General features: G+C 41.2%; 4 protein-coding genes across 12 annotated transcripts; 1 reads left to right on the plus strand and 3 right to left on the minus strand.

Annotated features, from left to right (window-relative positions):
• Positions 1-2,261: 2,261 nt before the first annotated feature.
• On the plus strand, positions 2,262-20,602 carry cnot10 (CCR4-NOT transcription complex, subunit 10). 3 transcript variants are annotated; one of them, XM_015357087.2, is made up of 19 exons: positions 2,262-2,548; positions 3,369-3,466; positions 3,998-4,159; positions 4,241-4,391; positions 5,311-5,450; positions 7,157-7,243; positions 7,586-7,669; positions 8,070-8,187; positions 8,415-8,564; positions 8,674-8,876; positions 9,049-9,170; positions 9,896-10,072; positions 10,465-10,545; positions 14,147-14,260; positions 15,255-15,385; positions 16,304-16,339; positions 17,317-17,444; positions 19,160-19,235; positions 20,118-20,602. In XM_015357087.2, the coding sequence occupies exons 1-19, from the start codon at positions 2,530-2,532 to the stop codon at positions 20,267-20,269; spliced, it is 2,229 nt and encodes a 742-aa protein (XP_015212573.2). In that variant the 5' UTR covers positions 2,262-2,529; the 3' UTR covers positions 20,270-20,602. The 3 variants fall into 3 exon arrangements, with proteins under 3 accessions (XP_015212573.2, XP_015212576.2, XP_015212574.2); XM_015357090.2 differs by having other exon boundaries at positions 10,468-10,545; XM_015357088.2 differs by having other exon boundaries at positions 5,314-5,450.
• Positions 20,603-24,395: 3,793 nt separating this feature from the next.
• On the minus strand, positions 24,396-69,633 carry trim71 (tripartite motif containing 71, E3 ubiquitin protein ligase). The gene is made up of 4 exons (XM_006635525.3): positions 67,452-69,633; positions 40,916-41,083; positions 35,912-36,046; positions 24,396-34,377 (listed from the first exon to the last, which is right to left on the minus strand). The coding sequence occupies exons 1-4, from the start codon at positions 68,127-68,129 to the stop codon at positions 32,926-32,928; spliced, it is 2,433 nt and encodes an 810-aa protein (XP_006635588.1). The 5' UTR covers positions 68,130-69,633; the 3' UTR covers positions 24,396-32,925.
• An 8,155-nt stretch (positions 69,634-77,788) lies between these two features.
• On the minus strand, positions 77,789-89,696 carry tcaim (T cell activation inhibitor, mitochondrial). Of its 5 annotated transcripts, none has more exons than XM_015357066.2 (11): positions 89,588-89,696; positions 89,099-89,177; positions 86,726-86,861; positions 86,112-86,265; positions 85,488-85,746; positions 84,916-85,038; positions 82,607-82,704; positions 82,167-82,258; positions 81,298-81,530; positions 80,526-80,657; positions 77,789-80,147 (listed from the first exon to the last, which is right to left on the minus strand). In XM_015357066.2, the coding sequence occupies exons 1-11, from the start codon at positions 89,601-89,603 to the stop codon at positions 79,922-79,924; spliced, it is 1,548 nt and encodes a 515-aa protein (XP_015212552.2). In that variant the 5' UTR covers positions 89,604-89,696; the 3' UTR covers positions 77,789-79,921. The 5 variants fall into 5 exon arrangements, with proteins under 5 accessions (XP_015212552.2, XP_069051357.1, XP_015212551.2 ...); XM_069195256.1 differs by having other exon boundaries at positions 85,488-85,548; positions 89,418-89,675; XM_015357065.2 differs by having other exon boundaries at positions 89,418-89,674.
• A 1,519-nt stretch (positions 89,697-91,215) lies between these two features.
• Positions 91,216-112,522, minus strand: topaz1 (testis and ovary specific TOPAZ 1). 3 transcript variants are annotated; one of them, XM_069195255.1, is made up of 20 exons: positions 111,609-112,522; positions 107,016-109,164; positions 106,525-106,595; positions 106,104-106,201; positions 104,387-104,427; positions 103,198-103,262; positions 102,767-102,846; positions 102,524-102,649; positions 101,431-101,494; positions 100,920-101,071; positions 100,338-100,430; positions 100,035-100,150; positions 99,454-99,520; positions 95,812-95,983; positions 95,501-95,601; positions 94,838-95,003; positions 93,930-94,094; positions 93,003-93,212; positions 91,951-92,134; positions 91,216-91,540 (listed from the first exon to the last, which is right to left on the minus strand). In XM_069195255.1, exons 1-20 carry the CDS (start codon positions 111,865-111,867, stop codon positions 91,312-91,314), a joined length of 4,608 nt encoding a protein of 1,535 aa, XP_069051356.1. In that variant the 5' UTR covers positions 111,868-112,522; the 3' UTR covers positions 91,216-91,311. The 3 variants fall into 3 exon arrangements, with proteins under 3 accessions (XP_069051356.1, XP_069051355.1, XP_069051354.1); XM_069195254.1 differs by having other exon boundaries at positions 91,216-91,525; positions 111,102-112,522; XM_069195253.1 differs by having other exon boundaries at positions 111,102-112,522.
• Between the last annotated feature and the right edge of the window lie 31,657 nt (positions 112,523-144,179).

Below are 144,179 nucleotides of genomic sequence, written 5' to 3' on the forward strand. Positions count from 1 at the left end.
ATTACATAACAATCCTTGATTCTGGCCTGTTTCATCTTGTGCTGCCTCTCATCTTCCACTATCTACTGTTCAGTGATTGACATTTTCCCCCTGAAACTTGTCTTCTGCCTCCTGAAAGCACTGGAAATGTATTGCGTAGGAAATTCAGAATTTGCGTCAAAGCTTTCCCATCTGTGTAATGACACCCTGTTATTGATTGTGTGGTGCAGATCTGCTTCACAATGTCTGCAGCTGCACTGCTGCTTGGAGTGATTTAGATTTTACAGAGCTGGGATGTTCAGACTCTGCCATTTCTCCATTAGACAGGAGGCGATCAGATGTGTGAAGTATAATAAAGATAATATGTGACGCTGTCATAAAATTTAAGATGCTCTGCAGTACCACAGAGAGGTTTTTGCATTAAATCATAAAACAAAAGATTAAGGCCCTACTTAATGCTTTGTTTTTTATGGCCATAGCTTTTCAAGTTAATTTTTCATGCTTTTGTCCCAATTTGAATGACAAGTTTAGAAAAACTCACTATTACAGTAAACTGGGAGGGAATTACTGATTGAGGCCTACTTTTTCCTTCATGGTCCTTGCCAATAGAATTGACATCAGTTACTTAATTGAACTAATTGAGACCTTTTCACCTGCTCACTGCTCCTAAGTTTGCTGCCCTAATTTCCACATTTCTGTACATTTTTAGTTAATATTAATTGAAATATTTGAGTTAATTCTAACATCCCTTGCAGTTACAGAAAACACTCAAAACTGTTTAATTATTACATTATTTCTTAATTCTGAAATTTGATTTTATAATAAAGAGATGAGCTGGATAAAAGCCAGTGGACACGGGGGGTTCTAAGACCTGGTCTGAAGAATTCCTTTTAAAATCCACTTTGCCAGTTTGGGGAGATGAGAGGGGCTGATTGAGCCAATGGTCAAATACTGACATCCAATGGATAAAATAAAGTAATGCATTCTTATAACTGAATTATCTCTTCAGGAACTGCAACTCACGAGGAGCAGATCAATTCTTTGTTTTTGCTGCAAATGCTAAAATGCCCTCATCTTCTCCAGAAGGTACACCAAGTCTGACTAGGGTTTGATTTATCACACAACACCAAGCTTCATTGTGTTGCGATTTAACAATGTCCAGTGAGATCTTTAAATTAATATACAGTATAATATGTGCTTTTGTATACTACTTTATACAGTATGTATGTATACTACTTTATCTATACTCTGTATAGATACTTTTCATCTCATTAGTTCACATACGTTTAGGAGGAAAGTCAAGCTTTCATCAAGAGCTGGCACACTGCAGTAGCACTTCTGAGAAGAGCCCCCAGCTGCGATTTATTCAGACTCTGGATGAAAAACATGAGCCCTTTTTTAAGTCATTGCTGGTAGAATTCAGGGATTGATTATACAGGGACATTCGTATTGATACAACGTCTGGTATAGATGACTGAAATGAAGAGGCCGCTAACTGGGAGGTGCTGTTAGGCATGCACATTACTAGAAGAGGTACTACTCTGTTTTAGGGCTCCACGGTTTGTATTTGCATTGTTATTTTCAAAGACATTGATTTTTCTGTTTTTTTTAAATACATCATTAACATATTTTGTTGCCGATTTCAACAGCTCATTTTACGATGTTACAAAGGAAAAGCATACATTTACATTTTGAAACAGCTGTAATTGTCTGCATTTGTGGAACTAATTAAGAGACTCTGTTGATTAATCAGAGCACTATTTAGCTTGAGTGGCTGAGCCACATACAAATTGATTGTGTGACTAGTGTGGACTGAAGAAAAGTGTTCAGTTACTGCAGAGTGTCTAAGCACTATGTTAGGCTCTACAGTCCATTGAATAATCTGTGCATGTCATTTTGGAGTGCACACATACCAGTTTAACATTTTACGGTTTCTACTGGGGAAAAATAAACTGCACGGGCAGTTGGGTTATCTGATGACAGGAAAAAATGTACTGTGAAAAAATAAGAGTTTGGAGTGCTATTTTGTCTGCTGCATTGGCTGTTACAGGATGCATTTAACAAACACAATAATACATTCACATCCCCTTCAAAGACGTGCAAACCGAGGGGGAGTCAAGATCACAGTGTTTTCGTTATTCGATGCTTAATTGGCCTTTTAATTGGCTTTAAACCATTAGAAAGACTTTTCAGCGGCCTCCACGGCGACAGGCGTCGCTGTTGCGCTCCGCTGACAGACGAACCTGATGACGTAAATCTCTTGCGTCTGAGTGCGGGGGCGCTTGTGGGTAATTTTCATGGCGGACATCTGAGAGCGATTTGTGATTTGAAATTCCCTGACCGTAAAATCGCATCTCATTCCTCTTGAAGAAATTTTCTAAATGTATTTTGTGATTTAAAGGAAAGTGACATTTACAGTTTGCAAATTGGAACGCGTTTTGACTTGAAGACTTATAAGCGCTCTGAAGCTTTGAGACGGTTACATTCTCAGAACGTAATAAGAATCCGTAATAGACAGCTGTCTGCACACTGGGTAAATAAACCGAGGAAATGGCAGATAACACAACAGGTATATATATTACGACTTTGTATTAAAAGCAGCTTTTTGCTCTATCGATAATAAAATATTTAAATAACTTATGTTTAAAAGAACAGCTATTCTCTAGATGGGTAGATGTATAGTGACTTATGTGGAGTCAGTAATGAAGTGAAGCATATTTCTGTTAGTTTATGTTATGTATATCAATGTCTGTGGTCTTTTATTCAGGATATTCAGGATATACTCTGTGTGTACAGTTAACCCGCTTTTTATACTGGTTAACTTTTTATACCCGGGAAGCATCTCCGTTGGCACAGCTATGCTTTCAATTTCCTCAGATTTTAAAATGTCGCGTACAGCTGTGGAGATGACGGTGACGTTTGTGTCTTTCTCTCGTATCTGACTGCTCTGCGGTGGTCCCGCGCCGTCTAAAGTTTTTTTTTAAGAGTTTAGATTAATCCTATAATTATGTGAATTAAGTTTGCACTTATGCGAAGAGCTATTTAAGGGATATCTTAAACGACAACGAACAGATGTGCTGGTTCCTAAACTTAATCTTAAGCAAAGGGATAGGTACCGGCTCCTAGGCGACCTGTCTTGGAGAAAGCAGTTAGAAAATGTATGAAGGTCATGAACAGAAGTTTGTTCTTTGTACTGTGTTGCTGCTGTGGTGTTTGGTGAGAGAGAGCCCAGATGAAGTGCTGAAAACATTGAGAACATGATGGCCGTGTAGATTTGCTGGGAGGGGGGTTCCAGAACCATGGATAAAATTAAAGCTTATTTTTATTTAGCGGTGCATAATATTTTAAGTTAATCATAATTAACCCTTTTTGTCTTTTTTTTTGTATAGAGCAAGGCAATGAGGCAAAACACGAGAACAATTCAGCTTCTTCTGGGATCACAGATCGGGAAAAAGAACTCGCCGCCAGTGCTTTTCAAGCATTTTCGGTAATGTGTGGTATTTGACAGAACTGTGTAATTCGTAAAAGAAGGGCTTAGGAAAAACTATTAGAAACAAATCTTACATATTGCAGTGACTTTGATAAACGTTCAGTGCTCTTGCTCTCTTGATATATGTTTTAGATGTAACAGCATAATTTCACAGATTGTTACATGGATTTAGTTTTACATGCTGTATTGTGAAATTTTCCATAATTTGAAAACATAAACTGATGCTGAAGATATTAAGTGCATTGTGACTGAGCTGTAGGCACGGCCACCCCTGAGTGTGTTGTTTAAATGAGTTTGCAGTCATGTTTAATATGTTAACCTCCACTTGCTCCATGTTTAAACTATTTTCTGTGCTATACTGATACTGAGATGGCTTCATTATTGGCTGCCTTTTAGGTGTGAACATGTTCAGAGAGTTGTGTCACCTTTTCTGTAGATAAAATTAAAAGGTTTACAACGTTTTTTTATTTTTATCCGGCGCTGTTATTTGATTTCTGCTTGACGGTCAATTTTTGCTTTTTCTTTTAGTCTGGAAGTTATGATGAATGCGTGAAACACCTTGAGCACCTTCAAGAATGGAACAAGGATGACTACAAAATTGCCATGAACAAGGCCATTGCTGAATTTTACAAAAGTGGCCAAACTACTACTGACACTTTAAAGCAGGCACTTGCCACAATGAAAAATCAGGTAACCTGCTGAAAGGAAACCTCTCTTCAACAGACTTTCCTTTGCACCTAAATTAAATTAAAGCACCTTTGTTTGACCTAGGTTCATGCTGCAGTAGAAGAAATGGACGGTTTGGATGATGTGGAAAACAGCATTCTTTACTACAATCAAGCCATTGTCCTATACCACATGCGTCAGTACTCGGAAGCTATTGCAGTAGGAGAGAAACTTTATCAGTTTTTGGAACCGTTTGGTATGTGTCTCGGTCTTTTTCTAAATATGTGTATTTGTATGATATGAATATAACCTAGATTCAGAGGATGCAAATGGTTTTCATTTCACTTATAGTATTCTTCAGGTCTAATAGGAAAAGAGTACATAGAATGTTTGTTTATTTTTATAAGAGTAAAAAAGAAACTTCTCACTGTTTTAATGCATGCATAGTTTTGGAAAATACATTTTAGGTATAGATTATATATTCAAAATTAAGATTAATTTGAATGGGCTCATGTGATGAGTTAATTTAACCTCAGGATTGTCAAACCTAAAAGAAAAATATGGAAAGGAACCAATATACCTGCTAGCCTGTTAAGTTTCCAGTAGAAGTCAAGCTCAAGTTTATTTTCATATCTACCCGTGTACAATGAAATGCTTACTTGTGTGTTTTCCTCGCATGACAAATGGAATAACAGATGACATCACAATTCTTGGAGACGGGAACAGGAACAATAATTTTAACCAGCTTTTAGATAGGAGCTGTATGCAAAATTCAGCAATGGCAGTATTTTACTACTACTACTGGTGGCAGTCTCCCACTGACAAATATTAATCATCCTATGTCAATTGTATCAATAACTGTCAGTGCGTCTGCTTCAAAGTATATCTGGAATTGTCTTTTGCCGAATATTGACTGTAAACTGTTTGCAGTTGTAAGTGATAAATATTCTGTTGATTCTAGGTATATGCATAATTCTAATATAACCTATTAAACACATGTATAATATGGATAGAAATGGAGTGCATGTAGTTAAACTGTTGTCTTTGTAGACAGTACATGTTTAAGTTGATAAATATGTGTGCTGCTACAGGACTGCAACATTGTGATAGGTATCTTGACAATAAAATGGGTAATGCAGTAGTTTGGCTTGGCTTGATGGTGTTTTTTGTCCTAGAAGAGAAGTTTGCTCAGGCAGTGTGCTTCCTGCTCGTGGACCTATACCTGCTGACATTCCAGCCCGAGAAAGCCTTGCACCTTCTTGCAGTACTGGAGAAACTTGCTGTTCAAGGAAACAACAAAAATGGCAAAACTGAGGTAGGCCTCTTAAAATTGGAATTTTAGAAACAGTAGAAAAGCTTTGGTGTTTTTATATAGTTACAAAATTCCTCGCTCTGGACCTGAATTTCCAAACCAGGGTCTCAGTAGTCTACCCTGTGCTATAGTAGGTGCCATCCTTCAGAAAGATGAGACTTTAATCGTGGCTGTGACTACTTGATCATTCATGATCCCCTGGCAGTGTTGGAATGAGTAGACTGCAGAGTCCTGGCTAACTTCAAACCTGCATAAAGTTACTCTTTAACTGGTGAAGCACTGTCTCATGTCTCCACCCTGTGCTGTTGAGTCAGACTGCTGACATGTTATCGGTGTTGGGAATCACCCGTGCAGCACCTGACTGGTGAGCATAGAAGTCTGTGAGGGGACCTGATTAATGTATTAAAACCCTCAAAGACATAAACGTTCAACTCAGTGGACTTTTTCCGAGCAAACATGATGCACAGAACATAAGCAGAAACTATGCAGACACACATTTGGAGCCGAGAACAAGCAGCAACTTTTTACATAGATCTGTTGGGAGTGCCGAACAAACCTCTCATGCATGCTGTCGAACCTGATATTGTTTAAAAACAGTGTCTGGTTGAAGTTCCTGGGACAAACCCTATGGCCCCGTCTGCTTTATAAGTCTTCTTATGTTCTTATCTCATGATGTAATTGTGTGTCCCGTCTGACACACAACCCTGGATTCTGTCAGACAGTGGTTCCCAAGCTATACCACACCTGCTATCAGTAGCACACAGATAACCTGCCAGTGGTGGTATGTTTGAAGTAATTCATTTTAGTCACAGAATGTGCATAGATCTGCTTGGTGTGCTTCCATTATAAACGCACGTTTGCTCCTACATATTTTTCATGATCATCTTCCCCCAAAGAATTTTTGCCCCATGTAGCAGTTGATTCAATTAATAGTAATTAAAAAGGCGGGAGCAGTTCAGTGTACAATAACACCACCATTTTATAAATCCCCTAGTTTGGGAACTGCTGTTGTAGATTTCTGAAAAGCATGTTTTCATGAGACAGAATCATTGCATTTATTAGAGTTTCAGTACATTAGCTTTTGAACATGTTTGGTGTGCAAAGTAAGGAGACCATTTGGCTAGTTCCCAGTGTGTGAACAAGAGAATATAGCCAACTTCACATGTAGTGACTGCGATTGTTTACATGAATTTCAGTTTCATTCAATCCTTCTTTTTATAGAAACAGCTACCTCTTTTAAGAAAACTACCTGTAATGTGTGCATAATGCCAGTGTTACTTCCTCATTTATTTCCTTTTTAATTTATTTAATTTCATTTTATTCTATTTCCTTTTTAAAATCAATTTTGGTTACAGTTCACGAAGGATTTGAATTTCTTTGGAAGCTATCGCCAGTCAACAATTTGCACATTAAAATTTGTGGTTAGTATCTGTTTAAACTGGAAGTCTTGTGCTACTGACATATCACAGCCTGGTTCTGCATCAGAAGCTGATAAGTCAGCTTGTGTTGGGAACAGCAGCATCGGTATGTTGGTGCAAGTCAGAGACACTTCAACACTACATTGTATTTATCCATGTCCACAAAGAATGTTGTGTTTCACTCGAGGTTTATGCAGGTTGTGGGGGTTGGTACTTTACAAGTATGGCCTACGTTATTAACCGTAATCAGCAGTGATATACAAATCTGGTTTCTTTCTGACAATCTAACAGGCTGCCAACAATGCAAACAAAGAAGGAGCAAACCAGAAGGCAGAATATATCGCAATGATTGAGGCAGCCAAGTCAAAAATTCACCAGGTAGGTGATATAAACATTTTTAAACACAGGGATTCAAAGGAATGTGATACACATAAGTGTGGTAAAGCTCTCTTTAATGTAGTTCTATGTGTGTGAACTACCTGAAAGTCACAGTGAAGCATCTGCTGCCTCCACTTCTTAACAGGGAAAGTGCTCAGACTATCACAGTGGCTAGGAATGGAGTCTTCTGTTATCTTAATGCTGTAAGTGTCAGCTGTGAGATGCAGCTTGATTTGACAGCTGACCAGAGTAAATGGCAAAGCAGTTTGCTTAGTGTTGTGAGACGACCGCTGACTTTATTTAGATGAGGAGTTGCTTAATCTGTTATGTTTTATTTTTCAGTATAAAGTAAGAGCTTATATTCAAATGAAGTCTTTGAAGGCCTGTAAAAGGGAGATCAAGTCAGTTATGAACACAGCTGGAAATGTAAGTGTATGCAGTGTTTTCGTAATTGTTTTAACCCGAAACCCGAGTGTTTCATTTTGCTGTACTGGGGGGTGTATGAAGTGCACCTGTATTTTACTTCCTATTTCACTGCAGTAGCTAAGATTCCTTGATGGCGATAAGGTTAATTTACACAGTCTACATTTGTAAGGTGGTACGTAGTTCTCTGTTGATTTTTTTTAACTATAGAATAATACCCAGTTTTGCAGGTGAAGGTTTATTTCATGTTGAAAGATAAAAGGAAAGAAACACTTCTTTTTGACTGTGGGGCCTTCTTTTTTAATCTACTGTGGTATGTTTGCCAGCTTCAGGCTGAGTGCTTTTTGCATTGATATCAACTGTTAAAACCTGTCTTTGATAACATTTTTTTCCCCTCCACCAGTCTGCCCCCTCCCTCTTTCTGAAGAGCAATTTTGAATATTTGAGGGGTAACTACAGGAAAGCAGTAAAGCTCTTAAATAGCTCCAACATTGCAGAACACCCTGGGGTCATGAAAACTGGTAACTGTTTCTTTCATTGACATATACTTTAATGCAGGTGAAATGTATAGATATAGATGTTAGTATTATATTGTATTTATTGTCATCAAGATGTTAATTTGTCACACTTTGTTGACCATTGCTAAAACGTCTCATTTCATATATTTTTCTATCCGCATGAAATCTGTTTGAATATTGAATTGAAAATGTTGTAAAGATATTAAGACACGTGAATGCTGCCTTTTCAGGGGAATGTGTTCGGTGCATGTTTTGGAACAATCTCGGCTGCATACATTTTGCGATGGGAAAGCACAATTTGGGCATTTTCTACTTCAAGAAGGCCCTGCAGGAAAATGACCACACGTGTGCGCAGTTATCTGCCAGCAGCAATGGGCAGGGTATGTTTTTCCCAGATATTTTTCCAGCTGTATTGTTGAAAACCCGTGGCTTCTTTACAGAATAAATAATGGGCTTTCCTCTCACTGGTCTTCTTTTGTTTGCTTTCAGGTAAGAAGTTCTCCGGCATACCCATGTGCACTCTCCTGGCCAACAAACAGTATGAGCTGCTGTATAACTGCGGGATCCAGCTTCTGCACATCGGCAGGCCCTTGGCGGCCTTCGAGTGCCTGATTGAGGCCGTTCAGGTGTATCATTCGAACTCCCGGCTGTGGCTCCGACTGGCCGAGTGCTGTATCGCAGCCAACAAGGGGGTGAGGACAGCGTGGGCGCGGTACCGGTGCTTTGCTAACGTGCTGTGTGTTTTTACAAATCCAATAAAAGAAATGCAAAGCTTATCTAGTTTCTCGAAATGAATCCCCTGTAACATTGGTCCTTTCCTAGTTTTCCTGTGCTTCACACTTTCTGTCCTGTTTTCCTTTTCAGAATTCAGAACAGGAGACCAAGGGCCTTCCCAGCAAAAAGGGCATTGTACAGTCGATTGTGGGGCAAGGGTATCATCGCAAGATTGTCCTGGCGTCACAGTCTACACAGAACACCGTTTACAAGTAAAAAAAAGTTTTCAAAAGACCTACTGTATGTTAAGAAAATGGGATCATTATTTAAGTTAGCTTAAGGAACAGTTTAACTACAGTAAGCTGTCATTCTTTTGCTAGTGGGTGTAATATATTATTTCATATTTTCTTCTTTACTGACAGTCAAGGTGCTTTAATTTCCTGCCGTTATATAGCTCATGAAAAGCTGCCTGAGTTGCTGTGACCCCCACAGTTTTAGTAACTATGATCAGAAAAAGTGGAAATTAAGTAAGAGTCCTTTTCCCAGTTACGTTTTATTTCTCTGTTAGGACTTCATCATCATTTTTACTCCTCCTTGTGTAAAGAACATGCACAGAAAATGTTTTGCAGGTCTAACTTAATCTTGATCGTTAGTATACGCTGACCAAGGTCACAATTTAAGTACAGTAGGTTAATACCAAAGAGCACTGGGCTGCATTTAGTCTTTTTGCCACTAGAGGGCGATTTAGCTCAATTTGGACTGGTTTCATTAACACTGATAAATGCTAATCCAGGGCTCGATTATCTGAGTTACAGATTATATAGTCAAAAACTCATGCTGAGCAGACAGTAGTTTCACGAAATCAGATGTTTAGTTTTTGTATGATTCATATGTGAACCTGACATAATTTTGAAAATAAGCGACCTCTTATTCAGGACTCGGATCTCAAAAATAGAAGCAAGCTTGTATCTTGGTTTCTGTTTTCCTTTTTGGGAAGTGATGGTCAGTCTGCTGCGATTCCCGTGGCCAGCATGGAGTTCGCAGCGATCTGCCTGAGGAACGCGTTGCTGCTGCTGCCTGAGCACCAACAGGAAGCCAAGTCTGATAACAGCTCCAAGAGTTCCAGCCAGTCGGGCAGTGTGGAGAGCAGCAGTGAGAGCAGCGAAGCCTGCAGGTTCGAGTGTTTTAAACCCTTTCCTCTGCTGGCCAGCCCTCTCGCGAGCTCTCAGGATCTCTCAGCGGTGTTGTTGGTGCACTGGACGTTGGGTTTAGCAGCTCATAGAGCTACAGCCTCCTTGTTTGGGCAGAGCTGGGCAAGAGGATCAGCAGCCACGATGTGTTCGGGTTTTTAGATTCAGCTGGCAGCCGCAGAACCGCTCTGTTGTAGTCTAAGCACGCCAGCTTAAGGAACTGCACAGAAAACACTTCACCTGACAGTCCGAATACCTCGTGTACAGTCATGTCAGGTACCAAATGTCACCGTGTGTTGTTTAAACAGGTATTTATCACATCCTGTAAGCAGCTATTTTTGTAAACCCTAATTTTCTTTCCTGCCCTCTTTTACAGCAGTAAAGGCCAGGAGGGAGATAAGTTCATTCCAGCTGCTCCATCCTCCCCACTCAGAAAGCAAGAGCTTGAAAACCTGAGGTGAGATGAGAACAGAAATAACTCTGTGAAGTGTAGTGACCTTTCCGCCATTGCAAGTCAGGCTGCTCGTTACGATGTCACGGCAAAACCACTGAGTCATAAGCTGATTTTAGGCCCCTTTATAATTAATATAATATTAATACCACAAAACAATTCTCATCAGAATACTGATCATGCACCAGAGAGGTGTAAAAACCTCACCCTCACCAGAATAAACAAAAATGTGTTTTTTTGTTGATTTAATTTTTGTTTATAAGCGTCACACCTTCCCCAGTTTCTAGTGGTTTTATAGTGATACCATCACTTTCCTGGCTTGTGTTCAAATAGCTGTTGTCTGTAGATCGTCACATGCTGTTGAAGACAGAGTAGCGCACCTCTAGTCATTGTCTTAATTGTTGACATGATAGGCTTTCTCACTAGGTTCTAGATTTGCGAATAAAACAAATTAATGTCTGAAAATCGTAAGGTTATGTGAAACACTGCAAATGAGAGCAAGCCATTTGACATATCTAACTTATTTGGTGGCTTGTAGATTTGATGCTGGGACCAACCGGGCAACCATGTGTTGAAAGAAGCCAGGCTATCAGTTTTGGTCATGTGGCTGGTCAACTTATTCCCATTAACTGTATGTAGACGTGTTTGCTGTTTCTCTTGTGTCTTACAGGTTGTCTTTAAGTGTTGATGCTGAAGAAGTTAATTAAGTAGACCGCTCATGTCTTTTTGATTCAAAACTAAAAAAAGGTTCATTTATTTTTGCCTGTTCATGTAGGACATTCCATTTAAGTCAGGAATGTATCTTGGTGCTCTTCTCGTGAATGGTCCCAGATTAGTTTTGTAACTAATTTTTGTAAACAGACTTTTGGAGCTCATCCCTCCTGCTTGAAAGGTGAAGAGCTGAAAATGGTTGAAGAGGATTTTGTTGCTGTTATATTGTAGCCATATGGTGATGGTGGCAAGTTTTGGCATTCATACTGTGTTGAAGAAATAATCTATTTGGGTGTATTTGTTTGGATATCTCACTAGCATATTGAGTGATGTAATGCCTTTGCTGCATTTTTATAGGCATTGTGCAATGAAAAGAGTATCTGGGAAACATTAGTAGAGATTTTCTCAGTAAACAGTCAAGTTTGGGCAATACTTACACAAGGCAAACGTATCGCACAGACTGCCCATTCTCTTTTTACCATGGCGTGCTTCCATGAAAGGAGTCTTTCCACACATCCTCGTGTAATTAAAGATTTTTTTAAACTTATTAAAAGAACAATTTGAATACTGTATGTGCAAGTGATGAATGTGTTAAGCTGCGCGGACAGAGGAATTGAATCCTGTTTCATGGGCCCATTCAAATGCACGTGGCTTTAAAGACTTCCTCCGGGCCTAATGCATCAGGGAAGGAGGGTCAGCCTACCTGCTGGCACCCATTTAGTGATATGAGATCTTTAACAGTCCTCTCAAAGGAAGTGGTTTTAACACGGAATCTAAAGGCCACGCTTCAATCAGCATTGTCTCCACACAAATCCACCCACCCTGCTGAGACAATGATTGATTTAATGGGCTCATTATACCCCCAGGAAAGTTTTTTCACCTGGCAGAGTTGGTCGGAGAACAGCCATTAATTGCAAATACTGGAAGATGTCCCACTTATCATTAGAAAAGGAGTTTGTCCTTTGTCTTTACAGTTCTTTATCTGTTGAATACCACTTGAAGCCGTTACTTACAGAATACAAAAATAAGCCTTGCAGTGTGCAAATGTAAATCTAGTTGACTGGAGCTTTGTTTAGAATAAATAAGAATGGTAATAAATAAGTGGAATATACAGTAACTGGTGTTTTGGGTTGTACAGGATAATCCAAGTCTTCTGTGGTGCAATCAGTGGAAGTTTTAATATTCCAATAACATTGCTAAAATAAATGTAATAATAAAGAGTGTAATAATGCACTCAAATCCACTTAGTATGTGTGGGTGTCAAAGAAAATCTTGGCTTTTACTTTGCTGTAAAACACACATGTAAAGTTAACATTTGTTTCTTTTTAGCTTTTTAAAATGCATTATTTTTTAGAACTTGTTTTCTGAGATTTTGTTTCTCTTTTAAAAGCCCAGTTCTCTTATTTCGCAGCCTTTAAACAGCCCCCAAGACATGCTTTATAGTGTAGTATAGTGTTTTATTGGGTATTTGTTACGGCCAGCTGTGGTTACCCAGTCACAGTGTTCTTTATCTTACACCTAGCCTTATGAAGTAATATAACTCACTTCAACCTGTAGCACAACAGCCTTTTTTTTCCTTTCTCCTGTTTTGTTTCTCTGTAAGCCTGATTGGAAAAAGGTTTCCCCCGCTGACAGTCTTAATTTCATCAGCCTCCTGTTGTAGTCGGGAGAGGTCTGGAATAAAGGACTGACATTTGGCCTGGCACCCTGCTCTGTGACAAGTTTATGAGGAGGCTGGTCCTTTGCTTCGGGTTTCTTTCCTGGAATTCCAGGGCCTGTTGTGTTACTGGCAATGGGGGTTGTAGCTGCTGAGGCACCTTGTTTTCTACCTTTTAAAAAAAGGCTATTGTAGACCTTTGAGTTGTAAAACAAGAGCCTGTATAGGTGGGGGTTTCTGGTAATAGGGATTTCTGTGTTCTCTTTGGTGTAACGTCTATAGCCCTCTGAAAACGCTTTTCTAAGGTTTTCATTTTTTTAACTGAAGTGTTTTTAGTATATTATATAACACTTTTAAAAAATAACAGCTGTTCATTTGCAGTCAATTATATATTTGTTTTTGTTGCACAAGATAAGGCGCACATTTATTTTCAGCATGCAGTGTAGAGCAAGTAAAAATGTTGAATTTCTGACGTGTTGAATTGTAATGTGCTGGCAGTCTTTATGAATGGACTGATTGTGTTATTTCAGAATTAAGGATATTCTGATTCATGTCTTTGATGGGGAAGAAAACAGACATTACATTTTTTTATATATAAAAAGAAAGGGCTCACTGGTACTAGGAAGGAGTCTTCTGCCTTCCATCAATGATGCATTCAATTTTGTATCGGATTTTTAGCTTGATCTCCCTGTATCACATATATAGAAAAGCTCACTTGTCTCACAACAGACAAGCAAAGTAAATTTCTTCTGGATTAATTTGGTTATTTTCCTGTAAAAACTAGGCTGTATTCATTCATTTTGTAATATCACGAAGGCCGGTTTAAATGTGTAAATAGTTTTAATTAATTTAAAAAATAATTTAATTGTAAATTTTTTGGTTTGTGATATCCAGAGCGATGGTTCCCATCTGTTGTGTCAAATGCTCAATCTTAAAACTTATCACTGTGAACCCCTCGTAACCCAGTGAGTTGTAAAAACTCGTACTCGCTCCCTTTTTAAACAAACCAGGATTAAAGGACTAAAAATAACCCAGTTCTTCAGGACCTGAGATCTTGGTGCGGGAGTGACCTGCTCGGTCAGCACTGCTGCTGTGGCGCTTCGGGCAGAAGCTTGTGAGACTTGCGAGGTGCCCGCTGGCCGGACTGGTGACTGGTAGCCGAACTGGTGACCGCCGGCCAGACTACTGTCAGCTGGCTGGACTGGTGAGGCTGCCACTGACCTGTGTTGTTGTTGGCAGGTGCTGCATCCTGGCCTGCAGTGCCTACGTCGCTCTGGCTCTGGGCGACAACCTGATGGCGCTGAATCACGCAGAGAAACTGCTGCAGCAGACGAAGCTGTCGGGATCCTTGAAGTACGTTTGTGCCGTTGGTTTGTGCCTTATACGTATCCCTTTCTGTCTGTCCTTCTAATGGAGAGGGTGTTGTGAGTCTTCCTGCCCCTGCCCCCATATCCCTGCTGTGATTGATGGGATACCAGCACACGCGGACGTCTTCTTAATGACTCAGGGATGATTTATTTGGTTTTACAAATTTACCCCTCCAGTGTCACCCCCGTGACCTATTATGTTATTAAGATGGGAGGCTGTTTCCCCATTTCATGTAGGGAAGGAAAATGGTCCTTGATGTGTGCACTTTTGAAGTGGTGTCATTTTTTATAATTGCCTATACAGATGTGATAAACATCTCATGTCACTCCCAATACTTGAACTCTTTTGATCTTTTGAAGGGTTTGGTTATTTCTACCTTGAGCTTGCAGTGTTTCCTAAAACAGCTGTTCAGCTGTTTTACGCTGAAATTCTGTATTATTATGAATGCAAATTAGATTATTTATTGGCTACATTTTTCTTAGCTTTCTTATTTCAGGTACTTGTTTCATTTGTGGGTTCTTTACTTAGCTCTCTTTTGAATTGACGTTCAACAGAAATTGCAAAAAAGCACAGAATGAGGATTTTTTTAATTGCTTTTTAATAACTTAATTCGGGGTTGACAAGCACTTCTAAATTTCATTTGATTTTGTGTAGACAATTGAGGAAAAACTAAATAAAGATGCATTTAAGTGCCTTCATTTGGCTCTTCCAGACTATTATTGTATAGCTATGATGTACATAATATTATACACATATTGAAAACAGGACTTCAATATATGATTAAAATAATGAATTGTTAAAATCATTAGTAGCTGTAACAATGGAACAGTAGTGAAATCTTAACTGTGAACAAATCCTTCGGCTGTTTGCAGGATGCATGCATTAGTGTGATACTAGACCCAGGCTTTGTCTAAAGAACTTAAAATGGTCTCTTTAGTTGTTAGTGGGAATTTGCTGCCACATGTCTGTGTTTGCATAGGTTTCTGGGACACCTATATGCAGCAGAAGCACTCATCTCCTTGGACAGGATCTCCGATGCCATCACTCACTTGAACCCCGAGAACGTCACCGACGTATCCCTGGGGATCTCTCCAAACGAGCAGGATCAAGGTTAATGAGTCGGCACTTGATTAAAACCGCTCGTGCTTCAAGCTGCTTCCCTGACACAACCCTTAACTTACAACACGTGCAGATTGTGAGCTTTGTTTGCCTCTGTGTTTTTTCTCATTTTTTTAAAGAGATATCCGATTGCTGTTAAAGGTTTTATTTTTCTTTCTTATCAAATTCTGCCCCATCACCCTTTGTCCATCAGATTTACAGACCTCCTCGTTTCATTGATCTACGTCCCTTATAAGTTTTTTAAACTTTGTGTGTTCAACACATCTGTTGTACTACGAGGAACTGTTTTTATCCATATTTAGTAAAGTTTTAATGTCAATATAAATAAAAGTTGTTTTTAGGTTGTGATTACTTCAAACCACTATGAGAAACCATGTTAAATATAATCACTCTGTTATATCCAATATAAACTCTCATATAATAATGCATTTTAAAGTGCACCTTTATACTGAGTTAGATATTATTAACATTAAAAATAAATTCTAACACATTTAAAAATGCTTCTTGAAAGACCTAGATCAATTTCATAAGTGTTACTTTCTTCCTGTAATAACAGAGCACCTAGATTTTTTTTAACCTGATCTTCCCTGTGTTTTTCTGAAGTTTTAATCAGTGAATTACACCTCATAATTAAAAAATACTTCTGCAAAATCTTCAGTGGTGGTGCTGGAGATAAACCCTGTCGCTGAGGCTTTAAAATGTCCTGTTTTTATGATATTAATTTCTTTAAATTTTAACTGTTGATTAGAGCATGTGATAAATGGGTTGAAAGGAAACTTATTAGCGAAACATTTATGAACTGATATTAAGAAAATATCAAGGTGGAGAACTTCTAGACACAGTAACGTGGAGCTGTTAAAGCAGATGTGATTTTGTAGTGTTAATTAACAGCTGCTGTTTTCTCGGTAGGGTCTGACAAAGGGGAAAATGAGCCAGTGGAGTCCTGTAAGTAATTCTCCGTTCATTATTAGTTGCATTTGTACTGTATTCTTGTGCTTTAGTGAATTCCAACACTTACACAACATGATAACAGAATAAGCATATACACTGATTTGCAAAAGCATTCATCCCCTGCAGAGTTTCCAAGTTTTTGCTAAGATTGAGATTATTTCTCTTTCAAATAAGGCTTTATATTTAGAATCTTCTCCAAACAGATGAGGCCAAAAAGTGCTGATGATATAATAATATAATAATAATAATAATTGCTTACACTTATATAGCGCTTTTCTGGACACTCCACTCAAAGCGCTTTACAGGTAATGGGGATCCCCTCCACCACCACCAATGTGCAGCCCCACCTGGATGATGCGACGGCAGCCATAGTGCGCCAGAACGCTCACCACACATCAGCTATCAGTGGGGAGGAGAGCAGAGTAATGAAGCCAATTCATAGAGGGGGATTATTAGGAGGCCATGATTGGTAAGGGCCAATGGGAAATTTGGCCAGGACGCCGGGGTTACCCCTACTCTTTTCGAGAAACGCCCTGGAATTTTTTAATGACCGCAGAGAGTCAGGACCTCGGTTTTACGTCTCATGCGAAGGGCGGCGCCTGTTTACAGTGTAGTGCTTAACCAAGTGCTGACTTGAGAGACTGAATACTTCAGCAGTTTATGCATTTCACATGATTATTTTTGCAGGTTTTTCCACATGTTTCAGTGTTCGTTTTGATCATTATAGTCTCAAAATTAATTTGAAAGTAATGATATATTGTAATTTATCAGACTGCAATATTCCTGTCAGGGAATGATTACTTTGGCAAGACACTGTTAACTGTTAAGGTGTTATAGGAGAATTTGTTACGTGCTTCATATTCCTTTAGAGAGCTACAGTTTCGACACAGACCGCCGAGCAGCTCTGTAAGAGTGTGTGAATCCCTGCTCACGGAAAGAAGCCGTTCTCATGGCCGGTTTGTGTCTTGCAGCAGGAAAGCAGACCCCGCTCTGCTACCCCAGCTCCGTGTCCTCCGCCAGAGCCATGGTGCTCTTCAATCTGGGCAGCGCCTATTGCTTGAGGAGCGAGTACGAGAAAGCCCGCAAGTGCCTCCACCAGGTACGGCCTCCCCTCCTCGTGCTTCCAGTGTCGCTCTTGCACCTGCAGTGCTGTTCGCGTTGGGATCGCGTCCTAACGAGCTTCGCGAAATGAGTAAAGTCCACTGAAAGATTACGGAGAAATGCATTGCAGGGCACCATGGTTTTGCAGTGACAATACATCAGCACATTAATAAAAGCCCATTTAAAAAGAGCGGTTTTAGCTCAGATATAAGAATAGTGAGGGGCGCTGGGTTTCTGATGCCATGAGGCAGTAAATTCCACAGGTCTGTTGAGCAGCGCATTGGTGCATCTCGGAGCTGTGGGTTCGATTCCCTCTTAAGGCACAAGTTTTATATCTCTAAGGATCCCACCATCCTGGTTTCTCTCTGTTCTCCCCATTTCCCTCTGGTCAGCGTTATAGGAGCATAAAGGAATGAACATCCAGATTCAGAGACTTTCTTGCCACAGGCTGTCAGATTACTGAACTCTACCCCTACCACTGGCTCACATTGATGTGTTTTTTAAAGTTTTGTTATTTAACTTGTTGCTGCTGTTGCTTTTCTGTTTGTTCTTTCCTTAATATCTTTGTATTGAAGCATACATGCAAGTAAGCAGTTCATTGCACTAGTGCGTATGGCAATAAACTGAACTGAACTGGTGTAGACCCTAAAAGTATTGTCACTCAGTGATTTATGGAGGACCTAAGAACACAAGTAGGTGCTGAAGGGACCAACGACTCTTCTATGCAAAGGTACAAAAATAAAATTCTACCCAGGAATGCACTGGAAGCCAGGGAAGAGAACACAGATGGGGGATGTGATGTTTCTTTCTAGTATGATTGAGAAGTCTGCAGGTGCAGCTTTCTGAACTCATTACATCTTTCTATGGGTTTTCTGTGAGTGTGCAGCTACATGCACAAGTCCACCAGTTAAGTCTACAGACAATAGGTTCGTTTGTGAAAAGGCATGCTGAGGTAGGAATGAAGGCAGGCCGCTGTGCACAGGTGGAAGGAAGGAGACTTCACCACCTGGCTGATCTGAGATTCCAGCGAGAGCCTGGAGTCTAATATAACCCCACTCTTCCATGCAGGTGGCATGGCTGAAATTGTTTTTAATTGCAAAAAGCTAATATGCTGCCGTTGCTTTTTATCAACTGGACGCGGCCTTCAAAAGGCATCTGCTCTGTATGAGGATTCAAAGGACGTCTAAAATTGTCGGCAAGAAATTGAAAGGAGGCATTTGGTCCTGAAGAATATAAGCTAAAGGCTAGAAGAGCTTGGACAAAGAATAGATTCCTTTAGGACAGCGGCCTTGACGGTGACAGAGGGAGAAAGGCTTTTACCTACAGAAGCAAACTAATGGTAATCAGCTCAAACCTAGACAGGGCTGCACTAGAAAGACCTAGGACAGATTACACTCAAGGCCAAAGTGTATGGTGATAAACAATCTCTAAAGCTTTCACTGGGTAAACGAGCCGTAAGCCAGATGAGAAGAGCAATAAGGAAAATTTAATCTGCACAGTCTCCGTAATGTGGTTGTGCCTGGACCAAAGACAATACAAGTGTTAAGCAGCACCGTAACGATGTGTACAGTGGCACAGTTTCAGTAATGTGCTCTAGAGATTTAGCAGTAAATGGTAATTAAACCAACAAGTTCATTTTTATTTTTCTCATTATACTATCTTAAGTCTTTCATGAACGATTTAATGTGTTTAATATTTCTTTCCCTGAAACAGGCGGCCTCACTGGTGCACACGAAGGAGATTCCTCCAGAGGCCATTTTACTCGCTGTGTACTTGGAGCTACAGAATGGTAAATATGGCCTATCATGGGGGAACCCTCACTTAGGCATCACGCAGTATGCCAGTATATCTGCCGACGGCTAATGGCATGGTTAACACAAAGTCTCGGTATAACATGTTTCATTCCTTAAAAAGATCTGTGTGCTATTGTAGTTTCTGTTGATGAATGTGGAGGTAAAAATGGTAGAGAAAATAACATTAAATATTAACTAGTTCAAGTAGGGAGCTATGTACATGCGTAGGCTGCAAAGGAACAAGTAAAGGTTTATTCTTCAGGTGCCCTGAATACCCCACAGCCGAAACATTGTGTCTCTTCTCTTTCCAGCATGGAATAAACCTTTACTTGTTCTGTTAAATATTAACGTTAAGGAATTATTGGAGTTTGATGGCCTGGTATTACCAGGGTACATAAAAGTGGGATTTTCTTCTCAACGGAAGCTTTCCAAATTGAGGTACAGCAGATCCATTAGCACTTAAACCCACTGCCACAATGGTTTTGAGAGCTTCAGACGTCCGGAAAAGTACAAGGTTGTGTCCAGTGCAACAGGCCTGTGTAGGCTCAAGCCTGAGTTGCTCCTTGGTTACAGGTTAAATAGTTCTTTGCATTTTCCTCCATGATCCTCAGCACAAAAAGACCACACAGAGGGAGCGTTTGCTCCTTGAAGGACACTTGATTTGTAGCGAACTCTGGCTGCAGTGCTGGCCCTCCCTTGCAGCGGGTCTCTCTCCCAGAGCCGGGGTGGGGGTGCTGTTGGGGTGAGAGGCAGCTGTGCCTTTGTCCCCGACTCCCAACAGTGGGACGAGTCTGTCCACAATGAAGAAGTGTGACAGCCGCATGTGAATGAGGAGCCTAACAAGCTTTTTTTTTTTGGTGGGGGGGGGGGCTCTTTAGGAAACACACAGCTGGCACTGCAGATAATAAAAAGGAATCAGCTCCTTCCCTCTGTCAAGACCCCGGCTCCCGATGTGCGGAAGAAACCCGGAGTCTTTCCGCAAATCCAGCCCCTTCAGATGCCAGCCTTCACAACCGTGCAGCGCAAATGAGAGCCTCCGGCCCTGCGGACTTGTGCTCCTAAGGAACAAGACTAGTACTTGTGTTTTTTAATTGCCCATTTAAATGGATTATTTATATGCTAATCCCTCCCCGTCGTAAAAAAAATGAAGTGGAATATTTAGATTTCCCACTCTGATGGAATTATTATGAATTGGATTATATGGTGAATAGATGTTTCTTCCCTGTGCAAAGAAAAAGGCATTGGAGTACTTTCACACAGGCCTAGATGGTGTTGAAAATGATTTTTCTTTTTAGATAAACTTCTGAACATTTGACATCTGTTGAAAGAAGCTGTAACAAAAAAATTAAAAACATTTTACGTAGCATGCCTTTTTAATGACAAACTCCTATAATTCTACTGCAAGTCTCATTCAGCACAAGCAGCATCTATATGGCATTGAGGGAACACTTAAAAAGAACAGGACTTCAACCACTGAACGTTAGTGTAACTGTATAATTTGGGGCTGTACTGTGTTAATGCACATTCAGCTCACTTAAGCCAAATCATTTTGGCTATTATAAAGATATAAGCTTGATCTGATGATATATGGGCTCTACGATTTCCATTAGTGGCTGTCTAAAGTGGGGAAAAAAATGAAAAGAACACCATCAAGTCTTAAAGGAGTTCAGTCATTCAAGGATAGATTGGACTCATTGCCACAAGGGGACCCAAATTTGAGTCTTGGTTGAAAGCATATAGCCAGTTATTGGTACCTAGAGCGTCCTCTTTTTTTTTTTCACATTTTCAGTTCACATTTTTTTCAGTGTCATAAAACAAACCAACTTGATTTTGTCCTTAAAAAGCTGAGTAATACAGATGAAAGTCACCAGACAAGGCAGGCTGTGTGTGGCGCATGGAGATTAAAAGATCACTCAGGTCCAATAAACGCCAAGTGGAAGAGGGAGGTATTTCTTGTGCTCAGGATGTGGGCTGTCTGGATTCAGCTGTCCGGCCGTGTGGTTGATGAGTCTTTGGTGGGATTTTTTCCCCCCGAAAAAGGCTCAACAGCCGAAATGTGTATTTTTTCTTCTTTTTCAGCATGGAATAAACCTTCACTAATTAGGGAGATGCAATTAGGGGAGTCCTGCAGGGATGTCTACTAGAGCCACTCTGCTCTTCTTAATTTATGTCCACGTGCTAGATTCCTGACTTGTTAGTGAACTAGTCAAGTTTGCAGATTGTTAAATGAGGAGGGTTAGAAAAATTAAATTTAAAAAGTTTAGGCAGCATTCAAGACTAGACTAGACCAGGTAGATGACAGCTGGTAGACAGGGTGAGAACAATGATGGATGGGCATGAATGTAGTAAAAATTTCTTAAAAAGTCCGTTTGCAGATTTAAAGTTCTGCAGTAGCGCTTGTGTTTAACTGAGATCAGAACATACCCAGAGTAGCTCCGGTGGGTACCAGGGTTGCCTACATACCACACTTACAGTGTCTGTAACAAAAGACATGGCAGAGCATCTCAGATGATTACAAAAAAACGGATTAGCTCAACACAAACTGCTTGAATTTAAAACCGATCACAGTTAATGTTCTAAAATTTAAGAATTTCACAGTTTATTCATGAATGTAATTTTGTAAGCTTTTTTTTGTTATTGGGCATGAACATAATTTAAATAGCTCCCTGACAAAGAAACACTATTACACCACACTCCGTTGAAATGCAATCTGATTCAGTGGAAAGTCGCCAGAGAATCGTCTCAACTCAGCAGGATTGTCGGACTGCCGGGCAGTGGCTTTTGAGAAGGCAAGTTTACTGTTTCCCAACCATCCATTTTCTAGCGGCTTCACACAATACAGGATCGCTGGGGAGCCACAGCCTGTCCTGGCAGGCAATGGGCTATTTTCCAAACCCATACAATTCCAAATTAGATGACACACCTTTTCACTCAGGTTTCCAATTCCACAGCCCCAGGGAGCACTATTGGGTAGAGAAATGTGTGAGTAGGTTGTCAAACTGTTAATGGTGCCTCAATGCATTGATGGATATGATTCTCAGTTGTACTACCATATTGCTTAGTAGCAGGTAAGCACCTTATTGGATTAGTAAAGAGTTTTTGTACACTGCCCTCATTACTAAGCGAATTTGTAAATAAATCTATAAACCCCACCTCCAATCACCTTAAGGACAGATAGAGGAACAGAATAAACAAATACTGTTTATGGAAACGCATGTTTCAATTGACTTGAATAATTACAAAACCAAATGAGCTCTTAAAGACTCCAGGGTATGATTCTATTGTACCAGCTTTGTTGTGTAAGTCTTATTTTACATTCCAGACTTTGACTTTATTATTGTTAACTTTAAGATATGCGTTTGATTTTCGTAACTTCAGTAATCATGTGTTGTTTACTGCTTTTAATCAGGGCTACTAGACATTACAGATTAAAAAAATAACGTCTATATGCCAAAATAGCAGGCAGATGTGTATAATGAGATTAAATATTTAGAACTGAGTCTCTCACACACACACACACAAAAACATTGTCATAACTTTGAAGTTTCAAAATATGCAGAGCACCGCCCTTCATTAAAACTTTTTATTTTTAAGTCATCAGCCAAAAAGCATCATGTCCATATGCAGGCGTAAATAAATACAAGTTTAAATGTTTAACATGCGTGAGCGTTATAAGGTACATGATCCATTTTATAGTTTTAAGACTAAAAATTACCAACAAATTTGAAACTGTGGAAATAAACCTTGAAACTGCAGAAAGCCAGTGATCAGCTATAAGTAGATTTTTTTTTAATAGTAGCATTTTGGCAGAATGAACAAGACTGGAAGGAGATTGTTCATCCTATCTAAGCTTATTTGGTTGGGTTGAAATTGACTTTTTGATTACATCCTGGAGAAGTGTTCTTCACAACTCAAGGAAAGGAAAACACAGGTAGCTGTAAGATTTGTGTTCTTGTCTGGCTGTAGATTTTTTACCAGGATTTCCTGACTCTCATCAAGGAAACCCTGTGCCTGCGATGCCTCTTCTTCTGTGGCCTTGTCCAAGTCTCTTTTCACACCACCAACACCAGCAGCCAGTTTCTCAAACCGCAGGAGTTAGCTCACCTTGATTGTGAAAACTGACATTTAAATAACTCCTGCCAGTCTGTGGAAAATGCTCCATTACCGTAGGTAAACTATGCACTCCCATCAGAAGCTACCGATTTAAAAATGGGAACTTTTAAGTGTTTTTCTTATGAAACGGGATCTACTTACAGTGATCCCCATCCCCTTGCATGAAGAGCCTTGTTTTGCCCCGTGATGAAGGTGCACTGTTTTGGGTTGCTCTGCTTCCCATCTAATGCTGAATTATGCCCGTGCCCATCTTTGACTGAAGTGGGGGGAAAGAATGGTGGTTTAATACGGTTCCGTTACATTCTCTGTGTCAACAGGACCGCTTGACACACAACGTGCCGGAAATTTTGCATGAGAAAAGCCGCGTTCCTGGGAAAGTAGCTGACAGCTCTTGAGATGTCAAGACCACACAGTGAACAAAGAGAAGGCAGTGTGACCACTGATCCCAAGAGCTTACTGGCAGGGCTCCGAAGGAAGTTCAGATGAGCTTTTTTCAACCCCTGAAAGCTGGGGAGCCTTTAGCTACAGTCAAATATCACACTCCTGCTTCAATAAAAAGGTTATAAGTCTGGAACATTTAAATACGATTGGACGGACTGATAACATAAGTAAAGATCTAGTAGCTTGTACCAGTTTCCAGGCAGATAATAAAAGGGCTGTAAGGGTTATTATCATGCTGTTAAACTCGCACGCTTAGAGGATGACACGAGAAAACTCCCATCACTTCACACCTTGTAGTTGCAGTTAAATTGCAAGTAGAGCTTCATGCACACAAACTTAACACTTACATAAAAATTATTGAAAATAATTTAGTACAAGGTACAAGTTCACTCTTGGACGCAGTGATTTTAATGGATATCCTGTTGAGGGAGAATATTATTTCAGCAACTACACGCAACTTGTTTTGCAACAATCTGGAAATTAACATCGGAAAGGGCCCCGCAGGAGCCCAGTCGGCCCACGAACGCTCGAGTCCTAAAGGTTGAGTTTGCTTAAGCCGGGAGGGGAAGAGCAAAAACACAAATGAAGACACGAGGCCGAGATCCAAGAAATACAAGTTTTATTTAAGTGTAAACAAAAACAAAATCATAACTGCATAGGAAACGTTTAAAGTCCACAAAGACAACAAGTTTGTTTAAAGGCTGCAGGCAACCAATATATTATTGTCTCCTTAGCCTGATTTAGACAGTAGATGTGACACCAACTCTTAACAGGCAGCCCTCTGAGGCAGGACTGTGGCCCCCTGTGAGAACCCCCTCCCCCCACAGACCCAGAGCTCAGAGCTGGAGCTCCTCCACGGGACAGGGCAGCGACACCAGCCTCCATCTAAACTAAGCCAGTCACACAGGACAGCCTCTCTTCGTGGACTGTGACGAAAATACATTCAGTGAATATATGCTGAGCACCCGGCCACAAACAGAAAAGGGAGAAATGGGAGGCACTCTGTCATGCATCGCCCTGTAAAGATTTACACAGCAGGAGTTTCCTAAAAAAACAACAGGAAGATGGCTACATAAGCCCACCAACCCCTCCAGAAGAATCAAGGTGATGAAGGAATTCAGATTTTCTAGGGCTGTATCATTTTAGCCACTGTGTATTATGCCATCTTCCAACATGCGCATTACTAGATTTCAAGAGCGAGATTTAGCTTCTAGAGAAATAGCGATCAATGTTTTTTCCTCATTCAACTTAAAATGACGAGTTAGAGGAACTAGGATTTCTACCAGTGATCGATAAGCACAGAACATTTGCTCGCAGAGACCTTGGTCAGCACTGCACCATTTGAAGTTCACGGTCTTGACGGACAAAAATGAAAACTGTTGTTAATCTGACAGACTATCAGGCCTGAGGAGATTTCCGCGTTTCACAGCCCAATAGGAACCACAAAAATACATTTTGTAAGAGCAAATTACCATCTTTCTAAAATCACTAGAGCTACTCTTCTTACTCTTTAGTAAATTTTGCTCAATTTTAGTTTTAAACTGCGAAGTCTATAGTATGGTTTATTCAGCTGTAACCATATAGCTTTTCTTTAAAAAACTTGTGTTCTTTTGTGAACGCCAACATGACAGAACGCATCCCAATCCCCATTTGTGTCAGTTTGGGGGTGTCCTAAATAAACAGGAGAACTGTTCTCAAAATAAAACTTCCAAAAGGGTTGCCTTGAAACCTTCAGTTTTGCTGTTTGTTTTTTCAATGGACACAGGAACAAAAACCAACAACAACAAAATAAACAGTAACCCCGCAGAATTTCAGAAAGCAACAATGTTCTTACACAGATCAAGAAGTATAGATGCTAATCAAAATCAAATACTAATCTTCTGAAGTTTTAACAGAAAGTCACTATTTCACTACAGGACACGACATTTAAGTTAAACAGGCTCCCAAAAACCAGGGCCCGGGAAAGCTACCTGAGTATCTTTTTTTTTTTTTTTACTTTTCTTTTTTTTTTCAAGATTATACAATCATTAAAAGAGGTCTAAGACCATGCACTTAAGAACTGGTACACATTGCTTTTTTAACCATAAGAGGCAAAGCAAATGATGGAATACACCAAACTGGCTAGCAAACCCGTACAACAGGAAATCAGAGACCCACTCAAGGTAAAGCATAGCAAAAATAGCCACTGCCACCAACACATTCACTTGTTGACTTGTATCTTTTTTTACCTGAATTACATAAAGCATACAAAAAGGCTGGCATAATGTAATTTGGAGTGTGATCTGCAAAACAATATACAGCTGTCGAGACGCTGCCCATACAGTGGAGGTGCCTCCGATTCGTTAGGCATTCTCACTAAACTTTCATACTTAAATTGGCAGAGGGCAGAATGCGCAGGTCTCTGCTATGTGAATAATGATGAAGAATTTGTTGCTTTTTCCCCCCCCTCTGTCGTTCTTTCCTCACAACATCTTCACTCCTCTCTGTACAGGCCATCAAACCACATTAGACAGCTGTGTCTTTACCCCCAAAAGACATTATGCCATGTTTATTACATTCAACAGCCTTAAGACATAGGGCAGTCCCTTTCTTAGCAGTCTAAAATCCGCTATTTTTTCAAAACTATTTGTATATGATCAGCGGACACCGAGAGAACACCTTTTCGTTCTCGGGGATCAGGATCCCCAAGTCTTTGGTCCAGCCTGCCACCAGCACTGGCTGAGGAAGAGAGGAATACGTATATACTGCCCTGCAAGGAACTGCGCTTCCTGACGAACTGCCGGGGCCTCCGACATGCTGCGACAGCTCATGTGTCCACAAAGCTTACTTCCATACACAGAGAACACTGTATGCGCACTATTTTCCACACCTCTGTGCATGTCATTTAGCAGGAACGCAATGTTTTGATGCTAAGAGTTCTTAACAAATGGCAGCAGAAGCAGGGAACTCATTTGTAAAACGCGTTCCAGAGCGACTTTGGCAGTTTAAATTGCGTATAAAGAAGTAAGCACTGGAAAGAAGTCAAACAACATTCCGGTACAGTAGTGTTAAGGCATGTGGATTTCAACAACTATAATAACTGAATTACTGCAATACCTTGAATGGGACACATAAAGCTATTTAAAAAGGAGATACAATCTCATAGTCAAAGCCACTCACCGCAACCCACCAAACAAATATTTTGGTATAGCATAAAAATGGTAGAAGTTTCTTTTTAATACCAATCTCAAAGAAGCTTCTCTACTAGAACTTTTAAAGCATGCAAACATTTTTAAAATAACAAACATTTTTCTCTTATAGAGTAAAGACCTATAGGTCTTAAAGAGACAGAACTCTGCAACTTAATTTCAAATGATGTAAGCAGACTGAATGTTTTACATAATACTGAAACCAAAAGATCGTGTCAGTGTTGATAGTTTGTTTAAAGCAGCAGAAATACTGTTTCCATACTGGCTCACCCTTTTACACAATGTGCTAACAACTTGGTAAACAGGCTCTTTTTTAAATACTTTGTACTAAACTACAGTTTGAATTCTCAACACTTCTATTTGGATTTTTTAAATCAAGTTACGTCCTTCAGCCTTCTGAGTTGACACTAAATGCACATTTCTACAATCACTGCATTGAGGTAAAAAGTTAACTGAGCGGTGGTGACGGGTAATGAGGTAGGAAAGTGTATGACAGAGGGGCTAAGTGATTATTAGTCTTCCCTGTAAGGTTTATTTTAGGGTACAATCTGTAGTTAAGAAGAAAGGAGTTTAAATTGCAAAAACTATAATACGGGATACTAATGGTGCCAAAATTTTCAAGAAATGTTGTGTTCACATCTTCCTTCAGAAAACAATCACTCATAAATCCCCCTATACTTCTTATTTTGGCACCCAGGTATTTTTACATATTTTTACAATATTTTTTGGCACATCTCTCAGACCTGTGCTGATCAATTTCCCAATATATAAAAAGGCACAATCATCGCATGATAAACTAAAAGAACTGCATCCCCTTCAAAGCTTAAAAAAAAATCAACATGATAGGATTTTTATGGGATTCATCTGTAACATTTAAATCAAATAAATGACTGAATACAGCCAAAATAACCAATACATTTTGCACAGATAGCTGTGCTTCTACAAATTAGTGGATTCACCTGTGTTTAGCTTTTTTGCTTGTTTTAAGGTAAACTAAATTCAACAAAAGCATGCATTAATTTCTGTTACAACTAGAATGGTCAAGAAAAAATGTTTTTTTTAAGGGGATACAGTTCCTTTGTGTTCTTGTTAAATTTAGCATAACCCACAACTTGGTGTACATTTTTGACAGCGCAAAACCTGTCAAAACATTTTTCTTTTTGCTACGAGCTGTTCGCAGTCTTTGCACAGAGGCTTTGTTGAAACTCTTGCATATAGTTAGGAAGAGGGTCGTGCTAACTGCTTTTACAGACCTCTTTAATGGTGCCTCACTTACTGCTGAACACAACTCATAAAATGTGTTGTTCAACAAGCTTCAACTCAAGTCAGCTCGCTAGTCAGGAAATACTTGCCCATTAATGAAACAAAACAATCTGCAAGACCCCAAAGGAAACAGGAACGTAATTAGACACTGCATTTAAACTTGGAAGAGTGGGGGTGAGAAAGGGTTATTTTTTTAAAGTTTTTTTTGATAAATCAAAAGGTGTTTTCTGGACTTAAAATTGCAGACCTTCAGATTCATAAAGAAAAGCCTTAAAGGACATCATCTAATCTTCTTGTCATCTATCTACAGCTCTTTGCTCGTCTCTCCCCATTTCCTCTACTCTGCTCTCCGTCTCCGCAAAAGCAGCCTTATGTTTTGAAAACGGGACCTATTTGTAGTCGGAGCATCTGGGGGCCGATATCTGTTCACTGTGATGAAAATGAAGGAGTGCACACATGCATTTCGCAACTGTGGAACTTCATCTGCTTAAACTGCTATTGCACAGGGGCAGCCGCCTAAAGAGAACAGAACTAGACTGTAAAAACAGTCTTCACAGAAGTGTGCGAGAAACATTCCTAAATCCTATCAGGAAGAAAGTGTGTTTTCTGCAACACTCTGGTCACATCCTGCACCACTGTTAATAAGCTTCATTAAACACAAGAATGTAAGTCCAAATCAAGTTCTAATTAAAGCTCTTGCCGAAGTCTCAAAACGCAGCAAAAACGCAAATATGTCGGGGAGGTGGTCAAAGAAAACAAACAGCATGCAAGCAGAACTGTCTGGATTCGATGCAGGCTGGGTCCCTTTTTCTTGCAGCTCCAAGTCCTGTGTTCAGAAAACCGGAAGAATCTTTACTATCAGATATGCAGATCTAATTTGGAAAAAAATGTTTTTGCATCACCTCTTAAGGTAGATTGTGATATTTGCGGAGGCAAGATGACAGAAACCTGGAAACAGAACAGTAAAACTAATGTTTTTTTCTGCTAACTTATAAAGGGGGGATTTTTGACAGCACAGACCAGCTAGCCTGCTTGGTGAGATCAGGTGTAGCCATTTGGCACATTTATTTTTTTTTCAAGGGTTCTGGTGCAGAATCTTCTCCTGTCTTTCAATTACTTTCAAAGGACACATTAGAACCCGCAACAGGCAAGTGTGCTTAAGTTCCTTTCCCAATGTACTGTACCATTTCCTTCCTGCTCCTGATTTTGCTTGAGCTTGCCACCATTAAAAATTCTCTAGAGAGAGATGTTGCCTCTACACTCTGTTAAGCGTCATTTGCTTAATCAGTCCCTCGATCAAGACCGCAATGTGAGAGTTTTCAATCCTGTGTGACTCGGGACTTGCCAGCAGTGCGGATACAGACCAGAGACATCAGTCCTGGTTAATTGTTCATGGTCTGCCGTGTTAGTGAGGAGAAAAGCAAGGAGAGGGCTCCCGATCAAGGTGACAAGCTGCAGCACCCCTGGCATAAAGAAAGATTTACTACAGCAGTAGAGCACTCTTTAAAAATCCTGCCACCCGCCTGACGTAGACACACTGTTCATGAGTTAACCTACTGTACTACAATCGTGACAGGCGTTGTGAAGCAATGTAAAAATAAATGTCCAAGAAACTAATAATTGAATAAGAGACCGAATTCTACTGCGTTTGTGGAATTGTTGAGACATGAGGGGACTATTTATTTCGGTTGGCACAGAATGCGCAAGCTGATTTTGATAAGTCACCAAGTAAGGGCAGGAAGGGAATGCTGCTGTACCATCAAGACTGATGAGGACGCTGTCAGTACAATGAAAAAGCAAGATGGTAAAAAACAATTTTAAAGGCCGAATTACTTTGCTCTGAGAGCGCTTCAGTAAGCAGAACCCTTCGTGATAAATACCATACAGCATGGATATCGCTTCTAGCATCTTTGGTAGGACAGGGTAATGAAATTTTAATCATTTAGTACTTTTTGTGGAAGATTTTCTAAAAAAGGCCCTAACAGACCAAACATGCTTTAAACATACAGCAGATGTTAGGAAGATGCGGAGAAAACTAGTGTCTGACACCCATTTTCAATGTTTGTCTGGGTCTACCCAAGACGTACAAACCATTTAAAGATTTAAATCCCAGTTTCAGTTTAACAGAATAACTATTATGGTAAATGAACAAGGAATATCATATTTTAAGAAGTCTGGGTTAACTGTATTCCTGTAATAGGTCTGTTACTGCACTAAAATGAAAACTCACAAATATGAAATAGACATGGAAGTGTTCTTACAGGATCAATGCTAGGGTTTTAGGTTCTAAAGAGCTGTTTGTTTTACACAAAACAATTTGACCCCTAACCCTCTCCAGATTGTTTGGACAAACACTTAGCATAGACCTATCAGGACTTAAATAAAATAATAAAAAATATATCTTCTCCTTCAAAAACCTATTCCAGTGAGTGAAGACTTAAATTGTTTTCTATCCTTGCCTAATTGAAAGCCAGATTACGCATCTCTATGATCACTATTGAATGTTTTCATTTTAAATTTTCATTTTAAGCTTGGCTCAGCTACAGTGCTTAGCTTTTAGGAAGTTTTAGACTTCAGAAAAAAAATAAAGAGCCTTTTTTTACATATTGAAGTTATAAAGGTAACTGGACACCAAACAAAGGGCAATTTGTGCTCAAGTCATGGTTCCCTTCCTTTGCTGGCATTAGACCCTAATCTTTAAAAGGTTGGTCTACTTGCACCTACATCTTTTTGGACATTAAAAGGACGGCAACAATATAAACTGTCCCACAATGCTTGGATTTCATCCAATGCCTCAGTGTGGAGAAAACGGCTCTTGTGTAGTGATGGTGGGTTTGCGGTTGACCATTTGCAAATGTAGCCCCTGTACTGTAAATATTTCACAGCCCACTTCACTCAACACGACACAAAAAGGTTAAAGAACAACGTTGGCCAGGCAACCTTGTAAGGAGGAACACCACCACGGCTTGAAAACACTTTGGCAGGTCCCCAAACGTAACTTCTAAGACTCCAAACAAATGCATTTTTGCAGAACCACTAAGTATCACTTAAAAATAACGCATTAAAAGTTTCAATAAAAAAAGGATTATCTGGGGTCTTATACTACCTTGTGACAACACTAAAAATTACCATCATGCTTTATGAAGCCTGTTATTCTTTATTGAACATACATGCTCAAAGCCCGTAATACGTTCTATAGTCTCTTCTATACTCTATCATAATTGTAGCACTGTAATCCTGGAGGAGAGGAAATATCTATAAATGCTGCAATTATGGAAAATTGTCAAGCGTATTTATTGACCACTTCAAATTAATCTGTAATGCCTCGTATCCTTGTCTTAATCCAATTATTTCAAATTCACCCAAAGGTTAAGAACAGCATTTATCTTCGAATCATCTTCTATTTATTGTTTATGCTGCTGTTAACATACTATTTATGAACTGACCTGCTACTGTTATTCACCATATAGCCTATTTGGTCTAACTTACTATAGAAGCAAATAACTCTCTAACATTTGCCATTATTTATATATCACAAAAGGCAAGCCTGCCTATTCAATTTCTACCAGCTACAAAACTTTAAATTTGAAAAGGGGAGAAAGTGTAGAGTTTAGACTAGCCAAGACATGAAGCGAAATTGCCACAGTTACAACATGTAGCATTTGGTGGTTAAACGCCCCAAAAACTAACATAAAAAAAACATCAAAAACAAACAGTAGATTCATCGAAAGGTCTCCACACTTTATCCTAAACATGTAGCCTTTGATTCTGAATATCTTTTCAGCAATATCCAGTATTTTAAATTGCTTAATGTGCACAGTAACAATCTAGAAAACTTGTGCGAGCTGTGCAAATATAAACCTAACTTTGTTTTCTTTTTTCTCTCTCTTAAATAAAAAAGCATTGAGGTAGACTTTTTTTTCTTCTTATAAAACTTCACGGACTAAATCTCTGCACAACAAACACAAGTACATTCATATATGAACAAGATGAGGTAGGTATGATGCAGAGTGTAAAATATTTTCAAGAATGCAAGTAATTCCCTGAGATGATCAATAAAAGGGAATTTAAGATGCACATGAAGGCCAGCCAAGCCTTTCTGAGGGACTTGACCACATTGGCAACAGTTGTGACTGAAGCATGGGGCCAATACTGCTCTATGGTTCATCGCCCACTGAGACAATAAGTCTAAATCATCATGTTATAAATACAGCATAAATCTTCTCTCAAATCCAACAGTATCTTTCAAGCGATATCTAATAATTACAACTATCGGAAATCTAATAAGAGTTTTAGTACTTTCTAGATATCCCACACTACGCTGGTGACTACCCTGTTTGCTACGAGGAATCTAAAATGTTTGATCTACTTTTTCCTTTGCTGTCAGTGACACCGATTCCACTTCACAAAACAGCCATATAACCCAATATAGGAAAAACCCACTACAGCTAGGCAAGCTTTCTCTGAATTTATAAACCCTGATGATGGGAGTGTCGGTTGACCTTCAAAAGAAAGCTCGTTACACGTACAGAAAAAAATCAAAATCCCTTTCATGGCCACCCTTTCCCTCATTCAACCTAAAGGCCGAACCCTCATGAAGTGTATCTTAAAATCTCTTTCTTCATTTTATTTTCTTTCCTCCTTCTTGTTCTCATTTTGAGGAGAAAGAGCTCTCTTGTTTTCAGAACACCAGGATTCTATTATTCCCGAAGTCGACGACAACGATCATGCCGTCGGGCGTAATGGCTATACCCGATGGGCGGTCCATCTGCCCAAAGCCATTGCCCTGAGTCCCGAACTTGCATAAGAAGCTGCCATTGGGCTCAAACACCTGGACCCGATGGTTGCGGGAGTCGGCCACGATAATGCGGCCCTCCTGGTCTACCGCCACCCCCTGCGGCCGCAGGAACTGCCCGTTGCCCGTGCCCTCCGAGCCCAGGAAACGGGCGGACTGGCAGTCGGGCCGGATGACCAGCAGCCGGTGGTTGTTGAAGTCCGTCACCACCAGGTGGCCCTCGTGATTGAAAGCCACCCCCCGAGGGGAGTCGAAGTGCTTCCACAGGGCGCCTTCGAAGCCGTACTTGTTCAGGAACACCCCATCCGGACCGAAGAGCTGTATGCGGTGGTTCCGGGTGTCCGAGACCAGGATTTTGCCCTCAGAGTTGACCGCCACATCCCAGGGATAGTTGAACTGCCCATTCTTTGTACCCTTCTCCCCAAACTTCAGGAGGAACTGCCCCTCGAATGTAAAGACCTGAATGCGGTGATTGTCCTTGTCGGCCACAATGATTCTCCTCTGGCTGTCGCAGGCCACGCCGGCAGGCCGGTCAAACTGACCGGGCCGGGAGCCCAGGGTGCCAAACTTGTGGTGGAAGGTGCCGCAGGGCTTGAAGATCTGCACCCGGTTGTTACTGCGGTCGGCCACGATCACGTAGCCCTCCTTGTCCACGCAGATGCCCCAGGGCCGACAGAGCTTACCGTCTCCGTCCCCTTCTCCGCCAAAGGAGGCCATGGGCAGCCCCACGCCCCCGTAGCTGCGGCCCGACTTCACGAGGACCTTGAAGGGGCTGCCCTCGATGTGCTGGTTGCAGACGAGCACCGAGATGAGGTGCTCCCCCTCCATCTTGGGCAGGTAACTGACTGTGTACGTCCCGTTCTGATGGTCCGATACATCTGCCGCAAACAGGTTTCCGTCGGGGCCCATGGCCACCGCCGTGACCGCATCCCCCCCCGACAGCCGGGGCTCACCGTCGTGATCGTAGCCCACCACCGTGAAGGACGCCACTTTGCCCTGCAAGGCTCTCTTCAGACCCTCCCCCGTGGCTTTGGTGACAGGTGCGAAAGCGCCGCTGCTGATCAGCCCCATGGACTTGATCGCAATGTAAAGAGCCTGGTCCGGCGGCGTGAACATGATGCGGTCATCCTCCTGGGGCTGCAGCATGCCCCTGAGGGCTTTCAGCTCCTGGATCTGCGTCAGCATGCGCTCCCGGGCGAACAGGATGTCCATGTTCCTGCCTTCCTCCAGGACCTGCTGGACGGCCGTGATGGTGCTGTCCAGCTTGTTCAGGTTCTGGTGCAGCTTCTCCACCTGGAGGTAGAGGGACTTCGCTTTCACCTGGCGGATCTTCTCCACCTGCACAGAGACGTCCGAGAGAGGGAGAGCGCGAGGTCAGAATCGTCAATTAAAAAAGGAAGAAGGTCGCGGGCAGCGATTTAGACGCAACCGAGTGCCCTTTCTAACATAAGCCACGAAGGCATTCTGGGGCCGGTAGGAATCCAAGCACGTGCTTGAAGTTCGCAAACAAGAACACTAGCTTCCTCCCTGTTTGAAAGCTGCAGCTGAGCAAGAATCGGAAAGCTGTGCTTTCTAAATAAGGAGAAGCAGCAAGGTCTTAAAAAAACATGCTGCATGTAGAATTTAAATATAGTACAATAAAAGTTGTTTTATAAACACAATGGATAAAGTTCCTAACTTAAGTTTAAGGTGTTGCTTAGGAATAGGGGCCTGTATTCTTTAGAGATGTTTCATTATAACATCCTGTTTTTACCTGGTATAATCTGTGCGTTTTGAAGATGAAGCAACAGCTTTATTTCTGCTTGTGTAGCATTTCATAGCGTAATTTAAGAGGCTAATGCAATCTGTCAAATGTGAAGAAATCCAGTGTTATTATGCAACATGGACAACAAAAGTTTAAGTTAAGTTAAAGAACAGGCATGTTGATCTGCAAAACGCAGCACCAACAGCGCATAGTGGAGTTCGAGAGTGGCAGAGAAGGGCTCCCTCGGTCTCTCCCCACCATGTGCACGGCGTTCTGCGCTGCTGACCAGAGGAGGTCTCGATGTAGTGTGGGGCAGGGGGTTGGGAGCGAGAGAGGCTGTGCTGTGCTTTGCGACAGTTGAAGGGGGACTTCTCCCCTTGATAGTCTGCAGCTCCAGATGGCTGTTGCTTCTGAAAGGGGAACCCTTTTTATTGCAACAGTTTCCGAGAAGCTAAAGGGTAAAAAGTTACTTGACTGGCTGTCTGCTGAGTATCATATTAAATTCAGAGTCCTGCTCTGACATGTAAAACCATTCAGGCAACGTCCTTTGATTATCTGATGAAGCGGTCAGCTCGATCTCTCCTTCTACCCCCCGCCTGTAACCTGTGCTCATAACCCATTGAAAATGGATGGGGCCTGAGTGTTATTAGAATTAACTAGGCTGCTGTGGGGAAGTTATTTGTCTAAGAGTATTCAAAGGAATCAAGGCTCCACCTTACACACCTGCAAACTGCAGCAGCAAAGAGCTTCTCATTTTTACTGAAACACAATGTGCTGGATATTTGCATTCACACACATCTTCACAGGCTGCTCGTCTTGCAGTGACACTACTGGTGCAAGCTGATGCACACGTTGTTGAAGCAGCTCCATTTATATTAATTTTATTCAGGTCACCTATTTAAAGTGCTCCCAAGACATCCGAGGTCAAACATATCAAACACTGTGGACGGCAGGGCCATTCAGACAAAAACACTCCCTTCGAAAGAACTTCAAACGATTTTTTTGGTTGATTTGATTTTTTGTCTGCACACAGAAACAGTACAGATCCGTGTAAACATCTCAAAACTCACAGTATGGAGGGATCGTACACAAAGTTTATTCCAACATTAAACCCCCCTTGGTCTTTACCTTCCACAACAGCTCGCACTCCCTTTCTTCGAGGGCCTTCTTGTGCCGCGATGTGACAGCCTTGACCTCAGTTTGCACAAACTTGGCCTTTATCTCCACCTGCTCTGCAATAGCTTGGGCCTTCTCGATGCTGAGCTGTAACACACAAACAAGCAGATAGAGGTCTCTTAAAACGGCAGGAATAATAAAACATGCTCAGGAATTTGTCTTGTAATTTTCAAGTCAAATATGTAGGCAGGATTCCTGGTAATCAGGTAACTCAGAATGACACATCGTGACCATACAGAAACATATGGAAAGACCACATTTGCAAAGAAAATTAGTGTATAGAATAAACTACACACTAAATACGAAGAAGGGTTAATGTTGTACAATCCCAATACAAAGATTATATTAATGGCTTTCCAGAGATTAAGTACCTTATTTATGTTGTTGTTGTTTGGGAAGATAACACCCAACCCACATTTGTAAGTTATCAAGACATTAAAAAAATGGTCTTTATCTTGTCAAATAAAGATGACAATTTGAATTAGTGTGGGAACATGTGCCCAGCAGTTTGACTCCAGTAAGAAAAGTGTCTCCTGCTGGCTGGCTGGCAGTATCAAATATTCCAAATCACTGGAATACCGATGTGATAAAAAAAGCTCCGCTGTATATTCAACACATGCGGTCAGAGAACCAGAGGTTTACGACCAAGGTCTTCAGTGTTAATGGTTCAATGAGGAACAGCAACAGTAAATCATTCATGATCAACATCTACAGAAAATCTAATCTCCTGTATAACAAACACCGGTGTTTCTTTACAACATGACTTCAACACCTCACATAATTGCAATGAGTTATATTCAGAAGCATTATGATAGCAATTTAATCACAGCTTTGTTATGCACTGTCATTACAAAACAGAAGATAACAGTTTTGACTGCAAAATGGCGCTCCTTTCCAACCTGCGGTTGTAACAACACATGAAGCCTGAAAAGGCTGAAGTTAAAGGTTACGACATTTGACCTCAGTAAAAACACACCCACAGGCAAACAAAAATGCAAGAGATCAAATATTTATTCCTCTGCAAACATAAACGGGATGGGTTACAGAAGGCTAGAAAAATATGGGGCACATGTCATTTCTAGGACTGGATACTTTAATAAAGCAGATTTACCCTGCAACTCTTTTCTCTGCTTCAAGGATAATTAAGATGACAAAACATGAAAGTACACAGTACTCAAGCACTCAGTAGTGTCAAGCAGGAAATTAGAGGACATTTATCAGAATGTTCCCAATTTACGTCTAAAATACCAACTCAAAGATCACCTCTATCTTTGATCTTTGCCAGGTTTCGAAAAAAAATCTGGACTTCAGGGTCTGCAAAAACTGCACATTTTGTTTGTTACAAAATGTATATATGCAAAAATATTTAATAGTTGATAATTCAGCATATTCGGTTGTCCCGATCTCTCAGTTTTAATATGGAACCTACCTGCATGTCTTAAAAGATGGGAAATATAACTACGCAATGGGCAAAAAGGCGGTCACCAATCAAAGAGACAGGATTTAGGAGCTCTGGCAGTCCTGCAGGTCACAAGTTCAGGGTCAAAGTTCATTTGAGATAATACCTTGGGCAGTGGGCGGAAATTTGCTGACAGGGGAGCTAATCTGGTTTGTTTACATGCAGGGGCGGTTTACTCCATGGAGACCGATTCAAAAGGTTAAAATATTCTTCATGGTACAGCATCTGGCTGGGAGAAACCGCCTAAAACCTGTTCGTCCTTCAAACCAAAGAGCACAGGGAACGGCATTCTCCAATTGAGAACTGCTCCAGGCCTCACCCTGGCTCCATCATGGGAAACATGTTTCACATACGATTCTAAAACAAATTCGTGTCCTGTTCTCAGCTTCAAAATTATAAGGGTGGAAATCTTTGTTGCTCCAATACACGTTGCATTCGGAATTAATGAGCACCGCATTTTGAGACATTTTTCAAAACGCCATGTGCATGCTGTATACAGTCAGTCCTCAACTTCACAACATTCAAGTTAAAATGGAGGCAACTTATGACATTTATGAATTGACACCCATGCAAATTCAACTATTAATTGACTTTTCACCACTGATTTTGACATCACACTGATCAATCAGATATGACACTACAGTAGGGAATGATTTCAAGCTTAAAAATCAAACTTCAGTAAAGTAGCTATAGTATTTATGCCTGCGCACAGTCAACATACCACTGATAAGGGATTTACTAGGAAACATAACCCACGATGACACTTCTGATCAAATCAGTGTGTTGTTTGTTTACATTGTGATCTTGAGCGGCAATAGTGATGCTTTTGGACAGGACTGTATGATGCTAGGGCATTAATAACCAGTTTCCATACTGGCAAAGGTGTAAGGCTGGATTAGTCTTTGAATTGGAAGGCACTTTTGAAAATGCAAGTCATACGGTCACGATATCCATTTAGTGAAAACGCAGTACTTTGCCTTGGTTCAGGAACCAATTATTTGTACCAAGGCATGAGAAAATTAGCTCCAAGTTATGACTTGTCATCTTAAAAGACTATTTTCAAACCAGTTGCATCATAAGCCCAAGGACTGCCTGTAGGTGGTTAAGAGGCAGCTACAGCCTGACACACAGCCTCATCGTCCTCCAATCAGACAGCTGGGAAATGTTCCGTCATTGCTGCAGTGAAGCTGCGGTCAGCTGGGGAAGCTCGGCGGGCTGCAGTTGTCTCCTGTTGATCCAACAGATGTTGTGCTGCAGGCGGGCCCAGAGAGGAATCCAGCCACGGCAAGACCTTGACGCTGTGTCCTGCGGTCGTGCCACTGCGGCCCCTCGGACCGCCTGCCCCCGTATCGTCCTGCCGGGGCTCCGACACTCCTGGACCGGTGTGCAGGAAGCGAGAGGCTTGTTAACGTGCACTAGAGGAGATCTTGTGCTAAAGGAACTTCCTCCCCAGACCATCACACCTCCAGCACCCCAGCAGCTGGCTGGAGCAACGCAACTCTGCCCTCGGCTCACACCTGATCTTCCCTGCAGCAAAACACGCACTCTAGTGCCACAAGCCTGCAACTTCCACATCTCTTCATTCAGTAAAAAGTGTCTTTTTGGGTGGCTCTTAGTTAGAACAGGAGCAGAAAAAGTACAAATGGCAGAACCTCTGCCATCCTACAATTGAGATTTGGTCATATAATGAGGCATTTATGGCTTCATCTCTTAAGGGAATTGTTTTACAGTGGGACCCCTGGCATTGTTTAACTCCAGCATGTGTTTGCAAGCCAATAAACAGGGGGTCTTGGTCTCAGAGTAATGGTTTTGAACTGCGGGTCTGGTTCGCTGTTTAGCCCAGTGGAATAAAAGGATTAGCTAATTCCTTTGCTTTTCCAGCACAGGGCCTCCGAGCATTAAGCCCTGTGTATCACTGTGTACCATCATTGTCCTATTCAGGAGCACCAGTGAACAGCTGGGGGTGATCACACACGCTCCACACCCTCGGAGCAATCTTTGTTCTTGGGTTCATGCTGGACTTGAAAAAGATGATACTCTATGGTCCAAATTAAGACCAAGGACATAATAATTTGCTTCTGGTCCAGACTGCTGAGATTAAAACAAAATATATTGAAGTCATATGCAAAAATGCCCCCCCCCCCCCCAGCCATTGTGAAATATGCAAAAAGACACTCAGTTCAAGGACAAAGTTTTAGGGAGGTGTTCCGCCCCCTCTCAGTGGGGTGCCACGGTGTTGTGAAGGGTGTTTTCCCTCGAGTTTAGGATCTGGGGTGGAGTGATTGGGGGGGGTAACCTTTCCTGCTGCCACATGAGGAGCCGCCTTTCCCTCGAAATTCCTTTCAGTCGCGCCCCCCTCCTCTCCAGCCCCTCTCCCCATTCACAGCTGGATGCTTCTTATCTCCTTGCCAACAGGCTTATGTGGGGCCTATCTTCTGCGCCTCTTATTCGAATGGGACAAATGGCCGCTTTCCAGCCACCACCGCCCCTCCTCTCTCCCCTCCCCGGGGCCTTTGAAGTTGGAAGAGGACAGAAACACTTCCTCTGTGTTCTGCTAATGATCCATCCTGCTCCAGCCATCAGCCTCCTGAATACGAGCTGTCAGGTCACACAGCAGCAGTCGGGGCCCTTTCTCCCCTGCCCAGGGAGGGAGGGGTGCCCACTGGGGTGCCATTTCCAACTGCCTCACTGGGACAGCTCTTTTCAAATGTAAATGTGAAAAACGCTACACGCGCACACATCACCACTCTCTTCTTTTCCAAACAGAGAAAACTCTACAGCAGTGCAAGCCCAACAAAGTGTAAGCTTTTCTTACTGCATTCAGTACATGTATTTTTCCCCAATGAGAAACATTTTAAATATTAGTTCCCCGACGTGTTCCCACCAGAGTTGAACAAAATGTTATCTTTCATCTGTTCGCTTCGATTCAAATGAACTCGTTGTGAGAAATCAAACCACACTAGACTGGGAGAAACACCCTCGCGTGAGGGACAGAAAGACACTTTTTTTTAACTTCTAGCGCCTTGTATCTATCAATAAGGCAGCATAGTGTAGTGGTTGAGCAGTAGGGTCTGAGCTCCTGGTGCAGTATAGAAACATTATCATGACTGGCAGGTTGTGGGTTCGAGTCCCTGCTACAGAGAGTGACCCTGAGTGAGGGACTGTACCCCAGTTCTCCCAGTCCGCCCAGCTGAGTAAGAGGGGATCAGCACAACTGGACAGCTGAGCCTGACCCTCTCCAGTAGGACTGGGTTCCCATCCCTGGGGGTCACAAATCCGTTTCCCACCACAGAAACCAGGATGAGCTCCGGTGCGGTCTTTACCCTCACCTTCCATTTACCAATAAATCCCGAGAGTTTTATTTTTAGACCGGCATCACTTTCCGCCTGCCCTTAATAGGGTCTGAGGTCCTGTGAATCGAACAAGATCCAGGGTCGGAGAAGTAGGGGGCACTGCCACTGAAACGGGGGCGAGCGCAGGAGGGAAAGGCGGGGTACCTGCACAGCCTGGCGGCCCTGCTGGGCGTCCGCAAGCAGCTGGATTGTGATGGCCCTGGAGTCCTGCACGGCGTCCTGGAGGTAGATAAAACTGTGGCCTACGTGTCTTCCCACGCTGCACTCCCGGCAGATAGGCACAGAGCAGGTGTCGCAGAAAAACCGGAACACCTACGAACAACACAAAGCAGGCATTAAAATACAGGCGGCCTGCTGTCACAGGGCACTGGGGTGGTGCTAGGAGGATTCTAAAGGCCTGAAAAGCAGACCATCCACAACAGGGTTTAATCTGCTCTGCGAGTTATTAGGAAAGGTATTTTTTAAACAACTGGACACACCCTTTCCCACAGGAGATGCAGCTTGAGATCAACCAAAAACACAAACATTTCACTTGAAATTCCAAAAAGATTGCTGATACAAGCATCAGAGGGTCCGTACATACACATTCCCAAAATACATTACACACAAAAGAACTGAGAACAACTGGCTCATTGCTTGTGAAAAGTATGATTTTTTACATGTTTCTGTTTGCCAAAAAGTGCAAACCTTGCAGGCTCAAAACACATCCCTCCATGACTCACCCCTAAACTTCCCTACTTCTGTTGCAAAACAAATAAGAGCCAAGATTAGGAAATTAAGAGCTGCACACAGAGTTTATGACTCAGCAAAGATGCCGAGGGTTAAGCCTTCGGCTGCATGCTTTTAAATTTTCCTGCCACTGAGAGACCCCTCTCATACACGATGAGTTCTAGCTCATCGCTTTGATGGAATTTTGGAATTTAGAGTGCATGGTTTAAGAAGAGTGGCACACATCCTGACAATCAGTAAATCACTCTAAATCTCTTAATTAGTGTGGAGGCAAAGCCAGTTAAAATATACCATTTTAAAATCAGGAATTCCAAGGTGCCCTTCAGTCTCCCTGTTTAAACCTGAAAGGGTTAAGTTACTGAGTGTTTTTTAAAAATGGCCCCTTGGGAAACAGTGGCAATCAATCTATCGGCATAATGAACGGCTTCTCATGCGAAACTCTGATCTAATGATGGTGGCGAGCAGCCCCCCCGCCTCCTGCTGAACACCAACCCCCCACCCTATCCTGCCCTGTCACACATTTCCAAAATTCCACGGTCAACCAGGAACAAAGGAAAGGAATGCAGATGCCATTTGGGAATGAAACAGCTGAAACAAAACATCACAGGAAGACGGAGCAGAAACAGTGCTTAATAATTATCTCGCCCCGTGTTCCAGGCACCCCACACGAGCCATTTCTCGGTCCAGATGGGATTCCGGAGCAGATAAAATCCACATGCAGAAAAAAACAAACCACCTTATTACCACTTGGCCCCCGTTAAATTCTTAAGTGTTTTTTTCCTCTCCGACTCATTTCAGACATGTCTGAATCAAGATTCCTGTTCATTTCTCCCTGACTGCTACAACATTTTGTTCCAGCTCTCAGCTTTAACCTCCGCAATGTAACACGCTGTGATGCCAAGAGTGAAGCTGGGATAAGGCCTTGACTCCTCCATGTGGAAAGACAGAAAAAGACCACTGCAGCGCGATTCCACTTCAGATGAATAACCCAGGTCACAGCAGAGTAGGCCTGTGCAGGATTAGACCTACCAGTTAGATTTTACCGAGCTAAAGGCTGTTAGCACCCTGGTCTACACATTTTTAACATTTAATCTGAATGGCGAGTATAACAAGGAAATCAAAACATTTTAAGCTTGCCCATATGTGATAACAGAAGCTGCTAAATAAATGGGATACAAAAAGCATACAGCAGAGTAACATACAGCAGTATTAAGAAAGACCTTAAAAGTGTCTTTGATGTTTTGTCCCTCAAATATATAGGCAGGTTTTTTTTTTGGATTGTATATATTTGCTGTTTAGGAGTAGTTTTTTTTAGTTATTGTTCCATGGAAAAAAATGAAACACAAAAATGAAATGTTTAGAAAATATACACATATTATTTTCTTACCACATGTATCACAAAAATTATTATAAATGGGTCGTGTTGAATTTATCGGTGATATAAAAGTAGGACAAACTTCTCAGTATAAGATTTTAAACAGACATGAACAAAGGCCACAAAGGGTCCACATTGTCACAGCAATCCCACCAGTGAACACGTCAATGGAAGGCTGCTAAATTATTTTTTTCTGTTAGAAGATTCCCTACTGGAATCGTTCTGAATTTATCACACTGTTTTGTTTTGAAATAAGAATGTTGGATACTCCACACAAAGACAAGCGAGAAACATTCGAAGAGATTGCTCTCGTCAGAAGCATCTTGCCCTTGATCACACAGCTCTGCACCTATTCTTGGACTTGCAGTTTACACTGCAAGCTGGCCACATGGATGAAAACTGCAGACTGATATAGTAAATCACCAACTACAGATGGTGGACTGCCACCCCCTTAACTGCATTCAGCTTTCAGTGAAAATAATGACAAAGTAGAGGCATTCCATTAGTGATCCTGAAACACCCCCTGGATCTGAGAGGGTAACTAGACTGTTGGACACAGTGCTAGGAAGTATCTTAATTTGATCACTTTCAGTCTCTTTCAAAATATAAACATGTAGTTGGTTTTTGGACCATGGAATACATTTAAAAAAAAAAACTTATCTAGCTGGTGCAGCCATTCCTGAAATGTTGGATTATAACCCTGTACGTGCTATATTGCTGTGGTTTCTTAAGGCAACTTTCCAAAAATAAATGAATTCTGAATACTGCAATTCTAACTGCTGTGTCATTATCACAAGAGCTTTTACAGCGCTTTACAAATAAGTCGTCATCTGGAGACCTCCAAACTTTTAAGCTGGAGTTTTTGGCTTTAAAACGATGTTCCCTCAAGGAGACGGAACAGGAATTACATTTTTGAATGGGTGGTGATAGACAAGAATGACTGAATTTCAATGAGTAATTATTACAGAATACGGTCTGAATGCAGCTTTATTTTCTTTGGGCTTCATTACCAGCAAGTCAAAAAGACATTGTAGAACAGCCAGAGGATCTTCCTTTTACCAGCATCTAGTGCTGAATTCCATCGCTCTTGATGGGGAAAGAAAAGTGGTTCATGCACTCTGTACTGTATTTGTTATGCAAATGAAAACTATTTGATACCAGTGAATAAATTCTGTGGAATATATCTGGATGTATTTTAAGCAGGGAAGAGTAGAGATGTGTTAATACACCAGACTCCTAGCCTGGGTGAAAAAACAACCTGAAACCGGGTTATTACACATGGTACCAGTCTGAAGAAAAGTGTTGTCTGGTAGCATTTTTTGAATCGGCCCTTAGGCATCTTAATCTCTCACGTTTTCACAACATGACCCATCTCCTTCTCTACTGGGTTTCCTTTACGGGACCTTCCCTTTGTTTCAGCCCAGATGTTGCGGGGGACAGCCATGTTGTCAGAGCCAGCAGCCCTGGCTTCTTTCAAGAAATGGCTGGCAAGATCCTCAGATCCATTGGCCACTGAACACTCAACAAGCTGAGTAGTTCAAATGACCCAATCGTCTGCAATCCGTAAGTCCAGTAAAAACTAGTTTTGTCTTCTTTCCTCCTATTGTTTCCTTTGATTTTTTTTTTACCTTTAAATACTGGGTTAAGAAAAACATATTGTGTTCCAGCATTTGTTTTTCTTTCAAGAACAATATTTAAAACAAACTCTCTAAAGTAATTTGAGATTTTCCACATTAAAGGAAGCGTCCAAAGAAACTCATCTATACAGTCTATTTTCTTTAAAGTTGTAATTACTTCATTAGCCTCAGCAACAGCTGTAGAGTACATACACAGACATGATATTGAATTCACTCTTTGACATCACAAGTCAGTGAGTTTGGTCTTATTCACAAAGGAGTTATTTGGAAGGTCCTATTACGCCTATGGCTATATCAAGAGCGCTCATCATTAGAATTAATGTATTTGAGAGTTGCAGACAGTATAATCTCTTACACTTTTAAGTTGAGAAGAGACAACACTGTAAAGAGAGAATGTCTGAAAGTTGCCATTCAATGTAGGACATGCACAAACCCTTCTTCCAGTGAACACTGCATTCCCATATTAAAATCCTGTATCAGACTGTTTTCTATTCTCTGTAAATATTTGCATTATTAAAAAGCATGATGTTGCATTATCCTTATCTTGTACCACAATAGAAAACAGAATGAAACAGCTGCATAAATCATACTTATACACTAAACAAAACATTGGCCACAAGAAACACGAAAGAAAGAACATAACATTAATTATGTTCAATTTCAATTTATTAATTACAGATGTAGAACAGCTGTAAAAATCCCCTCCAGAGTACAAAATTTAATTGTTCTATGGTAAACCTACCAGAACCTCATAGATAAAACTGCTCTAGTTAACTGCAGCAGTCCAACCTAGAGGGTCAACACCTTGTGGTGTCAAGAAACGAGGTCAACACAACAAGTGTCAGACACGCAAGTGCGATGGCCGATTTGAAACAGTTTAACCGACACAACGTGCAAGACAATTGTGGATGGAAGCAATTAATAGGACTGAATTACTAATAATTAATAATTAATAATCAATAATTAACAATTAACAGGATTGAAGCAGCCGCCATGGTCAAAGACCACGAAGCAGAAGCAGTTCTTAAGCAGGTCACAGCCCTGGAGGACAGAGTGAATTAAGATTCCCCTCCCCAAACTGACGCAAAACAAGTATGAAAACGGGAGCGTTTTGAGAACAGGAACCTTTCTCAGAAGGGAAGACAGCACAGTGCAAGGCAGGTACAGAAACGGCTTTGTTTATACGTCACTGGGGAGGCTGAACTCTCCCTGACCCCTTGAAATATGAGGCACAGAGACGCCATTACTTGGCGACTTTGATTCAGATTTCCTGTCACGTTGTTTTCACAATGGTAACAGCCCTTTTTAATTTTGTCAAGCATTTTCATAGCCAAGTCCACTGTTTTTTTTTGTGTGTGGTTAAAATCAAGTTTCTCCCGTCTACATTCGACATCCCATTCGGAAAGCATCTTCCTTGATTTTCTATCAAAGCTTCCACATGCTCATTCAGGTATGAAAACTGGCTTCTTACAAGTCAATTTTTCTGACATTTCAGGAAAGAGAAGCACTAAAACACCATAATCACTACTGGTTCCAATACTTACTTGCAGTGTTTTAATACATTAAAAAAACAACTTCTGGAAAGATCAAATAGCCTTCTGTGGATACTTCGTTAGAATAGAAGCTATGCCAATAATCAAGATGGAAAGGAACAAAGTAATCATATAGATTTTTCTTGTTTCTGGTGTCAAGCCCTTATCTATATTTGCCAGTGAATGGTGACAGGGTAAATTAAGTAAAGAGCGTTGAAACAGCCTATTCAGAGACCAGTTTGCTGTGGTGCCTCTGACTTGAGCACATTATTACGAAAGAAACCTTTGCTTTGCATTGTTCATTTGTTATCTTTAAGTCAGTTTTTTTAACCCATCAGTTGGATAACTCTCCACTGCTGCTCTCTTTCCAAATCAAGTGTACACTTTTTTTTAATTACAAGGTTCTAATACCAATGTGCATTTCAGGGACCTGTAAAATATACGACTCAAAATCAACTTTGTCAGTGGCGTAAAACATGATGAGAGCATTAATTATCATTTTAAGTATCTCAGAGCCCAGTATTAGCAAAGTCAGCAAGAAGCAGACATGTCACCCACAACAGAACTGAAACACTGATGCAGGTCATCAACGACCAAATTAAAACTGGAATCCAAAAAGCTTACAAAACATCTTTTTTTACGCCTGCAAAAGGTAATTAACTCCTAACATGGCATTATTTTACCGAGATTAACATTTAACACAGTTATAATCTTTCTGTATAGCTCAGGATAACCTCTCAGCCGCCATTTTGTTGTCTTGTACAAACTTATTCCACATGACCCAAAGCTCATACCTACCGTTTAGCCAGTTAACTCCAAACTTGATAAAGTTTTGTTCTAGTGACAAAATGACTTACATCACAGAAATGAACTTCCAGCTTAACTAAAGATAGCTGCCTGACCACTACCTTGTTCTTAAACTTGAAACTACTGCTGTCCATTACAAGTGGATTTAATTGACTTAAAACTTGACAGCTGGCACTGCGCTAAAATCTGCTGTAGTCTTGCAACAACACGTTTTGCACCCATAACGGGTTATTAGCTGCTTGGCAAGACACCCAGTACCGCAAACTGCTTGTTACCTTCCAGCTCACTCATGCTGTAAGTCAACGGACAGCTACCTGGGTCCCGAGTCTTGCGGTTTCCTACCGTTTTCCATGAAACACTGCCGTTTAGAAACTTTATTCACTTCCGATAACATATAAGAGAAGAACAATATTAAATTCAGGTCCTCCTGCAAATCCAAAGAAGATGCTCAGCAAAGCCAAAATGCCAGGAAACTCATATTCCTCAACATGTTACTTTCACTTTTCATGCCAACATGCTGACAGCCCAGATTTGCATAATTACAGCCCGACTCAGATTTCAGACAAGCTCCTCAATCCACTGCTGATACAACGTCTTAGATCTCCAGCCAGAATCTCCTTCTGGAAAATTATGTAAGCTGTTACATCTGGGACATGTATGTTTTGTGTTTGCACATGCACTGGCAACTCAAAACCAGTAGCGTTTCATCTGCTGAACTGTCCAAAAGACTACACAACCCACTTAGCATTCAAGAAAAGTCAAAACTAAAGTCCAGAAACACAAGGCATATCGATACATATGAGTCACATCTTAAAACTAGAAAAAGCCAGTGCTTTTATGAAAACCCTTTACTAAATATTACAGATGACCATTCCAAACCAAATCCAAGCAAGGCTGATAAAAATCACAACACCACAGCTCCCAGTGCTATTGCACAAACCCTCTAAAACAAGGTTATTAGCATGGATTCCGTTGGGTTGCATCAGACTTTGTGTGGAGGTTGTCTTCTAACTTCACATACCAAGACATCAAATGTCTCAGGTTTTCAACAACTGTTTGTCTAACCAAAATTCTGATCTCTGCAAAAGGTATTTAAAATGCTTTTAAAATCTGTAAGAAAATGTTTAACATTTTCAACATTTAAAACGGTGTTGGAAAAAATGATCAAATACACTTTTATTAGTCTGTATTTTTCTCATGATAAATCAAATTTAAGTAAGTCAAAGTCAGGCAACATACAGAATCATAATGATATAGTCAGCGCTTAAATGGTTTCTTTACTGCTGCAGAAATATAAAAGCATGACTGCTAATAAAAGCAACATTAAAAAGAAAACTTCAAAAAGGGTCTTACAAATTCCAAATGTGTTACTCAGCCTACAGATATCAAAACATGCTGTTAAGAGCTTTAATGTTAATCCATACTATTCACCCTAAAAAAACCCTCAAAGACATCTCAAGATCTTGCTTTCCTATCCAGCTCTGCATTAATTTCATATCTGTTGGGGGGACAACAGGAATGATTTATATACGCAGATGACGTTGCCTTGAGAACATCACACACCCGAGACGTAGATGCAGTTCTCCAACGAGCAGCTCATCGGAGGCCCCTCTCTCTGTATCTCCAGCATCTATCACTCCCAGTGCAGCCACTGGGCGAGCGAGCCTCAGACAGCTGTTACTCCAGCATAAACAAAGGATACTGACAAAACAGTAACATTTGTAACTAAAATATTATACATAAAGAGTATATTTGGAGGAATATAATAAAAACAACTGTCCATAATCTCTTTCCATATAATGCAGAAAGTTGTTTTTTTTTTTTGGCTGGAGTCAAGGGAATGTAGCCCAACAATAACCACCTTAAAATGTACAATAAAAAAGCAAAACGGATACATTCAAAACCATTTGCCCCCAGGCTAGAAGCTGACTCAACTGGATGACTAAATGTCTGAAAAGGCAGCTGACCAGGACGATGGCGGCTTCCCTGACAAGCCATTAATTCTTCCTTTTGAAGAGGCAGAAAGCAGGGGGGACTGGAGTTTAACCACTTACCGGAATGGCAGGGCCTTGGGGAGGGTGGGCCTTACCAGCAGCTTAACCCCAGCAGGCAGAATTCACTCGCTCCTGGCCTGCGAACTGTCAGCAGGCCCTCATACGCACTGCCTTCGCTTCTAAACCGATAAACACACTTTCTTTTATTTTCAAGAAAGTAGGGTCATGCCATGCACCTGGTTTTCTGAGAAAGGTGAACAAAGCTATTCGAAGCTCACACTCCTTATCAATCTCCCTGCAGCGTCCAATATTCCTGGGGGATGAGGTGAATGTTAGGCATGTCTAGATTTCTGCAATGAATCTGAATAAGAACTAGATTTACTCAAGGCCACAGTCCCCTTAGTTCTCAATTAGCATAGAGTGAAAATCTTGATTTGATCTGCTTCTATAATATAAAACATAGTCAAAGCTGTTCACAGACTTAAGAAAAAGGCTTAAAGAAAGCATAATAACTATCCTGTATTTAGAACTGAAATGGTCTACAGTTAGATCAGATCGATCCACAGCTGACTGGTGGGTTTGGTCATTCTAACTTTATGGAGAAATGAAAAACACATGGAATACTCCCAAACCTCCAGAAAAAGAAAGAAAAATAGGCCTCTTTCCTTGAGTGCTTATGTACATCAATCACAATGTATTGTTAGTTAATGTGACATTAGTCTCATTGAGCAACAAAAGCCAATATTACTAACAAGGTTGCAGCAGATAAAGGACAAAGATCAAATTAAGAACAGAATGCCAGTTGTCAAAAGGGTAAACATGAAGTATTTCACAAGTAAAGTCTCACAAGATAAGCAAAGCATTTTTACTTTCTTTCATCAAGCAATACAATTTGCAAGGCAAATATGTCATTGATGTTTGTTTGCGATTTAAAATGAACTCTTAAGCCGTAATTCATTAAGATTGTCTAAAGTCAAACGTCTACCTGTATTCAGTTTGGGGAAAAAAAATAAATAAAACTGCACCACATTAAACTGCTTTGTTTCTATCCCTCTCCTAAAGACAGCAAACAGTTTCCTGGAGCCAGCGCCGGGATTAGCTCCCAGTTGATGCCACTTTACTCAACCAGATGGCTTGTTCTGTCCTGAAAAGTCCAGCGCTTTCACACTCCGCATACGAGCAGATGAAAAGAGTTAAAAAGAAAACGAGTTGGGGATAAGGACAAGGGGGGCTGAAACAGGGTAATAAAATGCATCCTGAAAGGCTTTTCAGTTCACTTCAGAGATACCCCAGCACGAAATCTCCCACTACCCAGAAAAGGCTTTATAGCCAACTGCGATTTTTATTGGATTAATAGAAGGGACTGCTGTTTGCCTCCCGCCTCTGGGATCAAGAATGTAAAAAGATATACAGGAACACAGATCATGAACAGTGATGACTGAATTAATTTGCTTCTTCTTAACATTTTTCATTGCGAGAATTAGGATCATTGAAACACATCAGACAAAATACACTATGAAATACAAAGTCCACTACATAGTGGTTAAAAATGACAAAAATAGGCTCGAACAGTCGAACTCCATGTCCATATGCTTCTGAACACAGCAGTTCCACAGCAAGCTGTTAGAAACCAGCTCCCTCTTGCACTGCTGTTGTACTCGTGGCCATTTACTTTTAGGATAGAAATCCAACAACAAGACTTGTTGCCATACATGCTGCATTTCATTCTCTATATGTCCCTTTCCCTTGTGTCTCTACCCTTTTCCATTCGGTAGGGAATAAACCTGTACCTGTTCCTTTGCAGCCTATGCAAGCTGCTGCATCTATCTCAGTATGTCAGGGGCAGGTCTAGCAGTTAAGGTGCAACTTTGGAAATTATTTGTGAAACCCAAGAGAACCCTTAACAACAATACAGCCCTCTGCACCACAAGTGGTTCTTGTGTAAGCTGTACAATAGAATAAAAAAGAAATCTACTTTCCCATGTAAAAAAATAATTAAATTAAAAATTAAAATTCCCATGTAATTAATTTCTATGAATTGCAGGCTCTTATACTAACAGCATTATTAAAGCAAGTGTGAGCAAGCAGCTGTTAGTATTGGATCACACACAGCCCCTGTACCCTGGGAAATCTGAAATCCATCGAACTGCTAAGCAATTGCAGACTCATTCGTCTCAAGGATTTTGACAGCAAAAGAACTACAAAGAACAGTTTCAAGTCTAAAACAGTATCATCATTACCAAACTATTCTCTTTCCTTCCCAGACCAAAGGAGCATTCGCAGTTCCTCCATCAAACCGAGGAGTAGATAAACTAGACGCGCCAAGAGCGAGCTTGTTTTCAATTAACAATTTAACGGCAGTTGTTAAATCATTGGACCATTACATATTATGCAAAAACTAAAAAATGCAACTTTCTAAATGGATACCAAGTACTGAAGCAGGACAGACACTGATAATCCTACTGCTATTGAGATCAAGACTCTAAACCTCAACTTGTTTCAACACTTGGTCACTTTTCAAACGACCTTTGTCTAAAACTATGCCCCAGGCAGTGTCCGGAGCCAGATTCCAGCTAAGAACACCTGTCTGTTCTGTGAGGAGTTTGTTTGTTTTTTTTTTGGTTACTTCCTTGTTCCCAAAGGACACGTAGGTTAAGAGTGATCACCTCCTCCAAAGTGTCCCTTTTACAGTCCTGAACAGACATCACTACAATGCGATCTGATACGAGGGCTCAAAATCTGCAAAGACACTGACATAGGCAACCTTCATAGTGTGGCTTCTTCAAAACGGACAGAACACACAAGTAGTGAATAAGTGGAAGTGCAGTTAAAACTGAGAACAGGAGGCACTTCTTTACCCAAAGGGTGGCGGGAGTATGGAACACGCTACTCCAGTTCCTATCAGGAAATGGGAACCTGGGATCAAATATCTACTGACTCCCAGGTGGGTTAGAAGGGCCGTGTGGATTTCCTTCGATACTCAATATCCTGATGTTCTTTGCAGAAGGGGTTTCTGGAGGATGTCAGACTGGGGGGTTGTTCAGAGTATAAGCAGTACTGGTGGAAAAACTACAAAGAAATAGAACCAACCACACGTGATAGGACAAATGACTTCCTGTTTGTGGCCCTTGATCCAGTGGGAGCCTGGGGCCTGAACCGCTTGAGCTACTGCTTGAGCTGTGCATTGCCCAGGGCCAGGTAGCGCCGCTGTACTCGAGACCCGAAGTGCTCTTCGGGGGGACCGACATCACCTCCCATCTCCACGCCAAAAGTCTGGATTCTGTTGTCAGCAGACTGCAAATGACCATGGGGCAACAGGAGAAGCCTGGCTTCCAAAACCAGATTCTGTGTGTTCCCAACTAAATATTTTGTGGCATTCAGAATTTACAGAGCAGGTTATGCCCGATTGTCAGTAGGACACATATATTGAATGACAGATATTTAGAACCAATTTCATTCAGCAATAAGCTTAAAAAACAAAAAATGCTATACCTGTAGCCACCTCTGAAAAGACAAACATGTACATATTTTAAGTCTGTATTACTATAGTGATTCTATGCATCATTCAAGAAAAAAAAATTCGGATACGGAAGAGAAGAATGAGGAAAATCACACTTTCTAGTAGAAAACCTCATATAAATTGAAAAACTGTCCAGATGAAATCTCACAAAGAGTGTAATTTAAAGATGATAGAAGATGTTTATGGTATCGCTAGAATTCTTTGTTGTCTGGCATCAGAGAGTATTTTAAATTTCAATTTTATCTTCAATTCGTCTACATATAAACAACAGTTGAAGTTACCAAACTGAACAAACAAAAACTTAATTTTCATTCAGTAGCTGACATTTTCAAAAATATTTCATTGGACTGGCTTCCAAGAACTCCTGTTATCTTTACCACCGAAACAGGGCAACACCTGGGCTGGACACCTGGACTGAAACACCTTCATCAATGTTGCGCAGTAAAAGGCACAAGAATACCTGGAAGCCAAATAAACAGGTTTAGAAGTAAAACAAAATACCTGAAGGATTTGCCTTCAGCATTTGTTTTTCAAACCTAGCCAACAGCTGCAATAAGGTTGGCTCAATCACTGGCCACACTGATAAACCACTTTTCCCCAAAATAAATACATCTGGAGTCCAAACACCTATGTTTGACACTTTTTTCCCTGCCACAAGCGGAGCTTGTCAAAAATATGGCTACATCTCTACTTCTAATTTACTCTACCGACTTCTGAATGTAGACATTATTGTACCATCTTAAACATTTTTGTTGAATTAATTTCTACGAAGCAATGCAGTATAATAATGCTGACAAAACACATTAAGCTCCTCTGCTTAGTTTCTGGATTGGCTGGGTGTCTAGAAAACAAGCCAACAGCAGCTACAGCCCACACTGCCATTTTACTGAATTCCTATCTCTATTTACAAAACACTTGCAGAATTGAATATTCATGAGGGTTTAGCTGGAACACGTATGTTGTCTGTGACATAGGACTTCATTTTAAATAATAATCTCATGATACAGATCATCTGAGAAACTTTTCCGGATGATTTCTGCATCAATAAAACCAGGGTTCCAGCTTCAACAACCCAGCTGGGTACCCTGTTCTACACTCCAAGAGCTATAAAAACCTGCCAACACCATTTATAGCATAGGCTGGATGGGTTTGTCCATAGCTATCTGGGACAATCTTTGTTATGAAAAATAATCACATGATCTAATTTGAAATTGCAAAGATGTGCCCATCACTACTGCAAGCAATTGCTGACCTCCAGTACTGTCCAGCTGGGGCAGATTGTAATGTAACACTGTAGCAATGACTGATGTTTGAGAGCTGGGCTTATCCAAACAAACCCACTTGTTAACTCAGTAGTATTAGACCTCCGGAGGTGAAGGGTGTGGTTTTTAACCTTTCTACTAAAGGCTTGAGTTCTGAAAATGCAAGACAGAACTGCAGTACTTTTCAGAAAGAGTTTAAATACTGTAAACTTCAAACAAACAAGACAATGTGGGGCTACCAAATGCGTGTTAAGGCAAGCAAGTCAACAAATACTGCTAATCAAGGTAGCTGTGAAAAGACAATGCAGAGGACTTCAACATTTCACAAAAGCACAGGTGAAGCAGAAGAAGAAAAAGGTGGAATGAACATTACATTTCTTCATACAGGAGTAATTAACTCCGAAGAAATCACAGCTACCTTGATTAGCAGTATTTGTTGACTTGCTTGTCTTAACACGCATTTGGTAGCCCTGCAGTCTGGATAGTTCTGTAATAGTTAGACAACTAATCAGGTATGTTAATGTAAATATAAAATTAAATCTCTCAAATCAAACATATACTAAACTATACATATATTAAACTGCTTTTGTAAAACAAAACTCAGAAACCTTGAATGAAAACTGTTACACAAAATCGACCAAATTCTCGAAACCTCCCAAACTCAAGGGTGATATGTTAATGACAAACCTGGTATTATAAGTCAAATTGCGCTAGTGTTTAGAATACCTTACAAAGATCAATTCACCCAAATCAATAAAGTACTTGATAGCTACTTAACTTGACAAGGACTCCATTTATCTCAAGAAGCACTGACTTAAAAAGATTAATCCACTTAAAAGCCCAGCATTTAACAAACTGTCTTGCATTCCCACTTTTAAATCGTTAGTATCTCTTAAGTCAAAGTTTGGGGAAATTTCATGTCTTCTGGAGTTCAGATCTTTTGAGGTATAAAATGAAACTTTCTCTTTCATGAATATTTAAGAAAATCTGCTCCTTTTCACAAGATAAACAGTTTTAATAGGGATTCAAACAACATTAAGATGGGACATTTGATACAGTTGTATGCAAAGGTTTGGGCAGCCTTGGCCAAATTACATGTTTTGTTGATTTTCTAGTGAAAAGAAGTTAACACAACCTCTGAAAAAAACAAACTTAAACTTGACATATTTCTGCATATTTTATGCCTCTAAACATTTCTTGAAGCCAGCTAACAGTCGTTCTATTCTTGCTTTACGATTTTTTTCCCCACTCTTCCTTGCAGAACGCTTCTAGTTAAGAAATATTCTTAGGTCGTCTAGAATGCACTGTATGTTTGAGATCTACCCACAGTCTGGGGACTGTGAAGGCCATTCCAAAACCATCTTTCGTATCTGGAAGTAGCTCATGGTTGATTTTGAGGTTATGTTTTGGATCATTGCCTTCTTGTAAAATCCAACCTCTTTTCAGCTACAGTTTCTTCACTGACTGTGGGACTTTAGCTTCCAGGCTTTGTTGATGCTTAGTAGAATCCATTCTTCCCTCTGCCCACACAATATCTCCTGTGCCACTGGCTGCCATCAACCCCAAAGCATAATAGATACACCCCCATGCTTAACAGTTGGCAAGGTGTCCTTTTCTTCAAATGCTTCTCCTTTTTTTCTCCAAACGTACCTTTGGTTCCAAAACGCCCCTGGCTTATCTAAGTGTTGTGTTGCGTGCTTCAGATGTTGACTTTTGCGATGAGATCGCATCTGGACATGATCTCAATCCGGTGGACAATGAGGAAGCTGGTCAGGCAAGTCCCAGTGAGGACCCCATCAAAAATCCCACATAGGATTTGCAGAACAGGACCTAAGTGATACTGCAAGCACATGGCAAAAGATTTTGGGTCTAAACATTACATCTGATGGAAACATGACATCAACAAATGTATTTACTGTAATTTATCTTCCCCTTTGAAGTCCTCTGTTTTCACATTCAGGTTTTAAAGTAAAATATAATAAAATATTGACGTTTGAAATATTAAATGTTTTTGAATAAAATATTAAGTTTGAAAAAGGTGCAGGCATCATCTTGTAACTTCGCAAAATCAGGTAAAATAAGAACTGACTGAATACTTTTGCAAGGCACTGTAGTTAACCTTTCAGCTTTAGCAACACTATATATTCTATATTTGTGAGAGATATTGAACTATGTAGGGCAACAGACACCAAGACAACAAAACCAGGTTTCTCCACAAGGAAAAAGGGCTTTTCATCTCAGCTGTGTCCTTCAAGGCTGTGTAATTCAAGGTTGGCTGAATGACCCACTTTCATTTGTTAACATTCTTCTGAAAAAAACAACACTGCAAATCCGCACTACAGTGGTAAACCACACAAGACTATTGTCAATGTTCCATTCATCTGCCCTGTTTTCCAACCACTGGTTCCAGTTCAGGGTCGTGGGGGACATGGGGAGCCGGAGCCTATCCCCGCCGGCCAAGGACACACCCTGGATGGGACACCAGTCCATGGCAGGGAGCACAGCGACAGACATGCACCCTCTCACACCAGGGCCAGTTCTCCCAGAAGCTAATTAACCCTCTTTGGACAGCAGGAGGAAGCTGGAGCACCTGGAGGAAACCCAGACGGATCTGACCCAGCGCGCCGCCACTGTTAATGTTCCTTTCATGGTAAATTAGGATATTTGTTTGATATTTGATTGCTTCTTGACTGGAGATGTAATGTAGGAAACCCTATGCAAGTTGCAACAGTTCCTACTTACCTACTTTTCCCACACATAATACAAAGAATCTGATCACAATTTACTTAGATGATTGCTAATTTTCAACATTCACTGAAAAATTAAGATTTGATTAAAGGTATTTATAAAGTGCATGAATCGTACTAAAGATAATATTTTGAATTGGGCAGAAGGATTAATGGTCCTACTTTTAATAACTGTCAACTTCATAAACCTACACTTTAATTTCCAGTTTATTTTGAAATCAGAATTGAATCCGTTTTCTCAACTTAATTTCAGCTGCTGCAAGTTTTGTGCTTTTTAAGACATGACTTGTGTATGAATATAACCTTTGCAACACAGAAGTGAAAACAGCTGACAGATTAGTACCATCGAGTGTTATTTTAGACTTTTTCATTTCTCTGCAACAAAATCAATCACTACTAGCATTAAAGATCAGACAGGTTTAAAACACGAGAAATTGGTATATAAAACAATAAGACTAATAGACATCAATATAAATTAATAAATTATGTTCTAAATCAGACTTAACACATCATCTCAAACGATAGCTCAACAATTAAATTAGCTCCAATTATTACGATAACATGCATAAAGAAAACAGATATCAACATAAAGAACTTATCCAGTCGTTTACACATTTAGATGATTTCTCCAAGATTAATTCACTCCATTGAACAGTCATTAGCTGCTAGAAGGTAGTAAAAGCTGTTTTAGGTATGGTAGAACCACATATTTTATACGCTTCACTGCCAAACTGTGATTAAGAAAGGTAAATGAAGTGCACATTGCATTTGAAATACGGGGTCACATTACCACGTTACCACAGCTGGGACACATTTCAATTAGAGTGCACTGTTCAGGATTTTTAAGGCTACTGCTTATTAACATTGCATAACAAAAAGCATCAGTAGGTTATTCCACTGAGTTGAATGTTACTGAAGCCAACTGAAGTTATAATACAAACAAAGGGCTGGTATTACTTCTCTTATTTAATCTTTTCACCCATTTCTCAGAATCATCCAGTCCTCGGATCAATTAGCTACTAAATGCCTAACAGACCATGGACTGAATGATCTCTCATTTGTTAACACTCTTAGGTTTTCATTTCCAACAGTATTATGGCAAACCATTTTAAAATCACCCTATTTGACTAATGAAGAACTTGGGATGATTAACACAGTTATGAAAAATAAAAACAAGAGTGAGTAAGGATAGAGGATGCCCTTTTCGTACAAAGACTGAGATGTGACTATCACTGTATAGGAAGACAATAATGCAAGACACACTACCCCTCATCTGGAAGCCTTTGACCCTCAAACCGACACAAGAGAGCAGAGTAATTAAGCAGTGCGGGGTTTTTCACGAAGACTCAGGATGCCATCCACGTTGCCATGGAGATAGCACACTCCCACAAGTCAGTCCAGCGTGCCACTCTCTTAATGGATTGACAAAACTAACCTTCTGGTTTCTCCCACCATGATTTTATAAGCAGAAAATGAGCATTACCCGGCTAAAAGATAATCAGCCCCACCCCCCTCCATGTTCAGAAATGAGAGTTGGAGGGAGATATTTCATTCACTTCATGTACTGAAAACAATATAAAATCCTTGTGGGCATCAATAAAGAAAATTTAGAGCATCCAAACTGATCTTTTTAACCTACTGGTTTCTACAGCCACCAGTTTGGAGCTGCCAATGGTATATTAGCTCAGTCAGCACAGGAAGGATGAGGACTTTGCAGCTTCTTCCCCTTCCTCATGTTCCATCTGCCGTTTTGCATGCTGGAAGAGCCAGAGTGCCCAGACTGTATCAATCAGACAGGATGCAGGTCTACCCAGCGATGCCACAAGCTACAAGGGGCTTCAGTCGGCCCAGGGCACATGGCCAAGTGAGCTTGACTTCTTCAGGAACTAACCCCCGGGACAGTTAGTCTAGACCACCCGTGAACACCTCGACAACGCGTCTCGAGCTGCATGATGAACGCGTGCCTTTACTGATTGAGCCAATCAGGAGGCTCCCCGAATACACATGTTTTCAGCCATCTGTTGTAAATGTACTGCATGGATAACCCACTCAAGCCCAGGATGTCATATTACATCAAGGGGTTTGTATGATTATGACGTTTTCACAGCCAGGAGTGTTACATGTTCTGGACTTAGGCCTTTTTATGATCAATCAAACCTTGTTTAATTCCATATTACCCCATTCATGCAAGCTTAGCTCAAGATGTCTGCACCTATTCCTTGTGTCACTCGAAATATAGTGCTTCGCTTCATACAAAATATGACTGAACCTCTTATGTCCATCCTGCAGTTTACTGAATAAATTCTCACCTGCTTTAACACTACAAAATGCATTAATAATGTCAGACCATGCCTGTAATGGTCTAAACCAAACAAGCTTGTATTTGTTCGGGTTAAAAAATCCACTAACAGCAAGAAAACATTTTAAATTAATGCAATAACTAAGAAGTGCTCACACCTTAACATAACTGGAAATATGTCAACAAAATTCTCAGAGAAACAACCAAACAAGAAACAAGAATATTCAAAACTCAGACCTAAACTACAGATGCATACATTTGCTACACAGTTTGTTATAAAGTAATGTGTTTGTTTCAACCACTCCTATTTTAAAACCCCTCCAATGTGGGGACAAAAGACTGGACCAAAACCAAGACCTAAAAATGGGTACAGAGACAGGAAGGCGAGATTTGCTCTGTCAGAAACCATTATACTTTCAAAAGGGGTGTGGAGCTGTGGTGAGACCTCCTGGTCACAAATGCTATTGTTTGACCTTTCACATGCAGAATTTCCTATCCCTACACCCCCCAGCTGGGCAAGAATTCGAAATCACCCGGCAGTGTGGTATGTTTGTGGACCCTCTCCTGCAGATGGGAAGGATATCCTAGGTTACACATCAATCCACAGCTCTTCTTTTATGGGAAACCAACAATAGCAGTGTCTACTCAAACGAGCAACACATTCTTTGTTTTATAGCACTCATTTAGAGTCCATGACTCAATAAGGAATAGGCTTCGTGGGTTTTTTTTGTCTTAAGCCTGGATTTGACTCATTCATACATGCAAAGGAGGAGGAAAACAGAGTAAAATGTATTGTGCATGAGAGTTATATCAGTTTTTTTTTCAGTCCACAAGTGTGGCAACCTAACTCACTAGTCAAACTCTGACATCATGGCATTCCAGAAGCCTCTGCCTGTGCGAAGACTTCCTGTACATTCCCCAATAAATGGAGGGCAAGAATGAGTCACAGAAACAGGAGGCTGTAAAACCTGCACTGCGGGCTTCTGTTCTGCCTTTTACAATGCATGCATTTCACTGTATAGTATCTATGGATATTCACTGTGTAGAACCCTGCTGTGCATCCTAAACCCTCTCCCAAGTCAACGTGCATTAAACAGAGAAACAGTCAGAGGACAAACCCAGGAGAAGGCAGTAAATTCACTGTTCGGTGCCCATCAGCAGCTTCTCTGAGGAGTAGTCTTCATAGGCTTAGCTCAGTGCAAGAAGAATTTAATTTTGTTGTTGTGAATCACATCAATGCTATTAATAAACTGCAAATATTAACAGGCAATTCACAAAAATGCTTAAAAAGCAGAAAACATGAGACTGGTGTGACAATTGTGCATAGCTTCAGTGTTCCGATATGTAACTATACTGTACGTTAAAACATTTTTTTCACATTGGTATCATTGGAGCAAGCTTATTAACATGTTCAGCTTTAGTCACAATGTTCCCATTCCCCCATAATTCTCAGAGAACCCTGTAGACAAGAAGGCATACAAAAACAGGAATTAAATGGAAATTCATCCCATTTCCTACATTTCCTTCTACTTATGAACTATCAAGGAACCCCCTGTCAAGAACTACAGCACAGCACAAGCTGCATCATCCTCTGGACATACAGAGAACAACCTGCTGGAAAGTCAACAGCATCACTTATTCGGTTAGAATTATTTTACCATGGACGTAGCCTAATTTAACCAGTCTTGTGCAGAGGCGACATCTCAGAACCCAGATGCCACAAGCAGCAACCATATTTTAAATACGGTCTTACCCACACCATCACTGAAGCCCATTTTATACCACAGCTGCCCATACAATATCCTCAGGAAACAACTTCTATGCTCTCTGGTTACTGGGGGAGGGGCAGTTTTGGACAGAAAATATGCAAAGAGATGCAAACAAAATACAGGTAATGTAGAACTTTGCTTCATTGAATTTAAGTGGTTTTGAAGAGCTTACTAAATATTACTCTGGTTATATTGAAATTCAAGACTCTTAAAGAACTAAATTCCAAATACCAAATACTAGATAACAGCAATTTATCCACTAAGGAAATAGCTTTAGTTTCACAGCAAGCTTTGAGACTAAAAATCGCAGTGTCAAATAGTTTCAGTAAGAAGAAAGCTCTACTGTACATAGAAATGTGTAGTACTAAACAATAATTAGGTAGACATTATAGCAAAGTTTCAAGAAACAAGTAATTGATTTTGGTTAATTTGAAATGGGTGAAAATGTCTTAAAAGAGGAGAGTTTCATCAAATCACTATATATTTGTTTTTAGGTTATTCCAAATTCTGAAATGAAAATAATTAAAAATCTCAGTTCTCTTTAAGACCAATAAATAAAGTTGAGCACAACTTAAAAAAAAACATTTTCCTTCTTTCCAGGTAAATAAATTCTTTAATTGATTCGATGAGTCAGAAATGCAGAAGACTTGAGGAAGGGACTTTTTTTCCCCAAGGCATAATTCAGGAGCAGCCTGTGTATAACTTCAACCAGCGACATGATATACTTAATATTATACAAGCATAGACAAAACTGTGCTATCATTAGATGTCTGCTTTCAATAGTCAAGTGCAAAGGAGACATTTTATTATATTTGACAAAAAAGCATTAACCACAAAACTGGAGCTATGAAAATTCTTTAATCACTTAATAAACTGCAACCAGACTACAAAAGATTGAAGGAGGATTTCTCTTTATCACTTTATTACTGCTTTTGGTCTTTTCAAAGCTGGCTTAATTTCTCTTACATTATCTGCAGCGATACCACTCGCAACTCATCACCCATATGGGCTCTCCACTGTACCCGCCTCGCACATTTCAAAAATAACTACCGTTTTCATTACATAATTTGTCGCTTCGAACCGACAGGAAAGCATTCGGCATTATTCCTATTGTTAGATTATAATCAAAGATGGAAACATATATAGACCTCTGCTATTCAAATACTTCCAAGTAAAAATGTTAAGTGAAACATCATTTCGTTTTAGCAAAAGACGCTACAGTAGCACTTCCACAATGAACGATACCCAGTGAGTGGTCTGTTCTCGATTGCCTTACCACCATATATATGAAAATTAACATTTTTACGGAAGAACAAAAACTACACAGATACATTTGTTGTGTTTAATTCGAAATTTTGATCTAATCTTGTCACCATTTTTAGCAAAGTTTATTTTATTCAAAACAACATACTCCAAATTAGTCATTTAGAAATGTAACACATGAAGCGATCGCTTTACGATGCCCGTTGAAAGAATCAATTGTGAATCCACTGAAACAATTATCCTATTAATCTTGGGTGCTTTGATAATCTACCTTTCTTAAGCGTTGGATGTCTCTGTTGATACATTTCGGGGAATTAATTCAAAAAATTATTTACAGCTGTTAAAAAAAACCGAAACGCAATACTTGCTGTAGTAAAATGACACATTGTGATATTTCGTCAATTTATAAAACATACATAGCGAAACGGAAAAGTATTGTGTAATTTGTATATTTCTACAAGTCAACGGATATTTAAGTATAATTTATAATGTTTTAAAAATCGGTTCTGGAATTTACATACAACACTGTTTTTGAAGGCACCTTGATCGTCCACATGATCAAATTGCGAATGGTCTGTGTTTCTGCACCTAGAGTGTGTACCAAGGCATACGACCCGCTGTGGGTTTTTACATCTCACTTTAATTTTTGACTTATTTTTTAATTTATTTTATGTTCTGCTCCTTTAATCCTTCTGTTATTTTGCGCTGACCACAGAGTTATTGGATTTCCTAATAAAGGGTCTTTCCTAACACTCATGAATTCGGTAGAATTGCGCATGATCACCAACAGCCTGGAGACATCGCGCCTCAGCCGCGTCCTCTGTCTCTGTGGGCGCCCGCCCCTGGGCTCCCAATGTCGGCAATACTGGTGGGTTGAAACATTTGTCGTGGACCCAAGAAATGCTCATTCACGAAGCCGAGCAGAAAATCAACGTTGTGTCGCACCGCACCCTTCCTAGGAAAGTGGGGCTGTGGTATCACTTTAAACACCCTTCGTCTTGGCCCACAGAGAGCCCATTATGCGGTATGGCTTCTTCTAAGAATTCTTCCGTTTGCAGGGTTTTATCGTCTGGGCTGGGGGCCATTCATGCCCCTTCCCAGAAAACGCAATCAAAACAGTCAAAGGAACGGTTCACGCGGTTCGACACAACAACTGGGCAAAAACAGTTTTCAGAAAAGCCAGTCCGTTTAAACACTCAAGCGCACCGCTTTCTACAACTCCTTAATTGAACGTGCGACAATAGTAAACCTTTTCTATAAAAAAACAAATATTTATCTTAAAGACCCCCCCCTTATTACCAGTTTACAGGTCACCGTTTAGAAGACATAAAAAAAACAAACGAATTAGAACAAAAATAAGTATAATGAATACAAAAATAGGAATCCGTTATAATAATTCCGTACATATTTATAGCGTGTTCATCCCAAACGATCACAGACCGATTTACACCGGCCGTGACCGACAGGCATGGCCGGGAACAGCGAACCAGCTCCACCAGCTCAATGAAGCAGGAAATCGAGGGAACCCCAGCAGGGGTAAACCCAAAGTGGACTCCCAGGTTACCACATGCCTGCTCTTACAAACAGTGCCAGGCGAGGGTTCATGTCCAGGCAGTCAGGACCTCAGTTTTAACAGCTGGTGTGGCACCTCCTCCTCCACCAGGGTCGCTCAGCCAGGCACCTCTGCCTTGGCTTGGAGGTTCTGACCCAGAGGCAAGAGCACTCCCTGCTGGTCACCCAGCTCCTGTGTCCATTTCCTTGCAGGACGCCCATCCTGGTACCGACAGCCATCCCTTATTCACCCCCAGAGATCCAACAAGATCAGGCTGCAGGGTGGTAATTCTGAGGGCAGCAACGCTACTGGAGCTTACAGTACATCACACCACAGTTTCCAGAACATGAACTACACAAACTGTGCAACAGTCAGCATCTGACCAGCCCATGAATCCCTTATACTGCATGTAATCCTTATCCAAAGTAAGGGCAAGAGAAAATGACTGGCCAACACTCCAAAAGTATTCGGCCCACGTAATGCTCGTCTCTTCGCCTGGTATATTTAAATAGCACCGAAACAGTTTCAAAAGAATGCTGCCGCCGTGAAATACCATGTGCCAGCTGAGGACACACCTGAGAGTCGAAACATGTAACAACCCTCAAACAAACAGCTGAAACTGGGCCTGAGAGAAGCTGCAAGAAGCAAACCCTGGACAGGTCACTGCTGGACGAGGGTTGTTGTGGATTTCCAGGCCGCATATATGGGGATTACAAGATGGTGGACCTAGTGTCCTTCACTGTCATGTGACTCATTGTTTTTAACTGACTGTGTCCACAGTTTCTATCAGACAAACAATCACATCACCAGTGGCCTTTCTGCTAAGCAATTCACCACCGGAGATGAATGTAAAATTTTGCATTTTCCCCTTCCTTGAAGATCTCGTATTTTAAGGAGGTGATATTTCTGCAGCAGAGCAGATTAAATGGAAGCAGGGAGAAAATGCGAAAACAGAGCACCATCTGGTGTGCTGGGCACTCGGCCCTCTGCACCAGGGGGTCAAACACACACGATCACTGGGCATGCTCATGTTTTAGCGCTCTCTATCACACGGCCACTCCCCCTGCTGCTGACCAGCCATTGTCCCCAGGGCAAAGGTGGAGAAGCTCTGGCAGTTTGAAGTGGCCCAGGTGGGGGAAGGGACATGAGGCTGCTAGTGCAGAGAAAACCCAAGAGATCCAGTGGTGTCCTGAACGCTTGTTTTTGATTCTTAAGAGGGGTTTAAAAGAGAAAAGGCAGTTAAACGACTCTATCCCATATATATATATATCGCCGCATGAGAAGCTACCTTTTCCTTCACAACAAAAATAATTGTGCTCATTAGTACTTTATAATAATAATAATAATAATAATAATAATAATAATTGCTTACACTTATATAGCGCTTTTCTGGACACTCCACTCAAAGCGCTTTACAGGTAATGGGGACTCCCCTCCACCACCACCAATGTGCATTTATATTCTATGGTTTATATGCGATAGTCTGCATTGTCCATTTACTGGTCTTCTACTGGTGCTGTGTGGTGCTCCTGTGGAGCTGCCCAGAAGGAACACAGTGCTTCTGTAGCGATGAAGTTGTAAAGGCACGCTGAACCAGACCCCACTTCTCCTGCAGCTGTAAAGGAGGATTCTGCACGTCACCAGACCAACCAACATCACGTCATCTTACAACATAAAAAACACATCCTGTGTTACAAAGGATCTACGTAGCAGCACAAAATGTCTATTACATTTAGAACTCTCAATGCCTACAACCCGTCTGGTTATTTAAAGGTTTTGCATGAACTCCAAAACACGTATCCACATATTAACAGGCATGCAAACCAACTAGGACCCTCCTTTTCATTCACTCATGATCCTTCTTACTTCATTCATGCACACTAGAGCTCATGCCTGAGCTCTGTCCTGAGTGTTTCCCCATTTCAGTGGCTGGAGGAGGAGGTTCTGAGAGAGCTAACCAAACCAAAGCATCACAGGCTCTAGGGCAGACAGATAAAGTCAATCTGAACGGGACTTTTATTCAAAACAACGGATTTTACAATTTTAGCATGACACCAGACCTGGGGAGTCCACAGTAGCATGTGTAAATGATCATTTCAATCCTTCACGAACAGGATATCTCTTTTCTCAAATCCAGAAACAATGGGGCTAAATTAAACCCTTTCTTCTTTTCACAACGAAACAAGAGCTCTAAAGGAGTTCTACAATTCCAGTTATCCTGTTTACTGGCTTAGAAGAAACACTAACAATTTCTTCCAAAGGGATGCTCACGATATGCTGTACTGATTTATGTTCTGAGTATGCTCCATTTCCCTCACATCAAAACAGAATTATTTCCTCAAACACAGGTCTGTTTTTCATAGGACACCATGGTCTTACAGGAATTTGGGTTTCAACAAAACCATTAAGTTTACTCAGGAAACCTCAAAATCAGAAAATGAATTGCAGTGTATAACTTGTACTTGATATCAGCCTCTCTTTCTTGTAAAAAACAGAACAAACACATTTTGACCCGAAGGAACATAAGGACTTCTCAGAAACAACAATTATTATGTTGCCATTACAATACTGACGGTGCTGATCATACACACACTGGGAGAGGATCATGGGATTTGACAGCATACAAAACCCTGGATGATTTTTCAGTAAATTTTAACAAACAACCCTACAGATTGACCAGAAACATTACTACTTACAACTCATTGATTTTTTTCCCCAATTCCTAAGCGTTAGGATCCCAACCTTCAGAAAGTCAAACTAGAGAGTGTAATATAAATTGCCACTCTCTATGCAATGTTGTAAGCTTGTGCTGTCTCTAATAATGTTGTGTTTTTGCCTCATGAAACATATTTTCAGTTTAAATGAATTAAAAGCTTCAGTTATGACTCTTAAAGCTCTGTAAAGCTCTAGGATTTTTACAGAAGGCACCCTTTCATTAAAAAATGAGTCAATTAGTTCTGGAAAACAAGTTTGCAGTTAAAACTGATTGAATATCAAACAATTCCAATAAGAAAAAAAGGTGTTTGCCAGTTATGTAACCATCAGAACCTGTTTTTGTTTCGGTACAAAAAACAAAAACATTTTTTGTTCTATCAAAGGACCGTGAAGTTGGTTCAAACAAAAAAAAAAAATCAAGCGACTAATTTGCTCTACCAAACAGGCACCAAAAAAAGCTGGAAAACAAGGTTTCAGTGCCATAACATGGAATAGTAAACGTTTCAAAACGTGCTTCTTCCAGGCATGTTTTCATTCTGAGCCAGTCCGGATTTGGTTGCGTTAACATGTATGTCACTGACGACTCAGATTTGAAGACATGATTCTGCTAGTATACAATGTACCGTGAACATACACCCTGCGCTGCTGCACAGGTCTGGTTAATTTAGTGCCTTATTCTGAACAGTCGAGGGCTTAAAAGCGCAATATGACTTGCAATACGCGACTTCTGAGGTCGGAGCGCTCTGACACAAAGGTTTATTACCAATTAAGAGTTCAGCGCCTTGCTGTTATTTTTTAGAAACCACGCATTTTTAAAAACAGGGCTTGGACAGGTACTTGCGCTAACTGAAGTGACACAGCAACCCGACATTCAACACAGAAGAAACCATTAAACTGAATCGTTTCTACAAATTCTGGCTATAGCAAAAGCATATGAGAACATTAAAAAACATTCTTAACTTCATATTATGAACTGCCGGAATACTGCTGAAGTCCTCTGACGCACGGACACTCTTCACCGAAAGCCGCGTCTGTTAGGCATCTCTGAAGGAAGGCAGTGGCCACAGGAGAGTCAGACCACAGCCCCTGGTACAAGTAAACGGGGAGCCACACGTCTCATCGGAGGCCAAAGCTTTGGAAAGACTCACGTTCTGAGTAAACGACTCAAATCATTGCTGTGAAACGAATCCCGACCGTACGCCCTGAAGGCGAATTCTGTTCCAAATCCCAAATACGGCCAGTTCCGCTCCATCTTTGCCTCCAGTTACATTTATTGGAGCAGGGAGAGTCGCTGGCTTCTGTTCATTTTAATCTACTGACAGTACACACGGAAATACAAATGAGGTCCCTCGCCTCTTTCCTAACACCTCAGTTTGGTCTTTTGCAAGTGAAGCATCGCGTTGCGCCACGCTAACGGAAGAAAACACACACACACGGAAAGCCGCACAACTGGGGAAACGCGAACGCGCCGGGGCTCACCTCGTTGTCATGCTGCTGGCAAAAGCTCATCCTGTCCTGAAAGACCGGCAGCAGCGAGTAGCTGGAGTGGAAGGACTGGGAGATGGTGACGGGCGCGTTGGAGTTGTTGGTGCGGCTGGCCAGGTGCACGGTCTCCACCAGCCGCTCGATGAAGTGGTCTTTGGTCAAGCGGACCCGCTGGTGGGCCCGGACGCAGTTGTCGCAGAGGTACTCCTGGCAGTCCAGGCAGTGTGAGGTAGCAGGGTTGCCCTCGTCGCAGGAGCTGCACTGGGGCTCCCCAAGGTGGTGGGGCCGCATAAGGCCGTGGGAGTGGTTGTTGCTCCTGCAGCTGTGTTTGTTGTCCTCCGAGGAGACCACCACGTCCAACAGATTGCTGAACAGGAAGTTCGTCGACGGCAGCGCGTCCACCCCGGACTCGGAGATGGAGACCTTCTGGTCACACGTCGGGCACCGGAGCTTGGAGGGGTCGCCGGGGCTCCGCTGCCCTTCCAGGCACTGGCGACAGAAGGCATGGAGGCAGGGCAGGACGTGGAGCCTCCTGGAGGATGAGGTAGAAGAAGTGGAGGTCTGAGATGAGGAAGATGAGGTAGATGAGTTGGAGGAGATCGGAGCCGAGGAGCCGCACAGTTCCTTACACAAGGGACATGTCTGCAGATCGGAATCTGGAAATGAAGCCATTTGCAACACAGCCAATGTAAAGCAGGATCAAATTAAAACGTTACATTGAGGCGTGCGTGTGCCTCCCCCTCTGTTTGTAAACCTTGTTTCCTGTCGTTTAATCGTTTAACGTTCCAGGTTGTGTTTTAAAGCGAAATACCCAGATTATACCATTGCGTATATACACACACGCGCGTTCAGCTTGCCTTTTACATATCTGAACCGTCTTTGGGAAATGTAATTGTCCAGGTAGGGTTTAAAAAAAAAACGACGCTTCTCCGATAACTTGTCTACGGTCGAATTCAATTCAAAACGGCGTGCGAATTACGGAAATCTCGAGCGAATTGTTAAAAATTAAAAGTAGCCTGCTCGTTTTGAATTAAGAGAAATTAGGTTAAAAAATCAGTTACTGTGTATTAGTCCCTCGCTTTGTTTTGTTTTTGTTTTCAGATCGCTAGATAGTGCAAATCCATGTTATTTATTGATCTGTTATCATTATATCGGTTTATTTTATAATCCTGCGAGATGCAGCGGCAACATTGTTGCGAAACACGAAATCCGTTGTGTGGTTCCTGCTCCGATCCTCCCCCGCCACCGCATGACGACAAGGTTACACACTCAATACGGTATCAATTTCTTAATCCACAACATATATTTCTTCGCAAGAAATTGTTTGTTGTTTTTTTCCCTGCCTAGTCCACCATCGGGTCCTCCTGCGCTGCGCCAAGTACGTTAAACAACAGTGAAGTCCGCCCAGGAGCAATTCAATAATTCATCAAAGCATTTAATCAGAAGTAACACGATCTTCTACAGTTTCTTCGTATCGATTTTCTTTTAATATGCCCAACTCTTCATTTCCATGTCGTCTTCCTTTTTTTTTCTTCTCACTCCATCGCCGGACCGAGGTCGGGATTGATTGAAGCAAACATGTAATTACAGAACAGCCCGTTCCTTCACCAAAATTGCACTGTATTTTTCCACTGGCTTTCCTGGAACACCCGAAGGAAAACGCACACGCCGATTCCCCCACCAGTGAGACGGTGTGATACAAGCCGCCGGGAGGGGGAAAAATTTCCTGAACCTTCTTCTTGCATAAATACGCTGTGGTACCATTAACGTGTGTGCAGTACGCTTAGGACGCGTGTTGTTGAAACTGACCAGAATCCCTTTAATCCCGAAAGGAGTGAACCCACTTCCGCTTGATCAGCGAGGGGCCGGCCAAGGCGAGGAGGAGCCTGGAGAGGCGGAGAAGCGCACACTCGCACAGCCCTCACGGGCAGATGAGTCCTCGGCAGAGCTAACTAACCAAGCGCACGATTAAACCCGACATACTTTGCATTCCTCCGAAGAAAAACCCAACACAAACACCTCAGCCAGCCAGGCGCTGTGGGCGCAGTTTCGGGCAGCTGCCCCGGACCTGGAGTCGCTGCGGGATTGCAGTGAATGTGGTTGCCCTCTTTTTATTTAACGCCGTCGTATTCTGGCAACATTTCGAAGTCCCCCAGAAAAGCGCAGAAAGAAGAGGTTGCCAACATATTACAGGGCAAAAGACCGCTTAATTTAATCCTGATGGGTAATAATAAAAAGTTACACTTCAGGTATTAAGTCTGCTGAAGGGGGCGGCACTCGCACGTGTTTACAGAGCGGTTTTATTGTGGCTCCACAGTTACTTTTGTTTAGAACCAATGTTATTACGCGCGATGCACGTATACAAGACACTAAAGAAACCAAGTTAGTTTAAACCCTCACATCAAATTATTATTATTATTTTTTAAAGGGTGGGATTGTGGTTGTTACTGGAAACAATCTGGACTGAGGAGCGCATTGATGCTGGCTTGTTTTGAAATCACAATTTTCAATCAAAATTCATATCATCTGCGACATTTGCGGAAATCTTTACAGAAGACATTTTGGTGCCACGGCATGACTTTCATTCGTGTCATTTGCTTTAAGTGTGCATGTGCACTATAATAAAGATAAATTGAAAATGATTCTGCTACTACAGATTTCCTGCCCGTGCTATTTCATGCCAGTAATTGGTCTTCGCCATTTACCTTCGGCGTCTCCAGTCACGCCCTCGGTGTATCCATTTCCTGCGGCCTCAGCTCCGGCCGTGACCTGATCGCGTCCGTGTAGGCCTGTCCCCCTCAGCCAGCCCTGTCTCGGAGCGACCCACGCAGGGCCGCTCGGTTCCTCTTCTCTTGTCCTGAGGAAGGGAGTCATCTCACTTGACCATTTTCGCATCTTAGCAGAGTAGTGAACACAGTCGATTTTTGTTTCTTGTGTGTCTCATGCATGAGGGAGAGCTCTTCAGCTACAGCCTCAGGCGACAGTCAGGGGAATGTTCTGATTAGTCAAATGTAAGAACACAACAAGGCTGGCGAGCTCAGGGAGTCCATTAAGCCCAAGCAGCTCGTTTGATTGCCAGTAACTAATTGAACCCAGGATCTCATTCAGACTTTTCTCAAAAAAAGGTGGGTATTGTCTTCAACAGTATGGCTGAGTAAATTGTTCCAGACTCCCAGAACTGTCTGTGTAAAGGTATGCCTTCGTTTCCCAGTTTTAAATTCCTGGGAATTCCGTAATCCTTGTGTCCTCTGGTTCGCATCTCACTGTTGAAGATACGCAACTCTGTAGGAATGTCCTAGACAATGCTCGTGTCCGTTTTGACTGCTTGAATCCGATCCTTTCTTAGTCTTCTCTGTTAAAAATGTCTTGTTTTTTTTACCCTTCAAAGTAGGGTGTTCCTTTGAGACTGGGAATCTCTTCTCTGGACTGATTCAGAAATGGCAATATCTTTCTTTTGAAAACAAGGAAGGGACAGATTCCTGTGGTACCCCGTTCACCCCTTATCTACACTCTGTTTCTATCCATTAGCCAGCTCTTAATCCAAAGGTATGCATTTTTACAAATGTTTTCCATAAATCCTGTCTTATTCATTCATGATCTTCTTTCCTAAAATTATTTTAAAATATAATGAAAATTTCCCAAAAAGAACTTAAAGGAGAACTCATGTTAAAATACATGACTGAATTTCTTGATAGGTTTACACTCTCAGTAATGCCTTTTAACATTTTGAATTACCAAACTTAATTTTGAGCTTTTTTAAGGACACAATACAGTGCTTGCATTCATATGAAAAGAGGTACAAAACTCCTGGTAAGACTCTCAAAAGACATATTAAAGATATTGTTAAAAATCATACATATTGCATCCTCTTAGTTTTTATGTTCCTGGAAAAAAACAAATCATGTACCTACTGTACATCAGGGTAGATTCCACAAATTCTGTCATTTTTTAACTTCAAATCTGAATTCAGACAAGGCATAGTAACAGTTTAATCTATTAGTGAATGTCAACAATTACTTTGTAACTACTGTGTATTTTTTAAGTCTATTTTCTTGCATGTTCACACTTTTTCAAAGTTCATTGATCAATTGAGACATGTGAGTCCCTGATGACTGTCTTTATTGGAATTTCAGTAAATACCCTGACCTAAGGCTAAGGAAAGGCCTTCTCAGCTTGTAAACTGAGCGCTTGCTACCATTTAAACCTTATACAGTAAAAGCCTTTTCAATAGTAGTACTGAAGATGGTTTTCTTTGCAAAGAAATGAGACAAATGTTGTCTGTATGTAGTAAAATATTTAGGATCCACGACACAGCTGACACGCTGTGAATTTTTCTAAAATATGATTATGAAATGAATAGAAAATTGACATTTTCCTTATGTACAATATTTCTAGGTTTGTTTCTGTTCATCTAATGGGAGGAATTTCACTCCTCAGCCTTTTTGAGGTAAAAAAGAACTTAAAAATGTTTCCAGAGTTCATATTGCATTAAGTGTTTCAAAATGCGGAATATTTTGTGTGCCTTTAATCATCGTTTTAATCATATGATATGAAGCTGTTTTATTTATCTGTCCAAATAAACAGTATGCAATAAAAAAGATATTCAGCATTTGAAAAGTATTTCAAAATATTTTGTCACCATATTCAGTGATGTTAGGTTTATGAGAAGTTATATAGTAACATTTCAGTCTGAGGTAGCTGTGGTTTTGTTAATTATAGGTTAAATCATTGAATATGAAATACAGATCTAAACCTCTGAGCTCTAGCCACATGTATTAAGTGGTTTGGCAAAAGTACCTATTTTTTCTAGGAATATTCCATTCAATGTTTTATTTACGTATTTCTATTTTTCAACTGACTATTTGAACTTACTAATAGCTGCAACCAAAATGAAATGGGTTAGAACAGAAAAACCTACATATGAGTGAAGAGATTTGAATGCCATTAATTTTCCAGGAGAAATTACTTACTGCTAAATTATACGGTTGTGCTGTGAAGCGTATCTGTCTTCCAGCTATAAAACTGAGATTAACTATGATACTCTAAGTGATCAATGCAATTGTGTTTTATGTGTTCTGAACCAAAGGTCTTACTATTTTCAAGAGTGTAAAATTGAAAGATGTGTAATTATTTATTCTGTAAATCGTCCATATACTGTGCAAAGTCAATTTCTTTCAAAATGTAATTGTTTTTTAATTCCTTTTATGTAAAATTTTTCTGGTTGAAGTAACATTTTCTGGAAAAAATAGTACCACTGTGGTAAAAACAGTTTTTATTGTAGACATCTTATGGTGTTTTTCAAGTAGGTGACGGCGTTGGCATGCGTGGGCTTCAAAGGAACAAGTACAGGTTTATTCCTGCTGAAAACTGAAGAAAAGGCACACCACCTTTCGGCTGTGACTGACACCCGAAGAAGGCTCCACAATCGCAACGTGGTGTCTTTCTTCTTCTCTTTTCAACATGGAATAATTCTTTACTTGTTCATTTGCATCTTATGGTGTTATTTATTTGTTAGGCCATATTGTTTGATGTTTGACAAAATCATAAAATACAGAAATATATTTCATATGTTGTACTGAACATGAAGTTTGCAGAAGCAAGGTATGCATGGGAATGAGAAGCATGAGGCCATGCAGTTGGATATCTGCAGTTTGTCTCCTCTTCGTCTTACCCAGTTCCAGTGGCTCTCGGAATGGCTGCCATTAGCTGTGTACTTACTTGATTGAGCACCGCGCACACGCAGTGGGTGGGTGTTTTGAGAAGAGTGCCTGGGGAGGTCCTGGGCTCCAGTGCACACTGGGTTGGGCCCCAGATGGAAAAGCCCAGTTAATTAGTGGGATTCCAACCTCGGTGACGGAGAGATTGGGAAGCCTCTTGACCCTTATTGTCCCGTCCAGGAAGAGGAGCAGGCTCTGGTCATCCCTGCCCGGCCTGGCCAGGTGGGACCCACAGGTCCTGAAAAGATTTCATTGAAGAGCAAGGTGGGGGGGTGAATCACAAAAATCAGTGAACAGGGGGGGAAGACCACAAGTTGAAGGTGAGCCTGAGGGCCGTTCTCCAATATTGAGTGTAGTATGCCTTCTTTCTTCACTGGATGAAATCACATCGGATGACTTAAGAGCAAGGATTAGGAAAGTGAAAGGTAAAAGGATATGTTGTGACCTCGCTGGAGCATGCCTCACTCCTGTCCGGAAATGGCACAAACTGCAGGGTGGGGTGAGATGCACACAGAGTAGGGCAATAGATTCTGCTTCCAGACTCAAGCTGGAGAAAAGAAACACTGCCTGGAAGAGTGATGGATCAAGGGCACTGTGAACGTCCAGAAAAGTCTAGGAAGATACCCCGTGACCTAAGAAATAAAATCTATAGCTTGAGGACTTATTGAAACCTCACACAGTATTAACTCCCAGGTTAATAACTCATTATCGTTATGATTATTAATTCTAAACAACTGCTCCATTGCCTGTGTTGACAAACTGTTCCATGTAAACCTTAAAGGAGCAAAACCTGCACTCATCAGCATGACATTACATTAGATTTCCATAAAACACTCAATATGTGTTCTAATTTCCAAATGCAGGTCATGAATCTTTGTTGCTTCTGACAATATAGAACATACTTTCTGCATTACGGATATTGACAAAGCTATTACTAGGCTTGCTTGCGTTTCAGTTCGTCTTTACCAGCAATAATCCCAACTCTGGAGCAAGTCTTTGTGACTAGTGAGATAATCAAGTGGCCATGTAGAATATATTAGCTCCATGCTGGAATAAAAGATTTTATGGAGACTGAAAATTGAACCTAACGAGTCTCAGCCTGGGTGAAGATAAGCTCTGCTACCAACCTTTTCCTCACTTTTGCACCAGAATTAAATAGAAAAGAATTTCAAGAAGGAAAATAGTTTTTTGGGTCATCCCGAAATAAATGCCATTTCAGCTCTCCTGTCTTGCCCCAGTCTGTGCTTCAGCTGAGCCAGGAGTCCTGTCACGTCCGGGCACAGAGTTGCTTCCAGAAAGCCACAGACCTCCAAGGCAATGTGCTTAAGTGGAGACTCAGACTCCCGGAAAGATATAAATCTGTCACAACCAAGACGGAAGGAAAGGCTGTGCTTCAAAAAGAAATGAGAGCCAGGCGTCCGCCTTATCTGTTTAGAACAAAAGAAAAAAAATGATATACACACACATTGCGTTACAGTAGCTGACAGCTGCTTTTGGTCTCTGCTTCAAAGTGGAATACAGCTCTCTTTGTCAGGCCAATAAGTCCACTTTCCCAAAAAGTGATTTTCTTATGGGATTTAATATCAAAATTTGTCTCTAGCATAGCAGCTCCACAACTTTCAGCATACAGGGCTTGAAGAAGTGCTGCAACACAATGTTTATGTTTCGGGATTAGAAAGAATCAGTATTGATGAGGGCATTTCAAACCACAACGAAAGTAAAATGTGCAGAGTAACTTGTAAAACCTCCAATTTACATCACAAAATAGATGAAATTTCCAGGTACACACAGCACCATATTGCCATCATCTGCGATTCGAAATAAGGCAACAAAACTTATGGTGACATGAAACGGCCTTATTACATTGTAAACAAGCAAGCTTGTGAATACATCTCTTTTAATCCAATAGAAATATTGCTCTTGAAATCAAGACTGTTTTGCTAACAAATACAACTTGATTGTTAACTCTGCATGCAGATCACTTTGTAACATTTCTGCGGTGAAGCGTCTGCTGCACAACCTGTACTTATTCACTAGTGCATTGCATTACATTAGTCGTCACAGTTACTAGTGAGCAGGAAGGGCTGCTTCACGTCACAATTAGTGGGAACTCTCACTCTCGCCTGTGGCAAGACCAGCAGTTTTCGACAACATGGCGACCACAGAGTACTTTCACAAAGTTCACAATTTTGTGCTTAATTCGGAATTTGTAAAATTTTGCGATACCATAAATTAATTAATTTTGTTACCGAGATTTAAGAACCAGTCTGAGAAATTGGAACTACAGTTCCCGTTTGACTCTCTGAGAGAAATGTTTGGAGGGCAATGGGCAATGGGGCAGACAGGAGTACAGTACATTCTTTCTGCATAAAAGTTATTCAATCAATCAATCAAGGTTTATTGATCAACGCACAAACAGAACAGCATACAGCTGTGTTTTGTTGGCAATGAAATGCTTTATCCACGAGCTCATTAAGAGGGGTAGAAGAGTAGAAGGATAGACGTTTATAGGGATTAGGATAAGATTACAATACAATAAATTATACAATTGCTATTTACAATACAATTACAGATTATACAATCCCTGTTAACACCAATTAAGCATTTGTCAGGCTTCCTCTACCTTCTACCCCAATAATTTTGTTTCTGAACAGGAATGGTGGCACACTTACCTTTGGTGTAGCACTGCCATATATACCAAACTAGAGCTCAAATACCATTATGTAGAAACAAGTGTGTCCTAGGCTTGCCGAAGTAGAGTTTTATTTTTTGGAAATACAGTCCTTTTACACAAGGCTTGTGGAGGTCTAAAATAAAACTTCAGAGGATCTGTTTAGGGGGCTTAAACATACCATCTATCCCATTGAAGCCAATACACTGGTTTTAGGAAACAGCTGGATGAGATCCTCAGATCAATTCCTAGTGACCCAATCAGCTAATTGGGTTGGATAACCGCCTCTACTTTGCAACCTCTCTTGTGCACTTATGTTCCAATAGTCGTTTGCCCATATTCTGGAAGGTGTGTCAGTGCTGATGCAGAGAAGGCGACTTAGTGGCAAGACTCATAGGAGAGCATCACAGATAAATGCGTCATTACAAAATTAATAGAATTTCTGCTGTAAAAACGAAACATTGCTCAGGGGAATGTTCTGAACTGCCAGCTCAGATGATTGAGGAGTAAACAATGCCTGGCATCCTGTCTGCTACCTTTTTTGTAAAGGAACTACAAACAATCCTCAGAGCTAAATATGGTCATAACATAAGTGTTTTGTCCCATATAAATCTGAGCTTACACCAAACGCTTTAGTTTAAGTATATTTTGATTTACAACAAAAGCCTGAAGCGTGGACTGAGACTCTCTGCAATCTGTACAGCACAGGCCTGTCCTTTATTATTTAGGAATATCCTGCAGAATGAAGGGTCTGTAAGATTTACACCACTTTTTTCTGGACCCCAAGGAAAAACACGTAGCTGTTATTCTCTTGAGACATGAAATCTGCTTAAAGGTGTCAAACACTCTACAATTTGAAATGTTTTGTTTGTTTTATTCCACTTGGTGTTTTAGAAACTGGGCACTCCCTGAAAGAACAAAAAGCCTCTTGTATCTAAGCCATAAAGAACGACACTAGAGACAAAGACAGATCTGGAAAATCAAAGAGAGAATCAAGCAGGTATTGGTGAGACAAACCTAGTTATATCCCTATCTTCAGCTATATTCAAGTGAAGACAGGTCAAAACTCTGACTTTCCATGATATTCCATTGCTGCATTTTATTAGAGCACATTCCTTATTTATTTTACTGAGCTCATTATATAGATATGACATTCAGACCGATCTATGGTAATTGTAACCTTCTTCAGATTACAGATAAATTACATCTACAAAGTGACTTTTCTCCCCATATTATTAGCTTTTCGGTACAATAATATACTCACCAAAGCGGCACAGAGGCACTGAATTTAGTTCTGCTGCCTCACAGCTCTCGGTTCCTGAGCTCAGTTCTGACCTGGAGCGTTTGTATGTTCTTCCTTTGTGTGGTTCTCACCAAGGTCCCTATTAATGCTTAAAATCTGTTCTTAAAGACAAGCTTCACTGAAACCTTCCTCTTCAAAATCACAACCGGGATTCCAGTCAAACAGGACAAGTGGGTTTTCAACACTATTGTTACAGTCAAGCCTCGTTCTTTTGAGATGCTATAAAGATGACTGGAGACCCTCCTTATCGTAAGTACCCGTGATTCTGAATCTGCAGTATCGACCTGTTCTTGAAAGATTAATTTAAATACTATCACTATCAATCCTGAATGTTTTGATGACCTTCTGACAATAGTACAGTGTTAAACTACAAATATTCTTTAACACTTACATTAAATATAAAAAATACAAATAATTTAATTTGCACCTCTCCAGTATTTTCTGAGGTTGGATTTTCTTTTCTTAATAAATAATTGCAACCTTTCGTGAATGTGAGCATTCTGTTATTTGTGGTGTGTTTCTTGCTTGAAAATACAATGATTTTTGAATTAATAAATCTATTCAATTATATTAATGAAATTCAAATCAATGAAATAAGCAATCATGTATGTAGGAAACGTAAAGGATGATTAACAAGACATTTTGTACAAATTATTTTTATTTTTGTGTTATTGTTCTATTCCTGTGTAGATCAAGGTACAATAACATTTTCAGATTTATATTTTGTGTGACATTAAAAAATATTGACTTTGGTCTTTGCTTCCTCTGTTGCATAGTTGCTATACAGTAAATCAGTTAATATAATTATACTAATTATATATAATATAATACAACTAAATAATAACATCAAAAGCATTAAAATCCAGGATATTAAAAATAAGGATAGCTTCCACTTCTACAAATTAAGTGTGTTTTCCAATGGATAGTTTATCAGTTATTTGTATGAGCGAAGGAACTAAACAGCTGGTGTTAAAACTTGTCCTTTTCATATTTATGCAGGACTGACCTGAACCACCATTTTTTAAACGTTTAAATATTTTTTTTAAATGCTCACACCCAAAGAAGGCTCCACAGCCGAAACGTAGAAACAATGTTTGTATTAACAATGGAGCCATCTAATTCATTAGGCACGACCCAGCTGTTTGTGATAAAGAGCAGTTCGTGGTATGAGGTGTGGTTCACTAAGCAGGAACCTGTTATCATCGTAGAAAGTGTCACTACAGAGTGAGAAGTGCAAATCTGAATGATCTGTTTTTAGTGAATTTAACTTCAAGCAGTTCACAAGCCCAAGACAACTGCAGTTTGAATTTTGCCAAAACAATTGTGCTCAGTAACCACTTTGCCTTATGCAGTAATCCCATTTCTCTATGTTTTAACCGTATTGTCACTGGAAGAATACCGACCATGTTTGGAATAAATAAGCAGTCTGAGTTGGGGAAAATAAATATTAATCAGGCCTACATGGGAATAACATTGCCTCAAAATTTAGAAAGCTCTGGCTGTTGCTAAATAAGAATTTCAAATATAGGGTTGACACTCAGCTTGTGTCACAAACATTAATAGTTTTTCTGTCCCAGTACACCTGCTTAATATTAAGGTCCTTGGCTGCCTGGGTTGAAAAGAGAAAGAGCTCCCCCTGGAGGAGCTCGCATCGAACTGAAACGCGTGTTCACACAACTGCCTCACAGCACTTGCACCCCGAGGTGCTTTCTGTGTTTGCAGGGGTTTTCAAACACACTCCGGTTTATACCGTCTCTCAGAGACAATCAATCAGAAAACAATGTCCGGTTATTATCTGACCCTCTGTCATCTTGGTGTCTTTTCTCCACAGAGCAACTTTCGGATAACAGATTGTTTGAAATATTCTGTGATTGAGGAAAACTGTACACAGTCAAATGTATTTTTTTTTTAATAGAATCAGGTAGACTGACTGATGAGGCGTCTCCAAAGCAACATATATTTAACTACTTACAGAAGGTGAGAAGAAATTGTGTCTAAAAACACCTCATTAGATATATTAACATGATCACTGTTTACTTTAAGAGGTTGCAGGAATGCCAGGAATAGTTGCTTCTTTGTAAATAAAAAAAATTAAAATGTATTCTCCCTCACTGCACCCCTGTGTCTTTAGTGTGCACAGAGCTTTAACTGCCACAATAAAATGAGTCAGGCCACTCAATTTATTATAACAATGATATTATTGCAAAATCATGAAACCCAAAAAGGGTTATTTCACAATGCTTTCACAGGGCATTTTCTGAAAACACTGGTATGAGCACAGTGTACTCGATATGGGTTGTACTTTGTCCTTTGGGATGCACTATTTTAAGTGCCCAGAAAATCAACTTGAGTTTAAAATGCTGTGTAGCATCTGTCACAATTTGACACCCACAGGCAGAAGTGGAAAAGCTGCTTGCTTTAGTAACGTCATCAGTCTATCAATACACAGTCAAACCCTGTTGGAAACCATGCCTCTAGAAAGGATGAAAGAGTGACTCTATTCTTTCTTCCTTCCACGCTGTAGTGTTTTAAACCAAACTATGCATATCAACTATATAAGAATGCAAACGTCGGTAAGGCTTCCAAGCCACGACGTTGCCTTTTGACTGTCACAGTCCCCCAAAAATATTTCTCTGCATATTTCTCCCGTTTTCCTCTTTGCACTGGTGTGATCGCTGTTGGTTTTCTTCCTTTCTCACACAGTAGCGGAAGCGTGCTCCCAGCAGCTCGTGGTAAAGCGCCCTGGAGCCGGCGGCGGCGGGTTCCTCGCGGCTCAGCGCCGCCAGTCCCACGGGATGCACAGGTCCCCGTCCTGGAGCACGGAGTAGAAGTGCGAGACGCACAGGCGGAGCCCCGGCACACAGCGGGGGGGCTCCTCCATCAGCCTCCGGCAGCAGGGGATCATCTGGGCGCTGGTCACGCTGGGCTCCTTGTACAGCCGCCCCAGAGACAGCCTCTCCAGGCAGGCCAGCACCAGGCCCCTCTCCTCGGCCTCCAGCCTGCGAGACAGGAGAGCCGGTCTTCACACCCAGGGCCGAACCCGTCCGAACCGCTAAGGCCTTTAAGCTACTTTCAGCGGCACAAACCGGCACGAACGACAGCGGTGGGCTTCAGCGTTTGTGCTGGTTTGGAAGGGGGGCCAGCTTCACAGAGCTCACGACTCAGCACTGGCACTCTCCGACACCGAGCACTTCTTCCTCGGGATTGAAGTGAGTGGAGTACGCTTCAGCATCGAGAGTTAATACCCAGTGCCCCAGCTGGCCCACTTCCAGGCCATTAGCCCCTGTGCCTTATCCATGCACTGCTCCAGGAGCTGTACTAAAACATGTTCCCCCACCACGTGCCAGGACGAGCCATGTCAACAATCCCACACTCACTCTTCCTGTCTCCTCATTCGGCGCCGCGCCTCTTGTGCGTTCGTGCGGACGAACCAGTGCAGCGCCAAGGGCTCGCAGGCGGTAGGCAGGACGAAGTGGCCCAGCTGGTGCAGAGCAGGGCCGGCCCGGTCGCTGCCAGGGGAGAGAGCTCAGGCATCAGGGCTCAACCCACACTGGAGACTCGCTTCAGGGCACAGGATACTCTCCCCCTCCGAATATCTTACCACTTTTAAAATCGTTTAAGCTTTTAACTTTAAAACACGTATGTAAGCAACATGTAGGCAAATTTCTCCTCTTGCTTGGTTTACACCTGTTCTACAGAACACGGGGCATTTCGTCCCTCAACTGCTAGTCCTCAAATTCAAACCAACGTATCTACTCTCCCTCAGAGTCGGCCCTTTTCAATCTTCGGGGAACTACTCTATCTCGTGTTACACCACCGCAAAATGAACCCGTGCTGCATTTAATTGTCCTCCTTACAGTCATGTCAACCCAATACAGGCCAAGAAAATAAAACCCTGCAGATCTTTTTTTCCAGAATGTCACATTACCACAGGCTACTCCCTTAACCCGTGAAGGTCATGGGTTTGTGCTCGCCACTCCAACGTTCCCTCAAGTCTAATTCTTCTTTAAACGTCAAGGAAACTGTTCCTTACACGCGCGAGATAAAGCTCTTTACATGGAAGATAACTCGGAGGCTGTCACTCCACAAGCTCAGTGAGGACTCGGGGAAGGCAGGCGGACAGACAGACCCAGCCAGAGGCAAGCGTACTTCTCCAGCATGGCCCGGAGCCCCTGCAGGCTGTGTGGATGGAAGGGGGTCCTGCCGGAGTGCAGGCTCTTCTGCAGGGCGCTCAGGGTGCTGTGGTGCTCCTCCAGGGTCAGCACAGGCTGCAGCCTCTCCACGTAGATCACCTGCATCCCCCCGAGCAGCTGGCCCACGCGCTCCCTCAGGCCCTGCACCCGCAGCAGCAGGCCGCCGTAGCCGGGCAGCCGCTCGAACAGCTGTTGGAAGACAAGCAACCCCTCAAAACCGAGGCGCCCCGCGGCAGCCTCGCAAACGAGCTCGTTCATCTCTGTGGCACCGCTTTCGTCGCCGAGGGTCCCCTCTGCCGGTCGCGCCAGAGCCCATCCACCACCCTGTTTTTCAGGAAACGTCTGCATCACTTCACCTAATAACACCACGCAGGAGAGGTTCGGACTCCAGGAGGCAATCGCATCTCCTTCGGAAAGATGTCAGACCGGGTAAATCCACCTAGACCTGTCTGAACGAGCCCGAGTCCCAGACCAAGGCGCTTCCAGGCTGGTCTTCCCCCCACCTCCCAGGAAGAGGAAAAACAAGCCTGGATCAGACTGACTAGCTGAAAATTGGACTGGAACAGATTTACTCTTTAACTCTGAAAAACAATGTGAAAGAAATACATTTTACAGCATCGGACCTTTGCTCCTCCTACTCATGGCTTTGAGTTCACACATGGAACCATTGCTTATAAAACACTAAATTAGTACAAAGGGTTACATTAATTTGAAAATTGAATCGGAAAATCCTAGCCTTGATTTTTTCTGTGGAATTGAATTCCTATTTGAAGAAAACCAATCCTTTTATTATCGAGTGATTGTAAAGGAAAATAAGTGTCTTACTTTGGCCCACTGGTGATGGACATCCATTGTTCCTAGCATCACATGGCCAGCAGCACTCATTCCTGACCGGTCAGTAAATATTAATATTTGCCCTAAGGAAAGTAACGTGAGAGATTACACCAGTCACTCAAGGACCCGAACTGCTTTGTAACCATTATCAAATTTCTGTCACAAGCAAGAATGTGAGAGTTAAAAGCACTGAAGGACAGAATATAATTCTCGTTTTGCCCCCTTTGATCTGTAACACAAACCTACAACTGAATACACCCAGCCACGCTCTCAAGACAACTGCCCCCTGTTCCAAAGGGGAACAGAACCTAGCTGCACGGTTTTGACTGACGTTCCGTTTAAAAAGACAGGGTCCATCACGATGGGGGTTCAAACCCGGGGATGCACAGGCACGGCCGGCGTGTTTGGCAGGAGCTGGAGGGGGGCCGTACCGCGGGCGTGGCGGAGGACGTCTGGGCTCTGCTGGGACAGGCGACTCAGGCTCTGCAACAGGCTGCACCTGTGAGCAACACCCCAGCTGCGCTGCCACCTGGAGAGAGCAGGACTCAGGTCTAATCATTCCCTCTCTTGAACCGCTCGCTCACTAACTCGCTTGAAGGATTTCTGCCTGAAATATTTTGCTATGCATTCTGTCTGCACTGGTTCCCCCCCATTTCTCCTTTAGCCAAACCTTCTCCAGTTCACTCGGCTGGTGTGGAACGGTTCTACTCTTTACTGGCGTCCAGTCTTTCTAATGATTCTCCAGCGGCGACTGGGCTGCGGGACAGCAGCAGATACTGTCCATGTCTTAGGATACTGAGTATTAACACTGAACTACACTACTTATCACCATACCAAGCAGTTCACATTACACAAACTCAACAGAAAAAAACCTCAATCCACAAGAGAGAGTAATGTTTAAAGTCACAACACGGGAATTATGGCTACCATCCGAAGAATTGAAAAACCAATACATATCATTTTAACTGTAAATAATAATAATAATAATAAACTTTATTTTATATAGCGCCTTTAAAGGTGGCTTCTCAAAGCGCTTTACAGGATGACAATAACAATAAATAAGAAGAATACAACAATAAATAAGAAAATTTCACAAGACAGGACACAATTATAATTACAACAATACAACAATAACAATAGAGGAGACCGTGGAAGATGGTATTAAGAAGAGCAGAGGGGTGAAGAATGGAAGCAGTTAAGTAAAGGCTTTTCTGAAAAGGAGGGTTTTGAGTCTGGATTTGAAGGAGTTTAGAGAAGGTGACTCTCTAATATCCTTGGGCAAGGAGTTCCAGAGCTTGGGGGCATAGCAGGAGAAGGCCCTGTCGCCCATACAATGTAGACGGGCTTGGGGGACTATCAACATATTCAGATTTCTATGTCCAGTTTTGCCAGTGTACAATGTCTGTTATGATGCCAAGTTTATAAATAATCAAACCAGGCTCTGTACAATCATACAGGGACACAGGTGTTGAGAATACAGAGAGAATGTGGGTAAACGTCACTGCACTCACTCCACACAGTCAGGGCACTATCACTGTGTTGTGTGTAAGCAGTGCGAGGTTCATGGAACCTGTCCAGTTTCGTGTCCACTGCTGCAGAGGTTTGCAAGACAGAGGCAGTCTGAGCTGTGAGACAAACAGGCAGTAGGCCGGTCATCTTCGTACACACAGGAAGAACACTGTGCCAGATGTTAACTGCACACTTACAGATAATTAGGAGTTAACTGGCCTAACACTGTTTGGGCAGGTGCAGCTGGAGTATTGGGACACTTTTCTCAGACCAGTTTACGACCCCTTGCATGTGTTCAAATCCTTGTAGCAACTTTCCAGATGCAAAATCGAAATAGTTCTGGCTACTGGTGAAATCTCCAAAGCATCAACTCAAATCAGCAAACTGGTACAGAGGTTCATTAGAAGATTTTGAAATGGCTTTCAAAGACGCAGGTCAGGCTGCCATCTTGGCTGATGCAGGACACAAATGTAATCGTTGATTTGATCCTGTACGCTGGCCTAGGTGAGATTACTAGACCGCATAGTCTAAGAAAGAAAAGAAAAGGAAAGAAAAGAAATCCCTACCTAGGCTTACAGTACTTGGAAGTCTAATGACTCAAAGTGTTGCGAGTTATTACTTCAGTATTTTGTGGAACTGAAGAAACAGTTCTTCCAGAAGACTGAACTATAGCCTCTGCACTGATGTTTGTGTGGTAGAGGTTAAACTTTTAAATGTTAAAATATGCTATTAGATATAGAAAGAAAAACTAGTCACTTCTACACACCCAGCAACATGTGGGATCCATAAAGCACAAGTTTCAGAAGCCATGATAGTGATCTTTTTAAAAACATTGAGCTAGAATAGAACAGTTTGCAACACTGTTGCCTTTTGTTTTTTCCAGATAACTCTCTGAACCAGGAAATGTTAAATAATTTTATTCTTTTGCTAATGTAGTAAGATTCGTGGATGAAGGAAAAAATAAGCAAACTCCTAAGGGTTTTATGGTTGTTTTTATAATTTAAGTCAGAAAACTCCCACATAATCATTTTATAGTGAGAGTCAAGATATTTCACCTGAAGGAAGGAGGATCATTTATCAAATAGCTTAACACTAAAGAGGTGTAATTACTGTTGCTAAACACAGAATATTTAAATTTAGTATAATTTCTTTGATAGCTCCAAATTATAATGGCTTGAAAGGCATTTTAAAACAAGCTTTTCTTTTTAAGATCTTGGAATGAGGAAATTACCGTATGTCTGCGAGTCCCAGTGTCTGGCAGAGCTCTTTTTTCAGCCTCTTCAGCTCAGCTCTTCGAGGAAGGCTGTCTTTCAGCTTCTTTGTTGCTGTTGCTTCATTGCTGCTCAACCATGAGCTGTTGTAGATGCAAAGCACAATCAAGTAATGAACTTCAACAGTTCAATTCCACCCAAAACATGCGAGCAGAAATCAACTAAACAAACTTTGACTCAAAAGAAAAATGAATCAAGGAATTCTCAGAACGATGGCCATGAAGGATGTCTTGCTAGAGCAATCCCCTGGTCAGGGGTGCAACGGAAGTGCCCCACCCATGCTTTGAAAGCATTTTGTGAAAAACCAACGTCAAGTGTTTTGGCATTGCATTGTTTCTACCATTGGAAGAACACAGACAAAACTTAGGTGGCCGGACATGATCTAAATCAATGACTAAACTGAACGGCTAACAGAGTCCCACTTTATTGTGTCATAATCTGTTTTGGGGGGTTGATATTAACTGAATAATGGTTCACTCAGTCAAATATATCTTACGGTATCCCTATCCCAGAGGTCTGAAGAGCACGGTACCTCAACGTAGGCTTTCCTGCTTTCCTGGCTCTGTCCAGCTGCTGCTCGGGATCCTGGGATCCTGTAAATGAATAGAAAGTCTTGTCCCACTTGATGGGTCTATAGAACGGAATTCCAGCTCCATACATCTGGGTGTCTGGGCAAACACCGGCTTTCACGTCCTGCATGTGCTCCGTGGACAAGCTGCAAGACCTCAGAACGTCCAACACCGCGCTCCGCATATCCCTCGACTGCAAGGTGAAGCTAACTGCTCGAAACCCTGTGAAAGAAAAGCGTTCGAGACCAAATGAACGTTCATCTCATTTTATTAAATGTACAAAAATATCCAGAAAAGGGTAAAATCCTGACTTTGAAAGCTAACGGCTTTAGAAACTTTGTCTTAATAATAAATTGCCTACATTTACTGCTTTGCAGGTTATCAGAGGTCTGTGCATCTGACTTAGCAAGCCAGCATGATGCACACAGTACATTGACAAACCAGCCCCGACAACCCCACTGCAGTATAAACCTTTCAATTTACAAAGTGACACCTGTTGTGTACATCATCATTTGTCAGAACTTGAGCATTCAGACAGATAATATAATATATGATATAGATATATGGTGTGTGGTACTCCAGAGTACCTGAATTAAGGATTTCATGTTGAGCAGCATCTTTTTCTGCTGTTGTGTCTCGAACATAAAATGTTAGTCGTGTTGGTTTGAGGGACTGGACACCTGGCTTCTGAAGATTTTCTAAATATCCATTTAGCCGCTTGAGTGAGTTTTCATTCACCTCCTGCGAGACAAGACACTCAAATTTCCAACACCACACAGTTACAACATATAATGCACTGTACTACCTTAAAAGGCAATTGAATATTGCAATAAAAAAAAATCAAGAAAATGAAAATGCTGAAAATGTAACTTTTCACAGAAAGCACACTCTGTTTCTGCTCACAATGCAAGCAGGCAGTTATTGCATCTTGAAGCAGGACATCACTAACACCCACAATGCAATCCTGTAATTAAGTCTCTCTCTGAAGTGGACTGCATTTAAATTGGCTTCCAGGAAACACAAAATTCTGAAATTTGTGTGCCGTCTTAAGATATTAAAGAGCTAAAACACGATGGTATATACTGTACCATAATTATATTTTTTTCCTGCAAATTTGGTGTTTGGTGTATCAAATTGTTTTGATACCTGAAGCCACAACAACACAACACAAAACAATTTTTCGTCTGAAGGAGCTGCTTACCCTCTCCCTTGGATACTGGCCAAAGAAATCTGGGTGCACTGCGAAGTAGAAGGGCCGGAGCGCGTTGACGGCTTCTGCCCCCGACAGGAGTCTTTTCTGCAGGAGCTGTGCAGCCACACGCCTGCTGCAGTCAGCTCTGTGGAAAAGGGAAACGCCCGTCACAAGACTCCAGAACAGGACAGGAAGAGCACCCGAGACCCTGCAAACACGTCTACTCCTTACTTCTCAAACACATGCTCCTCTTCATCCAGCTGTCAAGACCAGTGCAAAAAGAGCTAAACACTAATAAACACTAATAATAATAAGGCACAACAAACAGAACAGTATATAATGTGCACCTGTCATATCTATCCATCCGCTTGCCACATGATATTTGCAATAGTGACAAATAAATGCATGGGTAAAATGAATTATAATACTGCAAATATGAATACTTCAGATTGGTGTCAAACAGACCACAGGGCTCTGATGCACTTTATCATTCCTTTCTGTTTTCGTAGACACCCACAGAAACCATTTAATGCAATTTAATTAATTCAGAATTCTGCCACTAAAACCATTTTCAATTTAAACCATTTCACCTTAAAATGTAAATGATGGTGCCAGAAGGCAGATACCATATGACAGTGCAGATCAATGACCGCAATATTTTAGAAACGCCCTGTGTCCATCCAGCTGTGCAGACTCGTGTACTTGCACTGCTGCACTGTCTGAAGTGGAAGAGTTTGTTCACATCCAGCCTGGAAGATCAAAGTCTGAACTGTCACACAAAGCAGCAACAGAAAAGGGGGCTCACATTAACAGCTCTAGTAAAACGGTGCCTGTGGGATAAATATTGCAACCACGGCCCAGTGAGAACATTTTAGTCTCCATCGTAGAGTATCTGTGTTTTATTAAGAAATTCAGAAACTTTTAACGAGACAACAAGAACTGAAAAACAACATAAAAACATAAAATACCTAAAGACACACACAAAGAACAAACAGCTAAATCTTGGTTATGGCTTTTTGAAAAAAGTTTTCTTGCTGAGATAAGAGAGATTAAATCTAAGAGAGAAATGATCACAGACTGTTTAGATGTGTGAAACAGTCAGGGACCTGTCCCAGACTCAAGTCTTTTTCACAACATTCAGGAAAGGAACCCGTATCACTCCACAGTGCCTGATCTATATAAACAAATCTTCTCTGTAACAGCAGAGATCATCTCACTGAACCAGCTCTTTCCAATAACACATCTCCATTCTATAAGAATCATTTTTTTGGCCAGAACTATTCTGGACTCCAGCGCTGACTGTTCTTCCTTTGTTAGTCTGAGTGTTGCCCCTGAACCACCGAAGAGAACTAGCTCAGGGTCCAGGGGGAATATTCTTCCCAAAACAATTTCTCCCTAAAGCGTCTATTACACCTTGGGAGACGGCCAGAAGAGGTGTGGGGAGTGCCTTCAGAAGATCTGCAGCTGTCACATAAAGGAGAGACTGAAGGACGGCCTAATTTGTAAGTCTGTAGAGAATCACTTGACTTGCTCTTATAGCTACAAGGCACACGCAGGTAAAGTTTTAGACAGCATGCGCTCCTCCCACTGCTATGCCACAGCTCCACGGGCTTTACCAGCCCACAGGATAACTGCCTTCTTCAACACCTGATCTGGAGCACATTGAAAAGCCTGCAGCTGCCAGTTCCCCTCACAAATGCACTGTACTATGAACTGCAGAGTCACAGGAGAAGGAACTGTGCCAGCTGCCAGCTCAGGCTGGGCACAATTCAACCCATGTTAAATCAGTACAATGACTGCAAACAGTCAAACCCCAGGACAGAAATCTGGCTCGTCACCACCACAAGGAGCTATAACAAGGTTTACCACCTGGAAGCCAATACATATTTTAGGAACGACATTTAACAGGTTAAAGATAAACCTCTGGACTGGTATCTTAAGACTATAAAACATTTTACAATCGGAGGCAGCCATTTCACCACTCTTAACAGCTTGGATTGTGTGCGCTTGAAAGAAGACTGAAGAAAAAGCAAATTAACAAAAAAGAAGGTATATTTCTAAAGAGAGGATTGATGTGAAGTACCAGCCATGCCTTTTACATTTCACTGGAAAAAGGTTAATACAGTTTCAAGCAAATCAATAGTATGTTCTACTTTTTTAGTGCAGTTTGGTAAAATGTCAAGTGGCTCCATCGTTTGGCTGCCTGTTTAGGTCCATTCCTGCACTTCTGCATATACAGACACAACCTGCTTAATCTAAGGAGCAATCCAAAAGCATCTGTTAACTTCACGCCATGCAAATAAACGAGAATGCACTAAATATCCCATACAAGAGGCTAGCATGTACAGCGGTTATGCATAGTGTTACAGTATTCATACATACCTCGTCAGAAACCGCAGAAAGCAGGTTACAGACATCTCACTGGAAACCGTTCTTGAAATCCACAGGTGCAGAGATTTTTCTTAACCGGCAAAAAGAAATGGGCTTTTTTACGGAGTTAACTTATCGTATGAAGAGGATGCAACTGGTAATTTGGTAAAACGAGTTGTTTTCACAGAAGACATCTTTCATGAAGCGCTATGACACATCCAGAAAATGCGATTACGCAAAGGAAGAAAACACAATGCGAGATTCCCGAGATATTTGAGACGCATTATAAGGAGGAGCAGCTGTAACTGTAATCGCAATCGTTAAACCCTACCTGGCAATATGCGACACATTCACACAACGACACACGCAGTGCAAGGACAAGACCAGCGCGCCTGCAACACATCATCCGCTGAACACAAACACACCGACACCGAGGAGCTCTCAAGTCGGCAGAAACAAATCCAGCTGCGTTTCACGCGTTTTCGGTTTTCCTAACGGTACCTCTCCGGGTGCACATTCATCATCTAAAGCTGCGGAACTATATTTAACCCCAGAGCAGCAAGAGGACGAGGCTGTCACCCCCGCATCTCCATTTAAAAACAACGAGCGTCGTCAGACAGAAGCAGTCGCTCACCCATTCGCTCCCCTCAGACGTGACGCAGGACCGGCCGCAACCAGCGCCACCTTCGGGTGAACCGCGGTCACACAGAGGCGACTTGCGTCTCAAGGCAAGGTCCTTCATTACTACTGATTTTTTTCCCCCTCTCTCAGCAAGAAGCAGGTAACCATCGGTTATTTCGTATAAGATGTAATGTTAACATAACATTTAAAAACACTAGCCCAAATTGGGTTGTGAAATTCACGAGGCGTTACTATTTCACATGACAGAGTCGACCACCGTATTAAATCACTGATACGAGACTCCTGCTGTGCTTATTCAACTTCTTTATAACGGAAGCAGAATCATTTCACAGTAGCTGCCGAATGTATTTAAATGTAGTTTTTTAGTCCATTCGTTTTGGTTCACTAAGGACTGCCAACACCGAAAAGCTGATTGCTCACAAACCTTTTTATTTTCAGATGTACCTGTACAAAAAATATAAATCACATGCAACTCCCATTGTTAACTTATCTTAAATATTTAAGACTCAGCAAAACACAATTTATTTACAGAAAGAAACCCTATAACTAGAATTACATAAATTGAAGCATTTTCTTTCTTATTCCCTACACAAGTCAATGCAGTAGTGGTGCAACATATCACATTTTATGTAGAATGTAGCTTAATATGTGAAATTAATACTCAAGTTGGTTTCTGCTCATTTCAAGTTTCCGAAACATTGCAAAGTGAGTTAAATTGGCATAAACCAACTCTTCTGTCTGGCAGACCCTTCACAAGTGATCCAAAGCAGTCTAATAGATGCTCTTACCAAATGCAAGCGCCAGCTAAACAGGACTGTTAAAGTCAAGGGTCTTGTGCAACATCTATTTTCCAAGTAATTGCTCAGTTCCTTTAGAAACCTGAAGAACGTGTAAGTTAAAGAATACAGCTGTCCCCATCTACCAGTGGAATTGTACAGGTGTAAATCTTGGAAGGCTCATCAGTACACGTATACATAATTTTGGTAACAAATACAGAACACTGGCAATAAGAAGTACATTCTGGGCACAAAATGCCATGAATGATGTAAAAGATGCCTTTTATTCAATAACCTCCAGCAGATTCAATGATTCACAAGGAAAATCTGCTTAATAAAAGCAAACCTGGGTTCAGCTATTCTTCGTTACAGTTGCTATATTCAGTGCAAGCGTTTGTTTTAACTTAATATACCTGAGGAGGTTACTTCCTAAATGACCACAATGCAAAACAAAAACGATATTCTTCTCCAGATACTTTTGTAACATAAAAACCTATACAGTAAGCTGGAGAAGGTACCTCATTCCAGGTATCCAATTCACCAATTCACAGACATCACGTCGACCCATTTGGAAAAGGACCTAACTGTAAAACTGACAAGCAAGAGAGGGAAGAGAATCTCTTGAAATGCTGGAAACAAGGTGCTGTGAAGATGCACAAGCTTGAACGCCGTGATAAAACTCAACTTAAAATAAAGCAAATGTTTTGAGTATGATCTGAAAAACCTATCTTCATCTTTATTGTGCACCATACATTAATGATTAATGTACAACGTTGCAGCTCTTCTTTGACGGGCTCCTTGAAGACGTCAGGAAACCAGCCAGGCCTTCCCAGCCCACTCCATGTTCTGGCTCAGCCACTTCAGAGCCGACAGAGGGTCCAGCGTGAACACCTGCTCTCCGCAGACGTTGACGGTGGCATATTTAATCACCAGCTTCGGCCTGGTGATCTGGGCAGCCGACACGAGTCTGCTCACAGCTGCATGGTAGTCACATTCACTGATCGACCCATCTTCCTCTTTCCTGGGGAGAAAACGACTGCACTTCAATTAAAAGCGGACACGTTTAGCGAAGTCATGTTTAGCATTTCTGTCAATGTGCAGCGAAATGAATTTAAGTACTTATATAGAAATATTCATCAGCAAAGGCTGTGCACCCAATAGAAATGATCCCTAACTGGTTCACAAACTGACAGAACTGCACTTTTGAGTACAGTGTTCACTAAAGCCTAAGCAAGTGTGACTTCTTCATCTAAATAAACCTTACAAACATTAAAAATAGTTCAAATATCTTTATTGGGAGCATTCTGGATCGCTCCAAGAAAAAAAAAAGTAACCTACTAAGCAACATGAACGTATCCTCTCTCAGATTTGAATACATTCAATTTACAGAAGTTTGTAAATGGTCTGTATAAATGTGCTTTTAATTCAGAAAGCTACAAAACATACCTTTTCAGTACAATCTGTAGAGCGTGTGTACAAGTACTTGGATTCTGAATGCTGTTTGCATTTGAAACCATGAACATTTCAAAGGCCAGTGTCATCTCGATCTCGGTTAGGGAGCAGGGAACGGAGAGAAGCCTGCAGTACGTGTTTTCTTTGACAGGGGGGTAGCAGCCCAGATGCAGCGCACCTGAGGACACAGAAGAGCAGGCTAGGAACGAGGAAGGCTGTGCTGCTCACCGTGCCCGATGTCCTTATTGTGATCTATACACTGTCTTTAATCATTTAACAACCTTTTTTTATAACCATCTGCGATGCATTTTCACCATGCACCGATCTGGCTTAACAGATACATACATCCAGTTTTCAATTACAGTTCTGTGTATTTTACTGTATTCATGTTTTTGACAGTGCTCCACGGAATGTGTGAACAACTCTGTAAAATGTCTACGCCTTTAAAAGCTATTTTCCTAAAATCAAGTGCTTTACTATATTTGTAAACTTGTTTGTTAAATCTTACTTGCTCCTGTGCAAGCATCTGCCTACAACTTTATTTCCTATAAGAATAATCACTTCACTTTATTATATATTGTTTTTACAATACCTCATGGTTTTCTGAACCACATCCAAAATGTTAAGCAAGATGCACTGCATTAAGATCCAGAAGAAAACAACAATACCAATTCTTCAGTACATAACTGGATTCTGCTTGTAGAACAATTCTGGTAAACCAGGGATGGGCTCTGGTCGTAGAGGGCTAGGGTGTCTGAAGGTTTTTAATCCAAGTCAGCTCTCAAAGGAGAGCTCATTCAGTGGCTGAATAATTACCAACACAGTTCAAATCAGGTGCTTTGAAGGGACCTAGAAAACTTATAACCACACTAACTTCCCAGAACCAGGAATGTCCATTTTTGGGTTGCACAATGGAAAATATCCAGCAGTCTTAAGTTTATAGTTTACAGTGCTTGCTGAGTAAACCTCATACTGGTTCAAAATGGCATAAACATGTGAATTCAACTTCCTAAAAAAAGGTAGAGGAAGAAAAAGTGAGCACTTACATTTGTATAGGGATCTTGCCTTCACCCACAAAGACTGTCTTCCCAATCTGTCAATTAAGTTCCTGAGCAGGCCAAAGTTCACAGGTATCTTCTTGCACACCATGAAGTCCACAGCGTTGGACGACACTGTCAAATTGTGCTGCTCAATGCAACACTTTAAGAGTCTGTTGAAAACTGGAACACACTGGGAAACAGATGGTGCATCTGAAACTGAAAAAAAAAGACTTTCATGAACAGAGGACAGTAAGTCATGGCCCTGCCCTCCTTCAATGTATACCTTGGCTTTCAAGGATAAGCCAATGGCACCGAAAGAGGCTGGAAACTGTGCCGCCTAAAACTGGCAACTATGATTAAATGTTTATGAAAGACTCTCCACTTCTGTGGCACTACATGAGATGCAGGAGGATGTCCAACTGTAAAAGACACGGGACCCCTGAGATTCTCCCTTCATGGTCAGAACTTCATCAATAAGGCACTGTGCACATCTGATACCGACAGTCTGTCACCAGCCACATCTCTTCAACACACGACCTTGTACGCATTCACAAGGATAGACATCTATCGAGGGAGAGATGACATTTTAAGCTATGAAAAGTCCATTTCGAGCACCTTCAGATAAAAAAAAAAATCAGATTTTCACCGACAGACGGTTTTATCAAACATACAAGAAACCGTATTTCTACCCAACGCACACTGTCCCAAACTGACACTGGGAACACTGGAAAGCCGGCAGCCAGAACACACACAGCATCTGCATTCCCCGTCCCCGAGCAGGTGGAAGACAGCCAGCCCCCGGTGGAGACGGCCTCGCTCAGTCACGGCCGAGTCAAAGACAGCGCCCCCAGCAGGCGGCCGTGACCTGCGCCCTCCAGGTCAGGGGGCCCAACCCTGACAGGCAGGACTCACCGCTGTGGCTCCATTCCGTACCTGGGAAGTCCTGGAGCCCGGGGAGCTTCGTCAGGGCGTCCAGGGCGTCTCCGAGCAGGCCCTTCCCCGCCGCCTCGTCCGCCAGCCGGCACAGCAGACTGCTGCGGCTCCCGGCGTCCCCGGGGCTGCACGGCCACAGCGCGGAGCTGCTGACCCACTCGGACGCTGGGGGAGAGAAAACAGAACCGACATTTTCATTCACTCTGCGTTAGGAAAAGTACCTGAGGCCGTGGACTTGCGGAGCCCACCGATTCCAAAACGACCAAATCTGTTTTGTACACTTGGTCAGAAGAGTACAAATAGGGCCAACACACCCTGCCCCATCAAACCCCCTGGAGCGCATGGAATCAGTTAACAGGTCTAACGCACAATCGATCGGCCAGTTTCCTAAAGTGGACGTCCTTCAGAGCGACAGGTGATGCCAACTTCATTACACTGAAATCGGCAGCAGCCAGCACTAAATGGATGCATTTACTAAGAAAGCCAGCAGTTTATTTTACCCTCTTGTGCTGGTAAAAAAAAAAAAATCAAACCTGCTACCGGGAGTCAAGCGGATTCATCTGGGCTTCTAAACTGAAGGAATAAAAAAAAATCATTTGGCTTGAACATGTTCTTGTTTTGTTGTTTCAGCATCCACTTCCACACAACGAGAATACAGTGACACCAGAACACACACGGTTCGCCTCTCATGCAATGGTGAAAGAAGCAGCTTTAAAGACCCTGCTGTCCACAGAGCAGGGTCTCTACAGGCTCACACTTCCTGGAGCAGGCTGGCGGCCGCCCTGGTACTAACACGGCCCGGCTGGCTGTTTAGCATCCGAGATTTGACAAAATTGGCCTAGAAGGAGGTAGCATGGCTGCCAGAATTAGTCACGGTTAAAACATGAATGCATCAGCAGAAGCACCACCTTTCAATACGTTTATGGCGCCTTCCACACTCCCAGTGTTGAGGTAGATATCTGCTGCAACGTTCACAACCTGGCACAGGGACACGTGGCGCTCATGCCCCAGGAGTCCTTTGAGCGTAAAAAAGTTGATCTTCATTCCGTTTAAGGCTTCCAACAATTTCCGACCCTGTTGAACAGAGCATTACTGTTACCTGTCCTATTACAACAGTTCCTTCATCTCCAGGAAAAGAAAACTTCTCGGCGGGAAAGAAAATAAATCGGTACCAATCTCTCACGCCAAATCATGAAAGACAAATGTTCGCCAAAGACATTTTCTTAGAGACACCGAGTTCATTATAAACAAGAAACATAAACATGGATAAGTCAATATGTACTGTGTGTGATCCAATAAAGTTTTTAAAACTCCCCCTAAAAGACTGTCATCTTTACTGTTCACCAGCAGGAGAATATGAATAAAAAAAGTGCTCAAGTATGAAAACTGTTCACATGCCCAACTGAGCAGAAAAACTACTGTAGTTACACCTTCTAGTGCCTAATCTCTACTTGCCTAATCAAACAAAGGCCTACATGAAGTCAATCCTTCAATCCACTTGCCTGGCGGCACCTGATGGACACCAAGAGGCCCTTTCTGTGGCAGTGCTCTTACCACACTGCTTAGCCTACCTTTGTCCACTGCTGTGTTTTGTGGTACCCAAACATCACAGAAATTCCAATTCTTCCAAGCAAAGTTCTGCCCAGCTCATTTATTCGGCCTTCTTGACAAACTGGAAAGACCATTTTGAAAACAATTGATAAATTATTCCCTTTACGTAAAAACTCCTGTCGCTATAAAGAACAAGCGTGACATAACTGGTAAATAAAACAACAAACACGGTAACAAAAACTTTAAAAACGAAGTAACTGCTACTCAAAGTAGATTATACAGTATATACAGAGGAGAAACATTTTTACATAAATAAAGAAAACCAACACACCTGTCTCGACAAATTTACAGAAAGGAACCAGTGGAGTTCTCTCAAGGTCTTTCAAAAGTGCAGAAGCAACAGAAGCACAGAATCTGTTGAGATTGGCGAGACTCCCGCTGGTGCCGCACACGCTGTTGAAGACACTTCCCAGCGTAGCCCAGTCTTCCTGCTCTTTACATCGCTGAAGACAAAGAGAAATCAAAGACCAAAATTCAAGTCCATCCCCTGCGGCCTGGGTGCCCGTCGCTGACCGAGTGTGACACACCCTCCGGGCAGCGCTGAAGAAACACAGAGGCTGGGCATTAGCCAGGCAGCTTTCTCTTGCGACTCCTCAGCTCTCTAACGGGTGCCTTCGCTAGAGCAGGCTGGCTCGTCTCAGCTGCCGTTTCAACTCGGCCTTTTTTAGTTTTTTTGACATTCTTTTCCAGTCCCCTTTGTGCATTTCACCGAACGCATCACCATTTTCTTCGCTACATTTTTAGCATAGTGGAAACCTGCGCAACAGAAGACTTCAGACCCACGGAGACACAGTTTCACACTCAGAGAAGTTGAATATTTTTTCTTTATATGTAGTGCACTTGTATCTGATGTTTTAATACAAGCTGGTTTCATTACTTATTCCAAAAGCTTGATTTGCTCACATGCACAAAACCAAACCGGATGCAAGATGGGCGAAACGCAATGAGAGCAAATCAGTTCCAACTCATGAGAAAACTTGCCAAGTTCGCAGACCACACCCAGACAGAAGGATTAGCATAAAAAACGGAAATTCAAACAGATGTAGGTTCCGTACAATCTAAGACAGTAAATGCATGGCAGATGACCTCAAAACGCAGACAAGTGCAGAGTGCTATATGCACGTACCGAAAACAAACTTAAGATGCAAAAAGGGAAACACTGAGCATGAAAAGTATACTTACAAAAACAAACTTAGGCATTTATGTTGACGCATCATTTACGTCTTCTAGATACAGTAGGGAAGCAATAAAAAAAGGCAGACAAAGTGTTAGTGTATACCATTTAAAGCGTAGAATTTAACTCAAGTGATGTTATAATAAAACTGCATTACGCACTAAAAACACTTGATTGAGAACAGTGAGTTATGAGTCTGGCAAAGCTGTCAAAGTTACTGCTGCTCTGGAATCAATCTGATTGAAACGAAAGCCCCCACACTGGAAGGCTGAGCTGAAGCCACTGAAATCCTCCAGGCACGGCCCTCAGTCACCACAGCGAGACACAAGTCCCAGGGCACGCGTGGGAACCGTGAGGACGGTCACCGAAACCCCAGACCAGGAGGCCACATGCAGTGGGAGGAGGGAGCTGTGAGCTGTGGCAAGAGCCCGCTCAATTCCCCACCTCTGTGCTCTGGGCCTCCATCAGCTCCACTGGGAATTGACCAGTCCTCTCCAAACTTTCGCACCTTGGTTTCTGGTTTAGAACGTGGCTAATAGGCGCTTCCAGATGTTTGTCCACTACCTGTACTTTTCAATAAGCTGCATGAATCATTTCAGCCCAGTTGCCAAGTGATTTATAGTTATGACGCAGCTCTTCAGGGCAGTTAATGATTAAATGATGAATATTTACTTGGTTTTCCTATTTATATTTGTTTCATAAGATCTCAGTGCTTCTTTTGCGACTGCAGAGACACTCCAGTATAGACCAGCAAGTGCTTCTGGTGTTATTAGAGCTGCTTTTTCATGTTTGAGTAGCAATGGACAGAAAATGCCGATATTGGGTACTGCTCATCCACGATCGACCAAAAGGCTCAGCTTGAAACTCACTTGGGCCTTATTTTCTCAGTATTTATAAGCTGCTATGAAGTCGGGCTCCCGTAGATCATTTTACACTGCTGAAAATAATGATACACAAAATGTCCAGGCAGTGGCTAGAATCACATTTCCATTGTTAACTTTTTTTGGGGTACTTTTAAACGGCTTATGTTCAAATCTCAGGCAGCCTGGGAATGTTATATTATAGACAGGTGCACCAGGAAAGATAAGACAGAAATGTGGGTCTCGTGCCAACCAAGTGGGCCGCCTGGCCTGGAAAACTTTTTCAAAGTCTTCTAAGGAACTGCCACACCGATTAAACTGAAACTTGGCAGACTACTAACAGCTGAAGTTCTGAGATTTTCACACATGAAAAGTTGGTGCATTAATTTTTACGCCTCTAAAGCGCAATAAACCGTTCTGAGCAACACAGACCATCTTCCGCTGCTTGAAAATGACGACCAATTAACTCAAAACCTTAGAGGTACAATTCCAGCACCAGCAGGGAGGATATATTTGAAAACCGGTTCCTGTATAAATCAAGCCGATAGTGCTGCTGCTGCCGCCTCTCCCACCATTGCCAGTACAGTCTGTGACATTAACCCCTGCTGTTTAATACTGCTCGACCAGTTAACTCCAAATCTGGCGTCTTCCTAGCTTGTACACCATTAACACTCAAAGACACCATTTTGTGTTGCCAGCTACAATAACAATTTAATGAAAACCTGCTAGACTGTATGTACAGCTCAAGCTGCCTCTGACCTGCACCTCAAAAGCTGCTTCAACCACATTTGTCCTCCTGCGCTCCTGCTCAAAGATGGCTCGGTCAATCAACTCAAACATACAAGGCATCATCCTAGAGGATCTAACACATGGGAATGGGGCTGTTGCTTAAGCTCAGAAGGTTGACAAGAGTAAGATAATGTTTTGGCAAACTCCAAACTACAGGCGTCACAGGAAAAGCCGCACCTGTTGACTTGAAATTTGGCCAATTTCAGACAAAATGTTACTAAAATATTAACTCCTTGCATTTGTGTAGTAAATTTATCCAAAAGGCAAAAAGGACAAGGAAGCAGTTTAAACATAGCAGGGGTCTATGTTTAGCACAGTACCCACCTGAACAAGGCCTGTCAGCCAGTTTGAACAGCAGCTCCACTGCACAGCAGACAACACAGAGAAGTGTGGACAGATTTTGGGATTGCATAGTTACATTTAGTCAAGACACCAGAGTAACACCCTTACATAATGGTTTTAGGATTATTATAGTTGTTAATAATTACGAAAGTGATTCATTTGTACATCTAAGTTGGATTCAGCCTAAAAAATCTGAACTATCTGGAAGATCACAAAGAAACATTTCTGTTTAATTGCAGTACAGCTGTGTACAGTGCTGGTGTACAACTTCAACACTCTTTCAGCGTTAAAGAATTAGACCGATATTAACCAGTTAGTTTGAACACTATTGGTTTGAGAACTGATGCACTGCAATTGGAAGATGTTGGTGAGCTAGCCGTTTTAGTTAGTGGCGAACAAATTATATCATATTTTACATCGTCAGTAATATGAGTAATATGACATCTTCAATGCTTGGAAAATACAATCTACATACAATTAAATCAATTTCATCATCTCCATTACCACAAATAAACAAGCGCAGTGAAACAAAGCAGCATTTTCAACAATCTGGAAACACATGCTCTCTGTGATGCACACTATGTACATCTGTTTTAAAACTTTGGTAAGAAAACTAAAATTAAATGCAGTCAGAACAAAAAAAAAAGTCCTCCAGTAACGCAGAAATCACAATTTTGGGGCAGCTTGTACAGACATTGAACAGTGTGAAGATCTGTCCTTCAGTGTCCACTGTACCTTAGAAGCTTACCTCTAATTCAGCGATAGCCTCATCGATGTCAAACTGCTCTCCTTCTTCCTCTTCTTCCTTCAGCGCCCTGCAAAATACACGATCACAACTTCGCAAAAAGTACCGGCAGATTAAGCACCTTAGACAACTAAACAGCATCATGAATGATATCTGAACAGCAAAGAAACTGTTATAAGCTCTGTTACAAGTTCTGACTACAATGTTAAAAATCAATCGAAACTGACTCAGAGTAAGTGATGTCAAGTCATTTTAAAAAGAATACAGATTCCTAGGCTTGTTCACCAAAACACACATGAGAAGAAGCCATTGGGACCACCACACCGATTTAGTTATAAATCTCTAGTGTCAGGACTGGCCATAATATATGCAACACTCCCGAGTAAGAAATCCCCCCAGAAAGGGAATCGGTCTCCAGCTCCGTGTCTTTGAGAGGCGGGAGGGAAACGGAGCTCCTGGTGAAGACCTGGAGTACCCAAGCTGCAATCGAACCCTGGACACAGGAGCTGCAGGAGAGCAGGGTCGACCCCCTGCCACCGGGACGGCCTGCAGCTCCACCCTCGTCGCCGATGTCACACACCCACCTGGATTTCATGGACACAATAACATCTATGTGCTGCCTGGGCGCCTGAAGGAGCTCGAGCTGGCGCTGCATGAAGGAGAGGTTGTCCTCAGAGAGTTCTAAACCTGCCTCGACGCACTTCAGGGACAGAGGGACACAAAATAAAAACACCACTGACTGCACAGCAACTGCCCAAACATAGCCCTTCAACAACAACTCAGTGAACTGAGGATGGAGATCAGAACTCTAGAGAACCATCACTTGTTAGGGATAAGGGCTCCTAATTCACTCCCAGAAAGGAGTTAAGCACTTCCCAAAGACATACCTTAGAAGTCACTTCTAAAAGAAATGGTACTGCCTCCTGGTGGCCGAACCTTTTCACTTTTTTATACACCTGAAGGAGGAGGCTGGTGGATGGCTGCCGGGGCAGAAACATGGTATCAGGTTGGTTAAATGAACATCTCTTGTGTTACAGGCAAGACACATCCATGACATGGATCAAGGATCAAGTCAAGTTAATAACATCTACAAAACACTGGATTGCAATTAACTAATTTGTAATTTGCCCAATTCTCAAGTGCCTCATTGGTAGATACTGATGACTGCAAAAAGGGTTAACAAGTTGCTGAAAAAGCTATGAATGTTTGACACAACTTAATTATTAATGCATTTTTTAATATTTTCCTGGAACCAAGACCATGCAAGCTCTTAATAAGCTTTATTTAATCTGACATATTTCTTTAAAAAGTCAGTTTTAATTGCAATACCTTGTACTTCTGCATACCAACATAATGGAATTTCTTGCCATTACTCAACACAACCTAGAGTACAAATCTGAGTGTTTAATACATAAAAAATGCTGATAATACAGGGGAAAAAAATCTACTTTTCAGTGTAAATTTCTTACCAAGATTCCAAACGTTGTGGTAACTTGTATCACAGCAAATAAACCTCCAAAGAGACCTTTCCTCAACAGTGTTGACAGCAGGACTTGCAAGACATCGGATTTAAAATAAACTCCAGGGTAAGAATTCTGATAGTACCTTGTAAAAACAACAACTGAGGAAAAAACACAATCAGTCTTTAGGATTACAATGTGATGATGTGATGCGATGACACACACTTCAACTATTATACATGATTTGCTTATGACAGCAAAAATGAGTCTAAAAAATAACTGGTCAAGTAAACTATCCATCTATACATGCAAACTCCTCACTAACACGATCAATAAAGACAAAGGAAATCAATCCCTATGCAAGGAGGAAAACAGTCCTGTCTCCGCAGTTTCTACATAATTGCTCCTTAATTCACCCTGGAACAGATCTGTAATGTAACACGAGTACTACATTGGCTTTAAGGATAATCCAAGACACAGGAAAAAAAACATTAAATTAGCATGCAGGCGTTACCCCCACCTGCACGTTGTAAATAATCTGGATTACAAGTGTTCAAGAACATCTCAACAGCTTCCATGCAAAACTGAAAAACAAAAACAATCACCCAATAACTGTCTTAGTGAAAGAAAACTCTGCACTATGCCATCACAAAATAATTTCTACTATAAAATAAACGTAGTCATAATTCAAAGCTAAATGGTCCGAACACCCTTTTCTTGCGTAACCTCTGTGTTAATGGTTTTAGGCCTTCATCTTTAAACCACCCCAGTGATCCTTCTGGTGTGGACAAAAAGCCCGAACAGGAAATTAACTTGACACGTTTTATGCAGTTAATCAAACATTTACTCCTCACACTGACTCCCAAAAATAGGAAGAATCACGTCAAATTACTTCCCAAATCCCAGTGGCAACAATCGAAAAGCAATGTTTCATCATTTCGGCATTCCTTGTTTAAAAAAAAAAAGGCCACTTTAAACTTGTACTTATATCTAAAGTATTTCTAAAAGAATTTTACACAGAAAAACAAAAACATCAGTAACCGATATGAACGTTTAAGTATCCAGGAAAAATAAAAACTCAGTTTGGAATGTGTAAAAATCTCCAGTGACAGTTAATATTCAACAAGGATGAGATTTTAACATCTACTTCTACCAAGCAACATGTAACTAGAACACACCCTAGAGAACTGTTTCAGATAAGACAAACCTTTTGCCTTTCATCAATAATTCAGAAAACTATTTGCCTCGTCAGATATAGAATACAGGAGGATAAAAACGCCACCTTGTGACATACTGTGACCAGCAGGGGGAGCACTTTCACACAAAAATATTTCATAAAAACCTCATATTCATGCTCAAATAATCCAGAATTCAGGGTTCCGGCTAAACTGCAGTGAAAATAGTTCAGAAGAGCATAGTTCTTTCCATTTTTAAAAGCCAGTTTAGGGGATTTCCTTCCTGTACCATCCAACTCATTACAATGGCAGAGCAAAAAAAAAAATCGATCTGCTCATCCATTCTCTTCAGAAATGCTGACCACCCTGCCCCCCGTGCAGCCAAGTTTCCGATCCTTCTTTTCCCCGGAGGATGCCGCTGTGGGGCTCCCGGCTCACCTTCTCGTCTCCCTGCAGCGGCACGTGCAGGAACCGACAGGGCTTCCGGTAACAGCTCATGGTGGCGCTGAAGAAGAACTTGCAGTATTTCGACCTGTTGAAGCCGTCCTCCGTGGCTCCACTGCCCTGGAGAGAAGCCACACACCACTACTCAGCAGGCCGAAATCATTTCAAAACCGTTCTTCACGCACGACATCCGTTCTGCGTCTGTGATCTCAAGCTCACTGACGAGAGTCAACGTACTGCGCTGGGCATCGCTGGGCCTTGCTGCTGCTTCTCGCCGTCGGGTGCCTCCTCCCTCTCCTTACTTCCGGCCTCGGAGCCTTCACAGGAAAACAACACCACGGTCTCGTCTTTCTCAGAATAAAGAGCTTTCCTCTAGCTCCAGCGCACAGACCTCACCTTCATCACATCCACATCACAGGAGCAGTATTGCATTGAAACAAAAGACAAATACATTTTTTATGGCGCAACTTCCCTTCACGCTTTTTAAAATCAGAGATGGAAGTTAAGGCAAAGCTTGCACCCATGCAGACCTCGCGGTGCTGGGTATCATCATTTCCTACAACAGAAAGCACTTGGAGGGCTGGACGATGAGTAATCAACCAGCTCAGGTTCAATTCCGACACGACTGCGGGACACTTCCAGAAACCGTGGCGAAGGCTGGGACCCACCGGGAGCAGCTGGGACAAGCTCCTGTCCAGATCCTGCCTCCACTGTCCCCAGGAGCCTGCTGGCACTGTAAAACAGAGCAATCGCAAGCGTCTTATTTCACCAATAACGAAAATACACGACTCTTCATTAGAAGGAGCAAATAAAGGCAGTAGATTCTCCCCCTCCATTTCAAACTAGGCGTTAAAATGACATGAAAGCACCCTATGTCACTTAAGACAACATGTGAGCGTCCCAGATACCGTATTCTTACAAAACAGCATATTTCAACTAACTCTCCACTGACCAAGTGTGGGCTATACTCGCTTTGCTGTTAAGAAGCAATCCCAGCAATAACAGCTCGAAATCCCGGTGCTATACAAGACTTTACATCTTAACATGGCCCGCTCTTTTTCCTGAACGGTCTTCACGCCTTGGTCTGAGATCTGAAATGGCCCCAAGAGAGCACGCTCACTGTCACCCCAGGGATCCTGACCTGCCCAGGAATTGCTCCTCTTAAACCACATCCCTGGGGGAACTGCTACTGGGGAGATAAACTGCTGCACCACAGTAATACAGGACAACATGGGGACCTTGTAATGTTTTTTGGCCTTTGGGCAAAGTTTCTTAATTTTTGAAAAGATAACCTAAGAGCACAGGCGGATAAGGAGTAGTTTAGCTGTAAAATGTAAACTGCGCATTGCTTAGGAGCTCTTTTAACACTGACCTCACACATTGCAGGAAGAGCAGTTTGAAAGTCCATCTTCTACATAAAAGTTGTTTGTCGGCATGGTCTCCAATCAAATCACTTTACAGAGCCTTAAATGTTTAAATTCTTAAAGAGCTGCTATTCAGTTCTATTTCATTCTGCACGGCACAGGTGTTGCATGTGTTCTACTGTATATTAAAATAAAAAGTAAGAGAAATCCTTAAAAAAGATAAACTGGAAAAACCCTCTATTTAAATATCTTTTAAACAGAGGGTTAAAATCTCATCAACAGCCATATACTGTGTATCTCCATTCTAATAAAAATGTTAAAAGTGCATTTTATTTGCTTACTTTACATCATCACGTTACGTCATTAACCAGAAGCATTATCATAAGTTTCATCAAGAGAGAACTCCGCCTTTTCTGTGCAAATGTTTCCAAAAACTTTGATTCAGTGGTTCAGAAAAAGAAAGGTCAGGTAAAAACAGGCCCTGCAGTCTTACTTTGTCTCGAGATCGTCACACTGTCCCTCAGCTCCGGCAACCTGTAAGAAAGAGAAGCAGCCTTCACTTGCACTGTGGGCCGCAGCCCCCATTAGCACATCACACAGCTGCAGCCTTGTGAACATTTCTCTCCATAACTGTCTGCCGTGCACATTCTCAAATCTGATAATAAAATAGAGGCAACCGTGACCGCTCTTAAGAAAGGGCGCACGAAACTCCACCTTAAATTGTGTTTACACACACAAAACAAGGTACAGATCCAAACTGTGAGCCACTGCGCACAGGTACCAGTTCCTGGGTTCAGACAGTGTTTGGCATCTTCCCTTTGACCAGGCCGAGAGGGGACCTTCCTGGAGGGCCTGGATCTAACTCTCAGGGACTTAACTACACAGCGGTCATGCGTCCTCCCAGGACCTGACTTCCTTTCACAGGAAAATGTACTTTCAGGAATGTGCACGGTGTGAATCATTTGTAAGTGGCATTAAAAAAATCTTGTGTGTAACTAAGAAATTAAGTAAATTAAGTAAATTCCCCTGCTGGGGGAAAAACAAACAAACAGAAGAAACTAGGTCCCCCAGGAACTAGTTTGAGACTGTATTGTTAATTATCCATCTCCTTTGCTGGTTTTTATTAAACAAATGGCCTTAATCACAGCAAAACTGTCCCCAGCAGTCCAAGGACACAGTGCTTTGCAAAAGTATTCAGACCCTCACAGTTTTCACAGTGTTGCTTTAACTCTTGAAGGAGCGCACCCTGAAGTAGACATTAGTCTCAGTTACAGCTCCTCCACAAAGTACAGAGTCGGGGATAAAGCTGTACACAGAGGCACACATCAGGAGGCGGGTATAAAGAACTCAAAAGACCCTTGTCATCTGTTTGAGCACACCGACATGATTCTGAATATTAAGTTGAAAAAAAACTAGACGCATCGTTTCATAGCTTCATAAAATGGGACACCATAGGATGGGTCAAAAATACTTTTGCATGGCACAAAGTGCTGAGCAATATTTAACTGCACTGACTGGAGCCAATCCCAGGGAAGTTTTAAGGAAATAACACCCAGCACCCACATAGAAAATTGTTCACTACAGCAATACGGTACTGCACAGCAGCTTGAAATAAATTACAACACAGACGTGCACATTGCATTCAAGCAGAATTTGTATTTTAATGAGCAAAAACAACAGACAATATGTGATGCACAGTGTGTAGTAAACAGCTGACAACATCAAAAAGATACTGTACCCAACAGACTCTACAGGTCTTTGAGACAGAAGGGACCACTTACATACATTCATACAAAACTTTGATTCTCCAATAATCTGGATGCTGGTGAGTCCACTGTTGTCTTTGGCAAATGAGCAGTTTTTCCTTGTATTTGTTTCAATCACAAGACTGTGTGGGTGCAAACATGCCTCCTTTACAAGATTTACTGATCACTCCAAAGCAGACAGTCATGCTCATCTACAGAAATCAGTGTTTGCTTTTACTCAGTATCTTAACCTTGCGCACCATTCTTCGTATTTTAAAGATGAAAAAATAAAAGCTCTTGGCTTTGTGTGGTTGAGTGGACATGTAGCGTCATAACTCTTTATTAATAAAGTTCTCATGTCATTTATGAAGGCCACATTTCCCCCAAAACCGCATGTGTGTTTAAACTATTGTAAGACAGAAAAAATGCTTTACAACATTTCTGATACTGTACCAGCTGACTCACCGCCTCTTTCAAAGTCGAGCAGTCTGCATCTGCTGACAAGCCAGTAGCTGGTTCAGAAGGATCCCCACCATTACAGGATGAAATGTTAGTAGCAACACCTGTAATGTACAAGTAGGAGTTTGGAGGAGGGGTGGCAACATCAATGATTTGTTCCATAGATACTTTAACTTTTGATAAATTTCAAACACTGCAGCCTAATCCATGTCCAAAAATGAGCAAATCACGGGCATAATCCATACATAAGATTTAAATCTACATTAAGAAATCACTGTGTTAATCAGCTTTAAAATAATTAAAAACTGTGATTTTATTGAAATGGTTTAAAAAAATTACAGTTTACATCACCCAGAACAATTTAGGACAACATAAAAAAAACAGTTTAAAAACATTCTAAAAATAATTTTTATTGTGAGCGCCATACCTTTCAGAGTGGGCGCCGAGTTTCCCTGCATCTTCTTCCTTGGGCTCTTCAGTCCAGTGTGAAACCCAACACTGTAACACAGAACACTCTTAAGAACCAACACACCAGTACTGAGCCAGAGCTCTTCACGTGTTACACTGCAGTGGTACTTGAATGTGGTTATTAATAGCATCGTATAATAGTATGATTAAAACCACAATTCAATACTGAAATGAGCCACCCCAGCCTTTTCAATTAAATAATCAAAAATGCTTCTGAAAATACTTTATTTTCTAAACTCACTTAACTCTTATAAAATGTGAAATGTTTAGAGCTTGCACAGATGTGCATCTAGCAGATGTGGCTACTTTCATTTAGAAAATAATTTAGAGGCCATGATGACAAACACATTTTATAGAGAAGATGGACTTTCAAACTCCTGTTCCTACAACATGATGAGATCTCCGAATGAAGAAACTGAACCGGCTTTTTTCTTTTACAGAAACACATACCTCAGTCTGTTACCTGCTGAAATCTTGTAATCAGACCCTGTCTGGGGTGCTTTTGTAGGCCTGAGTTTATGAATCCCCAAGCTTTTCTTTTCACATCTTGGCCTCTCTACAGCCTCAATCACCTCTCCTAGGCTTCCGAACAAATCTGGATCATCCTGGATCACATCCAGAACGATGGCATCCTGCTCGTACGCTCTGACCACGTCCATGTGCTCAGATGGCTCTCCATCACTCGTGCTCGAGGGGTTACTGGTTACTGAAGAGTGGGGGCCAACTGGACAAGCATCCTGTATTTCACACATGATCTCTCCAGAATACAAAGTGGCAAAATCCTCGAAACCATCTTCATCTTCAGAAGAAGATCTACTTACATCAGGAACAGATGCTGAATGGTTTGTTTTGAAGGCTAAGCATGTCCTCGGCCCTTTAATTTTCTGGTCTGCACTGGGCAGAGGCTCAGAAGTCAAGGTACAGGGATCCACAGCTGGTCTCCTCATTGTCCACTGCTGGAGAGCTTCAGACCCGCCATTAAGAGGGTGTCTCCCTACGCGTGTGGATGGCTCGCATTCCTCCAGCGGTGTAGAAACACAGTTCCTTTGAAAGGGAATACTGAACTGATGCAATTCTTGCTTTTTAGAGTCGTCGCTGCCTGGCAATACTTCCTTTTCACCATGACTACATTCCCGGACAGTTTGTTCTCTGTCTGGTGTGCTCGTGCTCGGGTTGCTGGGAGCCACGCTGCACTCGGTGCCAGCGCCCTGTTGCCCTTCTGGTGTCATCAACAGAGAGCTTGAATCATGCACAGTGCTCTCCTGGGATGCCTGGGGTGGCGTGTTGAAACCCAATGAACTGCAAGAGCCCAGGCGCCCTTTCAGAGTGTCGTCTTCCTGTTGTAGGGACGGACATTCTGCGCTCAGACGTAGGCCTGCTTCACATTCGGCGCCTGTCATCTGCACTGCAGCACCGCCTGCTACATTAGAATCGACTGAGGCGTCAAGGCAACAAGGCGTCTGATCTAAAGACCTGCTGAATTCAGAAAACCCAGGCGCTGGTGCTGCCCATGGCTGAGCTTTCAGCCCGGGCCAGGCAACATACGTCCGCGCGCACGAGAGCTGCCACCACGCCAGATAGGGCACAGCTCGTTGACAGCTCGACGGATCCCGGCTTTTGCGAGCATCTCTGAGCTCTTCCTCAGGAGGGTCATCGGAATAATCTCCTGCTGGGAGAACGTCCCCAGCAGCCTCCGATTTCTCAGAGTCCCACCTTTCTGCGTAGCCACTACTTTTGAGTTCATTTTCTGCCGGGCAGCTCTGCAAACCACCAGACAGGTTTCCTAACGTGACTTCTCCCAAACAAAGGTAAGGGCTTTCAGCACCCGAAAGCAGCTTCACCTCACCGTTTGTCAATACAGACGCAGATGCTCCAGGCTCTGCGGCACCAGTACACTGTTCAGGTTGTTTTTTCTGTCTTGTATTTAAGGACTTAGCTGGATCTTCAGCTTTTCCACTGGACACCTTGCTTCTCTTAACGCTGGGCTCCTCATGTACGCCACACCCAGCCTTGCTGCCTTGGCTCCGTTTCTCACAGGATCTGACACAGGCTTTTTGAAGGAGCCCACTTACCACATCTGGTAACTCCTGTGTTGTCTTCTTTGGGACGGTGCAGTTGGTCTGGGAGTAGACCTCTGCGCAGCGCTTGTCACCACGTTTCAACCAGATCGGTTTCCTGCGTTCTTTTTTGAAACATTTTATATTTTTTCTTTTCAGTTCCGTGGGCAAAACATACCGATAAGCAGCAATACCAACAGGAATCTCAAGCACTTTAGCTATATCACATAGTTCAAGAATGGGATACTTATTTATCCCAAAGTCACTGATCCTGGGCGGTTTTCCGATGGCTTCTGAAAGGGCTGTGCATGGCTTGGGCTTCATCCTGGACTTGGAAGTTTCAGATTCTGTATTGATCTTCACTGAGGGACCTTTAACTGGTGTACTAACTTTTGGATTCTTGTACTTTATTTTAGTACACTCCTGACAGCACAGAGGCTTGATCGCTCTTCTTTTGTGTGTCCTTTCAGAGGAAACACTCACAGCTTGTTTCGGCAGCTGACTTTGGAAACCAGAGGACAACGGAGAACTTCCATCCTTTTCTGGAAGCAGAAAAAAAAAGTTGACAGTTGAAAAGTCAAAATCTCATAATGACTATAAAGAAGAGATAAAACAGATCTCCTTGTACTCTCTCACATTAACTCTCTCAATAACGTGCACACCATGTCTCTACTATAGACAAAATTGAAACAAATTTTAATGAACATTTTGCATGACGTACAGTGCCAATATTTACGTTTTGCAGATATTTTCAACATTATTGTGGAGGCACTGATTGTTTTTTAATCATACTGCGAGGTGAAACAGCATACACTACAAGCGCTAGTATAAAGAAAAAACCTTAAGATTTCATCACTCAAAACTTCGCAGAAATGTCCATGTTATTCTTTAACCATGACACTAAAAGCTTAAAAGGACATGAAACCAATCTGCTTCAGTGTGCTCTTTTCCTGAAGGCTGTCTTCCAACGATTTCTTCCTATGAACAAGAAACTAGCTAAATTGCAATTCACATGATCTATTACATATCTCAGAACCATTTGTAAATGTCAACGCTATTATTTCATCATGTTTAGCCATAAAAGTCTATTTGTATAAAAAAATATTAAAATATAAATGTGAATTACAGCAAATATTGAGGCTAGCCCTTTTCACTTCAGCTATGAATGAATGAGCATGTACTGTGACTACAGTGTAACATGACTCAGGAATCTGATAAAGTATTATCACATAGATGCAATAGTTTATATGAGTGATATTCTACAGCTGTTACTTTAACCCTGAAAGAAGCATATTTCTCATTCAGACATTTTTAGCGCAGCACTAAATATACTGTCAAATCAGAACAAATAACAGTTTCCACTTAAAGGCCATAATACGACAAAGAGCAAAAAATCATTCCAACCACATCGCAGGCACTTCATGAGTGAGCTATGCATAAGTCTTGTTCAGTGCTGACTTTGGACACATTTAACTGTTCATAGTCAAGTAGTAAAAATAATAAACACTTGATGGGTAACATGAAATGCACACAGTGGCTTGCGCTACACTGTAAAACTTATTTACATGCTACAATCAGGAGTGTTACAGTTCTCTGCACAACACCCAGGTGGGGCTGCACATTGGTGGAGGGGAGTCCCCATTACTTGTAGAGCACTTCACGTCTAGTTTCCAGGAAACCCCTATATAAGCACAAGGATTATTCATTATTATCATGATTATTACTATTATTAGTAATTCTTATTATTACGACTACTATACTTCCAGCTCATCGATAAACAGCAGTTCCTGAGTGGTCCAGGGAGAGTACTGGACAGGTAGGACACTGAACACCCACAACCAGCTCCTTTCTCCTCATCCCAGACTGGAGTCCTCCTACCTCAAGCTGGTAAGGACACGTCACTCCTGATCTTCACACCAGAACTACAGTCCAGTCAAGAGGAAGCGAATGTATGCAGCACAAAGAGAATTACTCTAACACCCTGCAGCGCCCAATGAGTGAGCTACTGCAATAACAGGGCTGTTGAGCTGATTTTTAAAAATCACCATCAGGAATCTTCACCCTTCCCTTGACTATACCTCATCTTAACATACGCGATCCTGAATGGTTTAGTTGGGGTTTTTTTAAGCCATGACGCGTAGGACAGACTGGACAAACCAATTCCCAATATCACAACGTCCGGGCTACTTAGGTGTCATTTGGAGAGGTGGGACTCCTATGACCCGAGTCTCAGCATGTTTTTCTCAGACTGCTCAACTCTGTCACACACTGATGTTTCAGACACCCCACTAATGACTGCCTCGGTTACGAGTTAAAGCCAGACTTTAGGTGGGTGTTTTAAAGTGATGGCTTGAGAAACATCTGCTCCTGAGACCCACTGGGAAAGCTGTGTTTGCACAGGGGCCACCGCTCCGGGCCTGCCACCAACGTTTTGAAGGCTCCGCGCCGTCTGCGTGGTCTTTCTGCCACAGTTCCTCACCTGGCACAACCTGCCCACACGCTTCTCCGTGGGAGACTCCCTTATTCGCCTTCCTAGGCGCCCCTGTGCTCCCCTGGTCTCCCGAGGGCCCGGCGGACCCGGCCCGCGAATCCGGCGCTGAGAGCGCCCGGGGCGTCGGACTCGGAATCGCGGCCGCGCCGCTCTGCGCTCGGCGAGGCCGCTTCCGTCCACCCGTCAGCCTGGCCGGTCTTTTTTTCCTTTTCCTGATCCCACCCTCGCTGCTCGGCGACCGTGGCTCCCCGGCCCTCTCGATCGGCGCTTCATCCTCGGCGGCTTCGTCGCGCTGGCCGGCGTCAGACCGGCCGTTCCCGGGCACGGCAGCAACTCCTCCCCTCTCCCCACTCGGCGGCGCCGACGCGTCGGGCTCGGCGCGGCTTTCCCATCCGGACCCCCCGTTTTTACCAGCTCCCTCTCTCCTCAGAACCCGGCCCAACCTCGACTGACCGTCCCGTAAGCCAGCAGCGTTACTCCCTGACAGCCCAGTACCTGTGCCGCACTCCTCGGCCGTCACGTCTGTCAGCTCCTCTTTCTGCTGCTGCTGCTTCCCCGCCGTGAAGGCGGGTTCAGCGGCGAGGGCGCTAGGGCCTGCGGCATCACACCCTCCGGCCACAGCCCTGGAGCCACTCGGGGCTGCGGGCGGTCCAGCACCGCCCGCCAGCCACCTCCTCCGGCTCGGGCAGCCATCGCCGGCTTTGCTGGGCGGTGTCCTGTTGATTTTCACTCGGCCGCAGACGGGGTGCGGCATTTCTGCGGCTTTCTGCACGGACGCACACGCAACCTACGGTAGAAAACCGCTTTCTGGTATCCCGCCACAACGGGACTGAACAGCCACCTGCATGCAACTGAACTCAACCTCGCCCGGGTGTTTTTTGCATGCACTCTCCCCAAGAGGAGAGCCAGGCAAACCATTCCAGGAAAGGAAATCAACCTGACCCCCCTGAGCCTCAGCTTGCTATCAGGGATATTTCAATGTGAGGTGCACAGCCGGGCTCGGAGTTTCCCCATCGCAGCCCCCGACTTACACACAAGAACAAGCCGGCGTGAATCTCGTCACGCAACCATTGAAACAAGCCTCAGACCTTCCGAAAGATTAAACTGCGTCCCGGCCTCTCGCACCGGGGGCCGCCCAGTACCATAGCACGGCCCACAACGCAACACTGAAAAAAAAACAACGCGGCAGATAAGGCACCTAACTCTCTGCAAATGCAAAGCTGTTTTTTTTTCCAGGCACGCCCCCGACCGGCTACTATTTCATTTAATTCCTGAATATAGGGGATTTGTAATTTCTGAAACTTGACATTGAAGTTCGCTTAAGTGCTCCGACCTTTCCCTTCTCTTTGGACCACCCGCCCCCTGCAGGCCACCAACCCTGTTAAACCGCAAGGCGGGGCATGTGCGAGGGCGAGGCCACGTTTTGCACTTTGGGGGCCCGGCCTGGGTGTGTGTGTTGCAATGATGTGCACGGAAAAGACGGGGAAAGGAAACATACCTGTTCCATTCTAGGAAAAATGACATATGGTCAGACGGAGGCTCTTTGCTGTGATTCCGGATTTTGATTTATTTGATTTGATTTGATTTGATTTGATTTGATTTAAAAAATCAAAACGTATTTCGCTTCTGAAGGCGACTACGTGTATTGTTGTTGTATTTTACAATTACACAGCATCGGAAGAAACTTTCCTGGAATAAAAAAAACAACGTTTCGTTAACAGTATATCTGCAACAAATTTACGAAGTTATTATAAAGAAGGTGCCAATGCACTGACATATCACTGAACAGACATGATTTACCTTTGTCATCAAGAGGGCTCATCTGCAATTTGTCTACAGTGAGCGTCACGGGCTGGCAGCATGTCTGGGGTAGTGATGTTGCCATTACCTGACATGCTGGCCTGTGTGACTGATGTCTTTCCAGATGATCGTTTACTGGCTGTGATCACCCAGATAGCAGATATAGCCCAGCCTCCAACACACCTGTGGCTCAGGGGCACTGTCCTGATAAATGCTGTATGTTGGTTAATTTCTGTGGATTTGCTCCTTGATTTTGACCAATCCTGACATTCACCACATATCCTGTGCCCATTTAACACTCTCAGTACTGAGCTGGGCTAGAGTTTATTCGGATGTCGAAGTCAGCCACGAATGATAATATTAATCTAAATGATGACAAAGATAGTATCAGTTTCCAAAATCCATATACTTTATGTATCTAAAAAATACAAGCTTAAAGACTAATAGATTTCTTGTGATGCTTAATATATATCAGCTCAATTCTTTTATTAAAAAAATCTTAAACTCATATGATTCTAGACATAAATATGAAGTTTCCATTTTAATGAATTTTCAAGTAAATGGGGACTTTAATCATACTGTTTTTTTTTTAATAAGGAGCCACCCATTAATTCTAATCTTGCAGTTGTAAGTTCAGAAATTTCATATTCATTTTTCAAGAGTGGAGAACCTGCTGGATTTTCACTTTAAAAATCGCTGTCGAGGGAGGCTGCCGTAGGAATGTAGATAAGAGGAAAGGCTCAGTCTGCAGCAACCTAATCCGTCCTATTGAAAAAAAGTAAGGTCGGGATAGGAGGCGCCATGAACTCCCTCTGGAGTGTTTAAAGATACCTCTGAAACTGCCTTTAATATTTTACACGTCTTTATCTCACGGGTTATGTCAGGCAGTGATAGTGACCGTGTTATCATTTTAAGCCCTTTCGTCTTGTTGTTTTTATAGCTAGCCCAATCCCAGACCTAAAAAGCGGACTGGGAGATATCAGCTTGCTGAAACCCGAAACGTCCTCCAGGTTTTCCTCCGTGAAGGAGCTGCCTAGCTCAGGATGATGACGCTTTGGGATGACAATTCCGGTGGCTTTGTCAATCCCATCGGGATTGGGAATCACTGCAGGCAGTGATTGGGAATCACACAATACAGTATCGGTCCCATTTCAGCAGGAGAAATTCCGTTTTTAAGTCACTTCTCTGTTTCCTTTTAACCTACCAGCATGCTGCTGGACTGCAGGAGGAAACCGGAGCACCTGGAGGACACTGAACCAAACAGAACATACAAACTCCACACAGACAGCACCCCAGGAATTCAACCCTGGGCCCCAGCACCGTGAAGCAGCAGTGTTAACCACTGTGGACCCAAGAATACATAGATTGTGGTCCCAAATGATTTCTAAATTACTTCATTTAGCACACTTCCTGCTTAACTGATCACAGTGAAAATGTTTCAGAACTTTAGAAAGTGGCTTTTTAATGATGATTTACAACCTGCTGGAACGTAGCTGCAGGCCCCTGCTCTGGAGCATCACTCCTGGTCTCTAGTTTCCAGGCGTGGCATGTTGTCGTCTGATAGAGAGCACAGAGACAGGCCAGTCCTCTGAAATAGCAGGGAATAGTGTGTCTGTAGATGGAGGCTCGCCCTGGTTACCAATAGATCCTGCAGTAATTGTGCATGTTGTTTTTTACAGCCGAGCTCCAGAGAGACAGAACATTTCCAATGAATCTGAAAAAAGAAACGAAGCAGCGAAGAGTGAGCAAGGCCAGTATTTTTTATCCGCCACAGCGCTGAGAGCACTACTGCTGTGCCAGAGGACCACAGCCGATATGTTTCCACCTAATGAACACCTGTCACTAGTTGAGTTTTCTAGCAAGTCCATTATTAAAATAACAGTGTATTTATTAAATGCAAATGAAAACTTAAGGCCTTGTCAGCCATTTCTATTTTCCTAGTAACAACCATATTGTATGAATAATAACGTTCGTGTGCTGCTGTTTAGCCATGAGCAGTGTCGATTGGATAGGCCCAGACATGCTGTTTGTGCTGCCTTTTTTGTTTGTGTTTTGCACTTCTGGGTCATTGTAATCAATTAAGGAGCAAAAAATAACATTTGCAATTGATTATTGTGTTCACTTTTTATAGGCAGGAGCTAGAGTGAAAACAGAATTCCAGCAGCATTTAAATAAAAAAAGTAGGCCTTCTGAAACAGAAAATAAATAAATACATTTCTGCTGTAAAAGCAAGTTTTCGCAGCTACAGGTTCACCAAAGCTGCCGTTCGTCCCGATCAGCCTTTTAATATTCTCTCTCCTTTTTCTCCGGCTGCGCGCTCTCAGGGTGGTCCGATCCATTTTTATGTCTCTCTGGACTCGCTGACATTTGTCTGCTCCTCAGTCAGTCAGTCGACACCTCCCGGCCTAACGACTCATGTGGAGGAGTCAGAATGAGCTGCAGGCCACACGAGCCCAGGGTTCCAGTCCTGGTGCTTGCAGTCTGGTGTGCTGACAGGTTATCCTGTTTATATTGTCCTCGCTCCGTGGTACCTGTCTTCTGTCTTGTTTCGGAAGCTGTTTCTAAAATGTTTGTGAATAAAAATTCTAAGCCTGGCATGTCTGCGGGAAAGACGTGCCCCTTGTACGAAGCCCTTACAATAAATCGCTTCGTGATGACGAAGTAAAGCACACACAGTTTATTTTTCATATTTGTTTTTAGTTTGAAGGTGCATTTTGTTCTGTTGCAGCACATTTGTCCACAGTTAGTTGGGAAGAGAGAGGGAGGAATAAGCAGGGATTGTAAAATGACATCAGCTGCGGTCTGGGAAGTAGTGTAACTCAGTGCTCGATGACTAACTGGAGGTAAATTTATGATGGTGCTTTAAGATCTGTCTAACTGTTACGACAAAGTGCAGTCAGCTGAGAAATAAGTCTGGTGCCATTAACTCACATATGTCAGGGGCCCCGTTATTTAAGAAATGTGACTAAGTGATGAAAAGTCCACGTACTGACACATGATAGAGTTGGCCATGTTATGTTGTTTAACTGTGTATGAACGAGTAATGTCTTACTCTGGAACAGCAATAACAATCTACAGAGCACAATGAGTTATTGATAGGCTTTTAAAATTGGCCACATGGATCAAGCAGCCCACTACAGCAAGGCTTATGGTAGCTGGGAACAAGCCGTAAAATGCTGTTAATTTACTGGCCCAAAAAAGAAACTGTGCAAGTAATGGAAAATTGGTGTACTGAAGAGGTACCAGATGACCAACAACAAAAAAAACTGAAATCGACGATGAATAAAGTATTCTTAAAGCAAAGTATATATCTCAAACATCACAGTCTTCAAGTTTTACATTTTGATAATGATAAGATCACACAGGGGCTGTAAATGCAAGTCACATGATGGTATCTTTAATCGTCGCCATTGGCATCAATGACAGCAAAGCATCTGTGTCTCATAGAGAGCAACACAATGACGTTAGGATTGTAGATCGAGTGATAAAGGAGTTTATTCCCACATACCCCTGTGCATTGGAATTCATATTCACGCTGATCCCTCGGGACATACACAGTACAGCAGACAACACCAGACAGTACAGAACAGCATAATAAATAAAACAACCAGGGCAAGAAATATATAGAAGTAGTGAAAGAAGAAAAAAACATGGTAGACCATGCAAAAAGTGCCCAGTGCAGACGTGCATTGAGTCTGAGGCACTGCAGTGAGCTGTTAAGGATGCATATGCAGTAGGCCACTAAGGCAGCTGCTGTTGTGATGTTTCAGAAGTGCACCAGTGATGTCTCTGTGACGTGAAGCATGTTGCAGCAGTTTCTGGGATATTCTAGCTCATAGCAGGCCCAATGCATAATTCTCTCTCCTTGGATGATCCCGGCATCAATGTGTACAGTATATGACAGGGCATTTCTAGGTCTGAATTTACAGTGGCCTGAAGTGTTTTTTTTTAAATACTGCACTATACAAGGGGTCTAAACTCACATGCATCTTTAAGAGCTTGCTCTCCTTTGCCACCAGTTTTCAGAGGAAAAGATTGTTTGGTTCCAGTCTGTATAATTTGGGATTTTTTTCCAGAAAGTTCACCATGAATAAACATGCCAAAAAACGTAGGTTAGTTTTTAGAGTTTTAAAAGGCTTTCACAACAAATCGTAAATGAGTTGGGATTAGTATCCAGGCGTTATTGTGCACATACCACTAATACAACGACTCAATATGTTTTGGTTATTTTTCAGGAGGAGTCATAACTGCATCATAAGCTTTTAACCTTTTCCTGCTCCTTTTAAAATAAAAGCATAAATCAGAAGTTATTAGAAACAGAACCTTGTCTTAAAAATGTACTTCAATAACAGAATATATAATACTGTATGCGTATCATTTCAAACATGTTCTTGTTTTTTTTTTAAATATGCTGTTTCTGCTCAATGACCTAATTCCTGCTCGGATATAATAACCTCATCGCAAAATGAATAAATCTAGTATTTTGATTGATTATCATAGCATGAATTGGAAAGTGATGATATTTTTTTCTCATTTCATCTTTGAAGATGTGCTTAATTTTAATTACAGCATTATTGAGCATTTTTTCAAGGTCATTCAATTGAAAGTTGCTTTTATTTCAATGAATTTTCTTTTATGGTGTTTGAGGCATCATTTTTGTATGCAATCTTCCTTTCATTTCCAAAGGTTATGTTTTAGAGAGAATGAAAATTGCCAATCTTTTGACAGGCAAATTTCTTCTCAGGCAAATCCACAGTAACAATACAGTTTTGTCTCTGAAATAGGCTGCTCTTGAGGGGAACATCACAATATTGGCTTTAGTGGCCATATCCATTACACAGCTATCATAAACTTTGATATACAGCAGGCTGCCTTGTCCCTGAAGCAAAAGGAAATGTATGGGGATCTACTGTCTAAAAGAACAGAGGTTTCTATGAGAAGTGAGGAGCATAGAATACAGTGTAAATGGGGATTGCTGAAAACCCCCAAAATGTGCTTTAAAATCACAAAGATTCATGCATTCAGTTTGTCTTTGTTACTGCAAGGGGACAACTATTTAAATCTGCAGTCAGACTACGCTGTTATGTCTTTCATCCACGTCTACTGAATTGAAAGCCCATCGAAGTCCTTCTGTGAGAACAAAGACAGGGAGATGACACAGGAAAAGCCAGGGTCACAGCTCTTCCTGTGTGTCTTCAATTATTGTTTAGAATTTATTATTCTCTATTTTGACAATTAGAGAATTTCCTTACAAATAATATTTCAGATCGGTGCAATGATCCACTCTGACTTTTATCTAATTAACATTTCATCCTCAAAAAAAAGTGTCTCACTGTGACAGCTGTGGTCTGGATCAACTGATGGAGCCGAAACTAGAATCAGGAACCCAGAGAAACTGCGTAAATGACATTACAAATGAACTGCAGAAGGAACAGACAGTATGTTGAAAGAAAAATGTGTTTTATTAAGAGGGAGGAGTAGAAAAAACAAGATTCGGTTCCATACAGAAATCAGGCTAAACACTGCCCTACAATCTCAACACAGAACTCTCTAATATTCTCAAGGAAAATCTACAAAATAAACGTGAGAGTGTAGTGTAGTTACTGTACGTGTAGCTGCAATTACAGACATCGCGCTGGAATCAGTTAAATTAAGGTATCGATATAAACCCAGCAAACACATGTTCACGTGTGGGAAATCTTGCCAGGGTGTTCAAATACAATTCACTGAACTTTCTTTCGGGAAAAGGGGTCGTTCTCTGTGTGCAGAAAGGCAGTCTTGAAGAGTGAATTCCGCCGGCGGGCAGACAGCCCCGGTCCCGGGAGCTGAGGGAGGCAGGTCGGCTGTGGTTAGGGTGCGACCCTGGTGTTGTGAAGTAGCCGTACCGGCACTGCGGCGGCCTGATTCACAACACCAGCTGCCTCACCCTACCGAAAACGCAGTGCTGCTCGTCCCGGGTCATTAAGGCAGCATCAGGAGGTTTCCTCTGCAGGTTTCCTTCCAGTGTTCACTCGCGTGTGGAGCTGCAACACAACGGAATAAGCACAGCGATAAGCGTTTTACTTTTATAGCCACATTAAGCTAATGCTTCGTACCTATGTGGTTTAAGTCACTTAAGAGGGAGGCATCCACCTGGCTGAAAGCTAAAAGCACAGAGGTTCTGCCCACGGACTGTCAGTGCTAAGTACAGTAGGTTAGTCCTTAAAGCGGAAAGAAAATGCACAAAGTCCTTTGTTCTCTTGTGCTTTATATCTCCCCTACCTGCCTCTCTCTACACAAAACCCGAAGAAGGCTCAATGACCATAATGTTGCCATTCTTTCTACTTTGCAGTATTTAATTAACATTCTATTATAGTTACGTAGTGCATTACATCCCTTTCATGAAGTAATACCACAAGGGTCTGGGTGGCTATAAAAAAAACAAGAATGAAAGAAAGTGTCATAGCTGTTAACTGCTGTAAATATAAAAGGCTGTTCTTGGACTGTGTAATAATAATAATAATAATAATAATAATTAATAATAATAATAATAATAATAATAATAATAATAATAATAATAATAATAATAAGTGCAGTTTTACAACCTTTACATGCCTGGTTTAGTATGAATCCAATAAATAAGTGCAGCATAATGCCATCCGCGATCACTGCAGCTTCTCCTTTTTCATTTCTTCATTCTTTATATATTGAAAATATTTGTACTGAATTAATCAATTTACAAATAAATAAATCAGTTATTTCTGCACTAAAACATGAAGTTGTGTTTTTTGTTGATTTTACCTGTGACTGACAGTTAATATTAACGACAGTAAAATAGGTTTTGTTTTTTGTTTGCGGAAATTCCAAGGGGTATTTTAAATACCATCTGATAAGGTGGCAAACCATCGACAGTAAATGAATGTATTCCAGTAGTGTACATGTATACCTTCTCAATTGTTTGTGATACTATATTGCTTTTAAACAACTGGACGTACATCTGGGTCTGCATTATGAGTGCAGGAGAAACATTGCTTTTACACTCAAGCACTACAGTGTGGCTTGAGGGGCTCAGAAATGACAATCATTATTCAGCAGAACAACATCAAAAAGTTTTAAACCACTTCATGCATTTGATCTATGCACTGAGATAGAAATAAACTCCAGTCTTTAATGTAAATTGAAATGGCCATCACAGTTGAGTGGCTTCTTGATTTCGGTCTAACTTTGCTGTATTGACCTTCCAGTGCAGGAGCCGAACGGTAGAACTAGTAATAAAGAAGAAACTGCAAAGGAGGTCTAAGCAAGATTTTCAAATCTTTATACTCTATTTGTATTTTTTAATACTATCCAATGGGCACATACAGGCCAACAGGAAGTTTCAAAGAAGTAAAAGATCCTTCAGATGTCTCTTGCACATACTGTAGGACGAAGATGGATTCTCAGGCGGTCTGCTGTGTAGCAGTGCGGTATGTGTGGCATTCCCCACCACAGGGCCCAGAGCAATGGGTGGCTCTCTTACAGATAAAAACACAGTTGCCAAAAAGAGATGTTGCATCAGTTGGAGCTTGTTTTTCTGGATTGGAGGAACTAGTTTACAGCACACAGAGGAGGTTCACCTTTTCTAGCATGTTCGTCTTTTGGATTCTCAAGGACTGATACGGACTACATTGGGGGGCACCTGTGTGATTCAGCCAGTGAAGGCTTTGTCTTGAGCTCAGGTTGGGCTCTATAGTCCAGAGACTACTGGTTCCAGTTTGCTCTGTGACAGGGGTTCGTGGGCTACAGATTGAGTTGCCATGCCGTTGCCAGACATGTGTGAACCTGTGGTGTTGTAAGTGTGAGCTGTTCTGCTTCACTGGTTGATTCTGTGGTCTTCCAGCAATAAAGATGAACTTAAAGGTCTGACAGCTTTTGCGAACTTTGCCTTTAACTCCCACCTGCTATTACAACAAGGACCGCGGTGAGAAGAGTGACTGTTTGCAATCTCAGTTTTGTTTTTTATAGAAACACGAGGATCAGTTGAATAGGAGGTTGATGGTTTTCCTTTAGCCAAATGTGGCGACCTTTCACAGCTTCTGGAAATCACCCATCTAGTGAGACGAAAAAATATCTAAATACCCCAAATTATGGATATGATAAACTATAATGTTAGCTTTGCTCCATACTATCTGGACCTGAATATCTAGTTCTCCTCTTTCAGTTTGGGCCAAGAAGACATTTTGTCATATAGTCATAATGTATTTGTTAAAACCATATTCCACTGTTTCTTCTTTCACCTATACGGAACCGATCATTGAACTGATCATTGTTTAGTGAGGTCCTACAGGAAGATCTAACTCAGAAAAAAATAGCATCTGATTTAAGTATGCACAGCAATAAACATGAAAAACAGGGTCCTAAAAAGATGTAAATTTTCTTTGTTTTTGAGCTTTGGCCTAAATGAGATGAACTGTCCTAACTGGGTTTTCTTTTCTGTTTGAGGTTACCAATGATCACTCTTTGATTAAAAATCGGAAATTAGCCCAACCAGGTGGACAATGTTTGTCCAGGTGGATTCCACATTCCCCTGGTTGCAAAGAAGGTTCTTCCTCTGTTAAGTGATTAGAGGACTCTCACCCATCCAAAGGAATCTCCTGCTGGGACATTCAGGTGTAGGTTTTAAAGATTAACTAGAATTAAAATAGACAATCGATTCAACTACTTGTAGAGGGCTTCAGCAAAATTGTTTTGCGGTTATCTAAGCATCACAGTTGAAGAAAAGGGAGATTTCATTGGCAGTAATTGTCTTCTGAGAAAGCAAACAAGATAAAAGAAGAAGAATTGTAACAAATGCTCGAACCATGTAGGGTGCTCAATCTATTTTTTTTTCAGAGGGCAGGCAGTAATGGTTCAAACAGCTAATTGTAGACAGTTTAGACAGATTAGTACACTCTAAACCACCAGAAACATCCATTTTTCTGTTTTCTAGCTGCTTTTGTTCAGAGTTGCAGGGAGGCTGGAGCCTAACCTGGCAAGCAATGGGTACAAGGAAAGATACACCCTGGACAGGACGCTAATCCATCACAGGACACACACAGACACAAACACACACACACCTAAGGCCAGTTCTTAAGTTTCTTAAGTTTCCCCTGTAAAATCTTTTCAAATTTAACTTGTGATACAGCCTCTTTAATCCATTCTTTGTATGACGGTCCTGTACTGTCCACATATTTTGCAATATTATTTTTTTAGCAATAATACAGAGAGTAAAAAAAGCATTTTTATATTGTATAGTTACTTTAACCTTTGATAAATCACCAAGGATACATGTAACGGGAGAAAGTGGAATTGAGAGATTTAGGAGCCTGAGAGCTTTCCCCACTGTGGAGGTCCAGCATGACTGTATGTGCTGACAATACCATAGTAAGTGCAATAGTGATCCTTTACGTGTGTTACATTTGGAACACATTCCTGTATTATGCCACTTCATCTTTTTCAATTTTTCTGGGGTATAATAGAGTCTATTTAAAACGTTGTACTGAAGCAGTTTGTTATTGCCACACAGTATCCCAGTCCATGTCCTCTGACCCTACACAGAGATCAGCTGTCCACTGAGATGCACAACTTTCAAAAGACTTGTCTGACCTTGCATCAAGAAGGTTGTAAAATGTCCGAGCCTTCACTTGTAAGTTAGTCTGCAGTAGTTTATTGTTGTAATTATCCAGTTCTTGTTTTAATTCACTTAACAGAAAGCTTTTAGACGGTAAACATTTACGTTTTGAGTAATTAAAACATTATTTTGCTGGAAGAGATGTTTGATGAGATAATTCAGAAAAGGATAAAAATCTGATCTCTAATCATATGACCCAATTTACTACACATTGGCACTTTATTGCTCTCCTTGTCATGCCACAGCATGCCTTTCTGACATCCGTGACATGCGGACTGTGGGGGAACCCATGTGAAACTCTACGCAGGCAGCGCCTCAGGGATTGAACCCAGGGCCTCAGTGCTGGGAGGCTAATCACTGTGCCAACATGCTGCCACCCCAGAAACATTTTATTAACAAATTAATTCTACTAGTAAGGATTATAATCACTAATACATTTAGCGATTAATACAAAATCAATGCAGAGAAGTGAATTTAACATATTTGTAAATACCCTAGAGCCAAAACCAGCTTGTTCGCAGTGATTTTAAGTGGAAACAGCTGCACCAAAAAAAACAAAAAAAAAAACACAGCAGCCTAGAGTTATCCAAATGAACTTCGGCATTTTGCATTTTTCTGTTAAAAGGTTTCGCTAGTTAGGAACAGTCGTCTATAAAACACAACAACACTCCCCCCCCCCCCTCCAAGTTTCCACCCAGACACTTTCTAATTTGTAAAACAAATAAAAAGCGTCTTCATATGCATGGTTTGCAAATGGCAATGATCTTCTTGAAGTGGCGATGAGCAGACGTGAGCTGCTGAAGTGTGTGAGGACTGATTCAATTTTCTGTACAAATAGATTTTTCCCTTTCAGTCATGTAGCTCTATTATTCTTCAATTTGTCCTCTTGTCTGGTACATCTTCTTGCCCCAGTGGGTCAATCCCACCTAATTCCTTCACCGTTGAACATGTCACATAGCATATAATATCCAGGCAATACATTTCTCCTAATCCTGTTTTATCAGCTCTGTTGCCCTCTCTGGTCCATCTAATAGTGACAAAACCCACATGAGGGGTTTTGTGCCAACAACTTCTTTATGGTTTCAATTAAACGGTTTGAGAGCAAGGCTTGGACAAGTGCCAGCGTCCTTCAGACAAAGAATGTCACCGAGCTTAATTGGCACCATCAGAGGGCTCTGAAATGCAGCGAGCGTCTGACCAGAGCCACACAAGTGAGCTGCTTTAAGAGCTGTGTTTGCATCACAACTGGAGACACTCAAGCAGTATAGTACAACACAATGTACGTCTTCAACTGTGAACGAATGGTCAGGCTGAAAAGTTTTTATGAACCTCCTGCCAGGCTTGAAGAAAAAATGAGGAAAAGGCAACCTTGTTCTTATCTTTTACTGTCTTATTAATAGTTTAGTACTATTATTATGTCTATGGTTATATATTTTATTACATTCTGTGTGAGAAAATGGTGACCAACAGTAAGCCTCAGTTCAACCATGCAGTAATCATGCAATTATGTCTTGTATACACTGTTAATTTGCTAAAACTTTTGTCTTTTGGGTTTTTCTTTCTTTAATCTATTGACAATTGACTATTAATTCATTACAATCCTATACTATTTATTCCAGCAAAGCTTGCAAAACAGTATGTTATACCGAACCAATGAAAAGTTAAAATGAAGTAATTAAAATGTACATTTACCTTAGTTAAACGATCATGGAAGGAAGTCTTCAAGCTTTTTTAATTGTTCTAAAAATATATATTTTTTAAAATGTAGCATTTTGCATCAAATATGTACTTTCAATGGTATGCTTGCATTTTTTAAATGAGTTATGATTTCTTCTCACAGAGTCTAGTTTTTTTCCTCCACGCTGGGAACTATGAATGATCAATTTTAATATCAGTTTAAATATGTTAATTGCTGGTTGTGGAAATGGCTCTGAAGTCAGATGTCAATAGTTTCCATCAGTAAAATAGGATTACAAGCACTGTAAATTCTGTATTTCAATTAAAAGAGAATATGCATTGATTGTGATAAATAAATTACTTGTACCTGTCACTTTAGTGAATTGTCATATTTAAAATATACAGTACACAGTATATAATATTAAAATTGAAATATTAACATTAAGGTAGGAGTCTACAGCCTCAAAAAATAGTGCAAGCTTGTGCAAGTTTAAAAAATGCACATTATAGCAAAGGATGATTTTTAATCTATGATGCCTACAGTATGATGTAATGATGATAAATTACAAAATGGAATGCATAACTTCTCAAAAAAAATATCATAGGACTTTAGTATAAAACCAGAAAAGATTTTTCTTTATTTAAGAAACTTTTAAGGTTTTTTTCACTACCAAATAGTGCAAAACCCAAACATTTTTCTCTCTGGCAAGCATGAACTCTTCTGTCATGAATGATCGGCTTTTTCATTCCAAAATAAAATCGATTGAATCACACAAACATTAAAGCTTTCGGAAATGAAGGATTCCAGCCACAGGGCGGCGCAGCGCTGGACCAGGGCCTTCTGAGCCGTGAGGTTTCACCTTGGCCTGGATTTGTGCTGACAGATGAGTCCATCCTTCTTCCCAGTTTTCAGACAGCTGTGCTTACCTAGCAGTATGTAAACATCTTTGAACTCTGCTTGCTGTATAAAAGATGTTTTTGTTTCCTAATGCACTTCTCCTGTAAGATCAGTCATACAGTATGTAGCTGCAGACATGAGGACCTGTATTTGTACTTGGTCTCACGGGTGCTGAATATGTGCTCAGGATCAAGTGCTGTACATCAGCCGGCGACTGTGCACCGCTACTGTATTCTAATGCAGATACGAAGAATACCTTTTCTGAAAAAACATATTTGACTGAACATTTTCAAAACAGTCACGTGCTAAAACAATGTCTGATCTTGGTGTTTCCTTATTTTCTGTTCAGTTGAATAAAAGGAATTGAATATCCCTGGGTTAAAAAAAACCTTTTCACACTTCTGATTATTAATTATGCAGCTCTAAATGTCTAACCAGTTCGAATATGATGTTATGAAGAATTACCAGATGTGTAGAATTTACAACAAGCATAGTGATCTGACCGTGCTAATCGTACAGCTATGTCCAAACCCAGCACTGCAATGATACCGATAAACAAATTAAGTAATCACTACAGGTGCTAACAGAACTGAGCATCACAGCCTCATAATCATGGTTACAGTCATCAAGCAGCCCTACAAAGGGTGATAAAAGAACACAATAAAAACACATGCAATGCTTAGGTATATAGAAAAAATCAGGTGAACAACTTCCACACCCAAGTCACAGCGGCTCACTAGGGAAGAAATATCCTGATTTCCATTATGTGAAAAAGACAAGAGAGAACGTGAGGCCACTCCATCACTGGAATCACTCCCAGCAGCGCTGATCCCCACTTACACAGCTGGGCAGGCTGGAGCCACTGGGGTACAGCTGCACTGTCTGCAGCAGGGACTCGAACCCACACCTGCCAGTCATGATAATGTTTCTATACTGCAGCAGGAACTCAGACCCACAACCTCTCATGTTTGAGATCAGAGACCTGGGCCCTACACTGTGCAGCCCCAGAGAGAAAAAGACACAGACATTAAATTAAAGGAAGTTATGCTCAAGCTTTGCAAAGCTTTTTAGTGAGATCTTATTTCCATATTGTAGCCCTAGAAAGAACAATAAGAATGATTCCTGATCTCATGGGATTTTATATGCCGACAGGTTCAAGGGACGAAGCTTCTTCAGTGTAGAACAAAGGAATTTGAGTGGCGAACTGATCCAGGGTATATACAACTCAACAGAGTATAGACAGGGGACAAATTCATGCTCAGTAGGAAAACAAAAACTATCGACTCAATTGGAAATTAAACAGATTATGCAACCCTCTTTTCACACAAACAGTTGTCAGTGACTGGAACAAGATTCCCAGGCAAATTGCTGAAGCCCAAACTCTGGGATCCTTGAGGAAGAGGGCGAATTAAATTTTATTACATAAGAGAGGTTACAAATGAGAAAAAGGCCATCCGGCCCGTCTACCTTGTCTGGTTGTGAAGTAGTGAAGAGATCTGAGGATTTCACCCAGGCATTTCTCAAAAGAAACCAGGGAGTCTGTTTCAGCAGCATGGCTGGGAAGCTGAGGGTCAATTTTCTATTGAACCACCAGAGCTGGATGGGCCAAAGACAGTAGTCCCTCTTGTTTACAACATCTCGTACTGTACTATATTCCTAACCCAATGTTAAGGTAAAGTTAATCAATTTAGGCAACATTTTAGATAACAATCTGATGAGTCAGTGACTTGTGTGGTAACTGTTGAGAACACATATATGGGAGAAATCTTTAACAGGCAGAAACAGCCAAGTGAGATCCCTGGGCTGAATGGACTACTCTTGTTTGTAACTTGTTGTATGTTCTTGTGTTGCTTTGTTGAATCTTTGTCATCAGATTCTTCCGTTACACTTCTCTTTAGTACAGCTTTAAGACCTTTTGTGTTGAATATGTCAAATGTTATCTCATACAAACACTATATTTTTTATTTAAAATGGATGGATAATGTCGTAAGAAAAACAAGAACCCCACTCTTTCTCGTGAGAGACCACATATTTAATAAAATAACATATACATTTTCACCTTTAAAATCAATTTGATGTGTTAAAGATTTGAATTCTCTCAACCTCACTCCATACATAGATTTATCTATATATTTCTATACACTATATAGCAGAATATATTCTATATATTTCTATATATATAGCTTTCTAATCCATTCATTTCAAGTGAAACGTCTTTTTGGGTAGTGCCTGATACAGTCCAGACCTCATTCTGAATCAGGGCTTGTACTATAGGATGTGACACATTAACATTTCTCTCAAAGGCAAAGTAAATCTTATCGTAGGTGCTGCTGCTGCAGCTGTAAGTGAAAGATTTAGTGAACAACGCGAATGCATTATTTCACCCGAGTTCAGGGAGCTGGCAAGTCTATAGCTGTAATTTCAGACTGTTTCAGGACTGATCCCAGCTTATTATTCATTTAGTTATTTTCTTAAATCCCACTCTTACATTTAGCACTGACATCTCCTACTGCAGTAACCCTGAAAACCACACATGAAAACCAACAACGGATTTCTAGAATTTTACTCAAACCTTCTACGTCGAAAGTGTTTTGTTAAACCTCAGGCGCCTGCAAAAATGGTCATTTTCTTCGCTTATTTCTGCAAAAACAATGAGCAGAAAAGAGAAACAGCACGAAGATCATTAACAGCTTTGAAAGCTATGGTTCATTGCAAGGCATCTTGCTCATTAGGTATAGGAATGAGTAGTAAAATCCAGTGACAAATCATTGGTCTGAATCTCCCTGCATTTATTAATCAGCTCCTCTGTGGGCTCCTCACAGCCGCGCAGAGTCAGCCGGTGGTGGCTCAGTCCCTAGACTGTCGCTGCAGACACACGAGCTGAAATGACAGACTCTTCTGGAATATCATGTAAGAGTCTGCTCCACTGTCGGAAGAACCCCCCCCCCTCCCCAATCGACCATCTCCCCTCCCCCCAGTCAGCGGATCTGGAAGGGCTCCTGTCTCCTTCGGCTTAGAGATACTTCCTAATGTTCTGTATAAATCGCCTGCAAACCTCCCTCAACGCCACCTCGGAGAAGACGATACCCCAGCCAGATTGATTGTCATCTCTCCTTTAAATACTATCTGCAGCTGCCTGCAATAATAAAATATAGAAAAGGACTTCAATAAGTCGTTTTATCAAGCACGCCGTGTGCTGCGGACGTGGCTGGGTCCTGCCTGCAGTGCTTTGCAGAGTCTGCCCACCATTTCTGATTTCTGTCTCCTGCATGTCCAGCAACACCGCGACACATGACGTTCTGGCGAAGTCCAGATGTGCTCTTTGCTGCAGCAAGAAACAAGTCAGCTGAGACACAACGCGTCTTCATTTTCTTTGCCATTGTCAGACAGCAAAATGAGCTGGTGCTGGTTTAATGAGAATAGAAGTCCTCTTACAGCAAACAGTTATTCATCTCTCCCAAATTAAAAACTTGCATATTCTTCATATTAATGTTGGCATTGTGAATATCTGTGTTGATGTCATAAGAGGTGACTGTTAGGGCTTAATTAATACTAGCATTTGCAGGATTTGGGCAATCCAATGTATAGAATTAATTGTTTGCTTCTGAACAGGAATGATCATGATAATGATGATTCCTATTGTTCTCATTGAGACAGTTTCTCACATTGAAATCTGAATGTACTGTTACTGTGTTGGTTATTCTCTGGAGCTGCCCCCAGTGGTTGCCTGTCTCACATTTAAAAAGCACATGTACAAGATCAGCAGAATGCTATAGAAAACTAAAGAACCCAAGAAGTATTTCAACTGATAGCAAATAAGGCACATTTTAAAACTTGCATTTCAGAAATCTAATGTATTTATTTTGTACCAGAAATAATTATTGAATCTCTAGCATACTAAATAAACACATTTTAAAAACCGAAATACAACTGAATACGTTTGCATTCATGTCCAGGACCTCAGCCACTTCCACCTTTCTTCTTATGAATTCAATCAAGAACAAACTTGAGTATTTATTTTTTTGCCAAGTGAAGTATTTAACCTCATGTTTTTTAACTGGTAAATAAAGACCACAGTGAGGGGATTTCCTGACAATGCAAAGAGTCAATAAATCCACTTCTCCATTGTAAAAAAATATATATCTGATACTTGTATGTAATATAGGTTTTCACAAGAGCCCATATATAAATTTCATCTGCTGAACTGCTCAGTGATTAATGCTCGCTTCCATCTGATGGAAGTTAATTTAAGCAGTAACACAGAAGGTGCCAGATAATAAACAGACGTGAGCCGGGGATGTGTGCTTTTTGATATTGACTGAAAGCAATGAGATGGCACTTCTACAATTCTCAGCTGGAACTGTGGAGCTGCGTTAAATGCAATAACCTTTTGCATCTTGCAATTAGGAGGCGCAGAAAATGCTTCCTTATCCAAGATCTCTCCTTGACATGAACCCTATTCTGCTAACTTTGCCTTGATGATGGGAAGTGATACTTCAATAAGGAGGTTCTAAGGTACACTGAATGAGTCAACTCGACCAATAAAAGCGCAAATTGAGCCCCACAGTCCAGGAAGTGCTAATCTGAGTCTGCGCGACTGTGAACCAGGTTGCCCAAGGAGCGTTGCAGTTAGACAAGACGGTTCAGGGTTTAAATTTTAAAAGATTAAAAAGACAAACAATAAATCTACTACAGACTCGATATGCACTTCTTATTGTGAGCCAAAATAAATCAGATTTACGGCTATTTGTTACTATATATAATCTGACTTCAAACGTATTCCCCGTTCCACAAACCAACTACTAAACAAGTAAAATGATATCAATCCACAATATAAAACCTAAATCTAGCGATTACTTAATTCATCCAGTTTACTATACCTTTACCAAAGGGAATTTAGCAAGATCCTGAAGGAAAATTCGATGCGGTTAATGTTTGTAATGCGTCATATTAACATTATGGATCAGCTACCAAACCAGAAACCTATAGTGAAGATATCCTTAACTTGAACAAACCTCACCTTAACCAATCAGAATGACCGACAGATAAAAAACCGATATTGTAGAAAATCGTTATGCAGCGCACAGCATTTTGTGTTCAGAAATCTGAGAATCCACAGCAAGCATGGTCATTTAAACAAATTGTATACAATACAAACCGTGCACAGTATATGAAGAATGCGACATATAAAGTCAGATGGATTGGTTTTAGAGCAGACCTAACTTTTACTATGGGATATGACTGGGCTTTTGTAAAATTCTGCTCCCCTCACATTTATTAGACAGTAATAGTTTTTTTTTTGTTTTCGATTTATTTCACGTTAAAAAAATATCCTTATAAATAGCACACGGATTGACAAGAGACTGCGGCGGAGCGATCGAAGGTCATAGCGGTAAGAGAAGCTGAAAGCTGACAGATTCACATTGAGGAAGAGGACGGGAAGAAAAAGATAAAACATTGGTCCATCCCCAAATTTTACAAGCTAAATAAAGTCTTATTAAAATTCCGATTCCTTTTGTTTCAGTCCTACAGATGGGCTTGGTACTTAGTTTGGAGACTTTCATTTAGACAGGAGCACTCCAGAATGCGTTTTCTATTTTAACCAAAATAAAAACAAACACGTTTTTCTGATCCCATTTATATTCAAGTAAATAAAGTCCAGATTTTTTGTTTGTTTTCTAAATTTGACATCCTCAATAGCTCTCTTTCCCCTACAAGGCTAGTTCTGCACGTGTTATTACAGGCGGGAACATAATCTAAAGATGGTACTGGAAAGGATCCAGACAAACAGAGACCACACTTTGCTGAAGGTGCAGGATTCATTAGTCTGTGCTGAGATCATTTTCATAAACACACTAGATATAGATATTTGGACCAGACCTTCATTTTCTCCCTTGTAGGATAATTTCCTTAATTAAAAATGTACACAGTCTGATTAAGCAGGGCGTGAGTAAAGCTTGGAATCATATGGTCAACGGTCCTCAATGTGTTAATGACAAAACAACACACACACAGTGCAGATTAACCTAAATGCTCTGGATCCGAAGCAGAATAATTCACTGTTACTGAAGAACATTTAGCTGCATCTCTCTATTTCTATATTGTAATGAAAAAAGATAGCTGGCAGTATTGCTCCGTGGTGCCACTGGAGAAACGGCTCTCCTGAGCAGCCCTCTTCGCTTCCCGAAGCAAATGGCAGGGTGAGATAGACGCTACATTTGAAGAGGAGCAGGCGGGAAATGTTTAGAAAAGAATGATTCCCTGTTTAATAGATGCACATAATTGCTGGACTGCAATGTTTCTTGGTGGGGAATTTTGACAGCTGTGCTAGAACAGCACCGGGAGGAGAAGAGAGGCAGACTCTGTTACCGCAGATCCAGTGCTCATTGTACCATTGATCAGATGTTTTAAACAGATATTGCACACAGAGCTTGGCTTTCTTCTAGACTTATGTGGCTTTCAGTGGGATCGAAGCAGCTTGAACTCTTTATTTGAGAACAGCAGTTGAGACTCTGCACAAAGCGAATGCTATACAAGACTCCCACTGAATAGCACTGGCCAGAACCTCCAGCTCTGAAAAGCCACAAGTGAAATGAACACGAGAGATTAATTAATGTTGCTGTTTCAGGCCTCTAAAAAATGCTAACTAGCTGAAATTAGTCCCACGATCCCCTTGAAAGTGGAACTAGACACTAAGAGCTTAATAGTCCTTCATTATATTACAATAGGTAGATGATGGCTTTTGGTTTCTTTTTCTCAAGAGGGGTGCTATTCAGCAGTTCAGCAGTGCCAATTTGATTTTTAAAAACTCTTTTGGTATCTTCTCTGGATGTACTCCTTATAACATAATCCAATAAGTAAACAGCCTTTGCGGCCAATTTAAGTTTCCTGCAAACCAGTAAAATCAAACTGAAGTGCATCATTGCTCATAAATTTAGTAGACGTTTTATGTGCAAATGTGTATATTTCCCTTTTTTATCACTTTTTTGTTTAAATTGATTACGAAGAAATGTATTTATACAGCAGACACAGGGACTGTAAGTAACTTATTCAAGAGCACGATAGTAGTTCCCTACCCAAGACACTCTGGTCAGAATACCTTACCCACTGCTCCACACTCAAGTATTTATAACTGCATCCATTATTGATAAAGGACCTAAGAATGATTTTTTTATTTGAGAGACTCATAAATGCTTCCATACCTTCAACAGTTGTCTAGTGTGCACTGGGCTGCATGGGACCCTGTTTCTTTGGGCATGAAAGGGACTTGTAGAAAGCTTCACCTCACAAAACACTTCTTCCAGAAATCAACACAATCAAATACAAAATATATAACAGAAGATCTCTGAGGGAATGGGTGACTAAGACCGCACTGCAAAACATTCAAAGATCAGTTTAAAAGATGATTAACTGAATATGTGAAATCCTATAATAATACAAGGAAATAAATAAGCACTGCAGGAAGAACTCAGGGGGTGGAGAGATGGCTGAATGACAAAGGACATCAGAAAAAAATCAATCTCTAGAACAACGACAGCTCAGTTTAATCCGGTAGCTTCAGGCCTCTGTTTCGTTGTATGCAAATCAATCGATATGAAAAAGTCTCTTTTTCACACCTACTGTTTGTGTTTTCTACTGACACCTGCTTAAAATGCTTCAATGCTATCATATTAAATTAGGGTATGTTTGTCGCTGAATCATAATTCTTTTAAAATTCCATACTTCTGAATAATTAAATAGATACAATTTTCAGTTACTGATGTACCATTACAAAGAACTAAGAATGTAATTATTGTCTTGTAACGCAGCCTCTGTCCATGCCAGTCAGTGCTTTGAGCAGTGCATCATAAAATAAAATGTGATTTAAATTCAGTTACAGTGATCAACCTCGAAGACCATGTACTGTATGTAAACCTCTCTTCTGGATTCTGCATAAAAAAACAGTATTTTAATTATTCTAATTTTGATCTAGCAAAGTGTCACTTTCAACAAAATACGTAGGAATCGTTTTTTTTCAACAATAAACTATTTTCCTTTCATTTTCTGCTACAAATCATCCAAATATTATCGACAGTTCCTGGAAGAATTTTGTGTTTTACTATGAAACCTGCAGGTGAAGTTGTTGAGAAGTGTTTTAGTTTTTTTTGTCTGCTACTGTAGCAGACATTTTCAGCAAGAACTACTGTACTTTAGCTCAGTGAAAATTCAAATTTCACAAAACATTAACTTCCCTGCTTATAACAGCATTTTAATTTAGGAATAAATATATATTTCATATTTAAATACCTTTATTTATGTTGATGTCATGATTCATAAATATACTAACTTTAATTTTGCTTTAAAAAGTATTGCATATTTCAATTTCTTTGTGTTTAAGTCACAAATAAACTGTTTTACAGGTGGTAGTATGGTATTCATTCAAAATCCGTGCCATTATGAATTCGCGGTTTACAAAACCTAATAACGCATTTACAGTATGATAAAATACTCATTTAAAATGAGACGTAAAGGTCGTATTTTACACAACTACGCCTCGTTTAACGTATTCGATAAGATACAAGTGTGACATTTATCCAAAAGGCACCGGTGTGAGTTTCTTTTCGAAACACTAACAGCTCTTTAGATCCTGCTTTGCCAGGAAACAACGTGCTGAATAGTCAAAGCCCGCAGAAAAAAACGTTACAAGTCTTTAAAAAGAGCTCAAATTTGAGTGCGGGCGTGTTTGGGAAGAATCCTCAAACCTGGATCATGAGGCGCTTTCATCTGAACGCGGTGGCAAAAGAGAGGAGAAGGCTCACACAACGTATCACGTAGTTTTTTTTTTAACGAGCAGACCCCCACGCAGGCAGCCATAACAACAACACACTGCAAACTGAGCACATGACCGGCAAACAAAAACAAACAAACAAACAAACAAACAAACAAACAAATTGTGGGTCACAAACATTTAGGGCTTTAGGACTCCGCCTTCCCCCAGCGCGGTGTCTCAAGCCTGAGACGTCCATCACTGGGGATTTCGCCCTTTAAACCCGGATAACAAGATTCTGCACGGGGAGCGGCGCTGAAGAATACGGGGGCGAAGTGGCCCGCGGCCCCGCGCCGAGATGAAAGGGGTCATGACTGAGGCTCGGCACGCGGCCCGTGCAAGCCCCGCTTTGTGCCGCCGGGCTACAAAGGGGGAATTAACACACACACACCCCCACCTTTCATCCGCTAATCCCGAAACACCCACGGTGAGGGAGCCGCGCACGGCTCGGGTTTCTGGGTCTCCTCACTCACTGCCGCCCCCTGCCTCGGGTTAAGCGCATTGCAGTATATACAGACATACTGTGTGTGTGTTTAATTCTGCTCTTTGTTTTATATCACACCAATCCTTGCACAAACTAGCTAAGTGAACACCCCCAACCCCCGAGTTTGAAATGTCCGCATTGTGCCAATGAACGCTTATTTTCTAAGGCATTAGACAGATTTGAACACGGGGGCTTAAGAAATGTTTGTTTTTTTATACCGAATTGGCATGTGGCATGTTTCTATACAGTAAATTTGCCCTTTTAACCATCGTCATCAGGTCTTAAGATGTTGTGTGTTAATAAGAATAACGGTAGTAATTCCTTGCTTTTGCATAGTAGTTTCCGTCCCAAAGCACCTCACGCCCGGAGTGAAATGTACCCAGAACAACGGGCGTGGCACAGGTTGTCTTTCAGAAACGGAGGGGGATCTCCGAAGACCAAGATGCACAGTACCAGCGCCACCGGCGGCAGCAGCTCGGAGTTACCTGGAGCTTCAGTCTGGGAAATACCAGGCATCAGAGCGGTGCCCCTGTTGGCATGGCTGTTGCGCACATTATTGCAGAATACTAAATTGTCTACTGCAATTAAACACTCTATAGGGTTCAGTTCGTTCACAGCACAATACCCTGCACTCATGTCTAGAGCTTGTGTACAAATTCATTAGTGGTAAAACAGACGCTGACCTTTGAATATTGTGATAGGGTTTTTTAAAAAGATTTACTGTAGCCGCGGTAGGGAAAACTACTGCTCTTAAACTGCTGTGTGTAATTTCAGTAGTGGCGTGTACATTTATTTGCTAAACATCTGAAAGAATTCACCTTTAATATTTGAATGAAATTACCTGTTGATGCAGATTCATATCTAGTTTTAAGCTCGGTGATTGAATGTGTTGTCATCTGTGGGCATGTCCTTACTCTTTCATTAAATGAAATGAAAGTGTTATTGTGTTCTGTATGCAGTGTTATCCCCCTTGAAAACAGGGCACAAGAACAAAAAATTGACATGGTTACCATTATCTAAAGTGTCAGGCTGGTGCTTGAGGCTCCTGTGCCCATGGTAAAAGTCAAAACATTTAAGGATGGCACACATGAATCAGGTCTGAAAGCAGTGTCAGTGCTGTTAAAGCATAATGGTCTCTGTCACGCAGCTTGATTTACACATGTACAGTATCTAATTTCATATGGATAAATCAATACACAATCGCTCTTTTAGATAGAAAATAAGCACACGTGTGTTGGGGGCGAAGAATGAGAACAGCTGGTAGTGTAAGGTATGGCCAGCACATTGGTGAAGTCAGCAGTTATTTAGGAGGCCATGATTGATCCTGGCAAAGCAGAATGGATTAGACAGTGGCAAAAACGAACATATCCTTCTTCTCTGTTTTTTTTTTGTCAGAGCAAATCAGACTAAAAATAGAAAATTCCTGAATTTCAGAGTCAAGTTTTTTCTCTACTGTGGCTACAGTACATCTTTGAAAACCCTATCATAACATTCAAAGGTCAGCGCTCTGTTTTACCAGTGACGAATTTCTAGATGTGTCAGCCACCTGCATTGTAAATTTCAACGAATCGCACGTCCAGTAGTAAAAATAATTCACGGTGCTGAATTCCTCGTGCTTGTCGTTTACAGTGAATTTGTCCTCATGCAGGGTGTAGACAGCCCACTTCCATTTTGTGATAAAATCAGTGACCCAAGATGTTGTTTAAGTCAATGACAGATTTTGATGAAATAATATTGATATTCATGGAAGTCTATCTTCTGTATCAAGATGCCTAAACTAACAAAACCACTCAAGCGGGCATGCCACTGTGGATACAAACTCTCAGAAACCACAAACAGATTGCAAAGTGCATCCTGGAGTTGCTTTTGCTTCTGAAGCAGAATCTTGTTAGTCACCAAAACAAAGTAAAGCTCGTCTGTGAACAACCACTGAATTGGAACATCCTCCTCCTTAGTTTTCTGCTGAAGACCCATACTGTGTCCTGGACTGATCCCAAAATATTTTGAGTTCAGCTACATTTAACGGTGGGATAGTTTCTCTCATTAGTGTCTTTCCCTTCTCAGATTATTTTATTGCTATTTTAAACAGGAGAATATGTCTCACCTAAACTCACCCGTCTCACCAGGTCATAAGTCTTAGACATTTCTCAATGAGGGGGTTGAATACACTTGTGCTGTTGACCCATTTGTAGATACTGGTTACGATCTGGGAGGTGTGGAATCACCGTCTGACTGGCAAAAACATTTGTGCTTCTAGGAAAATCTGTCAGCTTGTCCTTGCAATTTCAATTTTCAATTTACCATTACAGCAGATAGTAAATACTCCAGTTTGCCATCGAACAAGACGTTCTTTTGTTTCCTCTTAAGAGCATTATCCAATTTGAAGCAGAAAGAAAGACTGAATGTATTTCATTTTTTTTAAATGCATTAAATTATAGCATTTAAAGAATGTATGAATATGGAGAATCAGAATAAAAAATTCCAATTGAGAAGCAAAAAATGTGGAAACTCTACTGAGTATTGTAGTACCAAATTGTTTAACAATGCACAGGGTGTCCATTTGCAAGATTTTTTCATGTTGAAAATTATTATTTATAACATAAATGTATAACATAAGTGCATGTGATGAAGCCAACAACATCCTAAACAATAAATGTGTTATTTTACAAGATATTGCCTGGTAATCTCATTTGTTGATTTATTTGGTCATTTATTCATGGCAGCTACAGTGTCTTGCAAAATCTGTAATTGCTGCGCCAACACTGATGTCCAATTTTTTAAAAGAGTGTGTGCCCATGTTTTAAAGTGAGTATCTTTAAGCTAAACGTGAATGCTATAACTGAACACTTACTGAATGTCAGCAAACACTGCAAACTACAATCAAATACTAAATCCAAAATTGAGTACTATTCTTTAAAATGAAAATATTACATTGTCAGTCTTGCAGTATTCCTTTGTGGGAAAAATGTATGTACTATTTCAATGTAGAAAATATTTTTTTCAATGTTCTTTTCCAGTATGAAACAAAAGGTAAAATGCTGTGTCCTGTATCGTTGCATTCAACTTTATATAATTTAACTCTCTCCCACAAACTCTTGAAATGGACAGATGTTATCAGAGATCAGCTGTAGACAGGAATTTTGATTTTGAACAGTTTCTACTTACTACAACCCCCTTTCCATTTCATTTCGTAATTCAGTTTTTTTCTTTTTTTATAGTTCTAGTAATTTACTCTCTGGTCAAATTTACAGAGTTAAACTATTCTAAAAGAGTCAGACAGATGCATATCAGATGTACTGTATACAGGTGTCATACTGTAGAACTGCAAGCATTTCCACTTGAGAGGATAACAAGCCACACTACAAAACACATCTCTGATACTTAACTAAATACAAATGCCACATCCTACTGTAGAAGAAATACATATAGTATGTAATTACATATATATAGAAGAAATGCTTTTAAAAATTGCTATTTGCTTCAAAAGATTATTCAATGGCAAAAAAGATGATCTGTAAGGACTCACAAGAACTGCAAAGACTCAGAACAGACCACCAGTATTGGCTGGAGTGGAGCTGACTGCGTTGTGCTCAATATTCCTGGCACCAGTGATCCGTGTTGCTCATCAGATATACTGTATGTGGATCTGGGTGTTATCAAGGCTTGGTCAAAGTCCCGTGTCAATTTTCCTGGACTGCAGCACTATGGGGAACAGACTAGGCAGCAATGTGTTGCTCATGTACCACAGAACTGAGATTAGTACTTGTCAGAGGTTGTAGCAGCACCTGAACTGAAATAATAAGAAATTTCAAATTTAGCCTACAGTACATCAGAATATTTGCCTATTGAACATTTTAGATGCTCAGAAAAAGTATTTTTATATGCTGCATCTGTCAGAGACAGACATGCAGTGTGTTGTTGTTTTCCATCAGGTCATGAGCTACAATTAAAAGCCACTCGTTTGGGTAATCAGTCACGTCCCTCAGTGTTCATGAACTGACAATAGTTAACATATATTGTGCATGTTTTCTTTTGAGAGTAAATTTTTTGCTTGCCTGCTTTCTTCTGAATAAAGTGCCTTTATGAATATAATGCTGTACTTAGAAAATGTGAATATTTAGCAACAGTGGAAATTGCCAAGGCTTTGAAAATAATGCTCTATCTCTCTTAACAGACTCACTCAGAGAAAAATGGAGAGATGGGATGGTGTGATTAAATTATGTAGAGAAATACCTCTGGGCATTTTTTTCAGTAACCTTTCTAAAGGACATAATTTCTAAAAAGCATGCTTTATTTGACAAACAGTTTCATATTATTTTTATTTTCTCTCTTTGATCCTTGAGGCTTTTAGGATTTAAAAGGGCAAATATTAAAAAAGGAGGCTTTTAAAAATAATTTTCAGGACAAGGATCTACAATTCTGTGCTTACTGAAAGGAGCTTCAAAGGGAACATTGTGTAGTTTCACTATTCATTCTAAAGCCAGATTAATGGCAATCTGGTGTTGAAGGTTTTATAACTTGTTATTGGTTGGCTAATTAGTATAGAGGACTTTATAACTCATCACAGGACATGAGTGTCTGTACAATAATATCTCTATTATATAAATATGCTGTAGTTGGAAATGAGGGTGCTCCTGAAATCCAAGTTTTTTTCAGCAGAAGGCATTTTCACCCATTTACTGAAATTGAAGTAAAATCTGAAATTGTCGATAAGAAACCAACAACTTATCTTTAAACTGGATGCTGTTTTGCTTCCATTGCCACCCCGAAGGTTTAAAACCATGTTGATTAATGTAGTGAGGAGAAAACTCAAGAAAGGTAAACCCCCCACTCCCTCCAAGAGCAGAGCACACTCCGCAGTTCGATGTGCTTTCACAACTAACCTTTTCAAGTGCCAGGCTGCCAGCGAACCCCATTCCAGAAAGATAATGGAGCCATTAATCATGTGCTCTCAGCTAAGCTTCAATATCAGATGTAAAGCAGATGATTACTTTCATTGATTGAGGTGACATATTTTGCAAGGCACTTGGACTTCCCTGGTCCGAGCTTGCACAAGCGAGAGTCTTTATTAATTGACCCTTTGGTTAAAAAATGAAACCTGACAAAAAAGACTTTTTAATCATTTCCTCTCATTAACACTACCACCAACAATCAACCCTTTGTGTAGTAAGCGAAGTATTTTTATAATATGGAGCAGAAAGGACGTTTGAGTCCACATTGTTTGCACTGAGACTGAACTTAATGGGCAGTGCTGTAAGAGATGAGAAATGGCTCAGTTCGACCACAGTAAAAGATACTCTGTCTTGATAACATTATCGATTTAAGTCTTCATTGGACTATGTGCTGAATGTGTTTAAGAAAAGATGTTTATTTCACTTTTATTCCATAAAGCACAATAGGAAATTGTGTGTATCGCTTTGCGCAGTTATAGCAGAACAATCAGCACACTGTCTTGCACAAAGGAACAGTGTTCAATTTTCGTACCCATAAATATTCACTTTTGGCAAAATCTTACTTATCAATGTATTTTCATCAGTCAATGTCCAATAAGCTTTTATTCATGACAGAAAGAAAGCAATTAAATAATTCTCAACTGCAGTAACAATGCTAATGAACATCTGAAGAAATTAATTTTTCATCGTATGCCTCAATGTTCAGTAAAATGTGGATATACTGTCTTAACATAACAAATATTTGAATATTAGAAATGGCCAACCAAAGTCTTTCACATCATTGTGAAGAATGCAAAAATAAGTTTTGTTGCACTGTGTGCAGACAGTTCATAATGTTGCATACTTATTCCATGTGGATTCTGACACACATGCAACCAGTCCGTTTGTCAGGTAATCCCAAGAGGGAAGTTTAAAACTGAAAGTGAAGCATATTATTTTTAATTATCAGCCCTTATTTATATTACCATTCTCACACAGGCTAAGATACAAAAAACAGTGTTATTGAATCTGATACATTATTCCCAGAGCAAATAATTTCCTATCTAGTTTTTCTTAATTAAAAGTACGAGACATTAGCATTTTATATCACATAAACAAGCTCTAATCATACAAAGTCATTACTTTGTTAGATAGTAATTAATCTTTTAGGAAATGGATGTTCTTCCCTGCTTCTGAGATTAAGCAAGCCTGATAATGCTACAGAAAACATTGTTCAGACACGTCATGGTGTGTATGTTGCTCTACAGACCTCATTCAGAAGGTACACAACAACATTTGACATTTGTCCACCACATTCTCTCATACAGTAATTGCTTTTCTGTTTTTTCAACTATAACTTACTTTCTCTTAACAGAGGCTCCAATAGGTACTTGTGCAACAGGTAATGGAAAAGCCATTAAGGTAGTTAACCCAGTCTGCTAGCATCCCATAGGAGGTGTCACATGCTTCCATCTGGGAACAAACAGTGCTCACCACTTAAGTGCAACCACATAAATACAGGTGTCATGGGTCATCTGATTAAAGTCTATGAGTCAGTGGCGAGTTTGTTCTGCTTGTGCATCACACTGAGTATTTCAGTTTCAGAGTCTTAATTTCTGCTGTTTAATTAAACCCGTTCATTGTCATTTTTTACACGGTAAACACTGTGAGCTACAGCTCTGGTGTTTTTCTTAACAATCAGTTTTTGGCTTGCATGTACCACACACAAACATTTGACATTTGGATTTCTCGTCTTATACTCTCAGTTTCGTTTGAGATGGCTATTCACAACACGGATGTAATTCTGTAATGCAAACACGTTTTGCAAATTCGTTTTTAATTATTCTTTTTTTAATTTTTATGAGTGAATTAGCTCATTAGTATTAGTTCAGTGAGAACAACAAAGAGTCCAGAGTACAGCGTGGAAACCTACACTTTACAGCTGTGACAAGACATTTAATGAAATATAGCTTCAATGAGCAGCACGGTTGTGCAGGGGGCAGTGCTGTCGCATCATGACTGAATATGGCCCCTCCTCCCTGTGTTTGTGAGAGTTTTCTCTGGATATTCTGGTTTCCTCTGACAGTCCAAAGACATGCCTTGCTGGTTAATTATCGTCTCTAAATGACCTCCAAGTATGTGTGTGTGTGACAAGAAGCAATTGGCTTGCTTCTGGTCAGGCTGTTCCAATTGTGCTCCTGTCCATCACGACCATCCACTCTTACTGAAAACAGATGGATATGTTCATTGAACCCAGTGACAATGACAGGGAGACTATTATTATTATTATTCTCTCTGTGCATTCATTTCAATATTTGTTATTTTTAAATGGTAAACTACTGTTGAATATAAAAATGCATAGCATAAGAAATTAGTATAATTGTAACTCAGAGGGATCTGCTTTGTTCTTAGCATCCTGGAAGTTACAGATGAGCACTAAAAAGAGAAAATCCCAGCCCCTTCATTTCATTTGAACAAGCTGATGCTGGAGATAAGACACTGACAGAACTAATTTAGCCATTGCCACTGGAAGACAACTCTAAAAGCAAATCTATCAGCCCTGTATGAGAGCATTCGTCAGGATATACTTCTGACAGGTGGTAATGGAAAATGGTTTTCTGAATGTTCCATTTTCCTGGCACTGGGATCTGCAACTTGCCTTCTTCCTCTGCTGGCGTTCGATCCATTTTGCCGTGCTGACACACGTCTGGTCACCCAGACCGGCTTGCCGCCGTCTGGAATAATAACTTGGGCATCAGCGTTGGAAGGGCTTTTACACTTTAGGCATAGCTATGCTTATCCTACTAATTTAATTCATTCTAACTGAACCTGGTTATACTGCAGTGGCTCCACGAACTTGACATTTGAGAAGGCAAGCTTGGGTTTTTCTGTTTTTTTTTTCTATATCCATTTCTAACAATAAAGGCAATAAGAGCCTTATAGCTTTTACTAAAATTAGAAAAACAACAACAAAATGAAAATAAACTCAATGGCAACATATAACATCTGTTCTGGGTGTAGAATTGAACAATAAAAACATTTACACTGTCGAGTAACAAACTGCTCTTTGTTTGCTTCGTATTTTTGTGGGAAATCACTGGGGGGTTACATTGCTGTGATTGTTTTTAATACACAGCCATTTGTTTCCATAATAATATATTGGCATTTTCAACACTAATACAACAGATAGTAAGGGTAATTGTTACAACCCTCCAAAAGCACTTTAAATAACGTAGCTATGTGATGCTACAACTCCTCACAGACTCTGTTTCAGCATGACCTTCTATTCTTTCTCTTCACTGAGAACATCTGACTTTAAATAAATTGAACTGTCCTGTATTTATCTGAATGCTTAAATGTTGTTTACAAGCTGTAATTAAGATGAAAATATCAGTAATGCAATTTGCAGCACAGATTACAGTGTTTTAGTTGCAGCTCAAAGTCTAGATGAAAATCTCCTGTTTCTACCATGTATTTTCAGTGTTTCAAGAATCAGTAGGATGTTTCAGTGGTTTGGATTAATTGTTTTTATCCAATGTTATCCATTGACATTTACCATTAAAGAACAACACTACTCACAACTGTAGTTACAGTATTCAGAATTTTCCTTCCTTATGTTAGACACCCTGAATATAATTGATCATAGTCATGCGCTTAAAAAATTGTCCCAGAAAGTCTTTCAGTCATTTTTTTGTTGTTTAGTAATGGTAAAGGTGTTGTGAAATTGAGAGATATGTAACAGACATGCAGAATTCTCAATGAAATCAAGCCTTTGGAATTTGTAACCAAGCAACAGTCTGAAAACACTGTTGGCTCAAGGTCTGAGTTGCATACACAGGGCGTGCTGATGTTAATCTCCTATTTTATTTGGCTGCTGCTTTTCCTCCACATCTTCTTGTCTCTTATTGTGATTGAATAGGGACTGTTGGGAAAACAACTGCCTTCACTGCATGACTAGGAAATGAGGAGAGAGAAGATACGCTTTCCTGGGCTTGGCATTCATCAGAGAATAGTTTTACTCCCCTCCTGAAATAAGCCTGTGTGTGCTGCACAGCTCTGTCACTCAATTAATGTGTCTTTTTATCTGCCGTTAACATACCTGCAAACCTCAGCTAAGCATTAAACTGTAATCTGTAGGGAAAAAAGGCAAGTGGGGGAAGGATTAAACTTTGCTGTAATAACCTTTTAAAAATTGCAGCTTGCGTTTTCTCTTTCTTAGTGATTTTTTTTTCATTCCCTGTGTAGCAGCCTTCACTCTGAATGGCTTTTTTGTTTCACTTAATTCTCGTGTGTTTAATACAGGGTGCCTTATGCAAAGAACTGTCAAGCTCAAGTGAGACTAATGCGACTCGACAAATGGGGGGTTAAAAAGCAGGATTTGAAAATGCTGACATTTTGCGGGTGAATTTGCTTAGTTGCTGAATGCTGACAAATCCCCATTCGTGAAGGTTATGTGTGAAATCCATTTGAAATAGATGCTGGCTGAGAGGTTATCACTGGTATTGAAATTCTGGCTTAAAATGGCCAAAAGGCCTCTAAGCATAATACGTGTGTTACTCCTTTGTTTGGCACACTCTGAACTGAAAAGACAGCACCTTACTTACTTATCGTTTGTTCCCCTTGGAAGAAACAACAATTGTTCTTAGCTGTCACCGTGTCTTGGCATTGTCTGAAACTGTTAAAATTGCACGATGCAGCCTCAAAGAGCCATAGTATTGCTCATTCTTTTTTTTTAAAAGGGTTTTTTTGTCATTTAAATTGGTCAAAGAAATCAAGCCAAAAATAATGCAAGAAACTGTAAAATGAGTTTTTTAATACTATTGTCGTTATTGTTCTGCTTTG

Source organism: Lepisosteus oculatus, chromosome 10 (assembly GCF_040954835.1).
Source record: "Lepisosteus oculatus isolate fLepOcu1 chromosome 10, fLepOcu1.hap2, whole genome shotgun sequence".
Classification (NCBI taxonomy): domain Eukaryota; kingdom Metazoa; phylum Chordata; class Actinopteri; order Semionotiformes; family Lepisosteidae; genus Lepisosteus; species Lepisosteus oculatus.

Coding starts and splice junctions, on each gene's coding strand:
- trim71 (XM_006635525.3), bottom strand. CDS start 68,129: ATGGCTTCATTTCCAGATTCCGATCTGCAGACATGTCCCTTGTGTAAG. Junction 41,084..67,451: donor GCCAGCAGCATGACAACGAG/GTGAGCCCCGGC, acceptor TGTTGTTCGTAG/GTGTTCCGGTTTTTCTGCGA. Junction 34,378..35,911: donor AGTGCGAGCTGTTGTGGAAG/GTAAAGACCAAG, acceptor GTCTCTGTGCAG/GTGGAGAAGATCCGCCAGGT.
- topaz1 (XM_069195253.1), bottom strand. CDS start 111,867: ATGCCGCACCCCGTCTGCGGCCGAGTGAAAATCAACAGGACACCGCCC. Junction 106,596..107,015: donor TCAGCAGGTAACAGACTGAG/GTATGTGTTTCT, acceptor TCTGTGTTACAG/TGTTGGGTTTCACACTGGAC. Junction 101,072..101,430: donor AGATTATTTACAACGTGCAG/GTGGGGGTAACG, acceptor TTTTTTCCTCAG/TTGTTGTTTTTACAAGGTAC.
- cnot10 (XM_015357087.2), top strand. Junction 9,171..9,895: donor ACACAGAACACCGTTTACAA/GTAAAAAAAAGT, acceptor CTTTTTGGGAAG/TGATGGTCAGTCTGCTGCGA. Junction 17,445..19,159: donor CCCGCAAGTGCCTCCACCAG/GTACGGCCTCCC, acceptor TCCCTGAAACAG/GCGGCCTCACTGGTGCACAC.
- tcaim (XM_015357065.2), bottom strand. Junction 81,531..82,166: donor TCCATCACCAGTGGGCCAAA/GTAAGACACTTA, acceptor GTCTTCCAACAG/CTGTTCGAGCGGCTGCCCGG. Junction 80,148..80,525: donor CGAATGAGGAGACAGGAAGA/GTGAGTGTGGGA, acceptor CCTGTCTCGCAG/GCTGGAGGCCGAGGAGAGGG.